This window comes from Erigeron canadensis, chromosome 2 (assembly GCF_010389155.1).
Source record: "Erigeron canadensis isolate Cc75 chromosome 2, C_canadensis_v1, whole genome shotgun sequence".
Taxonomy (NCBI): Eukaryota; Viridiplantae; Streptophyta; class Magnoliopsida; order Asterales; family Asteraceae; genus Erigeron; species Erigeron canadensis.
In genome coordinates this window covers 37,236,028-37,380,206 of record NC_057762.1, presented here as the reverse complement: position 1 = coordinate 37,380,206, position 144,179 = coordinate 37,236,028, and the positions used below count along the sequence as shown (strand labels likewise).

The 144,179-nt window shown below is 33.8% G+C and overlaps 15 protein-coding genes across 19 annotated transcripts in view; 8 read left to right on the top strand and 7 right to left on the bottom strand.

Annotated features, from left to right (window-relative positions):
- Window positions 1–12,693: 12,693 nt before the first annotated feature.
- LOC122588200 lies at window positions 12,694–13,921 on the bottom strand. The gene is made up of 2 exons (XM_043760324.1): window positions 13,441–13,921; window positions 12,694–13,058 (listed from the first exon to the last, which is right to left on the bottom strand). Exons 1-2 carry the CDS (start codon window positions 13,919–13,921, stop codon window positions 12,694–12,696), a joined length of 846 nt encoding a protein of 281 aa, XP_043616259.1.
- A 382-nt stretch (window positions 13,922–14,303) lies between these two features.
- Window positions 14,304–25,218, top strand: LOC122586814 (oxysterol-binding protein-related protein 1C). The gene is made up of 10 exons (XM_043758805.1): window positions 14,304–15,144; window positions 15,433–15,789; window positions 16,381–16,480; window positions 17,136–17,572; window positions 18,945–19,100; window positions 19,236–19,403; window positions 19,475–19,615; window positions 21,023–21,250; window positions 21,422–21,535; window positions 24,790–25,218. Exons 1-10 carry the CDS (start codon window positions 14,623–14,625, stop codon window positions 24,955–24,957), a joined length of 2,391 nt encoding a protein of 796 aa, XP_043614740.1. The 5' UTR covers window positions 14,304–14,622; the 3' UTR covers window positions 24,958–25,218.
- A 6,208-nt stretch (window positions 25,219–31,426) lies between these two features.
- Window positions 31,427–35,968, bottom strand: LOC122590185 (protein DETOXIFICATION 54). The gene is made up of 3 exons (XM_043762520.1): window positions 35,930–35,968; window positions 34,897–35,769; window positions 31,427–32,018 (listed from the first exon to the last, which is right to left on the bottom strand). Exons 1-3 carry the CDS (start codon window positions 35,951–35,953, stop codon window positions 31,476–31,478), a joined length of 1,440 nt encoding a protein of 479 aa, XP_043618455.1. The 5' UTR covers window positions 35,954–35,968; the 3' UTR covers window positions 31,427–31,475.
- An 18,058-nt stretch (window positions 35,969–54,026) lies between these two features.
- On the bottom strand, window positions 54,027–61,527 carry LOC122586847 (long chain acyl-CoA synthetase 9, chloroplastic). Of its 2 annotated transcripts, none has more exons than XM_043758847.1 (12): window positions 61,332–61,527; window positions 59,552–60,042; window positions 59,111–59,191; window positions 58,199–58,456; window positions 57,421–57,552; window positions 57,143–57,316; window positions 56,833–57,062; window positions 55,620–55,737; window positions 55,287–55,418; window positions 54,820–54,954; window positions 54,515–54,721; window positions 54,027–54,419 (listed from the first exon to the last, which is right to left on the bottom strand). In XM_043758847.1, exons 2-12 carry the CDS (start codon window positions 59,999–60,001, stop codon window positions 54,252–54,254), a joined length of 2,085 nt encoding a protein of 694 aa, XP_043614782.1. In that variant the 5' UTR covers window positions 60,002–60,042; window positions 61,332–61,527; the 3' UTR covers window positions 54,027–54,251. The 2 variants fall into 2 exon arrangements, with proteins under 2 accessions (XP_043614782.1, XP_043614781.1); XM_043758846.1 differs by lacking the exon at window positions 61,332–61,527 and adding an exon at window positions 61,193–61,238.
- Window positions 61,528–65,647: 4,120 nt separating this feature from the next.
- On the top strand, window positions 65,648–77,923 carry LOC122588510 (sister chromatid cohesion protein pds5). Of its 3 annotated transcripts, none has more exons than XM_043760643.1 (25): window positions 65,648–65,787; window positions 67,063–67,263; window positions 67,335–67,516; window positions 67,847–67,967; window positions 69,162–69,383; window positions 69,471–69,687; window positions 69,777–69,922; window positions 70,000–70,154; window positions 70,234–70,410; window positions 70,785–70,833; window positions 72,004–72,189; window positions 72,933–73,112; window positions 73,634–73,776; window positions 73,988–74,114; window positions 74,284–74,433; window positions 74,525–74,590; window positions 74,825–74,961; window positions 75,391–75,508; window positions 75,650–75,772; window positions 75,846–76,036; window positions 76,466–76,613; window positions 76,686–76,823; window positions 76,919–77,108; window positions 77,208–77,314; window positions 77,695–77,923. In XM_043760643.1, the coding sequence occupies exons 1-24, from the start codon at window positions 65,677–65,679 to the stop codon at window positions 77,252–77,254; spliced, it is 3,525 nt and encodes a 1,174-aa protein (XP_043616578.1). In that variant the 5' UTR covers window positions 65,648–65,676; the 3' UTR covers window positions 77,255–77,314; window positions 77,695–77,923. The 3 variants fall into 3 exon arrangements, with proteins under 3 accessions (XP_043616578.1, XP_043616577.1, XP_043616579.1); XM_043760642.1 differs by having other exon boundaries at window positions 77,205–77,314; XM_043760644.1 differs by lacking the exons at window positions 77,208–77,314; window positions 77,695–77,923 and having other exon boundaries at window positions 76,927–77,001.
- Window positions 77,924–78,077: 154 nt separating this feature from the next.
- LOC122588512 (TLC domain-containing protein 2) lies at window positions 78,078–79,811 on the bottom strand. Its single transcript, XM_043760646.1, has 3 exons — window positions 79,457–79,811; window positions 78,673–78,950; window positions 78,078–78,588 (listed from the first exon to the last, which is right to left on the bottom strand). The coding sequence occupies exons 1-3, from the start codon at window positions 79,725–79,727 to the stop codon at window positions 78,283–78,285; spliced, it is 855 nt and encodes a 284-aa protein (XP_043616581.1). The 5' UTR covers window positions 79,728–79,811; the 3' UTR covers window positions 78,078–78,282.
- Window positions 79,812–80,943: 1,132 nt separating this feature from the next.
- LOC122588511 (chlorophyllide a oxygenase, chloroplastic-like) lies at window positions 80,944–84,496 on the top strand. Its single transcript, XM_043760645.1, has 9 exons — window positions 80,944–81,121; window positions 81,558–81,803; window positions 82,032–82,136; window positions 82,214–82,489; window positions 82,639–82,786; window positions 82,883–83,067; window positions 83,419–83,531; window positions 83,615–83,909; window positions 84,070–84,496. Exons 1-9 carry the CDS (start codon window positions 81,032–81,034, stop codon window positions 84,232–84,234), a joined length of 1,623 nt encoding a protein of 540 aa, XP_043616580.1. The 5' UTR covers window positions 80,944–81,031; the 3' UTR covers window positions 84,235–84,496.
- Window positions 84,497–87,192: 2,696 nt separating this feature from the next.
- On the top strand, window positions 87,193–91,298 carry LOC122587442 (BTB/POZ domain-containing protein At1g21780). Of its 2 annotated transcripts, none has more exons than XM_043759614.1 (4): window positions 87,193–87,463; window positions 87,549–87,694; window positions 89,693–89,802; window positions 90,537–91,298. In XM_043759614.1, the coding sequence occupies exons 1-4, from the start codon at window positions 87,351–87,353 to the stop codon at window positions 91,140–91,142; spliced, it is 975 nt and encodes a 324-aa protein (XP_043615549.1). In that variant the 5' UTR covers window positions 87,193–87,350; the 3' UTR covers window positions 91,143–91,298. The 2 variants fall into 2 exon arrangements, with proteins under 2 accessions (XP_043615549.1, XP_043615548.1); XM_043759613.1 differs by having other exon boundaries at window positions 87,195–87,463; window positions 89,693–89,808.
- Window positions 91,299–91,748: 450 nt separating this feature from the next.
- LOC122588469 (alpha-(1,4)-fucosyltransferase) lies at window positions 91,749–96,062 on the bottom strand. The gene is made up of 3 exons (XM_043760590.1): window positions 95,390–96,062; window positions 93,078–93,251; window positions 91,749–92,587 (listed from the first exon to the last, which is right to left on the bottom strand). The coding sequence occupies exons 1-3, from the start codon at window positions 95,894–95,896 to the stop codon at window positions 92,021–92,023; spliced, it is 1,248 nt and encodes a 415-aa protein (XP_043616525.1). The 5' UTR covers window positions 95,897–96,062; the 3' UTR covers window positions 91,749–92,020.
- A 14,037-nt stretch (window positions 96,063–110,099) lies between these two features.
- Window positions 110,100–110,799, top strand: LOC122588198 (GDP-mannose 4,6 dehydratase 2-like). The gene has a single exon (XM_043760323.1). It carries the CDS (start codon window positions 110,197–110,199, stop codon window positions 110,797–110,799), a length of 603 nt encoding a protein of 200 aa, XP_043616258.1. The 5' UTR covers window positions 110,100–110,196.
- Window positions 110,800–111,538: 739 nt separating this feature from the next.
- LOC122588534 (GDP-mannose 4,6 dehydratase 1) lies at window positions 111,539–114,105 on the top strand. Its single transcript, XM_043760668.1, has 2 exons — window positions 111,539–112,301; window positions 113,233–114,105. Exons 1-2 carry the CDS (start codon window positions 111,745–111,747, stop codon window positions 113,771–113,773), a joined length of 1,098 nt encoding a protein of 365 aa, XP_043616603.1. The 5' UTR covers window positions 111,539–111,744; the 3' UTR covers window positions 113,774–114,105.
- Window positions 114,106–116,979: 2,874 nt separating this feature from the next.
- LOC122586350 (nucleolin-like) lies at window positions 116,980–124,805 on the top strand. Its single transcript, XM_043758348.1, has 12 exons — window positions 116,980–117,365; window positions 117,777–118,918; window positions 118,995–119,084; window positions 119,163–119,621; window positions 119,727–119,841; window positions 119,921–120,082; window positions 120,163–120,395; window positions 120,501–120,594; window positions 120,691–120,734; window positions 120,842–121,081; window positions 121,179–123,889; window positions 124,377–124,805. The coding sequence occupies exons 1-10, from the start codon at window positions 117,167–117,169 to the stop codon at window positions 121,070–121,072; spliced, it is 2,769 nt and encodes a 922-aa protein (XP_043614283.1). The 5' UTR covers window positions 116,980–117,166; the 3' UTR covers window positions 121,073–121,081; window positions 121,179–123,889; window positions 124,377–124,805.
- A 1,435-nt stretch (window positions 124,806–126,240) lies between these two features.
- LOC122588727 (V-type proton ATPase 16 kDa proteolipid subunit-like) lies at window positions 126,241–129,300 on the top strand. Its single transcript, XM_043760900.1, has 3 exons — window positions 126,241–126,428; window positions 126,510–126,795; window positions 128,933–129,300. Exons 1-3 carry the CDS (start codon window positions 126,350–126,352, stop codon window positions 129,063–129,065), a joined length of 498 nt encoding a protein of 165 aa, XP_043616835.1. The 5' UTR covers window positions 126,241–126,349; the 3' UTR covers window positions 129,066–129,300.
- Window positions 129,301–136,987: 7,687 nt separating this feature from the next.
- On the bottom strand, window positions 136,988–140,611 carry LOC122587374 (probable LRR receptor-like serine/threonine-protein kinase At4g36180). Its single transcript, XM_043759522.1, has one exon. It carries the CDS (start codon window positions 140,440–140,442, stop codon window positions 137,131–137,133), a length of 3,312 nt encoding a protein of 1,103 aa, XP_043615457.1. The 5' UTR covers window positions 140,443–140,611; the 3' UTR covers window positions 136,988–137,130.
- A 2,763-nt stretch (window positions 140,612–143,374) lies between these two features.
- The window catches only part of LOC122588197, a 4,318-nt gene continuing 3,513 nt past the window's right edge, over window positions 143,375–144,179 (bottom strand). The window contains exon 2 of the mRNA XM_043760322.1: window positions 143,375–143,727. Within this exon, the coding sequence (XP_043616257.1) occupies window positions 143,375–143,727 (353 nt within the window). The remainder of the gene's footprint in view (window positions 143,728–144,179) is intronic.

Below are 144,179 nucleotides of genomic sequence, written 5' to 3'. Positions count from 1 at the left end.
GGATGACTTTCATATGCATTATTCATACTTCTTATTTATGGTTTGTTATATGTAATTTACTTATATATTATTTTCGATATAAATACAATTTTGGTTCGGAGTTAATTAAATTAAAATATATCTTGATTTTTAAGTTGATAAGTGTAAATTTAAATTTTATAATTTTTAAAACGATCATGATATTCATGCAAAATATTGGATGGATATATTAGGTCATAAAAAAAAATAATATTGGTTGAGAAATACATAATGCAATGTGATATTGTGTTAATTTTTTTTCTTTATAAGATTGATATTGTGGTTAAAGTCATTAAAATTTTTTATAATTTAAACAAGTCATCACATATATATTCTATTATGATAATTTAATTTTAAATTTTAGTACTTTAAAAGTAAATACATTTTGTGTATATCGTGTTTTAGTTAGAATTAACTATAATAACTATGAAAGTTAATTTGTAAAGTTACTGTTTGATTTTTTTTTCAATGTACTTAGCTTGCTTTAAATTAAAAAGATAAAATAGTCTTTTGAAAAATTTTAAGCGATTTAACAAATGCTTATAAATTTTACGAGTGTAATGTAATAACTATAGATATCTCGCGTATTACGCAAGAAAATAATCTAGTTAAAGTATATAATATAGTAGATAAATAAATACGAGTCCGGTGTAATGGGTTGGGCTTTTGGGTCCGAAAATCCATGGGAGTAATGGGTCAATAGAATGTTTAAATGGGAGGTTGAAACATAACGAGGATGAGTTCAGCCCATCGAATTTCGGGCTTCGTGTGCATTAGTATTTTGAACTTTCTTTTTAACGGTAGTATTTCACTATTTGAGTACTTTGCACCGACATGGAGTTAGCGGAAAAATACTCGATGACCTTAAGGTCTCAGGTTCGATCTCTGCTTGGCACAAAAAATAATTCCTTTGAAGTATCCGTTACCAATAGGGATGGTTTCAGGATGATAGCGGTACCGAACCGTACCAAAACCGAGAAATACCGAAACCGAATATACCTAAAACCAAATACCGATACCGAATCGAATCCCTTGTATCGGTACCGGTATTGGTACCGCGATTTTCGGCACTATACCTTATTGGCACCGAATTTTCATAGCTAGTTAATTCAATGGTGGTGTTTTCATATGTGTATTACGGTTTCTATTTGGACGAAGATAAAGTTCCATAAACTTTTCGCTTACTCAGCTCCTTGTTACCATTGTTTAACATATGATACATTGATACATCTTCAAAGAAACAACCCTTTAATTTAAAGCTCATCGCCACTGGATTTTGCTTTCTTAGTTTTAATTTCGTTTACATGAATCCAAGTTGCAGGAGCTGTATTCTTGTTTATTCAAAATAAAACTAATGACTTAAAACATTTTGGAAATGTTCTTATAAATATTGTGTTGTAGTAGCAGCAACAGAATACATAGTAGTATACATGCGTACTTGCAGAATATATAAATTATTTATATAAACTTCATTAGCTTAATCGGTACTTTTATTCGATTTCTCTGGTACCGAACCGGTACTGTACCGGTTGGTACCGATCCCGTTTTACCCAAATCTCAAAATACCGATACCGATCCCGAATACCATCGGTACCGATATTGGGTACCGATACCGGTTCGGTATCGGTCCGGTTTCGTTATAAATAACTTTAGGGGTAAAGTTGAAAGGATCTCGACCTTTGGATAGAAATCAAAGGTCAATATTCAAAGATCATCTTTGAATCTTGACCCTTGATTTTAATTCAAGGGTTGAGATTAACAACTTTACCCCTAAAGTTGTAAATAACTTTAGGGAATCTCAATCCTTCATAAGGCAATTGATGGTGCTAAATCATCAATTAGGTCTTAAAAAAGTCTTTTTTCTGATGTAAAACCCATTTCTGGGGTAATAGTCAAAAAGGAGACTAATTTCTGGGGTAATAATCAAAAGTTGAGAATGGACCAAAAGAGACTAATTCCTAAGGTAATAGTCAAAAGAGACTATTATTTGGAATGACGGTAATTAAAGGGTATGCGACACGTATTTAGGCTATAGGTCAGTTTAGTCTCGTTATACTCATAAATCGGTCCTATGTTGATTATAGGTAGAATGGAATACGTGCAAAGCTCAGTAGCTTACGTTATCATTTGTTGTACGCTTCTACGAGGTAAGATACACTACTTTGACACGTTGAGTGTTCAACAAAAACATGGTTTTCATATGATAACTTCCCAATTGATATCTTGTTTACTTATGGTTAATCGGGATTATACGGGAGGTGATATGGGCTCTGTATATGCATATTGAAGCCTGAAATGCTACCCCAAAGATATGTGACGTTATGATATGATATGAATTGCTTTGAGTTATTATGAAATACGTTATGTGATGAACTATGTTATGCAATGAAAGATGATATATAATGATATGCTATGAGTTGTTATCTAATTGTATATGAAATGCAATGACATATGATGTGTAACGATATGAGATATATGATAAGGTACGTGATGTGACCATGCATGATATGTAATGATGCTTAATATGTATATGTGCATGTGTAAATGTGAGATATGATGATTACATGGCTTGTACATCTAGTTCACTAGACTTGTAAGTTGCCATGACACGTGCACGTTTAAGGGCCCATACGTTAATGAGATGTGATGTGATATGTGATTAATGTTTAGGTAATGTGAAAGTGTTAAGCTTAACCCGTACGTGCCTTTGCCAGGGTAGTACGTTTGATGTGGTTGCTTGGGTGGCTCCTTGCAATGAGGTACAACGTGAAGAGTAATACGGGAGGTCTTACCAACCCCACTTGTCTTGAACATACGGATTACTCCGGGATTGGTTTGCCATTCCTTAATGACATTGATGTACAACCGTAAGGTTTGTCCATCTAGTCGAGTGTGACTTATGACACACTTATAAAGATGTATACGATTTATGTGATGAGTGACTTATGTCACGCCTAATGAAAGTGACTTATGTCACACTATACGATAATGCTTACATGTTATATGTAAAGTAAAAGATGATTAGACACAGTTAGGTTATTCAACCTACTATGATGATGTTTGATGCGATGATATGTTATGGATGATGTGATATGTGCCTTGACGATGTAATTATGACTTTTATATAATGTTTTACATGGACAAACGTTTTATAAACTTTGTGTTATCTTACTTAGCTAATTCGTTAGCTAACACTTGCTCTTTTAAAATGTGTTGTTCCCTCAAGTCCAACATTAGTGAGCAAGTTGATATGAGAAGATGTGAGACATGGGTAAATGATCTTGAAGCTGACTATAGTTTACCCACAGTGTCTGCTCGCTTTAGACATTTGCTTTGTGTTTAGATAATAATGACTTGTATTGATAATGTGGTCGGTTGTTTAATGTTGGCCAACCGATGGGTTTCCATTTGAACTTATTTTGATGATATGGCTAGTAGCACCATTTAATAAATAAACCAAACAGATTTTGCTGGTTTAAACTTTTAAAGTTTACTTCCGCTTTCTTTTGATGCCGTTATGTGAAAGTTTTTGGAAATTCGTATTTTTAAATGACGGGTGTTACATTAATTCACTAATTAATAGAGTTATTTGTATCTCAAACTCTATCTATTAGTTCGATCATAATAATAAATATTGTTTTTCAATTGATATATTTAATTTCTAAATTTTGTGTTTAAGAATTCATTTTTTTTCCAGGATATTGATGCATTATTTTGAATAACCGTTATAGGGTACACAGCTCATGTAACTGTTATAAACTTTTTTTTTCAAATCAAAAGTTGATTTGTATGTCAAGTTTTAAGTACGGATAATTGTACATTGCGATATCTCGGGTTAAAATTGAAAAGTATCGTATGATGATGATAATTAACAAATGTCAGATCAAATATTACAAACAAATATTTTATATAAAAGATAAAATACAATATATGCGTTCAATGTTTTTTAATTATATGCTTTTAATTTGATTTTACCTATATATTTTACATTTAAATTTAGATATTTTACAATTAATCTTATTTTAAAAATGTCATAAGCTGCAAGTGCATTTGACATGGGTATAAATCTAGATTATTGTCCCGCAAAATACTTGAGTGAACATAAATAATTAATATAATATATGTTAACATAAAAAAAATGTGATCTAGTGGCCATAAATCAAAGTTGGAAATCATCTAACGGTACTTATTCCTTTAAGAAAGATTTTAGGAATTTGTTCTTTTCTTTTATGGCAGAGATCTCTCCACACCAAAGAACCAAGTCACAATGGACTGAACAACTGTAAACAAAATTCATAGGTCATTAGAATGAGCTCCAATAAGCGGATAAACATAGTATACCACCTTACTTCTTTCGTCTATGAGGAATAATTATAATTGAAAAACCGGCGGATAGTGCAAAACTTAAATTTTTGTTAGCCAAAAAATGGCACGTGGTAAAGACAAGATATACCTTGACCAGAGTAAAGGCTAGGAGGTTGAACTACAAGGCATGACGTAGCTAATCACTTTAAATGTTACATGTATAAGACCATCTATATAGTATATTACATGGACACAATAAAAGCTTAAATAAAAGTATACAAATTTTGTTTAATATAATATCTTAATCTTGATATATATACTATAAGACAGTTGAACTAATGACTAATTAACCAATCAAATCGTTCGATTTTATTAAATTGTATCTCGCTTATGTCATCATGTAGATAAACTATAAATTAAAAATCCTAATAATTATTATATTATTAATTTGTAAAAAAAATCTCATTAATTTACACTTTTTTTAATCAATAGTTTATACTTTTAGCCCTGAATACTTAATTTATATTTATTTTTAGCCATCAACTTGAGAAGGTTATTTAAATTTTACAATCATTTAATTAATTAAAAAAATTTCAACACAATTTCTCAATCAAAAAGGTACATAATTTTGCCTTTTTTTTATATATTATAAGCTTTGTGTATTAATGTTTAAAGTTACAATTGTCACTCAAATCAAGAGTCCTAATTGTTATCAAATAATATGAAAACAATCATAATATTTATCTAATTATCATAGAACATGTGATTCGAAATAAACCTATTCGTGTTATGGGCCCGCGTCATGATCAAATACATAAACTTGAATGTCAAATACAGGATCATAAGTATGTTTATATTTATATTTTTAATTATCTTTTATAATAATATCACATTATGAAAAAAAATGGTTTAAAAAATTTTATGATAGAGAAATTATTATAACATGTGCCGTGTGGAATGACTACGGCAAACAATTCCATTAATATGTTTCAGCTAATAATAACAGTGACGAACTTGTGTTATGGTATCACAACTTGCAAAATTTTAGGTTAATTGAGTTCACGCTATTTTATATACCTTTCTTTAGATGTATAGGAATCTACAATCTAGCTGCTCATATTTTACATTTTGGGAAATTTCTTCCACAATAGAGTCATATGTTCTTTTACGTGTATATATGTGCTTTTAGAGAGGGAAGAGATTCGTACCACCATTTATTATAATTGTATCATTATGTACAAAAATATATAGATAATTGTATAAGTCAGTAATGCACAACTCTGGTACATATATCAAAATAAATGATACGAATATCATTTCTTTTTTAGAAACTTTGAAACAAGTAAAACTAAAAAGGAAAAGAGAAAGAAACTTACGTACAAAAGTCTTCATAAAATCAATACGAGTACTAATTAAGTTATTGGCAGCTGGTATGTTATGCAAATTTGTTTAAGTAAAAAGTCAGTGCTAAAACCAATTTATAAATAAACATGTAAAATCATAGTTTTTTTTTTTCAAACTAATATAATGGGTAAACTTATTAACAAGTTAGTATAGTTACAAAAATATTTATCAAATTAGTATAAGTTTTAAAATCATCAATTGTTGAATTGCCTCCAAACTACTTATACTTGATATATAATGCATTGGCAGCAAACACAAATATTTTGGTATTGTATTTGGGTGTTAAATTTCTCTTGTATCAATTTTTAATCTCGGTATATACTTCCAACTTTCAAATAATTTATGATTCATGGTCGAGTAAATTACTTAATGAGCAATATGGATCTGCAAAACCCAACACGTTAACAGATATGTTTGATATTTTCTCATTCTGAAAATTACACCTTAGGAATTTCCTTAGGTAAGGTAACGGTAACCTATTAATCTACGCTAAGCTAGTAACATGAATATCGAGGTAACATTGCAAAGTGTAGTACAAATATGAGATTATTACCTATTAATCCATAGCTAACTAAGTAAAAAAAAAAGTAAGTAACTCCCAATGCCGTCTTCCACGGGTTTTGGGTCCCAATACCGTCTTCGACAGTGTATAGGGGAGGTTGATATGTAGACAGCCTTACCCTTACCAAAGGTAGAGAGACTGCTTCCAGTGTCTACCATAGGTAGAAAAGGACCTCCAGCCTTGCTGGGCATAAGGATCGAACCTATGACCTCTGTTTTCAGAGGCATGAGCTCCAACCACTGATCCAACCCAGTTGGTTTTTATAAGTAACTAGTAATATAAATATGAGATTATTACCTGTGAATGTAACTAACTATGACAAAATGTCTATGTTATGCAAAGATATTATAAAATATCTATGTAATATAATGAACCTTCAAATCCTAGTTATTGAATGTAACCGGGTATATGTGACAACCATATAAGCTGTCACGTATAACTTTTTTATTGGTCAGGTACATCCAATAATCGAGATTTAAAAGTTGATTATATAACATAGACATTTTACAAAATCTTTACATGACATAAACATTTTATTACATTCACATGTAATAAATAAAGCAATAACTTCAGTGCTGGTAACAAAAGTTTCATAAATTGCAACACCATATGCATCGCCAACCTAAAGAATTCAATATATCAAGTTAACATCTCAACTAGACCTTAAAATGCGATTCATCTACAAAATATTTGAACATTAAAGTTGAGCCGGCCAAAATTAAGAGGCCGGCCTAATATAAAAACAAAAAACCACACAGACCTTATAAAACTCAATTGCGGAAAAAGTAGTTTCTTCATTGGAGTTGTGAACAAAATTTTCCGGATATCATGTACGTTGCGTGAACAATATAGTAAACATATAATATATTAATGTAATGTAATATATATGCATAGAAGATAGATCAAATGAGAAGGTGAGTTAAGGAGAGAAGGGAAAATATTTTTTAACCAACTAGAAGTTGACATGTGACTTTTAATAAAAAAACACGGTGGCAAGTCTGTACATATTTTGACTTCAAACCCAAGCGGACCTAACCCAACCCAAAACCAAACTGACCAACCCAACCCCAAGCTGGCCTAACCAAGACCCAAGCTGACCTAACCCAAACCCAAGCTGACCAAACCCCAAGCTGACCCAACCCAAGCTAACCAAGCTGACCCAGAACCCAAATTGATCAAGCTGGTCGTGTTTCACAAAAGTTTAATTTATTTACAATAATGTCACCATGTGTTTTTATATTTTATTTTAACATATGTCTCATTTTGATTGGCTTATAGGACTTTTTTTCCTTTCTTTCTTTAACCTATCTTCTATCTGATCTCTACCGTATATGCATATACATAATAATATAGTATGTTATGAGTTGCAAGAAAACTACGGTACATGATTAAATAGAATAAAATAAAAGTTAAGACGTTGTATGACTTTTAATTTATTTATATAGATTTTCAGCATGTTTTTTCAATGGGTATTATTTCTTTGAATTTTCTGCCATTTCTAATACAGTAATATCTATGGGGACCATCAAAGGTACAGCTATAAGAACCCCAGTTTGTATTTTTATTTTTTTTCGTGAAAAAAGAACACATTGAGTAGTCGCAAACATTAGGAGACGAATTCAAACATAAGTCTACTTTAGTGTTTAATGTACATATCTTATTATATATTGTTTACAATCGGATGAAATGACTAATAATTGTTATATATTTATCATTCTTCATATGTAACATTAAAGTAACTCAAATTATTGGTCAAAACCGGTTATCATATTATTTTAAGTATTATTAATTTTTAATCTATATTTCTTATAAATATTGCCACAAGTTTTTTACTTCGGTGTACCCAGTAAAGAAGTCTTTTTATGAAGACTTGAATTTAGGGGGACCAAGATTCAAATTTTAGAAAACAAGGTTTTCTCTTAATATGTTGTCATGCATTTGAGCGAAATATTAACGAGTTTTCCCCCTATTAGGTATTGTCCTATTGGGTAAGGGGACTTTTTAGCATAAACCCGGTTAAGACAACATAATCTAGATTCTAGACCCTCTATTGTGTTGTTCGATCCGCATCTTTCGTAATTCACACAAAACAAAATTACAACAAAATAAGACATTATTCGGACGAATATTCTTGTCAAATTCTTGATTATACTCTCCTTAACTCAAATTAATTTCATATTCGCCAAACTAGTCAACACCTCAACAAGTCCATCCTATCACAAAAACAAAATTCTTTAACGTAGATAGAGATGGGTGCAAGAAAATTACTCTATCAATATAATTTTATACTCAATTATTACTGAGTATTATAATTTGTTGAACTAACCAAAGATGAAAGTTTCATATGTATTTCATTTGATCCTTTCGACTGATTATTTTAATAAGTTTATCACTTTTCTGGATTTTTTTTTTCATATCGTGAAAAGTTTATTACAATTTGATTTGGTCTCGCTCATAGTTCTCTATTGTTTATAGTTTATAGTCTATAGCATTAGGCCTTTGTGACTTTGTAATTTTATGCGTAAAGTGCAAAAGTCGTCAATGCGGTTTGTCGTTTTTATAGTTTTCATCTTTGTCGCTATATTTTGGTCATAATTATCCTTGTGGTCTACACTACGTCCCTACTTCCATTAAGTCCCCTATGTACAAGTCACGTGAGAGCCATTTTTGTTATTTCACTCCACTTATTTCGCACTTCTTCAAAATTATCCCCGTGGTTGTTTATTTTTTGCAATTTTAATCTATGCCGTTATTTTTTTTTTTTTAATTTGGATATTTAATCAAACACGTTATCTGCATTATCTAACTCTATTATATATATAAACACTTGCAAATGTTATTATATTTATAAACAACAAGTTCAATTTAAAGAAGTAAAGTCATGGCAATAATCGATTATTGAACATCGAAAAAGTTAATGACAATGAGGAAGAAGTGGAGTGAAATGACGAAAATGCCCAAAGTAAGGGGAGAGACCAACAGTGGGCATGGATGTTATTTCACTCCACCCGCACAATAACAACGCCTCCACCTTTTGAACGCGTGTCAAAAAGCAAAATTTACGTTTTTTTTTAGTAGGCAACCGATAAATCGAAAGATATAGCGAGCGAGGGCAAAAAAGAGAGAGTCACAACATGAGAGAGTAAGAGTGTATGATTGAGAAAAAATTTGGTGGAAAAAAACGATGAGAGTAATAGATGAATATCATACCTTATTAAAAATCTTGAAAATCATTTTAACTATAATACTAGTATTACATGAAGTCATGAATTACCTTTTGTCATGTACTTTTTATTATTGCTTAGTGGTTGAGCATCAACTTTATATGTTGGAGGTCTCGAGTTTAAAACATGGGAAATACATTTAAAGGATTTTCACAAATAAAGTCCTTCAGTGAAGTAAGTTTGAGTCTTGTAGATGAAACATGAATAATTGAAATCATTCTTAAATTGCAATGTCTCTTAATGTCGTGGATCAAATATCAACCCTTATATCAAAACTAAATTGTTACCCATCGAAGCTACAAATGTATTATTTCTTGCATGAACAAAACCATTATTAATTTACTGTTGATAGGTACATATCCCGAATGCCAATGTATAGTTTCCTAAATACCAAATTTCTATATAACATAAAAAACATCTACAATAGCTATCTAGTTACCATATTTTCATATAACAAAATCACATTTAATTATCAAAATAACAAATGCACGTCCAACCATTCAACAACCCATTGCATCACTCATTCACCTACTCATATTCATAAAAAAAAAGCATTCCTAACCACTTTCGCTCAAAGAACATACACCCTAACCAAAACCACCCCAATCCTTATTATTATGCTCCTAAGTAAGGGTGTAAACGAGACGATATAGCTCGCAAGTAACCTGAAATCTATTCGAAATCGACTCAGTTTGATTCGAGCCGAGCTTGAGCTACTCAAGTATGTTTTTGATCCGAGTTCTAGTATAAACATGACGAGCTCGTGAAACTCGCGAGCCTTACTGAGCATCTTTAATATCACCGTCTTAACCTTTTTATGTACATATTTAATTATAAATATAACTGTTATATAGTAGTTATTATAATTATAATATAATTATTATATATATTTAACTTATTAAGTCGAGTTGAGCAAGTTCACTAATGTCGTTTACTCGATCGAGTTCGATGATGTAAATAAAAATTCGATCGAACTCGAGCCTGTAAATAAAAGTTCGATCAAGCTCGAGTCGAGTTTACACAACTACTCCCAAGCTTATTAAAGAAACATAAAAGAGAGATAAGAAAAGGTAAATGATGATCAATTTTGTTTCCATCTTTTCCTTTCATAAGTAGAAGGATACAAAATAATGAATTTATCTTTGTATTTTATTTCCGTGCTATCCTCTTTTTAATCTGTTTAAAACTAGACGGGAATCTGCGCAATGCACGATGGTGGTGACGGGTGAAGGCGACGACGACGGCGGTGGCGATGGCATTACGATTATTAATGTAAAAATAATTGATTTAAATGGGGTAGTGTAATTATTTTAAAAGTTGGTAAATTTATACTGTAAATAATTTCGCTAAAAATGTTATAAATATTTTAGGTGGAGAACCTAAAGTTAAAAAAAAAAACCTTTATTTTATATGAAAGTAAAGATGAAATTAACTCAAAAACACACTATACACAACTGATTTACAAACTGAAAACTTACGTTACTGGAGTATCACCACGAAGGTGATTGAAATTGCTACATTTTATATTTTCAAAAGCAAGTATAATTATATATATATATATATATATATATATATATATATATATATACTAAAAACCTATGTGAATGTATAAGTTATTTATGCATAAAATGTACAAGCTCTTATAGCACATAATAATTTTTACCATTTTTCATTTTCATCCCCTTAAAGTTTCTATCTTTTAACTTTTGTCCCACATCAAAGTTTTCGTTTTCATTTTCATTTTCTTGACACTTAACTTTTGATTTCTTATGTTTTCATCAAATAACTTTCACACAGTTACAGTTTTACTTTTATTTTTCATCCATCTTTTTATATATATAATGTGTTTAATATATAATAACTTTCATCATCGTTACATTTTACATTTATGTAACATTTAAAGTGATCCCATAATGCATAATAATTTTTACCAAATTTCATCATAACCCCCTAAGATTTTTATTTTTTAAATTTTGCCCACATCAAAGTTTTCGTTATTATTTTCTTGGTAGTGTTTGATTTGTATCTTTATCATGGGGGGGGGGGGGTAGAGATAAAATGGTTGAGAGATTTTAATGACTTTGAAAGAATTCAAGAATGAATGAAGAGATTGTTCAAAAATAATTTATAAGTTTGTGATATCCGAAGAAACAATGAGTTCAACTTTATTACAAACTTTCATACAATTACAATTTTACCTTTAAACATTTGATTTTTGATTATTTTCATCCGTGTTTTTATATATAACTTCACCGTTATTTTTTTTCCCTATCAAATATGCTCTTTATGTTATTTTTTTTCTTATTCTTTTTTCTTTCCTTTCCTTTCTTTTTAAATAATTTTTTTCCTTTCTATTTTAGACCCGAGAATGTAATGTAATTCAAAATCAACATGTTTTTTCGCCTCTATTTTGTTGTGAATAATTGAAATTTAATGACATTTGTTATGTCCTAAATGTTGATCTTTCTCCCATCACCTATTTATCAAGCTTGCTACCATTTATGAAACTTTGTGAATTGGTTCTTTATTCTTAGTATACTTCTCTCTTAATACCATTTCTTTGTAGTAACAAAGTGGTTGCTAACCAAAAGTTTAGCATGCAAGACTGTAAGTGCACATTAATGTCAATAGCAGTCTAGATTGTCCGTGCTTATTTTGTAATATGTCTTTGTAATGTGATTGTCATTAATGAATTTTGTATTATGCATATAATACTAGATTAAGTTGAAGTATTAAATGTGTAATATCTGCTTAAGTATGAATTACGATCTCGTTTATTTCTAAAAGTATATCTAATCTCTCTAAGGGGGGGAGGAGTGGTTGTAGAGTTGGTTAATATACCAAATCCTTCATCCAATCAAAACCTTCCAACTCACCATTACCCAGTTTAACCCAATTCTTACCCAAAACACTTGAAATACATACCCAATTCATTAAACTTGCCGAACTTCATTTTCTTTTTCTTTTATTTTTATTCCACCAATAATTTAACTAAACATTTTATTAAAAACTTAAAAAAACATTACATAACACTTAAAAAAACCAATACATAATTAAAAAAAAATTACATAACACTTAAAAAAAAACAATACATAATTAAAAAAAAAACATTAAAATAAAAACAATACATAATAAAAAAAAAACATTAAAATAAAAACACTAGACTTATTTAAAAAAAAACTAGTCGTCGAGATGTCCCAAGTCTTGAGCCTCCACGTGTTCAATGAGGTCATAACGAAGATGATGATGGATGTCTTCGTTTAGTAACTCCGCTAAAAAGGTCTCGTCCCACACCGGTTGGACCGGTTGGTCCATGATGTGAACCGGCGAGATAGCTCGACCATCCCCTTTTATCACCATGTTATGCAAAATACACGTCGCGTAAACATACTGACCAATCTTGTGTTTGATCAGGGGTCGGAGAGGACGTCTAAGAATCTTCCATTTTCCTTTTGGAACCCCAAAAGCACGCTCCACATCTTTCCTCGCCCCCTCTTGTAACTTCTTGAATCTTTCCTCCTTCGGGTCAGTAGGATAAGGGCATGCTTTAACAAACGTCGAGTACTTGTTGTAGTGCCGTCGGTTAGATAATAACCGCGTTTGTACTCTCGACCATTAATGACGAATGAAGTATCCGGGGTCGTGCCATTTCACTCTGTGTGATACAAGTCGAATTGGTTCAACACGTTGATGTCGTTGTTTGAACCAGGAGCACCAAAATAAGCATGCCAAATCCACAAGTCTTGAGAAGCGGTTATCTCAAGCATAATAGTGGGAACGCCATGGTCGCCTCTCGTATATTGTCCTTTAACCACTCGACATGTGTACAATCGATGCTACCAAGCATCCCCGGCATGTGATGGCGCTCTTCGTGAGCTTGGAAAATACGAGCAACGTCGTGTTAGGTAGGCCTACGTAAGTACTCACGGCCATACAACTTAATGATGGCGTCACAAAATTGATCAAGAAAATCGTGGCCTGTTCTCGTGGCCATGTGTAAGTACTCATCGTACTCGTCGGGCGGATTGCCCGTTGCGAGTTGGCGTACCGCCGATGCGACTTTTTGGAGCGGTTTGAAAATGCCTTGGCCACGTGCATCGAACCCGTCTCTAAAATCTGGAAACTTCGCCTCGATATTGTCGACGATTTTCAAAAACATGCTTTTTTCCATTCGAAATTTCTTTTGAAAGTAAGCGTCATCGTATTTTGGCTCATCAACGAACCAATCATTAAGTAAAATTTGATGACCATTTTCGCGTTGGCGCTCTACGGTTTGGCGGTTTTGAACCGCGTTGGAAGATGCCGTGTCTTCCATCCACTGAAGTGCGTTATGTAGGAACATACCATCGGATTTGGATGATGAATCTGATCCGACAAAGACACAACGAGATTCCGATGAACTAGACATTTGAGGAGAAAGGTTTTTTTTTTTGTGTTAAAATGATATGTGTGTTTGTTGTGTGTATTAAAATGAATATATAAGTTGTATATGTGTATATGGGGAGAAAATGTTTTTTTTCTTTTTAAATTAAACACTTTGTAGCCGTTGGGGGGTCCACAGCTTTCCAACGTTCAATTTGATGCCCACTACTCGGTTAATTAGCTCTTTTTGATACCCGAACTCACCTTACCCGCTTGCTACCCGAGCACTGAAAATGGTATAGCCGCTCGTGGTCGGGATACCCGAGTCCCTACCCGAGCCCCACTCCTTCCCCCTAACAAATTATAGATAACCACTACCACTATTGTTTTCCCCGATTTTATTTGAATTACACACAAACGTAAACACAACGCCAAACAAACTCCCATCTTCTTAAATAAACTTCACCTCGTAGAAAAAACGAATCAAAAGCATGTGAGTCGGTCCAAAAAAACTCCCTCCGTCTCTCTCTGAGCTTAGCTGTGTTAGTTAAGTAATTTTTCCTTACGCGCATATTCTTTCCTTCCTTCCATCCTTGAACCCGTTATTATTATTATGCTAATTAAATCCCTCCGGCAACCCCTCCCTTCCTTCCATTTCTTCTATCTCTAATCACTATTAATTAATAATATTAATCATAATCATAATTGCAATTTTTAAATAATAATAATAATAATTAAATTAATTATATGCATCCTTTTTGTTGTGTTCCAGTCGATCACAACAACAATTCGATGCCAGCTGTCACCGTTACCGGATCCGATCATCATCAAATTTATAATAATAATAAAAACAATCATCTTAACGGCCTGAATCACGTGAGTTTTGATTCGGTGTTTGATGGTACACGGCAACCTACCATGAGGTTGCTGTTAAATAATAGCAATAATAATAATAATAATAATAATAATGATCAAAGAGATGTGAAAATAAATGATATTGTAGGTAATGGAATATCAGGTATTTTACATAAATGGGTTAATTATGGTAAAGGTTGGAGACCTAGGTGGTTTGTATTACAAGACGGTGTTTTATCTTATTATAAAGTCCACGGTCCTGATAAAATTATTGTTACTAAGGAGACCGAAAAAGGCGCTAGGGTTATTGGTGAGGAATCCTTTCGTCGGTTGTCTAGGAACCGGAATTCGAGCTCTAGTGGCTCCAGTTCTAGTCATTCGCACCGGAAACCGGTTGGTGAGGTTCATCTTAAGGTTAGTTATTTCATCATGTTTTTTTTTTTTTGTCATTGTTTAACTTATTATTATTATGCATTGTTTGGTTTAGGTGTTTATGAGTATATTCGATATTAGGATAGAAAGTCCGAATGTCGTAAAGGCGTGCAGAACATTTGTAGATTAGTTATTTAATGTTTAGAGATGTAAGTGAATGAATAAGAGCTAAGCTAGATGATTATTACGTGTAATGTCGTTTTGATACAGTTTTTTTTTTTTTTTTGTATGAGTGATTTTTATGTATAGGTGTGTGTGTATGTTTGATAGGTGTCGTCGATACGAGAAAGTAGATCAGATGATAAGAGGTTTTCGATATTTACGGGGACTAAGAGGCTGCATTTGAGGGCGGATAGTAGGGATGATAGGCTTGCGTGGATGGAAGCTTTGCAGGCTGTGAAAGGGATGTTTCCTCGGATGTCGAACAGTGAATTGATGGCTCCGATAGGTGGTGTTACTGTGTCGACGGAGAAGTTGAGGCAACGGTTATTGGAAGAAGGGGTAAGCGAGGCAGCGATTCAGGATAGTGAGAATATTATGAGGAGTGAGTTTTCGGCAATGCAGGATCAGTTGGTGCTTCTTAAGCAGAAGCATTTGCTTCTCATGGATACACTGCGTATGCTAGAGGTACATGTAATATCTCATTATCATTGTAAAAATTTGGAATACTTGAGTGATGTTTCTAAGCATTTCATGCTCATTCGTTTTATATGAACCACAAGCATTCCATGTTATGTTCTTACTTTATATGGATTTGATATGAATGCAGGCCTCTTTGAGGAAACACTTTGGTTTAGTTATAATACCTTTTGAGTATGAAGTGAAATTGATTAAGAATAAATGGATTATAGTGCATGGTCTTACATAACATTCAACCTTGTGTGTTGATGTACCCGATGGTCATAATGTCATTAGTTAGTGAATCAACAAATATATTTGTCATGTGCACCGAGCCACCGACAAGAATTATGATCAGGTTATTTGCTTCTAGCAAAACTTGTTCAGTTTGGTGTATAAGTTATATGACACGTTTAGCAGTTATTATCATCCTCACCTTTTATAACAACCAAGTCGTATCTCTTTTGGGAGATACTATTGTATATATGCTTGATTTCTTACTTTTAACAGTATGATGCATATTATTTACAGATGAGAAGGCTAATCTATTTTTTTATAATCGTTTTCAAGTTTTGGTAATATCTTCTTTGTTGCATTTAGACAGAAAAGGTTGACCTCGAGAACACAGTAGTAGATGAGAGCCAAAGGCAGTCAAAGGAGGTTGGGGCAACCTCGAGACAGAGACAAGAGAAATACAGTGGTATGCTTCTGAGATTGTTGTATTTGTGACCAGTTGATTTTGTTTTCATCTCATTGACCTTTAAAACTCTTTCTTCTTCCTTTCAGTATTACATTCTATTATATGGCATGTGTTAGATGTTTAGGATGGCAGGGCACTACCCCAGTTACTCTGATTTGGATTGTGGAATGTGTATTAATATGGATAGTTCCACGACAAGTCTGAAATGACCGGTAGTTAAAGAGTAGTTATGTATGATAGAAACTAGGAGTAACATCTGAATTGCTAAAATATAGTTTTACACTTTTACCTTTGTCTCTAGAGATTATTGTCTGGTTTATGTAAATGAAGCTACAGCCATATTCACTATAGTTTGTAAATTGTTGTCCACAAGGAAAATGATTATTGTTCATACTATCATGTAGGCTTTATTTCCTAGCACATATTTTGTGAATCGTATTCAGTGTGAGTAGGTTAAGATAATATAAAAATGAGCCTTCCCCATTGGTGTTCATTGTGATCTTTGTCCATATAGTTAAAAGACTAATGTGAATACTTCACGAATAAGCCTTACTGCTAGTTTTTTATGTATTGTCCATTTAATCAAATACAAAAAATGAGGGAATTGCTTTTCTGTGTCTTCTTAGATCTAATACTTTTTGTTATCTGTTTAAAGCAAGTCCAAGTGAATCCGAGGATGATAATGATAGGGGAGATGCTGCAGAGGAAGAGTCAGATGATGAAGATAATGCCTTTTTTGACACTCGTGATTTCCTGTCATCTGGTTCTTTTCGAAGTACCGGGTCTGACATACGGTCATCATCTTTTACATCTGATGATGAAGACCAAGTCAACGAACCAGAAATCGATGCTTCTATCAGATCAGTTGGTACTGATTTCCCTCATGTTAAGAGACGGAAGAAGTTGCCTGATCCCGTTGAAAAAGAAAAGGGTGTAAGTCTTTGGTCAATGATCAAAGATAACATAGGAAAAGATCTGACCAAAGTGTGCCTTCCGGTTTACTTCAATGAACCTATATCTTCTTTGCAAAAATGCTATGAAGATTTGGAGTACTCTTATCTTCTTGACCGAGCATATGAATGGGGCAAAAGGGTGAGTTTGTTTATTAATTACGAAGTTATAATATCTGCACTTTATCACTGCATTGCAACAGTATATGGCCCTCGTCATGCGATCATCGTTCCTATACAGCCTTTGTACCTGTAATTTTCTGATATTTTGCTAAGCAGGTTAGATGTTAGCCTATTTAACTTTGGGAAATTGATAATGGCAATAGGGATTGGATAAATTTCTTAATTATAGTTACCATGCGCTAATTTGTGGTTAGTCCAGATTATTGTAGTTACAGAGTAAATGTATTAGCCAAGTGTTTTTCAAACTGTTCACTTGATTTATGGATGTGGTTTGACCTATAAAGCTTGTGGAGAAAAATATATCATGATGGGAGTATTATCGTTTCATCAAATATACCATCACGAATCAAATTGCATTCATTGAAAAGCACTCTAATGATATAATTGCCAATTCCTACGGATAAAGAAGGCCAAGGAGGAGAGCATATGAGCTACATCAGTGTTGCAAGTTATGCTGATTATGATCTATGTTGTTAATAACGGTGGTATAACGGTTACCGGTCTTTCCTTCAAATAATGGTCAAAATACCGGTCAAAATATCGGTTCCGATAATATTGGCGATATTTACCGATATTTTGCCGATATTTTACCGATATTTTACTGATATTTACCGATAGTATCAATTGTCTTCCAACTTTCCAAGTTTCAATACAAAATTCCCATGTTAACCCCCAGAATCTTGGTTTTTGTTTTTTTTGGCTATTATATTTACTTAAGTTTGAACGTTATTTTTAAATAGTTATATAAACATAAAAAATTTATTATTTTTATAATCACCGTTATACTACCGCTATAACCGATATCTCAAATATCAGTCTTCGACCGTTATAACCGATATGTGAGTATTAACAACATAGATTATGATATATGTGCTAAAAAAGTAAAACATGGTTGGTAGGATAATAATAATCTAAACATAGTCTGAGGTAGATTGATGTGTGAAACCAGAAGAATAAGTGAGAACAGGAATGATAGGAAGATAGCAGGTGTAGGTCTTTTAGTTGCTCGTTTAGTTGGTGTACCATAGAGAAGTAGTAAGAGACTAAGAGGGAGTATGAATAGCATATATGTATCTACTGAAAACTGAACGTCACAACTGGAACTTCGACGGTGAAACTATCATAGTATGATTATATAGGAAGTATCTTCTAAAACCGGCCAAGCTTGCAGTCGCATTTTGTGTCATTCATATCTATATCCTCCTTGATTATTGGGCAGTACATTTATTTGGTTACCTTTTTGCTTTGTATTATCATTATTATCTGCTTGAATGACTCTACTATAGACTTCTTTCATTTAGTCTCACCTTTTACTTTCAAATCTGTTTTAGGGTAACAGCCTTATGCGGATTTTGAATGTGGCTGCATTTGCAGTTTCTGGATATGCGTCAACTGAAGGAAGAAACTGTAAACCATTTAATCCTTTGCTAGGCGAGACTTACGAGGCAGATTATCCAGATAAAGGACTGCGGTTTTTTTCTGAGAAGGTTTGCTTCTTTCTAAGACCATGAATATTCATTTTCCTTATCATGATTAAATTTTAATTTTGTCGGATTCTCTGTTCTTTTAGTGTGGAATATCATGATGAATTCTTCCAATTACTTGGTTTACTCTTGCAACAGGTGAGTCATCACCCGATGATTGTAGCATGTCATTGTGAGGGTAATGGATGGACATTTTGGGGAGATAGCAACCTGAAAAGCAAATTTTGGGGTCGTTCAATTCAGCTTGACCCTGTTGGGGTTTTAACTCTAAAGTTCGATGATGGTGAAGTTTTTCAATGGAGTAAGGTACCGCGTAAATGTTTATGTCATATTGCTAATCCTTTCGAAGATTCATCTCATGCTAAATCTTCTTGCAGGTTACAACATCCATTTACAACCTTATACTGGGGAAATTGTATTGTGATCATTATGGCACAATGCGTATCCAAGGAAACCAGAATTATTCCTGCAAGCTGAAATTCAAGGAGCAGTCCATCATTGAGCGTAACCCGCATCAGGTTTTTCTCTTTCTGCTGTTGTTCTAGGGTTTACCTTTCTATTATGTAATGGCAAATGGCCATCTTAATGTCATTTAATGGAGCAGTTCACAATTTCATATGGATTGGAATCCATTTGATATGGCCATACTTATAAATATAGTATCTGGACAGTTCTTTTTTTTTTTTTAAATCTTGTTTTCTTGCTTTGGACACTTGGTAGAGGCTCTTGCCTCTTGGATGTAAGTCCAGGGTTCAATCCCTTGCATCAGGAGTAGAGTAAATATGGCCGTTGAAGAAAAAAAATAAATTTATGTAATATTTTGGTTTGATATATGTTGAAATTTATTACCATCTAGTTACTAGCTTAGTATTAGGGTTACATAGTTTTCGATTTGTTGACTCATTTAGGATACTATTGATGATGCCTTCTATTGTAGTACATCCAATCCTTCACGTGTAAATGAGGATTCTTTAACACATTTAGATCATCCAATCTTTGACTATATGATGAATCTTCTTATTCACTTAAAAGTACCTCATTATGTCAGAGAGAAGGGGATGTTTTTCTAAATGCCTTCTAGTGTAGTACTTTGAAAATGGGCAAGTTATGTTTGCCTCTCTCCTCTCATCCTGTGTTCTTTATTTATCTGTGCTTAAGCTTTAGATCCTAATCTGTAGCTTTTCATTCATGTATGTTTGTAGTACTTATCCCAATCCCCACATTCTTTCTTATTGAGTTTCTTCTTGAAATTGCCTATTGTTTTTTAGTGACGAAAGTGATCTCAGTTGGTGTTTATATTCCTATAAGTTGGTACATAATAGGTCATTGTTTTTTATTAAATCCTTAAACATGAATTTCTCATATAGTCATATTACCCTTGAACCCATGGCCTCAGGTCATTTCTATATGAGATTATATGACTAGTTGACACACCAATGCATCAAGGTTGCTCTGTACCTCTATGGCTTGGCAGATCGAAATTTCAGTTTGTTATTGGACACATGAGTAATTGGGTTCTTTTAAATTTCAGTCTACATAGTTGGCATTTTGCATGTTCTAACTTTTCCTGATGTAAGTTGGAATGTAGCAAAAACTCAGTAATTTGTATATTCTCTAAGGGCATAGCCTCTATCATTAATCAATATAATCAATTTAAGATATTTTATGTAAATTCTTATATGAATAGTATATTGCTTCTTTGACAATTGGAATGCGAAAAGGAAACTCATAAAGAGCGAACTATTACGTCTTTTATTTGGATAACATGCTAAGGTTTGGCCCCTTGGTCATTTTTAGTTTCATACTGCAGCTTCTTCATGCAGTGTATAAGCATCACTTGTTTAAATTAGACGTAGTTTATTTATAGGGTCTCATCATTATGCATTTCATCACTGATCTGAACTTTAATTTAAATCTTTATGTAGGTTCAAGGCGTTGTTCAAGATAGGAGTGGAAAGACTGCAGCAACATTAATTGGAAAATGGGATGAGAGCATGCATTTTGTGAACGGAGACTGTTCTGGGAAGGGAAAAGGTGACCCCTTTTTGGATGCTCATTTGCTCTGGAGAAGAAGCAAGCCTCCAAAGGTTCCCACTAGATATAATCTAACCCGATTTGCTATTACATTGAATGAGCTTACCCCTGGATTAAAGGTAAATATACACTCAGCTATGTGGTTTTGTTTAATCTATTTCTTTGATTACATTTATGTCCTCTCAGTTGCATCCAGAAGTCATTTGTTTCCGATAACATTGTAAAATTTCTTCTCATGTTTTCCCTTTTTAAGATTGTTGTCTGGCATTAACTTCTATTATCTGTTTCAGGAGAAGCTTCCACCTACTGATTCAAGGCTAAGGCCAGACCAAAGGTGTTTAGAAAATGGCGAGTATGAAATGGCCAATGCAGAGAAGCTAAGATTAGAGCAGCGTCAGAGACAGGTATACAAGTTTGTCCTGTTTGTGTTTTGATAGAACTTGAATTCATTTTAGCTATCAGTTCACAAAATATCCTTATTTGGGCAAATTAGTATTAGTCAGCTAATTATATGATAATTAATTTAAGTTATTAGACAAGTTTAAGTATATTAGTTAGATTGGGATTACCGTTTATGGTATGTAAATAGGAGTTTATTTGCGGTGATAAAGATGGATTTTATTTTTTTCTTTTGTTGGGTGTGGGTGTGGTGGTGGTGGTGGGGGGGGGGGGGTGGCCGTTTATGTGCGATCATTAAACAAAGGGTTTGTGGATGTGCATCGTGTCTATGGACTGAGACAGAGCTATGCTATTGGTGCCGACGATGGTAGAGTGACGACTGGCAAGATCTTTGAGAGACGGCAAGGGGGATACAAGCTTCCGTACGATTAGGGGGGAAGAAATGGCACCAGACACATTTTTTTGCCTCATTTTAGGAGATGGGAGTGTATATCTGATCCGTTTTGATTTTTCAATCAACGGATGTTGGACTTTGCATGCAAGGGGAGGCATTAAATGGTATCATTGGGCCGAAAGCCACCAGTTCATGTATTGTCATCATTTTCGAGAACTTGTGTTGGAAGAATGTTGAGGTGAGCTAATGGAGCAGTTTTTTCTCTCTAACAAGATAAATAGTGCGACAGGGGATTATGAAAAGGATTCAAGTTATTAGCACGACGTTTTGATGGCTTATTTAACAAGGCTAAGGCAATAAAATTTGTTGCAAGACAATTGAAGATATTCATGTGATATCGAGAATGTGGGAGGCTGGGAGCCAAGGGGGTTAAAGGAAGTGATGAATGTAGCTCAAATTGAGAATATGAAACTTAAAGGGCTATAGGGCGTGGAGAATCATCTCACCCACCACCTAAGAAAGTAAATGGACAGTTTCTGGCGTCCGGGTTCATCTTGGGAGGATTGTTAAATCAGAAGACCAGGGGTTTCTACTACAAAAGTACACATGCAACGAGAAATTCACCATGGGACATGGTTGCTCAGGTTATTCAAGGATGATGATGTGGAGGAGCCAACTTTGTCAATACGGAGTTGGAAGGGGGGGAATCAAGATTCCTGAATGTGGACTAAGACCTTGATTACTTAATTGTTTCTGAGGGTAGGAGTATTGGCAGTAGTCAATTAACTAGGTAAGTTTTACTTCTATTTATTAGAGAAGGTAATGATTATCGTTTATTTAATAAAAATATGGGAAGTATTGTCATTATGCTGAGCTTAATTAATAAAAGAGTGAAAAATAATATCTGGCGAACAATAATATCAGCCTCTTGAAAATCGAATCTGTTCTATTGGTTTTTGTCAAAAATCGTACCTGGTGTGTTTTAATAATAAAGGGCCGCTCATGGCATTATAGACCTTATTGCTCAAAACATGTTGCAAAGCTTAAAAAAATTCTTAGTGGACAAAAGCATGGAACCTAGAGGTAAGGATGATAACCAAAGTTAGATAATCATCCTATATATCAGACATTGTTCTAGTTGGAATATATGTGTGTGCCCTATTCACATGTAGGATCCATGTGTTTTTGAAGAGGATTTCTATTCAATCTCTGTGTGCTGCAAGAAAATTAAGCAAGTTCTTACGAATGAAGATCCATTAGAAGTTTTTGATACTCCCATTTAATTCTATAATTTGGAAGTGTGCATGGTTGCTTCATTAACATTATACATCTCCATCAAACAATAATAGCTGCAGAATCTCCCAAATCCCATACAAGTCAATGTAACTATGCCAGTAGCTGTTAGACGATATAGCATTTTCCTAAGATTAATTTCTGAAGTTCCCTTACGATTAGTTTTTGTAGAAACTTGAAGATTTAGCTCTCCTAGTTTTCAAGGAGAGAAGAAACCCTGCTCCCAGAAAGTGAAATGGCAGAAACATCTTTGCTGCTTTTGCTTAAGGAATTACTTGTATTAGATATGGTTTCTCTTTATGTTCTGAATGACACTTTATTGGGTGTGTTTGTTTGCCCTGGCATTCAGGTGTATGACTAGATGATATACATGGCAAAGTGCAATCCAAGTTAGCGTTGTTGTATTATAGGAATTTAGAGGGGATAAATATGATAAGTTCTTTTTCTTTTCTTCTAAATTATTAGATGTTATAGATCAATCTAGGCAGGGAAAGTCGACTTTGACGTCTTCTGAGAACATAGTTGTCAAAGGTGAGCGCCTAGGCGCAAAGTGCAGGCGAGGCCCAACCTTAACGCCTGAAACCATGGGCCCATGGCCCACTAGCTGTGTGTCAGTTTACACTTTTCCATATAAATAAACCCTTTGTATTTCAAGGAGCTTATAATGCATGTCAAAGAAAACATACGTATATTATGGGGATATCAGAAGAATCTTTGTTCCATATATATCAATAACATCATTCATCAGAGAGTATTTTTTTCAACTAAAATTAAGGTTTCTTCTATTTTTATATTATTAAGACTTTGAAATTTTGAATTCAATTAAAATTGAACAATTTGGTTTAAACAATTTCTTTTGAAGTTTTTGGTTGAATGCAATGGTTTATTTAAATGGTATTTAGTAATTTGAAATTTTGAATGACATTGGTTTGTTTCTACCTAAGTGCGCTTTTTCTTTTTCGGGCCCGCGCTTTTTTTGCCGCCTAGGCCCCATTTGGGGTCATTGCGCTTTGAGCTCGTTTTCGCCTTTGACAACTATGTTTGAGAATGAACCAGAAACATCACAGATAAAGAATGATATAGTTGACCTGACATCTTCAGCAGTAAATCCTCGTTAGCACCATCATTCATGTTTACATTGCATAGGATTGTGATGAAAGTGCAAATAAACTATTAGTAGCACAAAAACTAGAAAAGATAGGGAGAATTTTTTAGTTGTTAGTATGAAAAAATTTATAAAAGTAGTTTCTATATTCTTGTTTAGATTTACTTGGATTGGCCTTCAATCATCTGAGTGAAGAAGCTCAAAATTATCATTCCGGTTTGGATTTACTTGGATAGGATGTGAACTTTAGTAGTTTAGTGTTGGTATTTGGCTAGACTCAGATCAAATTAGTAAAGTAGTAACAGACTTTAGTTATTCATAACAAACTCCCAAACCAAAGTGTAAAATTTCAAAACAAGAAGTGAGCTCTAGGTGTCGGAAAAAGGAAGTCATCTAGCTTAACCAAAAAATCAATCGGGTCTGTAATTTATTTCTTTGTCCTGACGTTTGCTTTAAATGTGATTTAGGCACGGAAAATGCAAGAGAGTGGGTGGAAGCCACAGTGGTTTGCAAAAGATAAAGGAAGTGATAGTTTTGTTTACACTGGGGGTTATTGGGAGGCCAGAGAACAAGCTAAATGGGATTCATGTCCTGATATTTTCGGACAGTTTTCTTCAGATCAAACATTCGACTGAGTAAGCTTTAGTATATACTTGCTGCAAATATCAAATCTGGAAGATAACGAGGTTGCTGACAAGACGGTACCAGCAGGATCCATGAAGATATTGATAGGCGTTTAGAGGGCTGCATTTGTACTCTTTTTGTGTTTTGTTTCCTATAAACCCCTTAACCCCTTTGTATTTTTAAAGAACACTTGCTTTTATTTGTTCCTATAGTTTCACCCATAAGGCCCCTGATTTGTGGTCCTTTTTTATACATATTTTTTATTGGAGAAATTGACATGGCATAAAGTCCCTAAGGTCTGATTGTCACTAGTTAAACATATTTTTACACAAGCGAGACTTTTTTCTTATACAAGGATGATTTGGTAATCTTCTTCACCCTGTTGCAATTCAGCTTCCAAATTGTTTCCTGGTATTTAGTGAAGGTCCAAGTATCAAGTTTTATAAATGTTGAACCACTCGAGATTGTGTCAGGCAATAACAACTGCTGTGATTTTGCCTGATATAGCACAACGGATTGGGTGGACTTAGACGAGTTAAAAATCATGGTCTAAAGGTTGTATTCTAGAAAACAAAGTATCAATGTCCATGATTGAAACAAAAGGATTACAATAACATTCTTGACATGAAAACTGAGCATCAAAACTCAAAGGTAACATGGAGCGTTTTACTATTTTAGTCGATTGAAATTTTACAAAAACTAGCCGATCATGATGAGACTAAATATGCGGTTGTAATGTTGTATCATAGTGATCAAATTCTTACCAAGTAAGAGTCTCCTTGTGGGGTATTAAACTATACGTCTAAGCTTTACAAATGAGAAATGATATTAGTACCATCGTTTTTTATTATTCTACCATATTGTACTAACATTACAATACACTATACAAGTTGATGATACATAAATGTGGTAGATGAACAAAAACTTATGGTACTAATATCATTCCCTTCTACAAATACGTAGAATATGCATAATTTCATTAAGGATGTTTAAATTTGAGGTAAAATATTTTAAAGGAAGTTATTTATTGAGTATAAAACTATACCTTTGGGACTTTACAAATGTGTAGAGTATGCCTAGTTTGATAAAGCAAAATGGTTCAAACTAAACTTGAATTAACTATACAGATACCAAAATGGAATGGAAAGACTAGATCTGGTCTTACCTTTTAAATTTGAAATGACTTTATGACATAGTTTGAGGGTCTGCAAGTCTCAAATGGTTAAGTTTCATCGAATGTTATTTACGGGGTATTAAACTATACCCCTAAGACTCTATAAATATGTAGAATATGCCTAGTTTGATAAAGTAAATGTGGTTCGAATTACACCTTAAAATAGCTACTCCGATATGAAAGTGAATGGGTAAGACCAGAAGACCAAATTTGGTCTTACCCTTTAATTTTGGTAAGACTTTTTGGCCTACTTTAAGAGGACGTAAGTCTCAACTGGTTACACTTTATTGGAAATTATTTGATAATGTATTATACTATATTCTTATGGCTTTACAAATATATAAATATGCTTAGTTTGGTAAAATAAATGTTGTTCAACTTAGACCTTAAAATGACTATTCTAATACCAAAATTTAAGATTAAGACCTGATTCGGTCTTACCCTTTAATTTGGTATGAATTTATGGTCTACTTTGAATGCCCGTAAGTCTTCAATGGTTAATTTTCATCAAGGGTTATTTATTCGGTATTATACCTCTAGGATTTTATAAATATGTAAAATATGTTTAGTTTGATAAAGTACAAAAATCGACATGGATGTTACCTATGTCGATCAGAAAGTGAATGAAGCAATAGATAACGGAAGACACGTTGAAAACTCATGTTATTGATTTTGGAAAAGAAGAAGTGCAATAAATATATGGCAATGTGGCATTGGTAGAGATCTCAAATACAATAAAAACATCATATGGATTATTATGATTTGGTAAGAAATGCCACACTTGAGTACGCTAGTTTGAGATTGTAGGATTTGTCAAAAAAAAAAAAAAGTTTGAGATTGTAGGAAAAGGGATAATTGGGGACCATAGATTGCACTGAGAGTAGACTATGTTAATTAGAATGACTTGAGATCGATCGCCAATGGTCCCAAAAAAAAGGTTTTTATGCTGAAAATAAAAGATGGCCAATAGGATTCCTACTAAAAGAGATGAGATCCTAATGTGCTACTCCAAGTGTCATCACTAGGAAAGGAATAATACAATTTCAAAAGTGGTGAAAGCTATATCCACGATGATCATAACATTACATTTCTCCCCCCATCACCGCCAATGGGTTATATATACACATCGTTTACCCATCACCTATTTTCTCACCTTTTTCATCCCGAATTAGCTCCCCTTTCCCCGCCCACACAACGATCCATAGGGGCCATCGACACCGCTTCATGGTTAATCTCATGACCCGACATAGCATAGAGCATCAGGTATGGTTCAGGGATCAAGAACCATCTAGAACGTCACCTCAGCGCCATATCATCATTCATTATTTTATTAGTTTTGAGCCGTTATGGATGCAGAACGATATAGAACGCAGAATATTACTTTTTTATTTTTCTTTTTTACTTTAAAATATACTTATATTATCTTTTAAGCAACTTTTTATTCAAATATATAAAAAAAATATACATTATTAGTAATAAAATAAATAAGTCTAAGAAAATGAAAATTTCTTACGATTAAGTATGATTTAATAAGAAAAACCTTAAATGTATATGCTTTTTAATTTCAAATTATTATCATTGTAGAAATAATAGGTATTTTAAGGTTTATCTTATAAATTTTTTCTATTGTATAAAATGAAATTAAAATTAAAAATAAAAGAATACGTCACTAGTGCATATATGAATCCATATTTCATAATTTCACATCTGAACATAAAAGGGTGGACCAATGACCCAGCTTTTCTTTATATTACTTGTTAAATATCATTATTTTATCATCTCAAAACTAGAGAACATATATGAAGACAAAAATTAAAGGGACACTGAAGGCTGGCATTTAATTGCCGAACGAAGAACCAAAAACCTACAACGAAACAAATGGTATGGTTATAGGTTCTTTATAGAACAACCACATAGGATTCGTGGTCGGCATCAAAGTCCCATACCCTATGCTCTTATATGGTGTGCGGCCTCCGAGCCTCCAAGCCTTGATGCCATGTTAAAATAAGTTGGTCAAAGTTATAGCCAAAATGTATTAATATCTATTGGAACATAAAGTTTAATAATTGAAACATTAAACATTAACATGCTATTGTATAAGCACTTTATATCGATCCACGAAATTTCCTACAGATATATGGTATGCTATTCAGTGTAGACAAAATTATCTTACTAGGTCTCTACTATTCTACTAGTCGACTAACCCATTTTTACACCTCTACGACTAAAGGGTGATTGTCACGGTTTCACTTACAAAAAGTTTCTTACATTTTGAAAGAAATTGTAATATTGAAAATCATTGATTGATTTGGCATTTTTAAACATAGTTTTAATGGCCCATGATTCATTGATTTGTAGATCGTTAGTAACAATGCCTGGAAAAGAAAATCTATATAAATTTTTTTTAAAATGGAATAAAGTTTAAAAAAACATAGATTAATTTTAAATTTCATGGCAAAATAAAGAGGCATTGGCCTCTCTTGCCACCCTTTGGTACCGTCCACGACTAATAAGCTATTTCTATTTATTACCATCATCATTGTTTTAGGTGTCCTACGTATAAAACTTGATACATACGAGAAAGGCACACAAGAAATACTTCCGAAGCAAAAGAGTTCTTGATTTACATCAAAATTAAAAACATTAGTTTTTGTCATGACTGTTTTTGAAAGAAAAAAGGAAAAACCTCCAAGGCTCAAGATAAAAAGAAAAAAAAAATAACTAAAACAATGGCCGATGATAAGTTATATATATATAAAAAAATATCTTGAGTTTTCCTATCCAGATCTTTGGGGATCTATTCGATTAGGTGGCTCTTTAGTGTAGCTCCAGTTAAGATAATATAAGATAGACCTCTCGATAATTCATACATTTCCAAAAATATAAAAGATAAGAATGATTAAAATAATTCAATAAAGTATTCAACAAATTAATATAGTCTTATTACATTTTTAACAAAACCTGAGGCTCTCCTCAAATTAATATAGGTTGGTACGCTTAATGAAAGTTTCAAAGATCTCCGAAGCAAACTATCTCCTGGGGCTATTAAATTTTTCCGGGCTTAAATCAATAAAACCTACTATGCATCTAATGTGAGCTTAAAACAATAAAACCTACTAGGCTACTAAAAATAAAACTGTATTGGGCCCTTCACAAATTTGAGCCCTAAGTTTAGACCTTTTTTATTATCCTGTCCAAGAGCCGTCCATGTTCTTTGTATTATCGTACCATTACATAGACTCGAATAGGTTTTTTAGAAAGTAACACCACAATTCAAAGAATTATCGGATCATTAATTTCTTAACCGGTTTTATACACAAAAATTCCAACAATAACATATAATGGTGAAGAGATACAAGTTAAAACAAAAGAAAAGGCAGTAGTGGAAGCATAAATTAATATTAGTATTTGGACATTACCTACAACAAATCTGGACAGTTCTTCCAATAAAGCAAATCTTTGTCATTCCATTCCATTTACCTATTAAACCCATAAACTCTTTCCACGTTATACCCTCACTTTTGCTTCTCAATTCTAATAAAATAGATGATGATTAACCTTTTTTTAATACTTTCATTTTGACGTGTATAGTCTTCCTAATGCATGATACTTTATGTAAATCGTATCTTTCTTAAGATTATATATTATTATTTTCTTTCATATAAGACGGGTGTCATCCATTACTTGAAGAAAAAATTACTAGCAAAACTTAAATATGAGTTTTCAAGAACAAATGTGTTATTCCCACCATACTAAAAATAATATGCCTTTTTCCGAAAAGCCAAAAATGTTAGTAGTTTATAATATGATTTGAAGAAAAGTAAACATGCCACATTAGTTAAATACTTTTAGAAATGATGATTATGTAATGTGACAAGTTGTGATGATATGAGATAATTAATAGAATGATTGTATGGATATGTATAAGAAAACCCATTGTATTGTTATACTATCCACTATTCATATGTTGTGATTTGTCACATCATCAAATATATTGAATATCATGTCTATTATTATAATTATAATTATAACTTATATAAAAAGATTTCGTATGAACAGTGAAAAAGATTTTGTGTGAACAGTGAAGCAGTTTGGTGAGCAACTGGCCTGTCTGTTTTTTTTTTTATTCCTTAGTGCGTTGTGTAAATGTCATTTCCTTTCATTGCGTCTTTATTTTGATTTATATTATTACTTTTAAGGTAGTATTGTTTTACGGTTTCACACTTTAACAATCAAATTTTTTTTTAAGACTTTTGTATTTTTATCATTAAAGTTTGATTTTTAAGGATTCATAGTACTACAATTTTAGTCTAGTTTTTTTCATTGTCAAAATTTTTATTTTTCAAGAAAGTTTGAAATTTTTATTCATCACCAAAGTTGTTTTTTAAGTTTTACGTTGTATTGTTTAATGATAAAAGAATTTTTTCCGATGGTAACAGTTGAAATATTATTTTTAATGTACCCACATTAAAGCATATGTACGATTGTCATCTCCATCCACGGCTGACTCAGTAGGTAGTTTGTCTGCCGGATTGGTTTTTTTTTTTTTTTTTTTTCATTTCTTAGTAAGTGTGTTGTGTAGATGTCATTTGTCTTCATTGTGTTTTTATTTTAATTTATATCATTACTTTTAAGGTAAAATGTTTTACGGTTTCACACTTTAAACACTAAATTTTTTAAGACTTTTGTATACCATAAAAGTTTTATTTTTGAAGATTCATGATACTACAGTTTTAGTCTTTTTTTCATCGGTCAAAGATTTTAAAGCGTACGTTCGATTGTTATCCCGGCCAACACTAGTTACGATTAATAATAATATTATTAGGATTACCGATACCATTCCTATTTTAAAGGGATATATGCTTATAGAAAATTTAACAAGGGCAATAAGACCGACCATTGTGGTTCTCCAAAAAAGGATTATTTTATCAAAGCCTCGATTCTATGTCGTTAATTTTTGACCGATTATATTTGAAATTTGTAATTAAAAACACCACTAAAAGAATATCAACGTCCATAATGGAATAGCATTAGCACGTACATATATTCGGTTTAGCACACTCATACAATGCACTTTGGTCATTGGGTAAGTCCTCAGTTTAAATTCTAGTCGTGCTATACTAATAGTTTTTTATAATAATATTCAATAATGTCGACATATGCAAATGAGATAGATATATAGTCGAATCTCTACCTAAAATGCCATTTCATTGATCCAAAAGTATGTACAGAGCAACAAAAATTACATATCCGTTAGGATTCATCGTCACGTTAACTTACCAAAAATATCTATGACGATTACTAGCTAGCTTATATTAAACGCGCCAATAATGTTGGGGTCATTTCATCACTTGGTCATATCAACGAACCGTTTTCATCATCACTAGCGTCGTTACTTCCCTTGGCCATCTCCAACACACTAGTACTGTTATTTGTTAGCTTTTCGGCTCTCAAAGCCTCACCTTCCCAATCTGTTTGAACAAGTACTGAATACAAAACCGAAACCACACAAGCAAATTGGGCAGATAAGAGCCCAATCCACAAACCAATGAACCCAACTTTGTAATAAAAGGCTAGCCCAACAGCCACAGGGGTGCCCACAAAGTAAAAGGACCCAAGGTTGATGCGGGCACCAACCGCTGGTCTGGCTGTTCCACGAAGGATCCCACAACCTGTGGTTTGAGGGCAATTACCGAGCTCACATAGGCCCATAATGGGCATGACGGATGACACTAGTGATTGAAGCATGCGGTCTTTGGTGAACAAAGCACTCCATTTGTCTCGGAAAACTATTGTCCAAACGACATTGATGAAGCCAACTATGAAGGCACACGATAACGCGACTAGTGCAGCTAGTTTTGCCTTGTTTGGCCTCCCAGCTCCAAGTTCATTACCCACCTTACAAAAAAAACCAAAACCATGTATTGTTATTAGTATCATAAAAACATTAACTTTTTTTTCATCAAAAACATTGAAACTACTTTAAAATGACTATATATATTATAAACTTAAAAAAGTAAATTATTCTGACCTGACAACCCCATGACCAAATACTTTATCTATGGAAACTTGGGTCCAAAAGCAAATCTAACACCTCAATGACAGAATAATAATATAAAAAAATCTTAATTAATCATAAGTCATGTTTGCTTTAGAATGTTAAAGCCTAAAAGGAGTGCTTTATATGGCTAAAAAGAGTAAAGCATCCTAAATCTATATAGCTTCTTTTGAAGAAAAGACAGTATAAATATGACAGGAATTTTTTTAAAATATATATTATGTGCGATCTTTAATACAGTTTATGCACTATATGTGACTATCACGTTGACCTTGATAGAATGTCATCACGTCAAATTTCACATATACTAACGTAAGTAAGTAAATTTATATACTTCGTATTATTTTTCGATAATTTTCATTTATCACTTTGTTCAGTTTTGTTACGTTTTTATACAAGTTAAAAACAAAAACTTATATATATATATATATATGCTTAAAATATTTTGACTAAAAGTTATAATCGAATTTTTTTTATTAATATACTATTTTCATAATTACTCAATTACATGATAAGATAGTATTATATCAGATTTAATTTGTTGTGAAACCAAAGATGGCGTTCACAGCGATTTAAAAGATTTTTGAAAACCTTAGTTAAAGTTAAAATAACAAGCTATAAATATTGCAGATTTTGTTGTATAAATTTCATTCCTAAAAAGACAAAGGCAAGCACTAAATGATTTAAGATTGTATCAGTTCAACACCCAAGACTAACAAAAAACAAGAAACATTGCAAAAGCAAAATCAAAAGGTTATGGATATCATTTACTCCCTAGTTTTATAAAAAAAGAAAAAAAACAAAATCCCTTTTCATTATGAGTAGCTACAAACAGAAACGCAATATCCCAAGGTAATCATTAGGTATCATAATTTGACATTTACAAATATTTCTTTGGGTCAAAAGATATGGTTGCTTGTCCTAGTATAACATTTGTTACTCTTTTCTTTAAAATAAATATTCATTAGTTTTTATTCTAGACAGATGTGGTTTATGATTAAGAGTGACATAGTTTGATGTTGAATGTCTTAAATTTCATAATTAGGGACAATATAGAAAAGTTGATCACATATAATTACCCATCTTAGATAGTTATTTCAAAACTAAAATTATAAGACGAACAATTATTTTAGTACCGAGAGAATAACAGGTAAATATTTTTTTACCTCAAATTTTTCATGCTTTTTTTACTTAATAAATAAAAATAACCGTTAATTATCTATGTTTTACTTAATATATTATTTATGCATTTAATTGTTTAATACACTCAACACTTAATGACTAAAGAAAACACTCGTCGGAGATCTCCTAATCTTGTGCAAAGTGTAGATAACAATAATAACATTACACAAAGCCACTCAATTTCGAAATTGGTACCACTAGTCAAAAGTAATGACTACAAAGTACGTAAAAGAGTAACATGAAAACAAACAAAACTTGCTAATAATGGAAGTTTAAGATTCGCAATCAATGTTGAAGAAAGTAAATGTTTAATAAATCTTGGGGAAATGTTAATTATCAGTTTTTAACCATGTAGAACACGAATGCAATAATTAATTAGATTTATAAACAATATCTTCTATAAGAACTAAATATTGGAGTAAATCTTTTAGTAAAATAAAAGCTTTACTGTTTATAACTTATTTAGTGTTTGACTTGTCCTATTACAAGTGGATGAATAAATTTAAGAACCAATTCGGATAATGATTTTTTAAGTTGATATTAACTATAGACAATCCTTAGCCGTTGGATTGAAATGAATGGCCAAGATCCACATATGAAGTTAGAATTTTGACATTTGATTTTAATCTAATGGTTAAGATTTTTCCAACTTCACGTATAAAGTTGTTGTTCCAACTTTACAGAATCCTAAACCAACCAATTCATTGTGATATATATATATATATATATGGGTTGGGTATTGTAAAATAATTATTAAAGTAAAACAAATAAGACAAGATCTTAACCCTTAGATCATGATTAAATTGATACGCGAAGATTCACAAAGCAATTGATGCACGATGATTTTCATGATGCACGGTGATTTTCAGTAAAGAGAATCTTACTGTTTTCATTCATATATCGTTTGATGTGAGGTTTATTTATCTTCGTTCAATCATCGTTATATACCGTATGTTGTTTTCATTTATGTTCATAAAAGCATTCATAGATCGTATCATGGGCTTAAGGCTATAAATGAATTTGAAGATGACGAAACATCATGTTCAATTCAAGTATAGCGTTAATGACGTTTGATTTATAGAACAAATACAAGTAAGTGAATAACAAATTAATTATGTCTTGTACAATATTATATTTCTCAAAGAAAAGTCAATTTATTATATCTTTACTACTATATAAAAATTATATTCATTTTAGAAATAGTTATAAAAAAATAGTTTGGAAATGATTAAAAAAAAAATTACTCAATTTATTTTTAATAAGCTAATTTACATGCTAAACTCTTAGCTTACCTACAATATAAATTTGTACCTTCTAAAATATTTTCGTATTTACATATATCCGTCTTATATTTATTATAACACAACGTATAAAACTTATATTTTGCATTTTGTATATGGTTGTCAGTCCCCAATTATACTAAAATGTATAGTGTAGTGAGTTATTCGGAAAGCATAATACAAGTAAATAATGAGGCAGACTCGAAAGATTCTGAAAAGGAAGAAAAGGAAAGAAGAGAAGAGAAGAGAAACATACTCGGGCAGAGACACAGCCAGCCAAAGCCATGGGAACAGTGTACATCAGACTAGTTGTCTGTATCAATATCCCTGTCCCTGCCACCGCCAGCCGTGGATTCCCCAAGTACCCAGCCATCACCGTCACTATCTCATACCACCACCATTCCAGACATATTCCCACACAACTCGTCACACTCAACCCAAACAGCTTCCCCATTCCAATCCCATCCGTCCATTTCCATCTCCATCTCCATTTCCCATACACCCAAACGTACCCCATCATCAACCCCATCATATTCATGTTTGTCACTACCGATGCCATTGCGACCCCCGCGACGCCGTATCCTAGTCTGTTCACCAGGATATAGTTCGCCGGGACGTGGAATGCTACAGCTATTAAGCTGCACCACATCATCGGCTTTGTTACTCCCTGCGACCTTAGGTAGACCCGTAACGGCTGCAGCAGGCAGTTCGTTACGAGGTCTGGCAGGGAGTACAGACAATACGTCGCGGCCATTGATGTAATGGCCGCGTCTTGGCCCATTAGTATCATTATTGGGCCAAGGTTTATCCATAACATACTTATTGGGATTATTGCTATTAGTAGTATAAGTATCATCCGTAGTAAGGATGCTGACAATAACTCCCATTTGTTATTGTTGTTGCTTCCGTAGGCTTGGCTGCATACTGGTTCTAGGCCGGATGCTAGTCCGACTAGAACCGAGTAGCCGGTGATGTTCGTGAATCCTAAAGATAACGAACCACCGGCTAGCTCCAGACTGCCAAGCCTGCCTAAGAAAAGTACGGAAACAACTGCACGACAATACACTAGACAGTTCATCGCGGTTATTGGAATCACCATGGATAGTAGTTCCTTTAGTTCTTCCATCACCTGTATGGAATATTAGTTTTTAGCATCTAATTAATGACAACATAAACATATACAGTACTAATTAAAAATGTAAAAAAATACAAACGTATTTTGTATTCATTCATTTTTACAAACAGGTTGAGAAATAATAGGGAGAAAACAAACGGGGTTAACATTAAACCTGTGTGGTGGTAAAGGTTTTCATGTTGTTTGACTCCGGATGAGAATCAGGGCTCTGCAAACACAAGTAAGATATAAATGAATAAAAATGACACAGAAATCACAAGCTTTTTGATACATATCGATCTGGTTTAGTTTATATATAAACATATACTAAGATAACATCATATATTTTAAGTAAAAAAGAATATATTTGAAGGTGAATCGAGTGGGTTGCGTAGGGAATTGGAGAAAAAAAAAAAAAAAAAACAAAAACAAAGAAACCTTGAATTGCAGGGGAGGAAAATTTTTTTGAGACTTCATGATTTGAGGAGTAAGCTAACTAAATATACTGTATAATATTATGATATAATAATACTCCGTAATAATAATTGGATTATCTATGGATTATCTAGTATGGGCCAAGGGACACACACAATTAAGGTATACTTGAGTCATTAAATATTTTTCTTTTTTTTTAAATGAAAGGGACTTTTAATTAGAAAAAAGAAATGTTAATTTTTTTTCATTTTTGAATAAGGAAATTCGTTACATTGGTTACATTTTATGTGTCTTAGGGTGGACGGAGTCGTGAGGGGAAGGGACTGGAACCGGATAACACACCGCGCCGACCCTCCGGTACTGGTGTGGAGGGGAGGAGTTTGGGCACCACTGTACCGGTTCTCTTGTCTATGAATTCGACCATTACATGCTTAAAAATATTTTTTTTTAAAAAAAAGAGGGGCCCACTCACCAACGGTCTCTTCTTCTTCTATATCTTCTATTTCTCTTTTTTTTTCTTCCTTTTCATTCACACAGCAAACTCATTTTTATTTATTTTTTATTTACTTTCATACTTACACAAATCACACACAAACATATATCATATATACATATATTATTTATCAAACAATAATCATGAACCCTCTCTTCAACAATCCTATTTTTTTTTGAAAAGTAACTTTTATTCATTTATCAAACAACAAACACACCCATAGTGTGCTGGTAACCATGATTACAAAGCCTTATTACCTACATAATATTAAACGTATTTCAATCTTCTAAGCTAACTGTACATTTCTTCATTCTATTTCTTAACCAAAAGTAACTAGTGGCCTTGATCTCTTGGAACACTTTTTCGACCCTTATTGTCTCGTCATTGAACCTTCTACGGTTTCTTGCTCGTCATAAGCACCAACACGTCACATAGAGAATGCCTTTAAAGATCTTCTTATGTTTTTTCCCAAGACCCAAGTGCTCCTCCAAACCAAAAATGTCTTTGATGGAGAAAAAGAAGAGGGGTCTCACCTTACACCAAATGCTTATCCTATACCAAATGGAGGTAGCTAAATCGCATGAGCATAAGATATGTTCAACAATCCTATATTTTCGGAAAACGGCCCAACACTCCCAAATATGCAATCAGACTCAAGTTCATCCGATGAAACGGAACGGTATATTAATCTATTCACAATGGCTCATTATGCGATTGAACAAGATGTCCATGATATTGTCTCCTCTTCAAGAAAGTATACACATAGAGACGATCGTATTGACTCGCACAACCGTCTATTTCGAGATTACTTTGCCGAGGAACCGAAATTTGATGAGGGTTTTTTTAGACAACGGTTTCGGATGAGTAGACGGTTATTTGTGAAGATAGCTTCAGATTTGGAAAACAATTTTCCATTTTTTCAAAGGAGGATCGACGCTCGTGGTAAATGGGGGTTTTCGGTTTTACAGAGATGCACATCTGCAGTTCGCCAGTTAGGATACGGTAGTAATCCCGACAGTTTGGTGTTTTATTTTGTTGTTTTATTTAATATTGTATTAGTTTTAAATAAATAAATAAAATGTTTTAGTTTTAAAAAATAAATAGAAATTAAATTAAATAGAAAAGGGTGGGGAGGAGGGGAGGGGTGGCGAGGTGCTCCTAGCAAAAGAGGAGGGGAGGAGAGGAGAAAAAAAAAATCGAGGAGGGAAGGGGAGGAGTGGGGAAGCCCTCCCCCCACCCTTATAGCACATGTTAAACAATCCCTATAGTTATCACAATAGATAAATGTTAGCACAACTAGAATAATATCCGTATGATACAACGTAATTAAATATTTTTTGTTGACAACATAACTATTGATAGTAGACGGTGCCAATTCATATAAGAGTGCCAATTCACATGAATACGGAGTATTTAAGTCATTTCTAAATAAGTTGTAAGCCAAAGAATCAACTCGGTTTCAGCTCGAGCCGTATAATTAAAAAGTTAAAACAAAAAAATATATAGAATTATGTATGTAATCTAGGAGAGTTCTATGTATGTCTGGTTCAACCTTATTTGATTATTTGGCTTGCTATAAGGGGATTTAAGGGAGTTCTTACACATATCGCTCGTAATTGTTGGATCCCTACTTAGTTGTATGCACATGGACATGTGATATGTCCATTTATATGCATATTCCCATATCGTTTCTAAGTCGTTTTAAGCTTAATTATGTGCAAATTATATGTAGATTCGATGCTTTGATGGTATTGTTAGTAATTTCAGGCTTAGAACAGGTAAAATGGTTAGAAACAGCTTTCGGAGGACTAGAAGATGCACTAGGATGGTTCGTGGACGCATACGAGTGAAGACGGAATGAAAACTACAAGTTTTGGCTGAAAACAGAGCAGGTGCGTCGCACCTGGTATAGTGGTGCGGAGCATTTTCTCATCAGAAACTTGGAAGTTGTTGAAAAGCAGGGAGGTGCGACGCACCAACCCTGTGGTGCGTCGCATATCGGGCAGGATTATTTTTGGAAACAAGGCCAGGTGTGCCGCACCTGAAGCTTGGTGCGTCGCACCTGTAGGTCGGTTTGTGAAGACTTTTTACAAACTCTATAAATACAAGACCATAACCCTCCCATTAGATACACAATCACTTCCAGTCGATTTTAGGGTTCTTTGGGGCTATTCTCAGCAGCTTTTTCGACCATCAAGGTCTAAGGGTTGTTCGTGAGCTTCAAGGCATTCGGTTGTCGATTTTCTTAGCGTTTACTTGTTTTCTACACATTGATACAATATGTTCTTCTAGATTTTTACTCTTTATGCTTTGTTTTTGATTATGAGTAGCTAAATAATTCGTCATCCACTGAGATGAAGTGATACATTGAATAATGGTTGCATATATCTTTTGAATTCAAGTTGATTTGATTTAACGTTGTGTCATAATCTTAGCTTATTAATTCTTTGTTATTTAACTCTTAATTGCGGATAGTTTTTGCATGATCTCAGTGGTAACTAGGTTGTGTAGAAGTTATTTTGATTGCTTGGTTATAAGCAATTGTTTCTATGACGGGTACGGTAGAAAGTAATTAATAGTTAATAAGGGTTAACGGGTTAATGGTTGGGTACAATCAATAGACACAATTGTTATCTAATTAACCAAAACAATTAGTTGGCTAGGAAAGTTATGAAAGGCGTCTTGGGATACCGGTCTTAGTAATGGAACTAGTTAATTAAGGGAATTGAATAAAGTAACGAACTTGATGGGTACGGGGTGAGTCTTTGTTTAGTTCTCGGTTATAAAACAACATATTTGAATTGGTTCTTAAATTATATGCAACCTAAATAATGTGTATCATGGAGTCGAAGTAGATGATATTCTCATCCTATTTGATTTAAAACAATTTTCTTTTCGATAAATTCTACGGAATTTCTAACTCTTTCAATCAACTAACTTTCAATTTAAAATCAAAATGACATGGTGTCTTTAAAAACCAAACTCTTTCTAAATTACTTAAAACTCGCTAGCTCTTATTAGTCTCCGTGGAACGAACCTTTACTTACCTTTAAACTATAGTGCATACGAACGGGTCCACTGCCCGATTGTGTGTGGTATTCGATTCGAAGTATTTATAAGGATTTTAATTTAACTAGATTTTCACACATCAACATGTTTATTACATTTGTAGGTTGATGTTTAATATGTTTAAATGCTCTTTTTACTATGTATTGTTCATTTTACGCTAAAGTGTGTATGCAGTGTCTGCTATTCTTCTTTAATTGTAATATAGTCAGACGACACAACCGACATGTATGGTTACCAAACTTTTTACCCTCTCAATTTTTTGCCTCTTTTTGGCCAGAGATCCTTCTGGAAGCAGTCTCTCTACCTTCGTGTAGGTGTAAGGTTGTCTACATTTCTAACTTCCCCAAAACTTGGCTTTTGCCGGATTGGGTACCGACTTTTGCCGGATTGGGTACCGTTGTTGTTATTGTATGTAATTTGTTGTCGATACATTATAACTTTTGATGTGGAAATAACAATATATTTGTAAAGATAAACATTAATACATGAAATTGATTAGGTGATAAAAAAAAAAGTAAAACTAACTGCCACAAATCAATGGTATATATAGAATTAAAAATAAAGAGCTAGAATACGATCACTCATTTTTTCATATTAATAAGGTTACAAAATTAGTATGTAACAAAAGAGATAACGTAGAGCCTAATATGAAAAATAGTTTTTTGAAAATAAAGAAAAATTAATTATGACATCATAAATTTGTGGAAAATAACTTAAGTAGAAAATGTTAGCATGACACATATGAAAAAACGTTCTAAGAACAATTTTGTTTTATTTATATAAAAGATTGTTTTTAGAGTTAATTGCATAAAACGTCCCCGTGATTTACATAAATTCGTAGTTTATATCCCTCTAAGTTGTTTTTAGTGTTTTCCATCCCTGTCACAAGATATATTCGTGAATTACGTCATTTTCCTTAACGCCATTAGTTTCGATCCTTTAACATGTTGCACGTGCCTTACATGTGAGGGCTTTTTCGTCTTTTTCTTACTCACATGGACGTTTTATGCAACTTGATGTGCAAACCACATGGACGTTTTATGCAAATAACTTTTTTATCTTTTTTTTTTCTTTTCATTTGTATACTTTTTTAAAAGGATTATTACTTGTAGATGTTACTAACCGTAACTAAATGTCTATGTTATTTAAAGATCTCGTATATGTTAATATCATATAATGAACTTTCATATCTCAGTTATTTTATTCATACCGGTGTGAAAATTTTTTCAAAGATTACCAGAAATACCGGTTGATACGACTATTTTTGATATATTTTATTTTTTGTATAAAAAACCTACAAAACTTGTTACAATTTAATAAAAATAAGTAAAATACAATTATAATCCACTAAAAAATAATGTCAAATAGGTATTTCATAACAAACTATAAGTTTTAAAGTTCACAAATAACAAAAAAAAAATATAAAAAATTAAAGTATCATAATTTTTTTTAAAAAAAAATTCAATTTTTTTTTAAAATACCTGAACGGTAATACCAAAATATACCAAGAATACCGGAAATAACGGTCGGTATTGATTAGTGAAAATACCGTAAAAATATCGGGCTTAAAATACCGGAGTACCCTCAGGTACCGGTAAGACCGGCCGGTATTTACTGGTATTTAAAACATTGATATGTGACAACTTATAAGTTTTTGATTAGTCGGGTACATCTAATAACCGGGATGTGAAAGTTCATTACATGACATCGACATTATATGAAACTTTTAATAACATTAATATTTAATCATTGTTAGTTAAATTGACATGTAATAATCTTGTTTTTAATAATAAAACCAGAAATACTTACAAGTGTCATTTTATATGGTTGCCATAAATACCAAGTACACTTATTAATTGAGGTATGAAAGTTCATATGATATTGAAATATACGAGATCTTTAAATAACATAGACATGTAATTATAGTTAGTTAGATGTACAAATAATAATCTTTTTAAAAAAAGTATAAAAATGAAAAAAAAAAAGATAAAGAAGTAATTGCATAAAACGTCCCTGTGGTTTGCACACCAAGTTGCATAAAACGTTTTTGTGAGGAAGAAAAAGACAAAAAAGCCCTCACGTGTGGGGTACGTGCAGCTGTTAACGGCAAGAAAGTAATGACGTTAAGGAAAGGGACTTAATTTGCTAATAATTCTTGCGACAAGGATGAAAAACACAAAAAAAAACTTAAAGGGATGTAAACCACGAATTTATGTAAACCACGTGTACGTTTTATGCAATTAACTCTTGTTTTTAACAACAAAACTAACCTACTCTTAAACTACCGTATATCTATACTCCCTTATAATACAAACTAGGTATTTTATTTTTGGAATCTCTTAAAACATTTATAACATACATCTTTTATCTACTAAATTACTTTGGTTAACACCTTAAATCACATGAATTATTTTACATCAATTATCTATCAAACTTGCCGCCGTTGCCACTACAAGTCACCACCTCCACCACTGACACGCCGGTGCCACCACCATCACGTTGCGTGGATATTCGTCTTAATTCATCAATATCAAGGATTGGATCGACTCTATATATTTGTCAGATATAAATCCTTACCCCTCAACTAAAATAGTTGAAAATGGCATTTTGTCTTTTATTTTAAGATATCATGTCATGTTTTGTTTAGTTAAAGTATTAAAGTATTTACTCTTTAATCATAATTATAAAAAGTCAAGTATTTTTTGTATCTATTGTTTCTTGACAAATAATGAATGTCGGAAAAATAATGCATTATGTGATTGTTATGGGAACTTGGAAGCACAATTTATGATAACTATTTTATGGCGGCACATGATTAATTTTTTTAAAAGAATGACTTAAAATCCTCCTAAGATGAAAATATATGATAAAATTAGAAGACAAGATTAAGAAAAAAAATTAATAGATAATACATGTTATTTTATAATTTTAAAAGAATTTTTAAACAAATATTTAGAAAGATTTATCATTTTGCTTTTATGGCACATCTAAAACATTTCCATCTGATTTCACAAAATGTTTTGCTCTTTCGAGGAATTCAAACAATTATATTAATTGTAATATATTATTGACAAATAGGAATCCATGATGGATGATGACACTGACTACTGCATTTTGCATGAAGCATGCCGAGTCAAATATAAATAGTAAAAACTGAAATGAATTGTAAAAAATAGTAAAGACAAGACAATATTGCACGTGTATAAATAGAGTTGTCCTGCATTGATTGTGTTTTTCTTTGGAAAGATAATGATTACACAAACAAGTTCTCAAGATTTTTTCCGAGAAACCATAAAGTTATTCTCAGATTTGTTTCCAACTAGCTTGCTAGTGTGTTTCTTTAATTATGTGTCGCTTTGCTCTTATATTACCTCCGAGGTTTCGCTCGCTCCTCTAAATTAATTATAGCTCATAATGTATTAATGTGTTAAACTCATTACAATTTGGTTAATGAATCTTGACAGATTAATATCCGTGTATATTATCACGACAAATTGTCGCTTATGATTAGCGTTGTAAGTGGAGCAATTTGGTTAATTAGGAATTTTGGAACTCTTTTTAACATTTCAATTTGTTTTACTACGCAGAATTGAATTTTATTAGGCGATTAAACATAACTATAAAGAAAATCAGTTACATGGAATTAGGATCACAATAACCATTTATTAAAGTAATTAAATATAAAATTATAAGTTTTCATAACTAGCTATTTAATTCATAGTTAATTTACATTATTAGATATTTATTTTTCATCTAACTGATATTTTGTTAAATTAAATACATATTACATTTTTTAATATTTGATATACTATATTTATCCAATGCAATTTCTAATTGCGAGTGTTGTATGTAGTACTTATTAACTGTCTCTTTATATGATATCATTGATGTTTGAAACTAAACATTGATTTAGAAAGAACTTAAAATGTGTAAGTCCCTCGATAGCTATAGATCGCTCTCGAGATCGTCTATGATTATGTCGTGAGTGCGGAATCCTCACGAGATAACTAGTTTGATTAGTAAACTGGTATATCGCTAATTATCAAGTAAATAATCAGCCGTATTGTGCTATCTTCGTTTCTATAAGCTATAGAACGAACTTAGGTGTCTGGAGTACTTGTATGTCGAAGATTTATATCTTAGGGTATTCGTTCGTATATATATATTTCAGGTCGAACTGGGCTTGCTGGGCTTTGTTCTTACGAACTTAGCTGCCAGCCCATCTAACGAAGTTAATCTTCGTTTGTACCAAACGAAGTTTATCTTCGTTTGCCTCTAACGAAGATATACTTTATCTTCGTTAGATGTAATACTTGGTTATATTCCTAAGTGTTTCATCTTAAGGAATCCTAACACATATTATGTTTGTACTTGTATATCACACAACAAACATCATACATAACACATATATATATATACAACTCCAAAACATGTAATCGATCATTACCAAAACATAAAGTCCATAATCTATCAATTACATATATAGATACGACATAAATTAACATAATGTCTCAATCTAAACAACATATTAAATCTAAGTTGCTGTTGTCACATCAACGTGCATCAACAAACTCCCCCTTGACAGCAGCACCTTCGATTTCTTAGTCTTCAAAATCTGATCATTCATCAAACAACAATCTTTTGCTATTTGCATGAATATCTTCATGTAAGCAGAGCTGAAGTATCTTACGATATCTACTTTCTTCATGCTTCCAAAATGGCAAAAACGAGCACTCCGTATCGTATAACTTTCTCAGATCATTTCTTGAGAAGTTCACCAGCTGCATCGGATCATAAACTCTTCTCAACAAAATCTGCTTCTTTGAATCTGCATACATTTTGGCTTCACCAGAATTTCGATCAATTTCCCAATTATCCATCTTGTCCAAGACATCTTGTGCCCATTTCTTGGCAGGAACCTTGATCATACATTTAATATCATGTTGAACAAACTCAACTGTTTTATCTGGCTTAACCACTCTTTTCTTCGATCTTGGCTCAATCTTAAATTGTGGTTTATCAGAATCTTTCATGTTCTTCCTTAACCAAAAATCTTTTCTAAGATTCTTACCAACAACGTCAGCTAAGCCATCATCACTTGGATTGATAATCCAGTTATTTCCAAGCTCATGTAAATCTTCTTCACACAAACTTCTGAAATGTCTCTCACACCATGCTAAGTACTGACAACCTTCTGGTCTTTTAAGCACAAACAACTTCAATTCATCATCATAAAACCAACTCCAGATGATTGTCTTGTACTTTGCAGCATCTTTATCTGAGATATGAGTCCAATACAAATTCGGTTTCCACGTTTCCCTATGTACTATCCAATCATTTACTCTTTTCTCGGGAACACGTCGATCCACAATATGTAATGAATCATCATCTCTGAGAGAAACTGGAAAATCATTTGAATTGAATGGTCTTGTCACATTAATCTCATATTCAGATGGAATCGACACATCACCATTCTTAGCATACACAACAAAATGTAGAACTTGAGTTAGGCTGCTGAATGGGACTTGAAGCATTCTTTCTCTAATATCTGATCTCTGCTGATCCAACACTCTATTTTCTTCAATCAACGGATCTTCAGGAATTGAGTCCCACACTTCATCAAACCCATAAGGCTTCTTGAATATATCTAGATTTGGTTCAGGGACAAATTCGCCTTCCTCGAGCTCATCACCATCAAAGAATAAATCTGTATAATCTGGATCATCTATTTAAATTTACACAAAATGAACACCAGAATAAAAGAATAAACATAATAATTATAATAAAGATGAAATGTACTTGTATTAAAATAAGATAAATTACATTTTCATTACATAAAATGTCATAACTTATTACACACAATCAAGTATACATTCTATCTATCAATCTTTATCATAGACAAAATTAGAAACCTGAATCACGAAGAGCACCAGAAGGACCAGCACCAGAACCAGAAGCACCTTGCTGAGAAGTTTGAGAAGTATCACCTCCTGTCTCCCCCTCGATCGCTGCACCCTTTCCTCTATCTTCAACTGGGCGAGAAACATTCCTTGCAGCAGCATTATCAGCATCATCATCGTCATTCTGACGTCGTGGTTGAACCGCTGACAATCTGCAGACCTTTTCCGGAACTTCTCCCCCTTGATTTTTGACCCAGTTGATCAAAAATGTTAAGGCAGCGCGAGTAGCAGTGAGATCTGACTCCAAAGTGCGAACTCTGGTCTCCAAAAGATCAACTCGATGACCAAGAACAGGAACAACAGCAGCAGTCGGTCGTGGAGAATCAGGCATTGCTACAGAAGAAGCTTCAACAACACGTCGACGCTTAATTCTGGTATACTGAAGATCAATACTCCCTTGCCTCTTTGCTGGACTAACCGAACTTGCTCTGTTTATAGGATCTTCCATATCCTCAAAAATCTCACGTAATTCAGAGTCATGCTGAGCTGCAACATCAGGATCAATCTCAGCAGCAACAGCAGGAGTAGAGACAGCTGAATCTGAAAGAGCAGGAATGGCATGACAATTCTTGCTTCGACGCTCTCTATGAAACGCAACACCTTCTTGATCAAACGACTGATGCGAATGATCACTTTCAGAAGCAGCGGCGACATCATGAATCAGCTTAGTTCGACGTTCAGCAACAGTAGAATCATCTGTGTCTGTCGCATTTGTAGCAGCAGAACCGTCGAAACTATCAACATCATCTCCATCATTTCCAACATCCAAACCAGCAGACTCATCCCCGGAGTCATCATCAGAACCATCAACAGAATCATCCGAACTTTTAGAATCACCAGACTCAGAATCGTCATCAACATCATCCACAAACATATCATTCTCAAGACGAGATCGATAGTTTGGATTAATCAGGTGACCAAAAAGTGGTGGATCATGAAGACCAGCCACATTACTCGTATTGGCTTCAAGATCAGCAAAAAGACGCGAAGGCCAAGCATGAAGAACGTAGCGAGGACCTTGGTCATAGTCTAAGTCTGAACAAAAATGTCTAACGATAGCCATCACAAATCGAGGATACAGAAGAAATCGCTTTCTCCCCCTAGCATTAATCTGATCAACAAACTCTTGATAAAAATATCGGGAGAAAGGATAAGGGCGATTATATACCAAAGCAACCATCTGCGACGCAATCTGTGCAGATAGTTGATCAAAGCCAGCCTTGCGATTGCTCAAACAGACAAGCAATGCATACGCCAGATACCTCCATCTTCCCTGAAAACCACTCTTGTCAAAAGGAAGTTTGACCTGGCCAACAAACCCCATTCTCTGAAAGCAGCGAAGAAGGAGTTCGAACTCGTAAGTCATTTCAACGTCTTCCTCTTCATCTACGTCTGATTCTGCTCCTAGATGCAAAATAGTTCGAAGCGATTCAGCATTGAAATCAAATGTTGTGCCTTCAACAGTTGATCGTACAAAACTTTGGCCATCAATCATGACTTCATGAGCAGTAGACCAGAAAGAATCAATATACAGCTTAATCAGTCTCGGCGAATCACAGAAAGCAAAAGATAATCGCGAGTGCCATTTCATGAAATGTAGTTGAACATTTCATGAAAATGTTCGCAATTATGCTGATCTGGATCTAGGTTCAGGGCAAGATTGTGCTTTTTCACAAATTGACGAGGAGCAAGAGCCATTTCTGCAAAACCAATCACAATATCGAAACAAATATAAATAATCATGATAAATGGATTGTAGAATTGAAAAACCCTAAGTTGAAAAGACCCTAATCTGAAAAAAAACCTAATTCTTAATTTCGCAAAATAAGTCTGAACGAAGATAACCAATAAATTCGTTAAGTAGACAGAATGAAGATAGAAGCTAAATTCGTAAGCAATAACTAAACGAAAATAGGTCTTAAGTTCGTAAGAATTAAACCTAAATTAACACCTAACGAAGGTTAAGTTCGTTAAGACTAAACTGTACATGCAAGTTCGTAAGTTATAAAACTTATCTTCTAAGTTCGTAACCTATAAACGAAGTCTAAGTTCGTTTGAATAAACCTAAGGGTGTTAAGCTAAATTCGTTCCTCATCAACTTAGATCTAAGTTCGTAAGGCATAAAAGTAACTTCGTTTCTACCCAAGGTAAATTCGTTCAATTCAAATCTAAATTCGTTTGATCAAACCAGGTGAATGATTACAAGAATTTTATAAACATAATCAACACAAATCAAATCGAAGATACATGGAAACCTAAATCATATTCGTGAATGAAAAGAACATTAAAAACTTACTTAGATCTCAGTTTGGACAATGAATCAAGAAAACGAATTAAAGTGAGAGAAAAGAAAAAAAAAGTTTGTGTTTTAGGTTTTTTGCTCGAAAATAAGAGTATTTTTCGTTTGATAAAGAAATAACGAAGAAAACCCCCTTTATATATGGAACTAACAATGGGCCAACTATGGATCGGGCATAACTTCACAAACGAAGTTAGCCAAACGAAGATAAACTTCGTTTGAACAAAGGTGTGTCGAACGAAGATAGCAGCTATCTTCGTAAGAACAAATCTGAAAATATTCCGTAGTTCAGCAAAAATTTCAGAGTTTCATCCAAGCAATCTTCCAAAACACAACCCTTTATCACAATCTGTACATAGCAAAAAAACTCGTTAGATAGCAACCTGTTCATGCCTTGTATTAAAAACTTGCTTAGCACCCAAATTCATAATCATAATGTACGTAGATAACCGAACATTGTAATCTTGAATGAAAACCCATGGTTTAAACGCTATCCTGAAAATAATCAATGTAAATATGAACCTCATTACCAATATGATTATGACATCGAGAACTTCCTTGGATCATAGATATGCATGACAGCAAACCATCTTGAAACACTTAAGTCCCATTCTAAATGCCGTCTACAAAACTTAACAAACAATGAACTATCCAACAAAAATTCACTGAAGAACTTAGTAAAGTTTCCAAAAGTATGTCATAAATCACAGCATGAAATTCAAAGGAAACTAATATCAAATTTGATTATTTTCATTAAATACATGAATCATAAATAAATAACTATTCCAAAAACCAGTTCATGTATTCATCCTTCACATGCTCTAATCTGCATCACAAATATTATCACTACACACCAAGGATCTTATTGTAATGATATCATCCATGTAAATAACAATGCAGTAACAGAAGTCAGCATTCCAACGTTATCTTCTTAACCTGAACACTGCACACTTACCACAGAACTCATCAACGCATTGAGAACAAAATAGTATAATGCAGAAAATTCAAGTTACAATCATACTCAATCAGGGTTAACAAATATGAAATAACTAAAAATCTAACAAAAGATCAAAGGAGGTCATTTCTTGTCAAACCTTAAAATGTCACCACACAAATTTAAACAAACCGATTAATAATTTGGTGACAAGTGAAAATCATGAAATTTCAAATGACTTTGACATTTCACATTACACTTGAAAAGATCTTTTTCTAAACTTTAAACAAATTAATGTCCATATTAGAAAATCTTCTTTGTGAACAGTCTACACAACTTCACTAAAAATTCACATGAAGGAATTCAGCAAAAATATACTCAGAATTTGAATAGGATCTCTCATGGAATAAGAACTTATAAAAATACTTATTTTGACTCAATTAAAAAGAAAAATAACACAGAATAAAAATTGCAGAACAATAAACTAATCTAAATTCTAATTAACTAGACTTTATACATTATTCACATTAAGCATGATTACGGCTGATTAGATCAGTATAGCATGTTACATAAGCCTGCGGGTGAGAAATAATTCTCTTATTATAAGTTTTGAACCATGACCAACAGCGATTACCGGTATGTTAGTCCTCTTAAACACTCGGTACGTCCAGTTTCCTTTGTGTTATGACACTTTCGACATACCCTGGCCAAGGACAGTCACCATGTAACCCGAGTAGCCTAATATGCCATTGGATAGATTGCGAACTTATGTAACCCACATTCAGATATACTTTCGTAATCGATACAAGCACTAAGATAAAAAATATTCAATATATTCAAGAACATCCTTAACCAATCATGAGACACTTTGTGGATAACTGAATTGAATTACTTTGTGATTTCACATATTTGCTTCTGCATTTCATGATTTGTAAGGAATCCGTGATTTTCTATGAGATCCATGTAGCGAACTTTCCGACAACCTATCCCAAGTTGTAAGCTTTAGGTAGGCTAGGTATACAAAGACACCCCGAGGACATACTTGTCCGAATCTCAAAGACCACATTAGCCCTTAATTTGCATTCATTTGATTTGCATAACAATATCACATTTACTTTTATGCTCATGATTGGTAGAGGTTCTTGCCTATTCATTGAACAAATCTTATAGTAATGCTAGATCTTTCACAAAATTTAAGGACTAGATCAATTCATTACTGAAAAGCAAGCAATCTCAGTCATATATCTGAATATGTTTCCCACAAGAACATTGTATAATTTAAGTTCAGATTAAAGGAAACCTTGGTACTTTGTGTCTACCGATATATCCCAAATTGTAATCACTGAACTAATCAGTTATATTACGATTAAGCAGGCTTAAAAGCTAAAGTATCGTCACTTCTACTCATTTAGCGCAGTAACCTTACTTTATTCATATATATATATATATATATATATATTTATTTATTTTTTTGCACTGAACGAAGATAGATCTTAAATTCGTTTGAATGAGAGAAACGAAGATAGGATTAACTTCGTTTGCAGGAGGAAACGAAGATAGAATTATCTTCGTTTGAAGGAAAGAACGAAGATAAAGCAAAATCCGTAAGGTGAGAGTAACGAAGATAACTTGAAATTCGTTTGAAGGAACTTAACGAAAATAAAGCTAAAAACGTTGGAAGAACTCGAAACGAAGATGTGGTTAATTTCGTTTGCTAAATTCGTTTGAGAAAACGAAATTAGCGACAGTAAGGGTGTCGGGAGGTTGATTTTCAGAGAAAAGAATCAAACAAAACGATCTCGAACCTTCGATAAGAAATCGATTGGCTCTGATACCACTTGTAAGTCCCTCGATAGCTATAGATCGCTCTCGAGATCGTCTATGATTATGTCGTGAGTGCGGAATCCTCACGAGATAACTAGTTTGATTAGTAAACTGGTATATCGCTAATTATCAAGTAAATAATCAGCCGTATTGTGCTATCTTCGTTTCTATAAGCTATAGAACGAACTTAGGTGTCTGGAGTACTTGTATGTCGAAGATTTATATCTTAGGGTATTCGTTCGTATATATATGTTTCAGGTCGAACTGGGCTTGCTGGGCTTTGTTCTTACGAACTTAGCTGCCAGCCCATCTAACGAAGTTAATCTTCGTTTGTACCAAACGAAGTTTATCTTTGTTTGCCTCTAACGAAGATATACTTTATCTTCGTTAGATGTAATACTTGGTTATATTCCTAAGTGTTTCATCTTAAGGAATCCTAACACATATTATGTTTGTACTTGTATATCACACAACAAACATCATACATAACACATATATATATATATACAACTCCAAAACATGTAATCGATCATTACCAAAACATAAAGTCCATAATCTATCAATTACATATATAGATACGACATAAATTAACATAATGTCTCAATCTAAACAACATATTAAATCTAAGTTGCTGTTGTCACATCAACGTGCATCAACAAAATGTTTGAAAGTTTAGATCAAGGAGTTTTCTCCGGTTTATTGGTTTTATTTTTACCCCCCCCCCCCCTACTAAAGTTATTAATAGGATTTCATGAGATGATCATTATATAGTTGAAAAGCATATTGATTAACCTAGACCTAAATGAAGTTAAATGTAATCCTGGTCCATTCTAGCGGTCACATAGATACTGTTACTAATCACATCAATATTAATGATCGGCACAAAACCACTAAAGTACGATAATGATATAAACATAATTAAGGATAAGCATGTCGCAAGAAAACACTCACAAAACCTTAGTAAAAGAGTGTGGTAGTTAGGAAATCTAACACAAAGCCAAATCATCGATACATTGAGAAACTTGAAATTAAATAGGATTGAAAGACAATAATTAATTGATTTAATGGTGAGTCATCTGGGTTTTTATTTATAGACTAAGTTTCAGTTCTTGTTAAGTGCGAGTTTTGTCTTTATTAATCCTTATTAGTGGTATAGAAAAGCTTGAGTTTCTTTTGTAGAGCCAACTTTATAGAAAGAAGAGTGATATATCTATATTACTTTTTAGTTATTTATAACAATTATATATATCTTATAGCACAGTGTACAACTGAAAAACTTACATAAGTTTCTTTTATAATCAACTCAATTTGAATATAGCAAAATTCCAACCATATATAATTTGAGTATATGAAAAACTATTAAAAAGAAAAATAAATAAAATTAGGGAGAGTCGAAGAGTAAAAAGTCATGGTGTTTGTACTTTGTCATATCTAAACCCAAGTTATCATATCTAATCCCAAACCGTCAAATCAAACGAACCTTAGTCATAAGATAGTTTTTTTTCTGAACGGCATAAATAACATAGCATTTATAATTAACTAAGTTTAGTAGCAAAAAAAAATCATTTATCATCCCGCTTATGTTTTTATTTTGATAGAACTTAACTAAAAACTCTTGTCATTCTATAGATCAAAAGTAAAAAATGTAACTTTATATTATCATACATGTGATATTTACAAAGAGAATTGTTACCTATATATTAAAAGAGTGTTTGCGTAATATGACAGGACTAAATAATTTTTACAGGATGAAAGTGAAGATTTTTTAATTTTTAATATTGAATTACATGTGCCGATTATCATAAAATGTCACGAATGTGTAATAAAACTCTCGTTGGATTAACACGGCAAAAGGCTAGCATCATCTTACAATTTGTGCCTACTCCGTCATCTTAAACATACAAATAGTGCATGTGTTCATATCCAATTTTTCTCTCCTCATCACATCTTAGTTTGCTACGGTTGTAGGATTAAAGAATAAAGATCATTTTTCTCATTCACAAATTTAAATCATATCGGGTAGATGGTGGTAATAAATAGATTATACATGGATGGAGAGACTTCGTAATCTATATCCTTGTTCATATTACATTTGAAATCATCCGTATTGGCTAAAGGTAGATTAGGTGAGGTACATATCCATCGAGTCGGATAGCTTATCGTCATTCCTAGTCTATTTCATTGAAATTCAAAAGGCCCTAGACCGGCATGATTACCCTCTGGGTGAAATATGACAACATAACCATACAAAGGAGGAGGACAATGATTTCAAATTTCCTATCATATGTAAAACTAAGCTATTGTTTCTAAACCCTTCAATATGTATCACATTGCATTTCAACAATTCTTTTACTCCCTCTTGTCCATTTGATTGTCACTTTATTAATTTTATTTTTTTTTTTAGAATATAAGATGTGTACATGTCACATTCAATCCTGATATATACATGTATATATATACATATATATTATATATATATATATATGAAGTGAATGTGTGAGACAACATCACCCAAATTGGGTGAAAAACTCCTCACATCTTAATTTTTCTATTCCATACAAATCAGGGGTCCATCATTTATTTATTAATATTAAAATATTAATATGTGAGAGGTTTTTTACCAAACTTAAGTGTGTGACAACCCCACACTCACTCTTCCCATATATAATATGAGTATATAGTAGTAAGAAAGACCAACTTTCACTCTTTAATAAACAGAGTAGTTTGTCATAAATGTGTTAAAATATCAAAATAATGGAAAGGTACGATTCTTCAAAAAAGTATTTACAAGGAACTGAATATAACAAGGGTGAATATATTCAACACGCAACAATGAAAAACATTGTTCTACAAGTGATGATTCCAGTTGAGCTATATATATGCTCTTTCATGGTCAAATAGAAAAAAATTAGGTTGATTTGTTAAAGGTGTCATGATTCGAAGGGAATAATTTAACTTTAATGTGATATATACCTTCATTGCTATTGCTATATAAATAAAAAAAAGTATAGTACGAGTATAATAAAGGACTAATCACAATATATCATCAAATTCTATATAATGACAATGTCAATCGCATCTTTTTTGCCACACACCACCAATTTATGTTTTACACCACCGAATAAAACACCATAAAGAATAGTGATATATTGTATACGACTAAAAGAGGGAAGTTAGTGTATGTATCATTATCCTTGTCATATAAGATCGTGACACAAGCTAGGCAAGTACAACACATACCAGGAAAGACGTACATTATCATCAGAATAAAAATTGCATAAGCTGAATAAACGTAGCTTATTAAGCCAAAATAAAATATTTTAACAATTGCAACTATCCATTTTACTTGATAATAATTAGTATAACTAAACAGAAACACTAACCAAAATCAGTAACAACCAAGAGGAGGATAGGGGAAAGACCAAAACTTGTACATTAACAGGCTATTTGATATAGTTGTGTATCGCTAAGTTCAATCATCAGTCAAGATAGGTAGAAATTAGCAAGATCATCTGAAAATGTCTTTCTGACAACGTCTCTCTTAAGCTTTAGTGCTGCAGTTACTAGTCCGGATTCAGGGGTCCATGGTTCCGAAAGCAGCTTGATTTTCGCAGGAATCTCAAACCTCTGCAATCGTGATGTTTTTGCAACCTATACAATCATCAGATAATGTTATAGTTCGTAACCTATTAAAAACAATAAATTATGATGGAAATGATATCAAAATACTAGCATGGTACTGCTACCTTTAGCAGGGAACTATAAACTTCCTTCACTGTATCTTCCATTTCACACAAACTTGCAAGGTCCTTGAACTCGATACCTTTCTGCAAAGCCCAACATTCCACTGCAGACTGTGTAGCGACCACAAGGGCGACGCAATAACTATGGAATGAATTGGCATACACCATGATGTTATCAACATAAGGGCAAACACTTAGAGCTGCCTCAACCTGTAAAGTGTAGAAAGAAGGATTGATCTGTGAGCGGATTCTGGTTTTCATTTAATCAAATTTGGAAAATAATAAATAAATATACAAAATATTTGTACCTTTCCTAGAGAAACATATTCTCCATGTTGAAGTTTAACAATGTCCTTTTTACGGTCGACTATCTCAAGACAGCCATCTTTATGGAACTGCCCAACATCACCCGTGTAGAACCACCTCAACCCCCTCTCATCAACCTTTATGCAACACAAGATCATTAAGTTTCACATGCCATGCAAAAATTCCATTTGGGATGTGTTTTATCTAATACCCGTCAAAACAAGATATTAGCTAAAAGGGTATGTGTCAACAGGTTATTTTGCAATAATAGCGTCCTTGTAATCATAATTGACACATCAGTTATTTCAATGATGTAAGCAAAAACTTAACAAATAAATGTTTGAGGGTCAATCCAACTCTTTTAGCTAGAAATGGACTTGTTTCAACCGAACTATTTGGACCGTTACCCAACCCGCCCATTTTGCTTACCTCTCAAGAAAAATAAAGCATGCAAAAGAAAGTAAATTACCTTGTATACTTCTTTTGTCTTCTCGTCATTTTTAAAGTATCCTAGAGTAACATTTGGCCCACCAATCACTATTTCTCCACGAGGCATAGGTGAATCAGTGGTTAAGTAACCACCTTCAGGCCAATCTATTAACTGAAGAAAAGTACACAATCATAATTGTCAACTTTTAGAATAAAACTGAAAAAAGGGATAATGAAATTCTATTTGTATCAGTGTCTTATACCTCCTAGGAAATTTCATCAATATACATGTCCAGAAAATTTCAATATAAAGATGATCATATAAGTGTTCTCATATGGACATCCGAGGAATATAACATCCATCAAATATTACCTTGATATAGGAGCAAGGAACGGGTGCACCAACACGACCAACAGATGTATCATCATACTCAGAAAATGTCCCACCAGCACACGTCTCAGTAAGACCATAACCTTGACCTATTGGAGTACTGGGGAGGTAGTCCACAAAAACATAGAAAAGAAAACTATTTAGTAAATAAAAACATTTATCAATTGAAACTTACAGATCTATTCATTGTTATAGCACAGTAAAGCCGTAAAGGTAGAGTAAAAGTACAGTGACCAGTGAAACAAAAAAGGATGCTGATGCATTACCATTTATTCAATTTCGATACATCTGTAACAAAGTGAAACTTAAGAAATGTATGCTTCCATATTTTAATACCTTTTCATGATGGAACATTGCATCAGATGATAACATATCAAATGTCATTCTTAGAAGGTTAATAGTGACCACCTAGGTGGCCTAGTGGTCGGGCGACCTGATGTTCTCACTAGAGGACTTGGGTTCGAACTCCAAAGGTAACATCTTGGGGGTGGGCAAGTAAAGGTTAGGAAACAGCCATGGGGATACCCCGGTTAGGCGCATACATTTGAGTCAAAAGACTTGCCCTCCGAGGGTAACCCTTACAGGGAAAAAATAACTCTATAGCAGGTGAGTTGAGCATGTTTTATGTTTTTCAATTCCTTACAGCAAGTGTTTAGCACGGATAATCTTATGGGTTATACATAATATATTTGAGTTATCCGTTATCTAATAACACCATCATTAACCTTAAGTAATTTACATAGTGGATGGTATGAAATAGAAAAAGGATGTTTAAAAGGGAAGAAAAGAAATAAACGGGCATATTCACAAACTCACAACCTATACGACAGATCAGGGTTTTACGTGTTCCATATATTCCAATACAACATTTTTCTTTTGGTGTCATATATTACTTATCGGAATTTTGTATGTCCTGTCTTCCCTAATGATTGTTCAGATCAGCCCCTTCGAGATACATTTTCAACTACAAGTGAGACTTAGTCAATCCAGTTTAGTTCTTTTTTATTTTGGTACCAGTGTGAGAGGCTAGGTGCTTGGAGGGCATGATAACAGTTTCGACGCTCTTAAACTAAGATACAGAGATTAAATGAACTAGCAATAAATGGGGCCAAAAAATGGGATTTCCCCATCTGCATTATCAGATAGATATAGATATAGAAAGAAATCCGGGTATCTGAGACTTGCTAGTACTCACCCCAGACAAATGTTGATGAATCTTTGAGTATCTGCAGACAGTGGGGCACCCCCAGACAAAATGAAGCGCATACGACCCCCTAAAATAGCCCGGATCTTTCTAAATACTAGAAAGCTCCATAAAAGCTTTTCTAAGCCCCATGCCCCAAACCAACTGCCATTTATAGCAGACAATCTGCGATTATAGGCTAAATTAAATAAAGCCTTTGATAGTCCACCTGCTGCATCCACCTGAAAGTTCAGCCAAACTAGGAATGAAAAAAGGGCACTGATATACAGATAAACGAAATATACATAAAATTTAAGCCCACCTTTTTCCGTACACCATCTCGGACACGATCAAGAATAGCTGGAACACACGGCATTAAAGTTGGCCTTAGAATAGACGCATCCCCCTTTGTACCCCTCTTAATTTTGCTTGATGTATCTGTAAGAGTTAATGGGGATCCATAACCTATAGAACTTCCTACAGCTGCAATCAGATTCTGTGACATGAAACATAAATGTACACACAAAAAGAATCAATTTATACATAACTAAAAAATGTTTTGAGAAAGATGGTAATAACATATATCAAAGGTTGGTATACCTCGCCTGCAAGTTCAAGAATATGTGCCAGTGGTAAGTATGCTAAATAGACATCGTTGACTCCAAGGGCAGGCACAATTGTCATGACAGCAGAAACTGTCGCTAAAACATTGCTGTGTGTCATCATTACACCCTGCATTTCACGTTTTTGAAAGGAAATATGAAGGTTGATCGACTTTTTAACTGGGTGAGTATTGCCAAAATAATGAGAGTAGTCATTTAGAAAGTAATTATACCCAAACTATGTAACATTAACTTCACACTTATTCATAATTTAATAAGATGAATATTTTATATGCATAAGTGAGTACTTATGCCTCTGCCTCATCATCGCTTAGATGATTAAGGACTATGTAAGTCTTAAGCTATAAATTATTACAGAACTTGGCGTGAAATTATCAAGTGCAGTATAAAAAGAAGCTTGGATAAAAGAAAAGGTCAAAAACTTCTGTCTGATTTATATTAGGGGTAACATAGTTTGTTTCAACCCCATTAGAAAAGTACAAAACTGTTGTAAAAAAATAGCTCAGACTTTCAAAAATATTCATTCAGGGTAATCTAACCCGTTCAATAGTTAATTTACAAGATTCCTCAGAATGAAACCTTTTTGAAAGTTAGAGCCCTTTTATTGGATGAAAACAAGGTGACTTACCCGATGAAAATCTGAGAACGGTTCGTAACCTTCTTATCCAATAACCGCTCTTGAGGAACAAGTTATTCTAACACACCAAAATTTGATTAAAATGAAAAAAAATAGCTATTGTAATTTTTCTACTAACCTTAGGCAAACCCGTACTCCCACTTGTATACATAATCACTGCCACATCAGCTGGGAGCGGTAGATCTGCCTCAACAGGGTTCTCACTGCCAAGTCGTTCTACTTCAGAAAATGAAAAGATTTTCCAGCTGGTGCTTCCCTCGGTCAATAAGGAATCGTCATCCATGCATATTACACGTTCAACTGTATCTATTTGTCCACTTACATCTATAAGCTTCTTCAGCTCTTTGTTTCCACAAATTACAGTAGTAACCTCTGTCTGAAAAGCAATTTACAATATAATTAGATGGCGATTGGAGCATCACAAGGGGCTTTTTGTAACTAACTCGAAGGTTATTGTTCTATTATGAACAATCGACGATGGCACGAAGCCTTTAATAAATTGGTCAATTTTTAGAACATGTCAACAAGTAGAATAACATCAGCATCTCCATTAGTTGATTGGACACTCATTAGCAGGAATAGCCATACTGTAAGGTCAGCTAACCATGCTGACTCAATCACTAGAAAAAATCACATCAAGACCAAAATATTGGCTTTGCCAAAAAAGCAAGTTCATCAGATAATTTCTTATAATTTCAAATTCGGCATTAAATCCTTGCCTAATGGTGCTTATATGGATGATCTCAAAAGAGTAAACTTCATGGTGCATAATTTTACCAGTGATGAGAAGTAGAAGTTTAGTTATCATATTTTCAGCTCTCCAAAAATTTATTGGCATATTTTCAAGATTGATCAAGGCATATTAGAAATGTATTTCAAAAATAGTGGTCACGGACTAATGCATCTTGTATAGAGATGTCCTGCTTCTTGAAATTATGTGTTGTGGCATAGCATATAAGTGTGCCTCTCCTATAATTTACACATTAAATTTAATGGAATCTATTGCATTTATCCCGATAAACAAAAATACCTCGTTTAATGAGTGGCAAATGGCTTCTTCTCCCAACGACGCATACATGGTCACAACAGTGACATTTCGCCTAAAACAAGCCTGATTGAAAGCATCAGATACGATGGTTACTCTTCACGGACCATGAAAGATTGCTATTAAGTAACAGCATATGTAAACAATAAATTTTGCAATCATATTTTACACAGTTATTCTATAGTAAAAAAAAAATGGACGAAACATGAATAGGTTCAACTTCAACCAGCCTGGATGGGTTCAGTTTTCACCAGAATTAAAATTAACCGTATTGACCCATTACCCAGCCTGCCTGACCAGCCCATTTTGGTACACCACTAATACCTATATACAGGTTCAAACGATAAATGGGATGTGCAAGAGAGTAAAGTTTGCTGCACAATTCCAACGATGTTTAAAAGCAACATTAAATAGTAAACAAAATACCTGCAGCGCAATAAACCATTCTTCACGTGTATCCGCAAAGATTGCAACACGTTCTCCTGTTTTATGCCCAGCTTGGACCAAGCCTGATGCAACATTACAAACAGCTTGAAACACCTGACCATAGCTTTTCCACTCATAATCACCTAAATGAAGCTTTTCAAATGACCTTCCATCTTGGTTTACTTCCATCTCTCTTGAAATCACTATCCGCGTTCCAAGTAGATTTTTGTTACCATGCTGATTGCATGCATTCTCAAAAAGAGCTGCAAGAGTTTTGATTCCTACCCATGCTGTTTCAACTGGAGATGTAAACCGATGGTTTCTGATTGCATACCCCGGTTCCCCACTAACATCAGCAAGTAGACCTCGCTTCTTTTCGTTTGATTTAGAGTTTCGAAGGGCAAGAGTGAGTAAAAGTGGAGCCAAGACCCCAACAATGTAAGCACTCATGTCCAAGTTGCTCTTATAATCCCAGAAGAGCACCTTAGTAACTGAAAATATAATACTTCATTATCGAAAGAACAATAGTGTATTAAGACTACATTTGGGTAAATCAGTCGAGACATGAAACTCTAGAAGAAAGAAAAATGAAGACATATTTCCTATAATCTGTCATCTTCCTAATTTTGGCTCATAATCTGATGAGCTGGTTTGATAATATTTTGCATTCCTTAAAGCATTGTTTGACTTATACTTCCTTTTCTTTACCCTTGGCTTGGTTGTTGAAGCGAAACTAACAGTACTAATTTTATTATTTTGCGGATCGAAAATTCTTAGTTTTAGTTTTTAGTTCTAGTTGAATTTGATTAACAAACATGGAAACTAGAACAGCAAAAGCCTGGCAATAAAATATGTTGATCTCTATTAATCTATACAAACTACATCATATGAATAGAGACTATAGTGACGTAAGGTATCTTTCTAAAGTTCTACTGTTCCCTTAGAAAGCCATGGTAAATCCACAAAAAATATATATACAAAAAAGGGAAAAGTGAATATGCAGTTGACTGCAAAGTTCTTAGATGCAGTCATGCAACACACACATATCACATAGATGATTGATATATTACAAAAATGTCCCCCCTGATTTTCATGGTAACTATATCCAAAGATGATGCAGTAACTGCATCCAAGCTAAGCCTATATATAAATTACAAATAATGCTATTGTATATATATCATGAGAATTTTTTATGACATGGCATCCATAAGTTGCCACGTCATCAAAAAATACCACTGAGTACATATCATAGCAGTATTTGAAAGTCGGATACAGACAACACGACTTCAGGTGTTACGAGAAGAATATCGGCGATAGCATTCAATATACTCTAAACTCGGTTGTATATTGCACAATGCAGCTTCAACCATCACATAAACAAACAAGAAAAACGATTGGTAAAAATTTGCAAAGTCTAACCATAGCACAAATTATCCAGGTAATTCAACAAAATTCACATTATTATCAAACCAAACAAAAGAGACATATATAAAAATAACAATACATTTTATTTTTATAAAAAATATTACATGCTGAAATTTCTACAAAGTTATCATGAATGAATGTGTCACAAATATCCATCAAATTAATGTACATTAAGCAGGTAATTAAATAAAAAAAGCAAAAAGGCACACAACATACTATACACAATGGAGTGACCCCAATCAATCATCGATCAGTAATTAATTTTAAAGAAAAGCTTAGATAGAATTAGAGGTGTGTCTGTGTGTGTGTGTGTGTGTATATAGAGAGATATAGATCATAGATAGATACAACATACCTTGAAAATAGTGTTTGAAAACTCACACATACAAGTAGGTACCAGATATTGAGGAAGGAATCAAGAAGAAGGATTTTGGTAGTTAGTGTTTGGCTAATTAAGGTTTGAGAGGTGAATCATTAAATAATAATGACAAACCAGCGGAGAAACCAAAGAACAAAAAGATTGTAGTTTCAGGTTGTTTGTTGTAGAATTAAGTGGACTTATAATATTGTGCTTTTTTTCATTCTTAACTAAAATACACCAACATTTAGACGAAACAGAGTTGTATACAAAGTCCAACTGTGTGGACGTTCCTTTTAATTAAATTGCCATCTGTATAGTAGCCAAGTAGGATTGGATATTATCCTCCACTTGTTGTATTTGTATTCTAGTAGTATTTCTGTTTCTACTTTTTGATGTTTATGTTTATGGTTTTTATTTTGCATGGTAGGGTACACCATCTTTATTACGAACTCTAAATAAATGTTGTGTAACATTGTTGTTTACTTGTATTTTTTTTCTATAATAAATAAATGAATTTAAATACTAAATATACAAAGGAACTAATGACCCTCTGTTAATACGAATATGCGTAATACTTGTGATAACTTAATAAACATTAAATATTGAGCTACATTATACAAGAAAAATCTTTAATCAAACATCTAACATGCACTATTTAAATAAAAACATTTAATATAGGTAAGGTAGTCATATAAGAATTAAAAGTTTTAACATCTCCGTCAAATTAACTTAAGTAAAGGTATAAATGGATGAGGATAAAGATTGAAAGTGAGAATTGGGTACAGAGATAGGGACAAAGATCCCCGATGATATTCGTCACATTGTCGTACGTCCTATTAATTCTTGGTATTTTTCAATGGATGGTCGAAATTTAAGTATACAGCGATAAATATGAGCTTTATTCCATATCTTTTCATTATATTATGAACAAAGTTTTACTTAAGGATTGCTTGGGATCTTCCATTGCTGACGAATACCGATTATTGTGTAATTTATGTGTCGCAATAGCTTCTTGTTTTTGCATTTAGTTCATTTAGCTTCTAGCTGGTATGTATGGTATGTTGGATATTGCACAAGGTGCATGTTTTGTAAAGTCAATCTAGTAATTCAACTAGATTGTCTGTTTTGATTGATATATAAAATTATAAGCAAGAGGTGACGACCTTTTAATGAAAGTTTTACTATTTAAATTTAACTTTTTGAATGAATTTTTGTAGGAGTGGTAAATAATAAATTACATATATAAATATATATTTTTTTTAAAAAAATAAAAAATAAAATAGGGTTACGTAGGAAATGATGGTTGTATAAAATGCATGATTTCATTAGAAGGAAAAAAAAAAGAAAGTAAAATGAGTCAAAGTTTAGATGATGATTGAATACACTCTTTGTTTATGAAATCATGTGCTCAGGTTCGATTCCCAGCAGCCGCCTTCAATTTTTCGACATTTAAATTCAGCTGAACCGGACCGGTCATTAAAAATAGGTTGGCTCACACGTTCACGGTTAAACCGGTCTAACCGGGCGGATTGCGGTCTCTTTTTTAAAACCATGCTTCTATCTAAAATTACGTATATCTATATTATATTATAAAACAAATCCACTTTTCAACTTTCAATTTTTCAACAATTAATTTCAACAATATACACATGATAATGCATAATGTACTATACATCAATGCATACAACTTTCTCTCTCCTCCATAAATTATTTTATTCCTCTAATTATTTAAAAAAAATTTATCTCAAAAACAATACATCGATAAATTATAAAAATTATATGGGTGCTCTTAAAATTTCATGCTCTTTTATTAGAGATGTCATTTGATATACTTTCAATGAATTTTTTAAATCCGAGAATGAAGTCCGTACAGCTAAGGCATTTGGCTGTGATACTCTATGACATATCACTTCTTATGACCTATCACACTCTGTGATCTATCACCCTCATCATTTTACCGCCGTAACGTGCGAGTACTTACGCTCGTATGTTATAAAAACTAAACACACTTAACGATATTGTTGTTGGGTTGGGCCAAATTCCAAAGATTAAGTGACGTGATATTTTAATTATCGTAATTATAATCATAATAATTGTTTCACACACTTTCAAAATATAGAAAAGAAAAATTGTGTATGACATATAATGTTATAAGGCCTTATACAAATAGGCACCTCATCCATATCTTTTTTATACTGTCACATTAGTTTTTCTCTTTCCTCATCTACCTATTCCACACTCACTACCAATAACACCTCTTCCTCAATTTTTATTTTATTATATTTTATATCCATCTCGTTTCCACCTTCCCTCGTCTCTCTCTCCCATCTACGCTTTTCCACCAATTGAAGTGTGGGGATGAAGACCCGATCGATGAGGCGTGGAAGAGGTTGCTAGCAACAGCTTCCTCATCGATGAGCCCATCAATGAGGCGTGGAAGAGGCTATTGTATCCGTCGTGAGTGGCTACTAGGTATCTAGTTTGAATACAATTGAACTCGTAGATAAATTGTTATTATAAAATATTATTTTAACCCGCGTTTCGCTGCGGTTTTTGTTATGTTTGATGTTTCCTAACTTCAAATAATTCGAAATACATTTTACTCAAACATAAAATAACCATTAATCATTATTTTATTTTTCAAATCTTTTATGATATATGGAAAGTATTATGAAGCTATCTTTAAAAAAAGTTAAAAGGTTCAAGAATACATCTTAATTGCAAATTAGTTAATGAAACATGTATTATATTCGATTTTGGAAATACCATCATTCGTGATAATACCGAGAATTGAATTTAGCTATAAAAATCCACACACTTCTATTAATACATGGTGCAAAAGGAGGTGATGGTCCACAATTGATTTAGTATAAGAATGTATATAGGGTTTTTATAACGTATTACGTATGGGAGTATTATAACATGATGTTTATTTTTTAGTACATTATTGTAGTTAAAAAAATTGGTTCAATGTGGTTTTGATACGATAATGATGATGTAACAATTTTTTATCCAAAGTGTTGTAAGATAATAATGTATCATAGTGAGGAGTTATTTGCACAATTTTTGATGCAATTGCTATTTTCACGGTATAAAATTCTCTTCAAGAAAAGTTGAACTTTCCGACTTATATGTATGATATACTTGTTTACTTGATGAACATGTTTGGCAAGAATAGAAGTTTTTTCGGAAGCTTTAACTTTTAGTTTTGAACAATAAACTCTTATTGTGTCCAAAAGTTTGTTTGGATAGAACTAACTTTAACTTTTATTTGAAAAAAAAACTCCACAATGAAACACTAACTGAAGTAGCATTTCAGGAGCTTTTAGTTTGGATGAAACTTTTAATATTAAAAATTATACAAAGACCTTTTGAAACTGCCGCTACAACTATCATACAAAACACTGTATAAAAATATAATCTTTAGCTAACAATTTTGTTTAAAAACTACAACATACAATTACAACTAAAAGTTACCGTTACAAACTATAATTAATTTTATTAGCTTAGTTATTTGCGTTTGTTTTTATTGACTTGGAAGTTTAAGACCCGATCCAACAAGAAAACATATATACCCTCCTAAAGTTTGCCTTGCTCAACATTTTTACTCGTATCATTCTTACATTCTTGATTAGAAGTTGAGTTAACGACTAATCAAAATATTTAACTTAATATGTGTACATTCAAGTTATTAAAAAAATCATTCGTACTGAATAACATGAATTAAAAAAAATAAGAGTCTTGTTAAGTACAACTAAAGGATATATTTAATTTACACAAAATAGTTATACATTTAAGTTATTTAACATGAAATTTAAAAACGTCTTTTGAAAATAATTTTTTTTTTTTTATCTACGATAACCTATTATTTTGTCTTATCACTAAAAGTTATTGTAATTTGTAAATAATGTTAACGATTAGGAGCAACTCTCTTCATATTATTTCATTGTTTTATTTTTATACTTGGGTATTTAGTCATAGAAAAAGTCTAATGTTTTTTGGTCTTTATGGTTAATGAGACCGTCCTTTGTATTATGCTCGTATTTTTTATGTCGGTAACTTGCCGAAAACTTAATTGATTAATAAAATTTACAGCCGTTAAAAAAAAACAACTACGAGTAATTTTGATCCTAGATGGCTAGCAGAAAATTAGCACAGTGGACAAAATTTATTGTTAGTCTTGAAAAGTTTCTGATATTCACTACCACTACTTCCCCTAATTTGTAAAAAAATTTGCAATTTCCCTCCCTCTCCACCCCCCCCCCCCTCCCACCCCCATTTTTTTTCTTCTTCTTTTTGGCTCCCCTAAATCTCTCAACTTGCTGCGGCGGCGGGGATAATGGCGGACGCCGACGGAAAGGCGGCAAAGGAACTTATTCGCGACGTCGGAAAACAACTCGCTTCCAAACAAAAATGCCCTAACAAAGACCTTCTCGTCAAACTGCTCCGAGTAAGTTACATAATATATATATATAATTTGCAAGTGTCTGATTGTGTGCCATCTACTATCATACAGAGTTTGTTTGTTATATATTTACATTATTATATTGAGTATGATTTTAGGGACATTATTTCAACCTTGAAATGTAGCTGTATTTGAATCCGACATTGTGTTATGCTGTTCAATTAGCGTTTTTTGTATGTCTTTTTTTTTTCTTCGGTCGGCGAAGTAGACCAAGTATCATGTATTTAAGGGTCTGACCATGAATTTCAGTGCCCTGGCGGTCGGTTATGGATATTAGGGCATTTGGAATGTATCATTGGTTCAATGAGGAACCTGATTTAGCATAAAAGTTTTCAGGTGATGTTGCGATTAGTTGGTTTGGCCGCAATCTGAGTGAGCCACTAGGGGAACTTTATTTATTTTGGGTCTTTGACACTCTTGATTCTTGGTATAATGAGCCAAGGGGAAACCCGATTTATCAGAAGAATTCTTTGGTCAAGATGGATTAGTTGGTTGAGCCGTCATCTGGTGTGGGCCAGTTTGGGTGCAGCAAAATTAGTATTGAATTTTAACAAGTTTTGAGTTTGTAGCTTAATAAACTGATGGTGTAGGATGGTTAAGCATGTTTTTGAATGTGGTAGAAGGGTAGGATGTTTAGTGTAGGTGAGTTTTTAGCTGTTTCTGGTAATTGTAAAAGAATGATATTTTTGTAGATTTGATAAGAAGCTTATTGAAGTAAGTACTAAGTACTCTCTAAAGTTAAGACAACTTCCTTTGAATACAAGCGGAGAACCTCAGGGGTCAATATGTAAAGGCTCAATGGGCTTGTTTAGATTGTAAGGCTGGTAATAAACGGAGGGTATTGCTGAATATACATGCAAAGGAAAGCAATAGAAACAAAGTGAATTCAGGCATCTGCTAAAAAGATTTATTTTGTTGAATGATTCTTTTTGCAGGTAAACAAGTGTGCTTAGTTTTAGTCAATGTCCTAACTTTCTTTATTAAGATATAGTACTCTTGTATGGTGCTGTTACTTGTGGAGTCGTGGATATTTTCATCACGAGTAGCTAGTTGCAAGAAACTATAATGTTAATCTTCCATAAAAAAAATGGTTCATGATGGTGCCAAGGATCATTGGTCCATTGTGTTATTTAATAGGATTCTATTTTGTGTCTTATGTGTTCTAGGTTTGATGTTAAGTTGCTATATTTTTTCAATTTAATGCTTAAAGTTTGTTATTTTGTGATGATAAGTTTGTGTGCTCATATTGGCTTTTGGCAGCAAGCTGCAAATGCGTTGCCTAAGTTAAAAACACAATCAGATTTGCTAAAGCCTGCTATAAAGCCCTTGAGTGATTCTATACTGAAGCATGGGTTGCTGCGTCAAAAGGACAAAGATGTGTGTCTTTTGGTTGCCATCTGTATATGTGAAATACTCCGGATCCTTGCCCCAAACCCTGGTTTTACTGATGAAGATTTCAAGGTAAGCAGTTTAACTTTAATTTATCTTTCAATGCACCTGTAACATTGCTGATGTCTAAGCACTTATTTTAGGACATATTTCAACTCTTATTGGGTATGTTTGCGGAGCTTGGCGATATTAAAAGTCCATATTACTCTAGGAGGGTAGAGCTATTGGAGACTATTGCAAAGTTCAATTTCTGTGTGCTTATGCTGGATACAGGATGTGAAGTTTTAATTTTGAAGATGTTTAACGTATTTTTCAGTGTCATAAGGTATGGTTATTCTCCCTCTTATACAAGGAGTATCTTTGTTTTTTGAAATTTATTTCTATTTGACAGGAAATGTAATAAATTATCCCCATCCCGGAGCTCACTAGTGTTACAGAAACAGGAACAATGATGTCGTATAGGACTATAGGGGTTGAAGTCCTTATTTATAATTTACATGGTTTAATGCAACTGCATGATTATAAGTTGTCAGTATTCAAGGCAATCATAGTGCTATTTATTTGCTTATTCACTAAGGAGGGAAATCTGTAGGAGATAACTTATATTTATATATTAGGTGTCATTATTAATGGTGCTGTATGTATTATCTTGCAGGAAAGAACATCCTTCAAATGTATTTGGTGCAATGTCATCAATAATGTCAGTTATTATCCAGGAGAAATGTTCTCAAGGACTTCTAGAAGTCATTCTGCGTAGTCTTTTAAAGGAGAGAAAGGTAACTTATGCATCTTCAATTCTTCGTATGTCTAACTTGAATGGTATTATGTCCACCTCTTAGGGGTGCTTCGGATCACCATTGCCTTTTTGTTCTCCAATGAAACTATTTTAAATTTAGTGACACAACACAAGGTCTTTTTGTATTCTTCTCATTGAATATCTAGTTTGAAAGTTGGAACAATTTCATGTATTTCTTTTTCTTATGCAGACAATTAGGAATAATCTCCGTATATTAGTATACACAACAATATAGGATCACATCATACGTAGATTAGCGTAACCTATATCCTTTTGATGAATATAAAATTGCATCTTAAGGATCATTCTTAAGTTATAGCGTTATATTGTAAACACACAATTTGCTACGTGTAATGTTAATTTGGCTCTTCTTGAGAGATTTGGAGAGAATGTTAACTTATTGGTACTTTGTCCAAATATGAACCCGTAGATACTCGGTGGGATCACAAACTTAATTATATGTGGTCCCTACTGATGTCTAATAGGATTATCAATACTTAACTTCAGTTATTCTCTTTATATCATAAACTATCTAGTAATCTATTTTATTTGGGTTTCACTTCATTAGTGAAAGAATCTTTTAGCAATAGTATCAAATTTTCAATGTAATAGAGTGGTAAACTGCCTTCTACTACCCTCAATATATTGAGGTATATAGTGAAAATCAAAATAAATAGACTAGAGAGAGAGAGAGATGCTAACATGTTTTACTACTCCAGACATGGCCATTTAGCTAACCCCACAAGTAATATGCTATATTGTGTTTGGTTTATTTAGTATGAGTAGAAATGGTGGTTTTTGTGTTCAACAACTTTATATTATCGAGGAGTATACTTACAAGACAGCTCATTTAGTATCTTTAATATATTCAACATTTTTGTAAAGTCTTCTAGAAACTACTTTTTTGAACATTACCACAGATGCTCCAAATCTGTGAATATACACAGTAAGTTTAAAACATGTAAATTCTGAGCAAAAATAAATACAGCTAAGATACACTAGAATAATCTTCAACAAAGTTAAGATAGTCAAAAGTATCTGAGATCTCAAATTACGAATTAGGCGAATCTGTAATAGGTATTGCTGGAAAGATTCACAACTCCTTTTTTCCTTTTTCTGTTTTCTGTTTCTTTTTAACTGGTCATTCGTTATTTCCCTTTTTTTTTTTTTGCAGGATGCATCTCCTGCTGCTTGTCAGTTGGCTATATCTGTTATCGAAGATAGCAACCAGGCACTTCAACCATTGGTTTGTCGTTTTCTCAACAGTTGTATCTTGGACCATGACAGTGTAAATAGTGACCTCAAAGAATCATACCATGCTATTATATATGAAGTCTTCCAGTGTGCTCCACAAATGCTTATTGCTGTTGTTCCCAACTTAACCCAGGAACTATTGGTTTGTCTTTCCCCTTTTTGCAATTTTGAACTTTCTTTACTGTAGATTTTTCTTACGTTCTTTGTTAAATACTGCTTTTTTTTACAGACTGATCAGGTTGATGTTCGAATAACAGCTATCAAGTTTGTCGGCAAACTTTTTTCAATTCCTGGATGTCATGTTGCCCAAGAGTACCATCATCTATTCATAGAGTTTCTAAACAGATTCTCTGACAAGTCTGCTGCTGTTAGACTTAATGCTGTTTTATGTGCTAAATCCTTTTACTTGACCAATACATCAGGGGAGGAATCCACTGCAGTTTTGTGTAAGTTATCAGCTTTCAAAGTTCTTCTTTGATAGTAATTATTCCTCATGTTCATATGAAATCATATTCTTATTTCATTGATTGAGCAGCTGCCCTCGAAGGCCGCCTTCTAGACTTTGATGATAAAGTGAGAACACAAGCGGTGGCAGTGGTGTGTGATCTTGCAAAGTCTAGTCTCAGACCAGTACCACCTGAATTGATAGCTCAAGCTGCTAAAAGATTACGTGATAAGAAGGTTCCATTCTTAACACCGGGTTTCTAGTTACTGATGAAGTTTTCTGACAACTTATTAGCATTTATTTTCTTTTGAAGGTATCGGTTAGAAAGAAAGTCTTGAAAATGTTACTAGATGTATATCATCATTATTGTTTTAGATGTTCTGAAGGCATCATCAAATTGAGTGATGAATTTGAACAAATTCCTTGTGGTATTCTGATGCTTTGCTATGACAAAGATGTGGATTTTGGGTATGTTTATTGCACTTCATGATCAGCCAAAACTATTGTTATGTACAGATGTAACGTTTTTATGGAATGTCTCCCTTAGGGTTCAGAACATGGAGCATGTGCTTGAAGAGGATATGTTTCCTGTTTCACTATCAGTTGAGGAGAGGATTAGGCACTGGCTTTTTATATTTTCACATTCTGCATCAGCTCAAAAGAATGGATTCTTCAGCTCTGCTCATGAGAAGGCATTGACTGCTGTTCTGTGTCAGAAAAACAGGTTATTATTACTAGATGGAACTGAACCAAAAGAAATTATCAAACCAATTTAAAGTGGGTTGGTATCAGTCCACTGTTAGTTAGAACCGGTTTGTCCCCACCAGACAGTGAACGAAAGACATAATTGAGGTTTTCAGTTATTCTTGCAAATTAAAAACCAGACATAAAAGTAACATCATTTCAAGCTTGAAAATTAAAAATGCGGTTCAGCTTAGGTTTAAAGTCTAAACTAAACAGAGGATTGATTTTTAAGAAATCTTAACCAAGAATCAAACGGAACATAGCTAGTGGTTGGTTGTGTCCCGGTTCAATTGGCCTGACTGATTCCTGCACACCCTTTTTTACTCACATTTTTACAAGCTTAGTTTTTTTCAGGTTGCAAATTGAGATGCAGAGGTACCTGGATCTCCGTACAAATGAAAAGGTTTAAAATGCTAGACCATCGTATGCTGTACAATTTAACACTTGGCCTATTTTTAACCAAAAGTCAACCTTATGCTGTATTGTGGTCTATCTTAAATTACACGCAGAGTGCTATACATTGTGATCTTGAGTACCTTTTTGTGTCTCTTCACTTTCGTAAACGTGCATACAAACACCGGATTCACCATTTGTTAGCTCTAGTACCCTTATATGATATTTACCTTCCAAGTTAGTTGCTGGTTTGCGCACTTCAACTACTTATATTATCTAATTGGACCGCATTATGAATCAAAGGACTATTACTAATATTCCTTTATTTCAATGCTGCAACTTTGGAAATAAAAATATGTACAGAAATTAAATGTGGACAATTTTAGGTATATATAGCCGACTATAATTGATAATTTCTTTCTTACTTATACATGTGATACTATGTGATTTGTTCAAGTTTTGGAATAAAGTGATACACATAAACGTGTAAACATATGAGGTTTTTCCTGTTCGGGTTACCAGGGATGGCAAGTCCTTTTGTCTCAGATGTAAGCGGCCTCACCGGGGTATCCCCTTGACAATTTCTGACTATTTCCCTGGCCAGCCCAAGATGTTTATCTAGGGAGGTGTTGAACCTAAGTCGTCTTGTGAGGAAATAGGATGCTAACAACTAGGCCACCTTGGTGGTGGTTGAATGAAGTGATACACATGTAATGAGATAATATGCGATTTGTTCAAGTTCTGGAATGATGTGATACACATATAATAAGATTTTGGATAGAGTTTATGTTCTCTGTTTTCGGAGTTACTTTCTTATCTGCAGCTATATCAAAGTTAACTTGACTCGTCTTCAGAGTTTTGACATATCTTGTGGTTAAAGAAACAGTTTTATTTTTCTTTCTTTAATTCTTTGTCTCTTGTTATTTGGTGCGAGCATGCTTTTGTGTAGTTAATTGGCATGAATAATAATCACACATAGTTAATACCTGTATAGTTTCTTTTCATGAGTGTGAACGGGTGATCATAAATAAATTATTTCCTGTTGCATGAACCCTGTATTGCTAAAAATGGCTCCTTTTTCTTTTATTAATTGAACGGAGTCATGGACTCATGGAGTAATCAATTTTTTTTAATGCTAAAAGTATCTCTTGTTTGTCACATATGCTCTGTGGTGCCGCAGAATATCTCTAAGAGAGGGGAAGAAAGCATCAATAGAATGTTTGCAAAAATGTCTACATGCTTTCCTATCTCAATCAAAGCCGATGAGAGCTTTCATAAGTTGCATCTAGTAAAAGATGATGACCTTTTTAATATCCTGAAGGAGATTTTGTCTGAAGTGAAGTTTGAAAGTGCACAGATAATTCTAGTGAGCTCTTATTTTTTTATTTTTTTTTGTTTCCATTCATCAATACCCATGCTAAGTATATTTCTCTTTGTTCTTAAACGCTAACTTTTTTTGGTTAAATAAGTAGTTTCCAAGTTGATCTGACTCCTTCTTGTCAGTAATTTTAGTGACTTAACTGTTCAAAATGATTCATACATAATTAGAGGTGTACCTAAAACAAATGTGCCAAACCTGCCATACAGCAAAACCAAACAAGACTAAGTGTAGTAATACGGTGTTATGTATAGAGAGATTTTCAATCCAGTGAGAATATCCTTAAAATGAGAAGAGCGTGAGAACACTAAAAACTTTATTCTGATGCATTATAAGTCCATAAAACCAAATAGTGTATAACTAGTTATCATTATTTAAGTGTTTAACAACACATTGATCCTTCAAAATCGATAAAATCATACTTTTTGTTTTGTGCATCCATCTTGGATGCATATTCATCAAAATGGATGCATACATTAAAAAAAAGGTGATTTTGTCGGTTTTGATGGATCAATGTGCTGTTAAACACTTAGATAATGATAATTAGTTATACACTATGAAGTTTTTGAGTGTTCTCATGTTGTTCTCACTTTAAAGGTGTTTTCACTGGAAAGACACACACACACACACACACACACATATATATGTCTTTTGTATGTTTACTTTTTGCTGTTCCTCAACAGGGTAGTTTTTTCTCTCGGTCAAGTAACAAAAAAATGTTATTTTTGAAGGATAATTTGGTAAAGAAGGCCAAGGACATGGGTACAGATTCTGAGTTTCTACAGTCACTTGGAACAAAATGTTCATTTAATATCTTTAGCTCTGATCACGTGAGCTGTTTACTTGATCTTCTCTCTGACGACAATTTTGGGCAGCCAAGTTTAAAGGCAGCTTGTGTGACCCTCCTTATGGTATGGTGTACTGCTTTTTAAACTGATCATGGGCTACATTTGAGAATATTTATATCCATCTTTTACTCATGGGACTGGCAGTTGCTTTTTGACTCTTGTAATTATGAGGAATTGAATTTTTCTGCTGTTACTTTTTTGGATTATACGAAAGGATCAACACTTTCCATCCACCTTTTTTGGGGATATTGTCAAGACTAAGGGGCTGTTGGTTCCCAGAATGTATGAGATTTTAGTAGAATGACATTTGAATTTCTTTCTGTCATGTTAGGTTAACATAACAAATTCTAAATTCCAATCAATCAAATTCCCATACAATCTGGGAACCAAACAGCCCCTAAGTAGATCTAATATAATGCCTTTTCAGTAAGCATAGAAATGTACATGTATGACAAGTTGGTAAAAGTAGAAACTATATTCTAATATCTGTTCTTCATTGAGTTATATATTTTCTTGATATGCAAATAATTTTGCACTGCTATATGTTTTAATACCAATTGAGCTTCATGCTTATTTTTGTGTAGGTTATTCTTAATGTTATCCCGGTACTTTTGAGAGGTTCCGAAGAGCAATTATGCAGGCTGTTGTTAGAAGAGAAATCCGTACACTGTAATGAGCTACTTCAAATGTTAGTTAAAGCTGGACCACATATTTCTGTTGATATCAGGTGCTCTACTATTGCAGCTTATATTAGCGAATTTATTCAATGCTAGACACCTTTGAATAATAGGGATTTCGTTGTGGGAGAGATGTTGACCTTTTCATGTTCAGTTGGTTGTCTAATGATTGATTTTACATCCAATTATGATAACTTTGAAACTAAATGGTTCTACTGGATGAGACATGTTGGAATGACAAATATAATATCTTCTATGTAGTGTCATGTATCCTTTCTTAGAGCGGATCTGCTTGAATGGAACGCGTGCTCAAGCCAAGCTTGCAATTTCTGCCATCAGTGCATTAATAATTACTTCCAAGGAGTTCACTTTCTCATACCTGTGCAAGGTTTATATCTAGCCTTTTTTGTTATTTAACTATGATTATGAATTTACTAGTGATATCAACGGTTTATGCATTTGTTAATCCATTATTTTTAATCTCATACACTCTGCAATATCTTATATTGACATTGATATACAAGGGATTATACCTGATACTGTCACTTATTTATTAGACACTTGTAGATGCTCTTGAAAGTGGACAGAATACCCCAGCAGTGTTGCAGTCTTTGGGCTGCATGGCTCAGCATTCTGTATCTTCATTTGAGTCCCATGCTGAAGAGATCACTCGGTATATTGTTGACAATATTTTTTCGGAAGAAGAGGTAATTTCTTTATATCTCATACTTCCTTTTCTCTCTAGTCATTTGTGTCTATAAATATGCTATATTGCTCTCACCATGTTTCTTTTCTCAGGAAGAAATGCTAGATTTAGTTTCATCCAATGATTCATCTGACTGCAGCACTACATGCAAGTTGAAGGTGAGCATTGTTTTTGTAGTTCACTTGTTGTATATTCATGGCTCTCCATTCTGCCTAATGATCTGTCAAGGTATTCCATGCCTGTTTATATGTGAGAACTTCTTTATAGCATGATAAAGATGTTTAATCTTGTTATGACATTCGTATTTTCTATGACTTTTGGCATAACACGTGTATTAAAGGCATATTCTTGTAGCCTCATATTGTTGGTGTTCGGATTGTTGACCCTTTCAGATATTTGGGCTTAAAACGCTTGTCAAAAGCTTTTTGCCATATCAACGTAAAGGTGTCACTCGGGATATTGATGAAGTGCTTGGCTTTATATCACAAATGCTTCAAAGGGCTGAGGTTTCTGAAGGCACACTCTTCTGGTATGGATTTATGGATCTGAACATATATTGAATTGGTCTGCTTCTGAGTAACTACATAAGTTTGAATAGTAGACTTTTCTAATTAATAACATTGATGAAATCTTTGTGTGGGGTACAATTGTGCAACATGATCTACGTACACGTAAGCCTTTAAGGATGCAACAATAAGTCTTTTACTCTGAATTAGTTATCAGTAGTGAGGATAGTAAGCAATAGAAGTTGCTGATTTTAACATATATTTATGGTTCACTATTGTGGTTAAAAGCAACTTGGCTTAAATTGCAATGGTATAAGAGAAAAGCAGAGCCTGTGGCTTTCAAGAGAAAATGATTACTGTATTATATTGTGTACTTGGGTCAAGTCCACAATCTCACATTATTGGAAAGATAATACTGTAATTATTTTAATACATGCTTCTGTTGAATGCAGTGAAACTGACAAGGATCGGCTTAGGCTAGCTGCAGGGACATCTGTACTCCGGCTTTCTCATATATGGGATCCACATATTCCACCTGATATTTACTGCCAAACAGTCTTGATGGCCAAGGTTTGAATCTTTACCATATTATATACAAATTAAGTAAAGAAATCCTTATCCTTTTAGCCTACACCAACCCCCTTGTGTTCCAATTGGATACAGTAATCGGATTAAATGTTTTTTTTTTTTGATGGTTTTTCTTCTCTTCAGGACCGTTCTATTTTGATACGGAAATCGTTCCTTAAAAAAACATTCAAGCTTTTGAAGAATAATGTCCTACATTGTAAATATCTATGTGCTTTCGCATTGGCTGCTTCATCACAAAAAGATGAGGTATGTCAACGTTTGGTTGAATCATGTATCAATGTTTTTCATGCTTTCATTTCTAATTCCCTTCTCTTCTTAGGCATTAAATTATATGGCAGAAATTATTAAGAGTCGTCATAAAGAAGGTACAGTACCGTGGACTACAACCGTAAAGCGGGATGCGACTGATGATCCCGTGTGTGCGGTGATATTTTTAATCCATATCCTTGCCCATGATAATGCTTTTTCCCTCCAAGATTTTGAACATGAGGCAGATTCTGCTTTTTTCTGGTAAGTTAGCAGGTTCAATGAAGTGTACAAAATATAATAGTATAATACATGTTATGTCTTTTGTCATAGAGGTAACAGTTTAGACCCATTATTTATTGAATGCGTTGATTTGATTATGTTTTATCTTTAATGCGTCTAATGGTTGAATCAAAACATCTAGCTATAAAGGGTTATGTGCCAAATGGGTCAAAAGCCAAATAAAATTTTTTTTCAATCACTTATCCTCTGAATTTGAATTTTTAAGATATTAGATCATAACTAGAACAATATTTTTACTGTATTCATGTATAACAGTCTGTTTTGAAAGAAAAAAAGTGCTTCGGGTCAATCCAACCTATCCTGAGCTGTACTATAAATACCCCTTTCGGTTATCTAGCCCACCCATTTTCCACCTCTATCTATTCTGATCTACTTCCTGCTCTTTTGCAGCCCAGTTGTTTATACCATGGAGACACTACTTAATCCTTCTTTTGTAGATGGTGATATGAATCGGATTAGTACAGTTTTTTCTGATTTGCATAATATATTTAAGGCAATCAAGAGGGCTGAAGATGCACTTGATGTTCAGAAAACTTCAGTAAGTTTTGTGGTCTTTTTGTATCCTTTGCTAGTTTATGTCAATCAGATTTATGAATCCAGTATCTTGTAGAGGCTGCATGCTTTAGCTAACTTGGGATCCAAGTATTTGCTTGAAAAGAATAATTGTGGATTATCGATATCACATCATCCAAGCAATATCTTACTGCCTTCATCGCTATTTAGAAAAAGTAATGTTGACCGAGAACAGGCAAGTGAAATATACACCAGTTTTTATTGGTTCATTGCATATAGGTCTTAATGATGGTGCTTATAATATTGCATTAACAATCTATTTAATGTTAGTCTTCTAGAAATCATAGCAAGGGTGCCCGGAAAATGGTTGAGGATCATTCTGCTCATGATGGTCAGTTACACAAAAGAAGCAAAACATTAAATGTTCATGAAGGAAGATCACATGAAACTCAAAAACAGATCGTATCTGGTGAAAAGGAGAATCAGGACTTCACTTCTCCAGAATCAATCTCATGTCATGGTGTGTTCTATCAAGAACACCTTCATAGTAATTTTGGAATACGGACCCCTTGCAATATAAAGGTGTGCTAATCTAGATTTTCTTTCAACTTCGTAGCAGATAAAACTTTATTATTTCAGATGGAGGATTCTTCATCTGACGACTAACTAGGAAATGCAGCAGAGTAGGGCCTTCTAATATTAGAGTGGGATAATCGCAACACAAAGGTATGTACTTGATTGTCCCTTTTAACACATTAACTAAAATATAATAAATTGGAACTCAAACAGAATGGTATCACCAAGAATAAGGCATCGATATGTCAAATGATAAAGTTATGGTCTCGAACCAATAACATGTAGGCTATACAGCATTGATATGTCAAATAATAAAGTTATGGTCTAGATACAATGACATGTAGGCTATACAACATTGATGAATAAGGAACTTTATGACTCATACTGAGATGCACTACATATTTTGCACTTTTGTTCTGTTAATTGATGTGCTTAAATGATATACATGTCTTGAATGCATGCTTATGATGCTGTTATTTCTATTGGAGTATGGCTTTCATTCTTTGACCTCATCTTATTTTGTGATACAGTCCAGGTTTATATTTTGAGGTAGGGGAATCTCTCCCAAAGAAAAATGCCACACATTGGTGCTGTGGAGTTCCATGAATAGGTAACTTTATGTTTAGAAAGATGATGTGTCATGTTTGATGTATAGCTTATACATAAGAACGACTGTATGTCCCCACTGTATCAGGTGTTAACTTATAGTTTTGTTACTTATGTATTGTATTCAAATGCTCAAGAATGTCATTTTCCTGATAGGTCCTTGTGAACATGTGTTAAAAACACGTTGTGTGGGTAAACCAAGTCTAACACAAACTGACAGACTAGACTGAACTCACTGAAGCCAGTCTTCATTCCAGAGTATTATGGCAACTGCCATGTGATCATTGCAACACTTTACTCGGAAAAATGTTCTTGGATGTATATATATTTTACATAAAAGTTGAGTTCTAGCTTCACGAAAGCCCACGTTCTGCTGATTAGGATCATATATAGCTCTTTAATCTAATAGTCACAATTACACAACTTGAAATTTACTTCCGTGTAAACTAATGAACGATTTTCTGAATAAAGATGCATTCACGAACAATATTCTGTATCAACATCCAGATAAACTAAGATTTGTGAGCACGGGGTTGATTTGTCTCCCTCTTAAACGCCTTGTAGAGATCCATGCCAAGGAAAATGTTGAGCAAATTCATCCCGACCATACCAAATAAAGCAAGTGGGAGCTCTATACCTTTCTCAAATTTAGATGCATCTTTGAGTAGCTTAACTGTAATAAGTACATGTGATAAGAAGCGTGCAAATAAGAAGGTGCCTATATTTAAGAACCACTCGATTTTCACAAACTTGCTACTGCTGTCACGCCAGCCAGCCATCCGTCTCACTTTTCTTACATGAAGAAAGATAGAATGTAACTGTCAAATCACAATCAAACAAATATGAGATTCATAGCCATAGCGCGTACTTCAGTTTGATCTTAACAGTAAGATATGCCATACCTCACATATAAGAGTCAGAATAAGGTAGTTGATGGTGACATTTCGGTAAAGTGCTAGAGTAAAGCATCCAAGTAGTATAAAGTGATGTAACAGGATAGACGGTATCAGTCCACTATATAATCCGTACAACAGCATATCCAATTGATCATACGCAAAATAGCCGCTTGAAATGCATAATGCTGCATAAGCCCATGGCCATGTAGCTTTAACTAGCTGTGAATGCTCAAATACCTTATCAAAATCATTACTTGACAACTGCTTCACCAAAATGAACACCACTGTCAAAAAGTTCATACCATGTTTACTAACTTCAAAATTATACTTGTTAACACGATTACACACACCATTAGTAAAACAAACCAAAACTAATCAAGTGAGGATGTTTGGGAGTGCATATTATAAGTGAATTTGGCTTCAGAGCTGTTCAAAATTAAGCAATAATCACTTAAAGATACGTACGAATGTTTTTCCTTAAAGTAATATGTATATGTAACTATGCCTTCAAAAAGCACAATCCTAAGTCATGTCTTGATTTTCTTGAGTCAAACCTAATACTTGAAAATCTCAAATTTATTAAAGATTTATTAATAATTTCAGACAATTAAAATATACCCATTTCACAATTCTTTATACTTTAGCCATAACATTCAACGCGATCAATACTAAGGAAGTATTCACACTAATTTTCATATGTCAAAAACAATACATTTGACTTTAAAAAGTCAAAATTTCAACTGAAAACCTCAAATGATCATCAAAAACAACAATTTGAGTATGATAATACCTGAAGCAGAAGTGAGAGTAGAATGAAGGAGAGAGACACAAGTGTTGACTAAAATAGGATCCCTGGAGATGAAATGACGGCAAACCCAATTGGCAGATTGGTAAAAAATGAAGCCAAAAACAAGAGGAAGGAGCTCTGTGCGTTTGTTGAATAGAATTTCGAAGGAAATAGATACAGCCCACATGATAAGAGTTGCCGTGAAGAACAAGAAGGCACCATTTGTGTTCTTTTTCTTCTTGTTGTTGTGAGGACGGTGTTGGTTGGAATCCATGGCTAAGATGTTTGGTTGTTTGACTGTGACGTGATGATCTAAATTTGCTACGGGACCGATGTACGTGTACCTTATCAGGTACTCTTTTGTAGAGGTGTAAAAAGAAAGGAAAATGATTAATTTTTTAAAGTTGTTTTTGAAAATGCTTCTAAAACCTTTAAAACATAATATAAAAATTTTGTTAATTATTATTATTTTTTTAATTTCAACTTTTGATTTTAACCCATGTCATAATTTTACAGTTAAAGATAATTTTTGAAAAGATTAGTTAAAAAGATATATATTACACACACAAAAAAAATACAAAGTGTATCAACAATTATTTAGATTTGTTTAGTTAAATGGACACTCGTGTATATATGTTTTATTTGATTGTTTATTATTGTTATAACTTATAAGGTTGTAATAACTAATATATAATTTAAGTGAAAAAGAATATCTATATATTTTTTTGAACAGCAAAAAAAAAATTATATAATACTATAAATAGGTTTTAAGTAAAATACAATAAGTATTAAAATAAAACATAATGAGTTTCTTTTCACTGAAAATAACCGATCATCATGAAAATTATTGTACATCAATTGCTACGTGAATCTTCGTGCATCAATTTAACCATACTCTGAAGGATAAACCTATCTTGTTTTACATTAATACTTTGTTTTATGGGAAATGATTAATCCTCCTAACAAAATAGCCTAAAGATCCCTCTAACTATTGGATTATGACATGTGAAAAAAATTAAGGGGCAATATTAGGAAAGAAAATTAGTGGATAGCATTCTTAGAGTGTTAAGAGAATTTCTAGGCTATTTTGTTAGGAGTATTAGTCATTTTCCTTGTTTTATACAAGTAATACCCAACCTCACTATAAATAATTAAAAAATAGAAAATGATTAATCAACCTAACTTATGTGTCTAAAAATAAACCTATTACCTTAAGAATTTGACATGTGGATTCCACTTATTATTTTTCTTAATCTTGCCCCTTGAATTTTTCACTTGTCATTATCCTATAATTAGGTTGATTTTTAGGCATACCAATTATGTTCATGTAATAATAGAAAATCTAAAGGAAAAAAATGGATAAAGAAAAAAAAAGGGTTTAGAAAAAGAGGGAATCTAAGTTTGTGGCTATGAGATAGCCTAACATCACTAGTGTGAGACCAAAACCAAGATTGCGCACCACACTACAACAACTAATTGTTATCTCAAACAAAAAATATCTATCTATCTTGTCCTACTACGTACATAATAATGACACAATTTCTCAATCTCAAATTTTGAAACACCAACATAATTATTATGAATGCAGCCATTGTTGGTGCAGTTCCGTTCCCTCTTTTATCTCCTTCATCCAACTTCAAATTGAAACTCAAATTCACCACCTCAAAGGTACCTTATACAGTTATACATACATACATATATATTTTGCATTTTTCATGTTCATATGTAACAAGTTTTATGCTATACATACATATATACATTTTAGTAGTATTTTGCATTTTAGAATACTTCTTCTTTGTAATACTCAAAAAAAATTCATTTAACAAACTTTTATGCTATAACAGAGTTGTGTTTATATTAGGAACTGATTTGTTTGATCATGGAAACTTAATTATGGATTTGTTTTGGAACAATCAGATATTTAATGTAATTTGTTGAGTGACTATTAGCTATCACTTATTTAGTATGATGCATCATGATCAACTGCAAAATGCTTTTGAAGGGTAAAGTTGATTCAGACATGTTGCTAAGTATAGTTTTGGTCAATATTGGTCTTCAATAATCATGTGTAATTTATAATAATAATGTTGGATTGATATTTTAGAGTTTCAAAGGAAGATTTGTGGTGTTTGCCACATCAAGTAGTGGGGAGGAAAATGGATTTGAGGAGGATAAGAAAAATTCATGGAGCAACCTGTTTGATGTTGAGGATCCAAGGTCTAAATTAGTACCAGTTGAAAGAAAGTTTTTGGATGTTAATCAAGCACTTGAGGTGGCTAGATTTGATCTACAGTATTGTGACTGGCGTGCTCGACAAGATCTTCTTACAATCATGATTCTACATGACAAGGTAACAAATTCTTGAATCTTTACACTATAACAAAAGGCAAGATATATCAATCGAAAGAGTTGCCCTGTTTTTACATTATATTCGCCCAAGTAGTTAACATGAACCATCAATGTATGATGGTTGAGACTACGGAAATTAGACAAGCGTGATGTTATTCATGGCTTTGAGAGTAAAAAAGTAGTGATTGATGAACGTTTTGTTGTTTATAAGTTGGGTTTCTATTTGCAGGTTGTAGATGTTTTAAACCCTCTTGCACGCGAGTACAAATCCATTGGGACGTTGAAGAAGGATCTAGCAGAGTTGCAAGAAGAGCTTGCTCAAGCACATAAACAGGTGAGTTAATATGTAATGTTTCAATGAATTGAAAAGAATAGAGACATTGGATTTCATGGGATTAACATAAAGTGTAGGTACATACATCAGAAGCAAGGGTTAGTGCGGCTTTAGATAAGTTAGCATACATGGAAACCTTGGTCAATGACAAACTTTTGGAGGACAAAAACACGGTAGCATCAGACACCACGGCTTTATCTCGTGCTACTTATACTCCATCTTCTGAGACTGCTGAAAGTAAAGCCGAACGGAAAAGCATAAGGGTGTCTGGTCCAGTCAAACCGTACCATCCTCGTTTGAAAAACTTTTGGTACCCTGTGGCTTTCTCTAGTGACCTGAAGGATGACACATTGGTAAGCCAAATTGTATTAGAAGCTTACTTACAGACTTACAGTATTAGTAAATGACAGATGTTGCTTTCTCAAGTGGCCCGTGATATTAGTAACTGAACAATATTAGAGTTTTGCTTCTAAACTGCCATCTTTTGATTTGATATTTATAGATACCGATAGACTGCTTTGAAGAGCCTTGGGTGTTATTTCGTGGGAAAGATGGCCAACCAGGATGTATAAAGAACACATGTGCGCATAGAGCATGCCCCCTGGACTTGGGAACTGTGAATGAGGGTCGCGTGCAATGTCCCTACCATGGTAAGAATGGAACCGATACAATATAGCCCTTTCAGTATTAAGTATTAACATACTGTGAATGATGAAAGATCTCATTTAGATATTGTACTGTATCAGGGTGGGAGTACTCTACAGATGGGAAATGTGAGAAAATGCCTTCAACAAAATTTGTCAATGTGAAGATAAAATCACTTCCGTGCATTGAAAAAGAACGAATGATATGGATCTGGCCTGGAACTGAACCTGCTTCACCTTCTATACCTTCACTACAACCACCGCCTGGATTCCAGATACATGCTGAGGTATGTTAAAAAAGTGTATGTTTTTGTCAAACAGCTATTAAAAAATAAAAACTAGAGGTAGCTAAGTTGAGCCATAAGTCATTTACTTAAAAGATGGGCTGATATTGCAAACGGGTAGAGTAATATTAGCCAGAAGGAGAGCGGGTTATATGAGCCAAGAAGGTCAAATACTCAAATCACCCAACTGTCAGCTTTTCTGACATGTGTTTATCTAATTCGCCCGAGTACCTGACTTAGTGACTTACCCATCTTGGCATCTCTATTAGTCATACAAATGAAAGAAAAGTAATTAATTTCTCTTTTGAATAATGAAAATCTTAAATATAATGTCATGCTTATTGAGAACAACAGATTGTCATGGAATTACCGGTGGAGCATGGACTACTTCTTGACAACCTTTTGGATCTTGCACATGCGCCTTTCACCCACACTACCACTTTTGCAAAGGGGTGGAGTGTTCCAAGGTCTGCTTCTCAGCTTCAAGTTTTTATGACACGTTTTGATCATTATACACTTTAGATTATTGACATTCCCTTTCGTGCTACAGTTTTGTAAAGTTTTTGACCCCTGAAACTGGGCTTCAAGGATACTGGGATCCATATCCAATCGATATGGAGTTTAAACCGCCTTGTATAGTTTTATCAACTATTGGGATTTCAAAACCTGGAAAACTGGAGGGTCAGAGCACCAAGCAGTGTGCAACACATCTACACCAACTACATGTGTGCCTACCATCATCAAGAAATAAGACAAGACTATTATACAGAATGTCACTTGATTTTGCACCCATTTTGCAACACATGCCTTTCATGCATGTCCTTTGGAAGCATTTTGCAGAAAAGGTAACATCACTCAAAAAGATAGCATTTCCAATTAGTACATATTGGCCACATTAACTGAATGCACTATAGCCATTTCATAGTTGTTATTTTGATTATACAAACATCAATATAAATAGTGATCTTGATTGCATGAACATGTCATGAATTGTTATATCTACAGGTTCTAAACGAGGATTTAAGGCTTGTGCTTGGCCAACAAGAAAGAATGATCAACGGGGCTAATGTTTGGAACTGGCCAGTATCATATGATAAGTTAGGAGTTAGGTACAGGTTGTGGAGAAATGGCGTCGAGAAAGGAGTAAAACAATTACCATTCAGCAAATGAACATATCAACAAGTTTTTGGAATTGGTTCAACACTTTTATGTGATTTTCCTCAAATCATTCTTGAAAAGTCAAAAAATACATGCTCAAACACAAATTTCTGCAAAGTATGACAAGTTGAAAGCTGTGATTTCAAGCAAAAGTGGAATGGCTGCCATGGCATGGATGAGAGATTGTAAAAACAAAACAAATTATAAGACACCCTTTTTGCTCATTATGTACAGTCCTGATTAAAGTTATATTATGATACAGCTTGTGAAATAATCCTGATTAAATCACTAACCTTACCTTACTGATAATTGAAGTCATCCCATGAAAGAATGTACCATTATAGTAAAATATAAGTGAAGGTTTATACTTGCACTTTCACAAATGTTTAATACTCCGTACCAATTATGCATTATTGAAGAAATGCTATTGATGTAACGATAAAGGTTTGTTATCGAATCCAGAATTCAAAATCACGTGGGTCCTTAACTTGCTGTAATCGATATAAATGAACAAGTTAGCGGTCCGGCCGTCCAGACATTTTTTTTTTAAAGGTGAATTTTGCTTGAGAACTTCGTGTCGCGATTCGATAACAAGAGGTCTAACATACGTTGTTTTAACCGGACCCGCGTTAGAGAGCTCTCTCGAAGTAAAAATGTTTATTTCAAATACCCGATGGGGGAAAACCCCTACTAATCCGCCTGAATGCACGACGATCAATTGGGGTAAACTCTGTCTCCTCAAACTTGAACCTGGGTATACTCAAGCCAAGCCTTTATAGAAAGACTTCCTATGTACTTCCCAAGTCACCTCCTACTTGTAAGACAGGTATTCAACCACTTGAGTTAACTATGCAAATTAAATACGAAACATGTACCTTCAATAAGTTTGAAACCACGCCTTAGAGTACATATATCTAGTATATTACGTAATTTACTTAAAAACTTGATTCTAAGGTTGGTTATGGTGTTACATTTTAGAACCGTCTGCATCACACCGAAAGTTGTGTGACCTTTAATTAGCTTTTTACTTATTTGAAATAATGACCCTCTCAATAAAGTAAAACAAAAATAATGCTTTTGTACCTTTTATATCTGAGAAAAATAAAAGGTAGTTAAAAAATTTACAGTTTATTTTTTCACGACTAAGGTCATATTCAATCAGCATATATTAAAATTTTATTTAATTTTATAAGCTCCATTACGGATTACGAGCTATAGCCATTTCATTTCCAAATAGTTTTATTTTCACATATTTAAATTATTAGGAGCAACACTTTTGTGATCACACCCTTTTTAAGTTATTAAAACCTAAAACTCAAAAAGTACGAAATTGACTTTTTGTAATCATATACAGTGGCAGATACAGGAATTAAAAAGGATGGGGGCTAAAAAATTTTACCTTGGAAACAACCAAACTATCACACTTGCCAAACATCGATCGAACAACATTTTTACTACCAAAATATTTGCTAGGGCCGATCCCGAATTTTTAATGCCCAAGACGAAAGAAAAAAACACTATTAAATTTATAGACAAACAATACATTTGTATTAAGATGTTATAATCTTACTCAAACTAGCTCACTAATCTTGACGATGATTATTTCATATAAAAAAAACCTTACAAACGTTATTTATTTTTATCTTTTTATCGATAATCAAAAGCAAAAATGTAACATATGAAAAGTTTCTTGTAAATTAATTAGTTGGACTGGAAATAATGGATTTTGAGGTTTTTTTTGTAATAAATTAGGCGTAAAGTTAACCAAATATAGAAGTTGGATTATCCTTTAAATTTTAAAGTCTCTTCCATAACAAAAAGGTTGGGCCTTTTAAGTCTTTGACTAATAAGTAATGACTACAGTCTACAAAGACAAACGTTATTTGTCTATGCCATTTGGATTCTACAAGTAAATAACTAATAAAATCAGAGAGGGGTATAATATATATTGTCAGAAATTATAGAGGGTAAATAACAGATTTCATAAAATATGTTATCATCTTCTATAACACAACCTGTAACTTACTTTCTTCCATTGAAATTTACAAAAGCTTCGGTTAAACTAAAACACATGAGAGTTTTTATGAACATTACTAAATCTTTCTAAAGAGTTGGGTTCTTTTTATTTTTGGGGTGGGTTCTTTTTATGTTTAGGGTCTGAGATCTAAGTAAATATACTATTAAATTAGCTATGATGTGCTAATTTGGCTGGGGTCAGTCTCCCCTTCCCTAATGCTTTGGATCCGCCCCTGATCATATAGCAAATTAAATAAAATCATATTCAAAGTCTGATTATGAAATTTAATTTGTAAAACAATTATCAATTATTATAATATTTATTAATATTAATATATAGCCAATCAAATATAATCATATTCAAAGTCTGATTATGAAATTTAATTTGCAAAACAATTATCAATTATTATAATATTTATTATTATTAATATATATTTTTTTATTAAAAACTCTAAATATTACATCCATAGTAATAAAAAAAACTATGAGCTAAAATAGATAAAATAAACCATGCCACTTGAAGCTTGTAACGTTTTGTTGATATATATATTCATCTGGGTAAACAACCCTTTACTCAAAAAATAGATAAAATAAATAAGCACCGAGTAGTGTGAAAGTTAAAAAGTCAAGACGTCTTGTGGTCAAGTCCTAAGGTGGATATAGAAAATCTTTCTATGGCGGCTTGACTCAGATATAACCACGTTCAAATCTGAATGGACAGTCTGAATGGACATAATTTACCCTTATTAATCGTCGTATTTTGTGCGGATTAACAAGGAATTTTCTTCTATCGGTTATTTGAATTAGACATTTTTACTTGGAGAGAGCGCTCTTTAACGCGGACCCGATTAAAACAATGTATAGTAGATTTGTCGCTATTGACAAAAAGTTTCTAAAAAGAATTCACCTCAAGAAAAAAAAAGGGGGTGGGTGGGTTCAAAAAGTCAAAAGCATATGGGAATCTATACGTGATTGATGGAGGGCACCCACCACCGTAAACAGACAGAAACAGTCAGCACCACCACTCGACAAACAAACAAGCAGTTAACTAATTAAGAATCATAAGCAGCGACACTAGTAACCTTGGTGTGTGTGGGAGGGGGAGTGAAGGGATGGTAGATGCAAAAGTAGAGACGATATCAAGGTTAGCTCAATGGAGAATCGACAATTTCAGTCCCTTTACTTACAAACGTTCCGAGCCTTTCAAAATTGGCATCTGGAATTGGTACATATTATTCCTTCCTTTAATATTCGACTGATTGATTATTTGATATGATTATTATGGAATTGAATGTATTTTTATGTAACAGGCAGTTATCAGTTGAGAAGAATCGGTATCTCTACATTCGTCTGTTTCCAGAACCTTCCCGCCTTTCCAAAGAACAGCCTCCCCTTGCCAAATTCATCCTCCGTGTCACCGCCGCCGGCTCCAACCGCCGTCCTTACGTTTCCCCCAGTTACTTCCTTTTCCTTTTCTTCCCTCCTTTATTTTACCTTATTAATACTACGAGTAGTAGTTAACTGCTGTTACTTTTTACCACTTGTATTTATGCTGTTAACTAGTACAGTATCGCGCTCACCTGCTTATAAAAAAGCGTGTTTTTTTTTTAATAATATAAGCAGTTTTTCAACTAGTGTTTGTTCTTGCTTACATTAAAAAAAAAACAAACATATAAGGCGGAAAATAAGAAATCTCAAACACCCTCTACAGTGTATTGTGTTGCACACAGTGTGCATGTGTGTATACACAATTAACTGATTATCGTTTATTTGTCTATGTTGAAGTTGAAATGGATGAATGACTAAGACAATCTGAATATGTTGCAGTGTAGCAAAAATGTTTCACAAAAATGCCCTGTTTTAAAAGCTTATTGAATATTGATGATGTTGAATGAATCGGGTGTAATTCGGAATTAATTGTTGCCAAACCAATATTAGTTAACTTAATTGGCCGCGAACTATTGGTTCCTCATGCTTTTAGTGTACTTAAGTACTTGGTTGGATAAAAATATAAACCTGATACGAGATAACCCTCTGGGTGAATTCAGTTAAGCTACTTATTAGCCCTGCATTAGTATTTGCATTTATACTGGTGATGGAATGCTCATTGGTCTGATAGAATGGAACTATTGGATCACCGGTGAGTCCCTTTATCAGGATGACAGGAATCCCTTAAACGGCATTTCTGTTAATCAGTGGAGGAAGACTCAAACAACATTATTTTGAACCAAGAGTTTATCTTCTTAAGTTCTAGCTTCTCATTTGAAGCATCGTTCTTAGGGTTGATCAAAATGCTTGTTGACCAGTAAAAACCGGAGAACCGGCCCGTTAAAATCCAAACCCGGTAAAACACGGTTATAACCGGTCTGGACCACGGGTCAGGCCTGCGCTAACCCATGACAAACCCGAAAAAATATATACATGTTTCCTAATTAATTTCTATTTCTTTACTATCATATTAACGTGATTGGTTAAACCTGAGAAGATAGACATGCAATATTTGTACACATGTAGGATTGTTATTGCTAGAATAGCTTTGCTTGGTCCTTTTCTTTTGGTCGTATACATGCTGTTACTTATATAAGATATTCTACCTGATAGAAAGTCGATACATATCTTTGCTTGTGGCGTCTCAAGTAGTTTTGTAAAAATATAATTTGAAACGATGACTTTCACTTGTTTCTTGCATGATGCAAGCAAACTTATTAGTAGACACAAATGACACTGTATTCAGAAAACTTTTATTGTTGTTTTGCAAATGTTCGGGCTTCAGGACAACCCTCAAAAAACCCGACTCGTAATCTAAACCAGACTGAGACCGACCCAGTGAAACAAGGGCCGATCCTCAGCTCATGTTTTCTGTAGTTTACATGGTGCGGACAGGTCCGTCAGGACCGGCTTTAAGCCCATGATTACCAATGCGAATGACAGTCTCGTTTTTTTAGAGTTATAGGGTTAATTTGTTATTGCACATATCATTGAAGGTCAAGAATTTAAACTTATATGTTATATGTTCTCATTCAGAACATTTTTCGTATCCGGCTTATGACTAGCTTATCTTTAAAATTAATGACTGGGCATGCCTTACTTCTTACTAGATGGATACTTTTACCATAGCCTGTAAACGTGATTTCATATAACTAAGAAAACTATTGGTACATAAAATAATGACATTTTTATGTAACAAATCTGGAAGATTGACTTAAGTTATGGTAAGTAATAGATCTAATTTTAGTTATGAAAAATGAACAGGGAGAATACCTATCAGAACAGTTACTGTCAGTTTTGCTAGTATGGCAGCTAGAGGGTGCAATTAAACCCATGTATGTGAAAGTTGGTTAAGTTAAGCTATATCTTATTTATATGGGTCAATCTGTTTTGTAATGCTTGTAGTTGTAGACTTGTAGCTAATTGAGTTTCTAATAGACTAATACCATTTGGTTTAATGCTGCAGTTCATGAGAGACTTCTTCGGACAAGTGAAGACTTTGTCTGGCCTGTTGATTCTACTTTCCACGGCCGGTTCATAATTGATGTTGAGTTTCTGGACCTGCGAATTTGCTCGGTAAATGTAAGAACCCTGATTTGATAATATCTCATGAACCATAGAGTGGGTTGACGGGTTCATACCCTGTTTTGTGATAAAGTTGATTAGAGTGATATTTGTATTGCTAATGGATTAATGGGTCAATAGCCACGTGTTTAAATTTCACCTAGAGTATACTTTGATATTTGCAACCTCCCAAACCGTTTACTAAAGAACTACATCATTATTTTGATACAACTAATATTGTAGTCATATTTTCCTGCTGTTCAAATAAATATAAATAAATGAATAAAAAATATTGTAGTTATATTTGATGTACTCATTAGTTATGAAATTATAAGATAGATAAAAACTGTTGGAGGATCAGCCTAAACTGTTTTGAACGGTCTTTTAAATCCGCATGTTTGGACACGTTATCCTACCTAGGCGACTAGCCCATGAATATGATAGATCATAGGGTTTTCTGAAAGTGAAACGATGGGTGGGTTGGGCGAATTGTATAATGAGTGGAAATCTTTAATTATGCTGGGTTGGGTTAATTTACAGATTAGTTGAATAAACAGTGTATAGAATTTAATTATTGAAGCTTTTTTATTGTATTATCAACTGCTAACATAACCTTGTAAGATAGAACGATATAAGAGGTTGTAAGCGTTTAATAAAACTTCTGGTTACTATCAACTAGTTATCCATTCCATTTTCAACCAAAGTTTATACAGTATAACCAATGGACTTCTGGAAATTAACCGCAGGGTGAAGAAGCTAGTTCAATATGGCCAAATGATGGAATGCTGCGATCATCAGCTAGTGAAAGCATACTTCGGTGTCTTTCTCGCATGCTTCACGAGTCAATTGATGCTGATGTTACAATTAACACAGGGGATGGAACTTTAAAAGCTCACAAGGCAATTTTATCTGCAAGCTCTCCAGTTTTTCATAGCATGTTTCTACACAACCTCCAAGAGAAAGAATCATCCACCATCATTATCCAAGACATGTCGCTTGAATCCTGCACAGCCCTTCTGTCTTACTTATATGGAACTATTAAACATGAAGATTTCTGGAAGCACCGCCTTGCTCTTTTAGGTGCTGCAAATAAGTATGCAATCACAAACTTAAAGGATTTGTGTGAAGAAAGCTTGCTGGAAGATATAAACTCGGGTAATGTTCTTGAGAGGCTGCAAGAAGCCTGGCTTTACCAGCTTGATAAGTTGAAGAAAGGATGTTTGACTTATTTGTTTGACTTTGGGAAGATATACGATCTTAGAGATGAGATTAACATCTTCTTTAGGAATGCAGAGAGAGAACTAATACAGGAGATGTTTCAAGAGGTGCTTACGGTGTGGAAACTGGCTTAAAAGTTTTGGAATTCTGCCGATATGTTGTATTTAAGTATCAAATTGGCATATAGATATGTGTTTATTTTATAGTAATATTGAAGCTGTGTGTATAATTGTATAAACTTTGAATTTGCAGACGTTAAACAGTGATATGTTAAGCGGAAAGTTTGGAAAGTTTCAGACTAGCATAATAATTAATTTAAATTATTATGCTAACTATTGAATTAAATATGACCTGGGTTTTAACAGAGATTGTTCCACACATATACTGATCACAACTCTCAGAAGATTGGTATTTTATTTGTTTGAGAGGAACGTGAATGATCAATTATAGGCGAGTGGTGACAGTTATACTTTATACAATTTCTGAAAAACAGGCAAAACCGTTTTGAACCATTACCCAACCTCTAACCATTACCCAAGCCTATCTCTTAACATATAAATGACCCCTGCCGACCCCAACCGTTTTGAACCATTACCCAACCTCTAATCAAGATACATATGAGAAGAAAAATAAAGCTAGGATATCATCCAGTATTCTAATGTTCCATTCATGTCTATATTAATCTGTAACATAGTAAATCATTGTATATCTGGATAGAAGCACAAGGTTGAAAGCGTACATGAAACAAAATTAAAGTTTTTTATACCAAATCAACGTTCAGATCAAATTTCTTCATCAGAATTCATGTAGATTGTAAGTCCACACCGAAGATAGATCTAAAAAACCAATATTTATGGCACAATCAAAGAAATGTTATCTCCCGTCTAATTCTACCAAAATGACAGTCTAATATATTCTTCCTGAACAAAATCTTTGAGCCAAAAATAGACTATGAATTATAATTACACCGCAGGCCCACTGACCCCATTAAGGGGCAAAAAATCTATGTCAATCACGATGTAGCATCTCTGCCACCTCTTCGGCTAATGGCCTCACAGAGCCGACATGGCAATGTGTCTAAGCTTGCGGCCCGTGTATATCCATAGTTGCCCAATACACCACACCTTCTCCAGGCATGATACTCTGCATAAGCTACGGGATCATTAGCAAGTGCTTTAACATAGGTTGCTAGTTCATGCATGGACTTAAACTTGGTGCCATCAATAATCGAATGTGGAGGCACAAAATCCATCACGTTTGGTGCACCAAAATAAATAGGAACTGCCCCAGAATCCAATGCGTAAAATAACTTCTCAGTGACATAGCTCTCCGTATATGTGTTCTCAATTGCTAGAACAAATTTGTAGTGAGACATGGCACAATGTAGATGGTCCCACCATTTAGGTGATGCATTCGGGTCTTTAGCACACTCGGGATAGAGAGAAAGTGCCATATCGAGACCACCTACGTTGTTCAAACATTTACCAAACGAATGATGAGGCAGCAAGCTGAGTATGCTCTTGGCAAGCTGATTTCTTTGAGGAAGACAACGTGATGAAGACCAATAAACGAGGGTATCCTGGTAATTATAGTGCCCAATAGATTTGTATGGTTATTACTTTCACCTTTATCGTTAACTATACGGAATAGTTCAATTTCCAAATAGATACTTGTTAATAGGTCAACTTGGGTTATAACTTACCCCAAACTGGTCAAATATGTAATTTTAATTTTGAACTATACCGCAGAAAAAGAAACAAGTCGAAAGCTACCCAAGGTGTATTTTCAATGCACAAAACATACTAAATCATATTATTCAAACAGTCAAGACTATTTTCAAAGCATAATTAGAAAACTAATTGCATACAAATCAAAAGTTTTTTTTTTGCATACAAATCAAAAGTTTTTTTTTTGCATACAAATCAAAAGTTTTTTTGATTTAACTTAAGACCACCAGGATTATACCAATTCATACAAAAACCTACCTAATTAGACCTGTTACCAAAACCACCCGACCCATCCATTTTGCCACCTCTACTATAAACAGTAAAAGCATGTACAACACTTACATTGTTCTTATACGGAGAAAGATAATAATTACGATTATTATGAAAGAGACCTCCAGCATATGTTGACTGAACATCATCTTTGGCATGATAACTAATAAAAATGTCTTCAGAACCGGATTTTCTTCTGCCAGCCTCAAGATCCATGTACACTCGAAGTGGATCTCCAATGCGTCTCTAGAAAGATATGACAAAAAGAAGTGCATCAGAGATAACCAATCTCAAAAAACATATGGTGAATATGAAAGAATGACTAGGTGATATCAAGTACAAACAATTTCTTACTGTTCTGTGCCATCTAAAGACAAAGAGGTGTCAAAATTATGTTGAATAGTGTTTAAATATCGTACAAAGGTGTGGGGGAAATTGTAATAAATAACAAGACACTTTCACTTCCCTTCAATAAGCTCTACCTAAAAAACATGTAAGATACCAACTAAGTTGAATGATCTTTCTTCCGGAATCGAAAGCTAGATGTTTACTTTAACCTTTTTTTATAAATAAGATGGCAATAACCTATTAATAATGGCTTAGAATAGGTGGATGGTTTATGTTTAACAACACTCTCTACAGTCCAATGAAGAAATCAGAAATGCAGTGAACACGTATTGTTAACTATTGCATTTGGGAATTGAGATTTGACTCGAAAGTAGAAAGGACGACCTTTAAGCAAGATGATGCCAGACCTCACAATCAGGTGACAAGCACAGAATGACTAACAGAAAATATTTTAGTAATCGCATGTCCTGATTCTACGAAATACAAAATCATTAAAAATCCAATGCTTTCCCTTCATAGGTTTCGGAACAACACACTTTCAGTTCCCTTCAATAAGCTCTACCTAAAAAGCATGTAAGATACCAACTAAGTTGAATGATCTTTCTTCCAGAATCGAAAGCTAGATGTTTCCTTAACCTTTTTTTATAAATAAGATGGCAATAACCTATTAATAATGGCATAGAATAGGTGGATGGTTCACATTTAACAACAATCTCTACAGTCCAATGACGAAATCAGAAATGCAGTGAACACGTATTGTTAACTATTGCATTTTGGAATTGAGATTTGACTTGAAAGTAGAAAGGACGACCTTTAAGCAAGATGATGCCAGACCTCACAATCAGGTGACAAGTACAGAATGACTAACAGAAAATATTTTAGTAATCGCATGTCCTGATTCTATGAAATACAAAATCATTAAAAATCCAATGCTTTCCCTTCATAGGTTTCGGGTAGCACTTCACCAAGCACAAGCAATGGAAGTGCAACAACAAAAACAAACTGATTATATGTCGGCACTCGGCAGTAGGGCACAACTCACATAAACTTAAATAAAGTAAGTAGCAAACAATGGGATGTTAGATAAGGTTAAAGATTATTAACAAAACCCTCCTGACATAATTGCCTAGTTAAAATCCAAAATTCTGTCAAAAGAGCAGTATATTATTCCCTCTGCCATCATTAATGAAAACGACTAACATTATCACATACATGACCATCAGTGTGCCCATAACTGAGTTACTAGTTTCATGTGAACAAAAGTACAAAACCCTTTGAACCACCTTATTTGGCGTTTCAAATTGCAAATTTTAAGTGCTCATCACTCATTGCGTTCTTCGGAAGCCAAAAATACTTATATACCTGTTTGGATACATAAACTAACTTGTGCTTTTAGCTTATTGTGAGAAAAGAAGTAAGCCTAAACATGCCTAAAAAAGAGATTTAGAATTTAAGATACATGGCAAGATTAAAGGTGAACATGAAGAAAGAGAAAAGACAAAATCTATGAGTCAACAGTTGAGTTGATGAGGCATGTTTAGGCATATGAATTTTTAGGCTCAAGTATCATTACTTGAGAAGAAAAGATGCAAGCTTTCTAAGCACTTTCGGAGGTAGTTACTTTGAATGCAATAAGCACTCACAAATGTGCAATCCCAAACACCCTCTAAACTCATCAAACTACAAATATATGATTCTCAAAAAAGACACATGCCTACAAACTCTAGAGACTTGCATCAACTCAAAAATCACTCCTAAGAAGGCACATGCTACACCTTAATCAAAACCAACATAAACTACCAACATGTATGCCAACATAGAAACATTAAAAAGAACACAATCAATTAGAAACAAGCAAGTTTAGGCCAAACATGTGTACAAAAAGAAAAGAACTTTGCTAACCATAACCACATGCAGTCAAATATTGTACATAAAAACAACCGAACCTAAACATTAATAATCAACCACCATTATAACACTTATGGTTGGCAAAATCCGAAAGGATATAATAGATACAAAATGTGTAAGTATATTACCCTAGATGGAGGTGTAGTAGTCTCATAAAACAAGGCATCAGGTTTATCAACAAGAACATTAGATTTAGTCCACAAACAGCTCAAACCACATCTACATGAATACAAATTATCCAAATTATCAGGAATCCAAGTCCACCCTTTGATCAAAACACCAACATGATTCATCTTTAACTCCCTACATTCATGCTCATCACCCACTTGTAAAGATGATAAATTTACACTTTTTTTCACCAAACCCACATGTAATTCCTTATAACTAACACAACCCACTTGGGAATCCCAATTCTTGTAAGCCCCCAGTAAGTTCTGGAATGGGTCTGGATCATGTTGACTTTTAGTTTGACTTCCGGATTGACTCTGTAATTGACTTATGGGAATTTTTGGGATTGTTGAGCTGGTTGTGGCTGATGGGAAATCTATAAGAATGTAACAAAAGAAGATGATTAGTGAGAATGTTAATATCATTGTTATGGTGATTGTATTTATGGGTTTCAAATTTAATAGCATTATTATATGTATATATGGTTTTATTATTGGAGATTTATGACCAAATTTTGTGTATGTTAATTGAATTGGTGTTAGTAGATCAGATTCTGTTCATCTGTTGTGCGAGATAAGGAAGATTCATGATTATGTACGTATATGTTTGCGAGAAAGAAGAACGATAAAGGGGTAAAATAAGATGTCATAATTGGAAAAGTATAAAGCTTTATTTGGTGACAATAACAACTTTACTGTTTGTATTTTTTATAAATAAAGTTAAATTAAGATTTAGAAAACAAATTTTCTTATATTTTTAAATAGACGAATACTCGTGCAATACGGCAGTATAGACGGTGGTGTGTCGGTGGTGGTGGTTACAACTTTTAATGGTGGCGAGTAAGATATATAGTTGATGTAAAATAATTCATGTGATTTAAGGAGTTAATAAAGGTAATTTTGTAGATAAATGATGTATATTTTAAGAGATTAAGAGATTCCAAAAATATAATACCTAGTTTGTATTATAAGGAAGTATAGATGAATAATAGCTTTTTTATACCGAGAGTAAGTACCCGCGCGTTACGGCGGTGAGATGGTGGTGGTGATAGGTTATAAAGTGTGATAGGTCAAAATGTCTTAGCCGTACGGGTTCCGCCCTTAGATTTAGTAATTCGCGAAAGTAAATCTAATGACATCTCTATTTAAAGAGTATTTAAAGAGTATGAAATTTTAAGAACACTGATGTGTAAAATCGAGTTTAAAAATTTATAAACAAGAACTACCTAATTACCGACTACTACACATTTGCGGGCAGTGTACCCGTTCATATATAATATAGCTAAAAGGTAAGTCCAGGATCAAACACAGGGACTGATTAAAAGTGAGCGAGTTTAATATAGTTTAAATACGGTTTAGGATTTAAGCACTCCCATCACCTTGGTTTTGAGAAAAGTTAGTTAATCTTAAAAGTTAGCAATTCCGAAGAATTAAATGAGAAGAGTTTGATTAAATATCAAGATTACTTAAATATCATCTACTTCGACTCCATGACACTACAAATTCAGGTTGCACTTAATTGAAGAACCGACTCAAATATGTTGATTTTATAACGAGGTTAGACAAAGAACTCACTAGTTGGCCACCTAGCTTATTACCCTATCCGAACCCATTAACCAATTGTTTAATCCCTAAGATCCGGTTACCACCTTCCCTATCAAGACCTACTAAATTGACTAATTTGATTTGTTATTGCAAACAATTTCGTCTGCCGATTTTACCAAACCATTAATACTTTGAATTCTATTAGCTATTGTCGTTTATCAACTCGTTACCACAAGTCAACACCTATTGATTGTACCCAATCAACTAGAACAATGTACTTCTCTCTCACGTCCCTAAGCACCTACTAATTAATTGTAAGCTGCTTGAAATTATATATAACTAGTTACGTCACCCGGGCTTCGCCCCGGGAGACATAACGTTGTTTTCGAAAACCTTATACACGCGAAAGATACACTCGTTTGTTTTTTAGTTTAAACGCATGTCCGAAAATGTATAATCGTGTACAAACGTAAAATATAGTAATCATTTACATGATCAATTCTATTAATAGTTGAAGGAAAAAAATTGCTAATCATATAGCTAACTATATATGTGTAATTAAAAAAAAAATGTGGCAAAACGGGAAAAAAGAATGAGAACACACTAAAACTATACTATTATATGTGAAATATGAAAAGAAAGGGAAAAAAATCATATAAATCATTGTAGAAATTGTACAAAATAGAAAGACAGATGAACGCGAATACCATATTAACTTTGTACAATGTATTGTAAAACAAAAACAATTTAAAGAACGAAAACGTTAGTTAAAAGTCTAAAGCAAAAGTAAAAACGCAGAACAAAAAAAAAAACTACACCCATTTGAGAAAAGACTTAACTCTTAGTTAGGAAAAAGGACCTCGTTTCCATCCGTTATTGTTACCCGTTAGAAACTCAAACAGAAATTAACAGCCGTTAAAACAGAGGACTACTGTTGCAAGATATTAAACGACAGGGACTAATAATGCTGAAAAATCCATTAAAAACTCAAACAGAAGTTAACGGCCGTTAAAAAGAGGACTATTGTTGCAAACTATTAAACGGCAGGGATTGATGTTGCTGAAAAAGTGTGGCGCACGAAAACCCATGCACGGGATTTATATACATGTAGAGAGAATGTTGTTGATGTTGTTTCTCGCCTGCCGACCTACACAAGCACAAGGGCTTCGGCCCCTTTTCTTTCTTTGGACTGGACAAACATAAGGGATGGGCCAGGCCCATCTTGACCACTATTTTGGGCTGCTGCTCACGTGAAGAAACACCCCACCTTCTACCGACTTTTTTTTTTTTTTCCATAGCAAATGTCTAGCCCATGATTAATTTCCATAGCAAAATATTGAAATCAGCTTTGGACTAAATTTATGTCTAACTTGCAAAACATGATGCATCTTGAGTTTAAAAGACTTATTTTAACCTTTGTAATATAATCTGCCACATGTACCTGCAATCCAATTAAATATCTATTAAGTATCAAAAGTCCATTAAAACTATAATAATTTATACATAAAAGAGATGATATCGCATAAAATAAATATCTATAAAATAGTCGATATCAAACACTCATATAATTTTTTTATTTATTAATGTACGGTTTTTGAGATAAAAGATTTTGAATGAATTGAATGAATAAATGATTTATGGAGAAGAGAGAAAAAAAAAAGATTGGTTGAGATTTAAGAAGAGAGAAAAGGTATTATAGTTATTTTAGGTAAATATAGAATAGATAGGAGACATTTTGGAAAAGTAAATATTGGAACTTAAAATTTAGACAGAGAGAATTTGTTTTATAATATAGTATAGATTTATTTTTGTCCTTATTAACAGATGATTTTAAAAAAATAATTGGATGTTAACCCCATGATCTCATGTATCATTTGGTATTCACTAATTTTCCAGCTAGGCTAGTGTTCAGATGAATCTCAACTACTTAATAATCTCTGATTATCTCAAGTTTGCCTTTGACAAGACTCGAATCCAGAATCCCTGGAACGTGACGGTTGGTAGCCACTGTGCTATTACCTAATGTTTTTAATAGATAATTTGTATGTACAATTAAGTTAAAACTTTTTAAAATTGATAGTGTTATGATCAAAAATATATTATTAATTTATAAAAAAAATTTAGTTGAGACTCAACAAATAGTTAAGTGTAATCTGGCTCTACCAAAATCAGATCTGCTCCAATGATAGAAACCGTACTTTTGATAATGGAATCAAAATGTTTTCATTCACTTATGCATCAACAAACATGAAAATCAATCCTTTTATTAGTCCTTTCGTTCGTCCCATTTTTTAATTGTAATATTTTAATTAGTCAAGTTTTTTTTTTCCACTTTTAATCGTAAATATTTTTGTATCCGTTATATATTAGTTGATGAAAGTTATATCAATGAAAAGTACATTTAAAACTCAATTAATTCATATGTAAGTGTTATATAACATAAACAAAAATATTTATGATCAAAATTAAAAAAAAAACTCAAAAAATCAAACTATTAACCCTTAATATGGGACGAAAGGAGTATTAGATACAATGGAACCACTATAGGAAAATCGAAACATGATAATAGCAATAAATAATAGAAAATTAAGCTAATATAATACTCTACAACTTAAGAACAATGAATGACCAAGAGAAAACAAACCTTAATTAACTATTAAAACCATATATAACCACCTAAACAGTCCCTTTAAACGAACTTCCACAATCCCAGTAACAACAAGCACTTCTGCCACCATCCTAACTTCTCGCCATTAATCGAGTTTTCAGAATCACCAACGCTAACTCGATCCCTTTGATCCTGTTCCAAACTTTGGCCCGTTGTCGCTTCACCAATATTAGCAACAGTCACGTTTGTGGGCTCAAAGTGGTCAGGACTAGTAGCCATCAATATTAGCATTTCCTCTATGACATTATTACTCGCGGATACACGTCCACCATAGCCGCCACCACTACTGTCGTTGTTTCTAGCAACTCTAGTAACACTTTCGTCTTCAAACAGAACATCAAAAGGACTCGTAGCAAAATACTCGAGCCTATCCGTTCTATCCGTTGTTTGCTCTCCATGAATCCCGGGAGCATTGAAAATGCTACATATACTAGGGAGAATCAAGATATTCGAACTACTCGCACTAACATCTAATTCACTAATGGCGTCATCATCATCCAGGTCCAATCTTTCAAAAATTATTGGGAAACTTTTTTCATTTTCATAGACATCAAATTCAAAAATACTCGAGTCATCATCCATCGAAAAAAGCCCATCTGCATCATCCGACCAGCGGCCATCACTACCAATCTTATGTAGCTTTTTACTAACATCCCCGCCAATATTGTCATCGTCGAACATTAAGTTCGTCTCGTGTGTAACTTGACCGCCATTTTGCTCTGCCATCAATTCTTTTTTAGGTATTACTGACTATAATACTCTATATATTAATTTGGTTCATTTTCAGTTCATTGTAGAGTATATATATATATTTGATTTTAAAAAGTAATTGTACTATTTTAAATAGTACCCTTTATAGTAATACGGTAGTAATTTTATGGACAGTAGTACTAGTAGCATTATTAATCGTGTTTTGCGAGAGCCACACGGCTTCTCTTTTTGTTACCGGGCATTGAGACAAATTTTTTACATTATACATTGCAGATTTAACTAAAGCAAAAAGTAAAAATTAACTAGGAAATAAAAATAATTCGAGAAATTTAAAGAAAAGCAAAATATAAGTAGGAACGAAAATAATTGGAAATTGACTCTGTGGGGATCCTTGAAGCTTCCTCGTTCTAGCTTTCTAGTGAAAATAATTTAGAAGGTTTCCTTTTTGACCCGAATGGGTCAATTCAACGGGATGGATTTAGGTTGTGGTTATGTCGAGTAGCCTGGTTTGTATATATCTTTGCCCATAATAGAACAGGTACATATGGTTAGACCTGACCTATTCATGAAATAAACAAGTCACACATACTTTGTTTTCAAAAAAGATGAACACCACAAGCGGCAAGCCAAACACTTAGAGGCTCCCCAATGGTAAAGCATTCATCCACCTCAGACTAGTCCCTGTCAGCGCCATATCAGTAAAAAACACTCCAAGGACTAATCCCCTCAAAATGAACCCAATGGACTCATCCACCTAAGACTAGTCTTGGACCCACCAATTATTTAATTCTACCCATTTATCATAAACTTTACACTTTTAATCCTCTAAAATTTATGACAAACTAAAACATACCCAAATAAAAACATTACATTAATAATAAAAACATTACATTAAAAATAAATAACATTACACAATTTATTTATAAAATAAACATTACTGTACTTGAAACATTGCACAATTTATTTCTTCATCTCATAAACTGCTTTGGCTCTCATGATAAAATGGTTCAAGTTGATGACTGCACAAACTAGTTGTTGCACAGCAACTTGTATCTTGTCGATCTTCCCCTGCAAATACGTAAAGTATTGACACTCAAGATCGGTACAATACCCAGTTTGTATATATCAATCTGTTCTTTACACCATTGCTTCTTCGCATTAAGTTTTTCCCCAATTGCAACAAGCTCGTCTCTGAACATTTCGTGGTTGAGTATATCAGCCATGATACTGTCATCCACTTGATCGACAGTCATTGGTGGTTTTCAGTTAGGGGGTCTTGATGAAGAAGCCATTTAGATGTTTGTGATTTTATCAGAAATGTTTGATCAAAGAAGCCAGTACTTATAGCCAAACTAACTGAGGCTCCCCCAACATTCGAATTCAAAATATTTACGCTTCTAGTCCCTCCAAAGTTCGAATTCAAAATATTTACGCTTCTAGTCCCTCAAATGGCCAAAATTTCAAAAACATTTACACTTCGAGTCCCTGAACGGCTAGTTTGATTCTGATTCTATAAATACCAAGCCATTGCACAATTAAGTTTCATTCTTCTACAAACCCACTCACTCTTTCTAAGTAAATGGCGTCATCATCATCAAAAAAGAATGTTTACCGGCCTCGTCTGACCGAGAATGAGATGAAAACAAGAATCATGGTTGATATCAAAGAGGACACCCTCCTCCAAACTGAGATGTCCGGGGTCATCGGTTACCTACGAGAGAAAAGGCGACAATGCGAGCAGGAGGTTTAGGCATTACAAGCACCGGGCCGCAAGGTGTCCAAACACGAAGAGACATACTCATTGTTTCTACAGGATGAGGGCAAGCAGGTCATGAGGGTGGTCGATGATGTTTTTAAGGCCGGTCACACGTTGGGTGAGCAATGCACTTGGGCAGAATCATTCCACGACAACTGCGAAGAAGACAAATCAACGTGGGAAGTCAAATGCCCCCAACACGACAAGTGGTGGCTGAACGAATATGCTAATCGTGGCTTGGGAAAAATGTCAGTCAAAGATGATGACGAGTAATCGTAATGTTATTTATGTATTTCGTGTTTTAGTCATGTAATGTGTTATGTGTTTTGATAATAAAATGTATTTTGATATGAAATGTGTTTGATTGTTACAAAAAAGTAGCGGTTAAGGACTAAAAGTGACACTTCTAGGAACCACTTTTGATAAAAAAGAAAAAAAAAAGATGAGGGACCTGTTTTGCCAACTACCCAAAATCCTATTAAACCGTTGGAATTCAAAAAAAAATAATAATAAAAGGTTGAGGGACCTGTTTTGACAACTACCCAAACTTCTATATAGCCGTTGGAAATTAAAAAAAAAAACAAAAAAGCATTCAACATTCGTCCCTGCAGGGACTAGTCTACTGGACGAACGACCCAAACGAGAGGGGAACGAGTCCCACCCAACGGTGTGGACTCGTCCCTGTGAGCCGGACGAGCGCGAGAACGAACCATTGGGGACCTTTTTATAGATTTGTTGCTCAAATATATCCGTATTAAACATGAACTTGAAGCTGATGTTTGATTTGATTTGATAAACACCACAAGTTCATACTCCATCCGTCTCACTAAATTTGTCCACTCTTAAAATTTTAAAATCAAACTTTACGTACTTTGACCATAACTATTTTTATTTTTATTATATAATAACTGATGAAAGTTATATCAATGAAACACACATCTTAAACACAATCAATTCATATAACTTTCGTCAAATATTGTATAACACAAACAAATATATTTATGGTTAAAGTTTGTAAAGTTTGACTTTAAAAATTAAAAGTAGACAAGTTTAATAAGACGGATGGAGTATTAGATAATCATTTATGGCCCTAGCACTTAAAAGGGCATTCAACTGATGTTTGATTTGATTTTCATCGCTATTGGGTTATTCTAGTAACCTAGATTATACCCCTTTAAGTATGAAATTTCGAATCAATTGAGAGAATATGGGTGTCAATTAGAATCATTTGGATGTCTATTTGATTTTTGGAATCAATTTTACACGAATCTGACCTTGAGGACAATGCCTTTCACGAGATAGGGGTTTTGAGTGACAAAACTTGCCAATTGGTAAGTTTCGACAATGTTTTTTATCCAATTGTAATCTGACACGTGTACAAATCAAAATGTGCCAAAAATGGTAAAACTTACCAAAAACCAACAGGTAGTGCCAGATTTTAGCCAAAATGTGTCGTGGCCGAAAACATAAATAAGCATATAGCCGGAAAACATATATATGGCCGGAAACTTTATAAAACTTAAATAAAATTGGGATCAGTAATTGGGGGTCTTGAATTTCAGAAGTTGGGAACGTCATGGCTGCCAACCCTAAGGTTTACCTCGCCAAAATACTTTTCCCGGTCATCTGGTCCCATTTTTTAGGAAAAAACTTATCATCATCGCTTATTTAACGTAAAACCAACAACCTAACTTATTTTAATATATCATCACCGACAACCTATTAGTTTTCCGATCACATATTGCTTTACAGGTCAAGAAAAATTAGGTTTCCGACGAAAATTTGCAACACTACAACCGAGAATAAATACGATTACATATAACCCTCCCAGCATTCACATACATCTATGGAATAGAACCGATATATAACCAATAATAATACATGTATTTTATTAATAGATTACAATCACCGATATAAATGAATGTGATATGAATTATGTTCAAATTTCATTTTCAATATACAAAGTTAATCCTGTCATATACTCATATATCAATCCGTACATATAGGTATTAACTAATACCAGTAATATAAACTAGAGATACGTGCTACTATCCGGCGGCCTCTTTATTATTTAAAATAAAAACAAACTAAGCATCGTAGTATCCCGTCGCCAATTTGTTCATAATTCGTGCCTTTTGTTGTTGGATCAATTCGTGCGCTTCTTCCGGATACTCGGATACGTCCAAGCGTAAAAACTCCATATCTAAGTTTCTTTGTTTGGCTCGTTGAACACGTTTTTTTTCAAGGCGAGAATATTCCATATTTTGGGGGAGAAATTTCGTTATCTTGGTGTTCCAGTACTCCTCCAGTTGGTCGTTTATGTTTTCATAGAAACTAGAAGACGACGTGTTTTCCATTGTGGTGGCACCTGATGACATCGTCGTCTGTTGGCTTTTTCCCGGTTTCGACCACCATGGTGGACGTGGTAAGTCATGATAGTCACCCTCGTCGTAGTCCTCATCATCAAGATTCCACGAGGTTTCCCTCGTTAGACCGAGGTCATCTCGTTTCTTGTTGCTTCTAGTTCTATCGATGACACAAGGGTCAGGATTTAAAAGACTTTGGTCTGTCGTCGTCGCTTTGCCACCATCACCCCTGGTACCATATGCATGACCTCCACCACCACTATCGTTATTAGTACTACTACCGCGGGCAACATTTATATTTGTGTGGTAGTCATGATCATCATAAAGAACATCAAAAGGACTGGTAGGGAAATAGTGAAGTCTATGATCATCTGTTCCAAAATGACCAAAACTACTCGTAGAAAGAGCAGGGGAGCTACTATTAACAGCAATTGACGCACGAGACGCACAATAAGAATCATCATAAGAATCAGAAATATCAAGTTCATTATTGAAGTCCTTTGTGATTTCTCCGCTTTTTTGCTCTGCCATATTGTGTTTGACTACGTATCACTAATATCAATTGATTATATATTGTCTTTCTTTTATATGAGTATTGTTTTGGTTGATCGATCGGTACATATATATATATATATATATATATATTGATTACTACGTACTCGTATTTGGTTTGAATAGGGCCACACGGTTTCCCCTAGACTTATTCATTTTTACTAGCTAGCTAGCTCCCTCCGGCCAGGTTTCCCCGAAGACTTTTCCCATCACATTGGATGGAGGTAGATAAGACTTTTCCCATCGATCCATAGACTATTTGAGTATATGTTTTCTTATTCATATTCATATATATATATATAACAGCCCACAACACCTTGATATCTCAATCCCTTTTCTCTCTCCAAATACTAGCGTCTTTTCAGCATGCATGCTCTCGATCGTCATTTTTATTTGTATCTGGGTGGGTACGTAACATCAGCTATATATTATTGCCGAGCTAGCTAGCTAGCAATTAAATTAAGATAAATCATTGAATGAAAAACAAAAATGATGTTGTACTAGCTAGCTTGTATCAATAGATCGAGGTTGATCTAAGCTTAGAAATATAATCTTTTTGTACCTCTACCGATGAAATAGCATGTGATCGATCAGTATATATATAGTATGTCACATGCTGATCCCAATTAAATTGAAAGAAAATATATACTACTTGCACACCCAAATTATGATTAATGTAAAACGTACACATTATACATCGTATCAATGACTTTGAGTTGATGGATAATTAAAAATGATCCAGTGTTTGTAGCTTATCAATTTTTTTTCTTTCTATTTTTAAAATACAACTAACTAGCATGTTGCACGCCACAATGCGGCGATGGTAATGTAATGGTGACGGCGGCGATAAAGTGGTGGTGACGACGAGAAAAAGAAGAGAGGGGTATTTTTGTAATTCTACATGGAGTAACATTCAACATTTTCTAAAATAAAAAAGACTATTTTTTTTATAAGTAACTAGCATGATGCCCGCGCAATGCGGTTGTGACAACGACAAAGCGGTGGTGATGGGTGGTGACGACTGGTGATGATGACGACGAGTAGTATAAGTTGTTCATGTAAATTTAATTGATATAATTATGTTTATTGTAGTTATTTTAAAAATTTAAGTATTGGTGGTGTAATTTATTCCATTAAAAGGTGTTTTAGATATATATTGATGGTGATAATTAAATTAGTGGATAAAAAATGGTGATTAAAATAAAAAGAGTAATATTTATGTCATATTTCTTAATGTAACTTTCAATATTTCTAAAATTAAAGGGGCTATAATTTTTATAAGTAGGTATATATATAGATAAAGTCAACCCAATAAGTATTACTGTATCAGTTTTTTAAATCGTAGAAAACCTATTAACAAGCCCAAACAGGCCACCTCAAAGTGTCATACCGTACGCAAAGCGATTTGAAGATTCGTTACAACTGACTATTTTAAATACATTTGCCTAGTTCCTTTTACTCTTTGTATTTTTTTGTCAATAGTTTATAAATTAAAGAAAAAAATTCATTTACTAATAACTCTACGCAAAGTGCCATACAGTTGACGTCTTTCAAGTCACGTTATTAGCGATACTTTCAACTTTGAGTTTGATTTCATTTGGCCACTTGTAATCACATTACTTTTATTTACACAATATATATATATATATATATTAACACTCCGGTGAGAACAGTCTTAAAATAATAACGGTGAGAACACTTAAAAAACATCATTTTGATGCATTAAAAGTCCATAAAACTAACATAGTGCATAACTAACTATCATTATTTAAGTGTATAACAACACATTGACCTGTCAAAATCAAGAAAATCATGTTTTTTTGTTTTGTGCATCCATCTTGGATGCATATTCTTCAAAATGATGCATCCACCAAAAAACATGATTTTTTCGATTTTGACGGATCAATGTATTGTTAAACACTTAAATAATGATAATTAGTTATGCACTATGTTAGTTTTATGAACTTTTAATGCATCAAAATGATGTTTTTTAAGTGTTCTCACTGTTCTTATGTTAAGACGGTTCTTATTTGATTGTCCCCCTATAATATAATATATATATATATATAGGATGAGAATATAAGACTGTTAGGTACCTAAGCTCAGGTGTGAGACACTCAAATATTATTTTTTTAATCCATAAATATCATGGGGACCCAAGCATTTAATCATTAAACAAAAAATATTAAAAAATTTGTATGTGAGAGATTTCACACCTAATCTTAGATGTCAGACAGTCTTATATTCCCACATATATATATATAGCTACGTTCCGGTAAAAATAAAACAAATATTAAAATAAAACAAATAAAATAATAAGTTTTTTTTCACTTAAAATGATCGCGCATCGTGAATCAATATATATATATATATACTTGTGCTTCGTCAATCTTTGTGAATCAATTTTATCATGATCTAACGGTCAATATCTTACTTCATATATGTTTTACTTTAATACTTGATAACCAATATTTATATATATATTTACTAGGTACTTGACCCGCGCGATGCGCGAGTTTTTATAAGTTTACATAATTATTTATAAGGTATTGTTAATAACAACTCTTATTATTAATCAACCTCTTAATTCGCTTTCATTTTCATTACATCTTGGTTTCCATTGTAGAAACTTATTTGCATATATCATTTCACATTGTACTTCATCATGTTTGTTGAGAAATATTTGGCAAATTTAAAATATATTTAAGGTAATATTTGACCGATTAAATAAAGTATATTTAAATTTTAAATTTTTGATAGATAAAAATTAAATAATTATTGCTGCTTTGGATTTAAAGTGAGGTTTTGGAAAGACTTAATATGTTAGTTATTATAAATATGAATATAGATATTATATAAATGTAGATTTAGATTTAGATATATAACTATCAATTGACATATTTATTTGCGAGTGATATATAATTAGTTTATTTGTGAATCATTAAATGATATACAGAGATTTAAGAAAAAAGAAATATATTGGACGACTATTCTCATATGATTACATTTTGTAATACTTATTAATTTTCTAATCCTATTAAGATTCCTTTTTATCTATGTTTTTTTTCAAATATATCTATCTATCTTTCCGATTAATGTTTATATATGCGGTTATTAATTATTATTGTTCAACGGAAAATTAATTCATTAGAAATTCTTATTACCCGATAGGTGAAACTTTTCTTCCATAGAAACACAAATGATGCCTTGCTTTGATACATTCCAAAGTTGATCATATCCTCAATTGCCAAGGCTTAAACATCTTATGTATTGCATGATAATTCTAAACTAAAGAGAACATAAAATTGAATAATGGCCGAAAGCAATGAGAATATCATGTCTTGACCCCCTTACCCTTCCTAAAAAATAATCTATTTGTATCTATGTAAATCCATATAAAATCTACAAAATGAATCACCAAAATAATAAAATAAAAAGGAAAATAACAATAAATAAACCTTGATATTCTTTCCATGTATCAAGTTACCAAAAAAATAAAAAGGAAAATAACAATAAATAAACCTTGAAAATAACGTAGTCACACTTTTATGAAAGGGATTTATTTCTTTATTTTTAGTACTTGATTTCTCTTATTAATTTTGTATACGTTTTTATTTTTATTGGGTTTATATATATAGTTGTAAAAAAATATCAAAATTACACATAAGATAAATCTTATGTGTCAATTTTTAAAAAGAGCTTTAAGTTGAAAAGGATGACTTATAATGCTTGTTTAACTACTTTTTTATTAGAGTAATAGATTTATTAAAACAGTAAGAATTTTAGCCTTTTAAAGCTCTCTTTCAACTTAAAACTAGCTCTAAACATTGTCACATAAGATTTTATCCTACATGACATCTTCATATTTATTTGACAATTAATAAATAATATATATTACAAAAAATTCAAAAAAAATTCGTAAATTTCAAATTAGGCATTTATAGCATATTACGGTAAATATGCATAAATCTTGACATGCATTTGAACTATAATTTTTAATGGATATGAGGTAATCTTTTCTTATGAATAAAATCCTAAATATTTTTAATTTATTTTATTATATAATCAATTTCTATATTTGAAGGTAATGGAAACTAATTATTAGTCTTGCTGCTTAAGTTTTTCGTGTCTTAACTTTTCTGCACTTAAATCCAATATAATTTTAGTTTTATTTATACATTTTGTACATCTTATATGCTGAAATATTACAGTTATATTATATCTGTAAATATTTCCAACACTAAGATAGTATTTTCATTAATTCTTTCAATTCAATTGCCAATATAGAAATATAGTTTTTTTTTTAATGATGTACAAACATATAAGGTCTTTGACTTTTACGTTCTATTGTATATTCAATTTTGACATGGTTTATTTGTATTTATTTCACCCTTTTCTCTCTAATTTTTCTTATAAATTACGGTAAGTCGCATTCCTTTATTAAAAAAGTAAAAGTTATAATTATAACAACGATGTGTGTTCTAGATATTAACTTTATATATTTTTCCTAAGATTTAATTTTTGTCAACATACATTAACAGCCACGCATCGCTTGAGTGATATTAAAAGAGTAATAATCCTAACCTTTTTAAGTATTCCTCAATTCTTAACTATCTTAAAACATTGTCAAATGCTATATAGATATTATTTTAAATATTCATATTTATCTTCCTCTAAATTATATTATTTTAAATGTAAAAAAAATTTATGACTTACCTAATTTCCAAATGCTATATAGATTTATTACTTATTTATTTTATCTAATATCGTGCGGGTAAAACACCTTGTGTGTATATATATATATATCATATTTTTTTATAACTTATAACAATTAAGTTCGATACTCAACCAAAACCATGCTAGATAATCATCAACAATGACAATATATATAATCCTACTATACATAAGAGGTAAAATGTAAACAAATGCAATCCTACATATATATATATACTAACTAAAGTACTATTTCTAAGATATAAAAAAATCAATGTGACAACTAACCACGTTAAGCTAACTTTATGTTGATTAGTAAATAAAAAAAAAAAAAAACTTAATCGCCACTCCACTCCTTTCTTTCTTTCCGATAAATAACCACTTAAAATCCAAAATCCTTACACAAATCTTTCATTCAAATAGTGAAAGTTAAAAGCTAAATTGCGTACGTACGATCATGGCATCCAGCGTCAGCTGCAACGACCCACAACACGCGACCGAACCATCACCAATTAAGCTAAAAGTGGCTCTAGTAGCCGGCATCACAGGCCAAGATGGTTCATACCTAACCGAACTCCTTCTCAACAAAGGCTACGAAGTCCACGGTCTAATACGCCGTTCATCAAACTTCAACACGCAACGCATTAACCACATTTATATCGACCCACACAACCCCAACAAAGCACGTATGAAGCTACACTATGCTGATCTAACCGATGCATCTGCTTTACGTCGTTGGATTGATACAATATCTCCTGATGAGATATATAACTTGGCTGCCCAGTCACACGTGGCGGTATCGTTTGAAATACCTGATTATACTGCTGATGTTGTTGCGACCGGTTCGTTAAGGTTGTTGGAGGCTTTGAGGTCTCATATTGATTCCACTGGTAGGAGTCATGTTAAGTATTATCAAGCGGGTTCGTCTGAAATGTTTGGATCGACTCCTCCGCCACAGGCTGAGGATACTCCATTTCACCCGAGGTCACCTTATGCAGCTTCTAAAGTTGCTGCTCATTGGTACGTGTACATTCTTTATACTTGCCTTTTTTTTCACTAATATTAATTGTTTGTTAAGTATGTATTAATGTTGATAGAAATATCGTGTATAACTTATGTCAACGCTCTACCTGAAATTAACTGTCTAATAATTGGGTCTTGTATTTGCGTATTTGATACATTCAATAGTTGAATACTAACCATAAAATTTATGGGTGAACTTTTGATATAGAAAATATAAATGTTTTAAGTGATGCATTTAAAATTTTTCTTAAACTTAACACTTATGAGATAGATTTTAGATTTTGAAGTTTTAAATAATGAAATGCGAGTGTAAATGATTTACAAGAAACATAGATAGAGTGAACAAGCTATCTGAGAAATCGTTGAACATAAACGTTGCTCTAGATATAGATATATAAAAAAACATTCGCGCTTAATTATAAGAAGCACATATAGATTTAGACATGGTTGTAAAACAAAAATGAACAAGATTTTATTTGTGTTTATGAATTTTGTCCAATATTCTATGTATATGGATTGTGATTTTCCATCCTTCACCATATATAAATTATAGATTTTTCAAACCTCTATGTAATTTCTTGGAAAAATCTTTTTTATAATCTATGTATGGATAAGAAAAGTCAAAATAGGTCATAATCATAAGTGTGGGGCATTTTCGCAAAATTGCAATGGTTGATTTTCAGTTGTTTTCGATAATGTTTTGGCATTTAAGTTATTTATTTAAGAAAAAAAAAAACGAAATGAATGAGAAGCTAGGCCGGTCACCGTCTCACCGACGACTTCCGTAGTAGATCTAAAAAAAATCAAATATGTCCACTGACCACGTTAAAACCACCTTGCCGTCTAGTTAACCAAAAAACGCGCGTCATCACCACTCGCTCTTTTTTCCTTACCTTCCTATAAATAACCACTTCAAATCCCCTCGCCAAAACCCCTCTTAATTTCTCACACACACACACACACACTCCAAATCACACAGACGATGGCATCCAGCGTGAACGGACAACAACAACCGGCTGAACCGGCACCAATTAAGCTAAAAGTGGCTCTAATAACCGGAATCACAGGTCAAGACGGTTCATACCTAACCGAACTTTTATTAAACAAAGGCTACGAAGTCCACGGTCTAATTCGCCGTTCATCAAACTTCAACACACAACGGATCAACCACATCTACATCGACCCACACAACGCGCACAAAGCGCGTATGAAGCTACACTACGCCGATCTAACCGACGCATCGTCTCTACGCCGTTGGATCGATACAATCTCTCCTGATGAGATCTATAACTTGGCTGCACAATCACACGTGGCGGTTTCCTTTGAGATTCCTGATTATACTGCTGACGTGGTTGCTACCGGTTCGTTAAGGTTGTTGGAAGCTTTGAGGTCTCATATTGCTTCTACTGGGAGGAGTCATGTTAAGTATTATCAAGCGGGTTCGTCGGAAATGTTTGGATCTACGCCTCCGCCTCAGGCGGAGGATACTCCGTTTCATCCGCGGTCGCCTTACGCCGCTTCGAAAGTTGCTGCTCATTGGTAATTGTTGGTTTTGCTGTTTGATTGTTATGTTTTTGATTAAATCGTTTCGAATCGACTTCTTATTATATGCATTGATCCACATTGTATAGGCAGGTAGTATATGTTATACTGATCCACATTCAACTGTTTAAGCTGGGAAATGATGTATAGTTTTTTTTTTTTTTTGATATAATGTCTGAGATCTGGTAATGTGTAGCGTTGATTAGGAATGTGATGTAGGTATCGGTTAATTTGATTTGGGCGATGTGAGGTAGTTGAGATAGAGGGATCTGTTTTATCTATGTTTTGAATTTTGATCCACATTATTTACTCGGTTCATGGATTGTCGGGGAACGCTAGGATAATTAGGTAGAAATACAAAAGTAGGACCAAAAAGCATTTGGAATAGCGGTATTTTCAGGTGGCGGGTTCTAGTCCAATGGTGTTGTAAAATTGTAAATGTGTTTTGGATATGTTTACATACCTGCATTTCTGAAAGAATATATGAAAGTAGGATTTTTTTTCCCTCTACGAATCTATAGACGGTCGTTTGTCCTAAAGGCACTTGAAAACGAATTGTAGTGATCTTACGGCTAGTACTGAGATCTGTACATCTGTAGCATTGATTAGGAATTTAGGATTATGATGCAGCTATCAATTGATTCGATCCACACTCCTTGATATTGAGATGACCGATATAAAACTTTATTTATGTGTATGACTGTGTTTATTCATATATCAGTCGACAATGTATAATTTGTTCGAGGATATCAATAATTAGTATGAGATCTGGTCTTTAATAATTAGTATAATTGATTAGGTTTTGATGTGGCTATTACATTTTGATTGATATGTGAAGGATTTGAGTTCCAGGTTACTCTTACAGTCTTACTAGTCAAAATACATGTATTTTTAAATCAGAGGCTCAAGTTTTGTTTATGTGATACAGGTATACAGTTAACTACCGGGAGGCATATGGGATCTTTGCCTGCAATGGCATTCTCTTCAACCATGAATCACCTCGAAGAGGTGAAAACTTTGTGACAAGAAAGATCACTAGGGCAGTTGGCAGGATCAAGGTCGGCCTGCAGAGCAAGCTGTTTTTAGGAAATTTGCAGGCTTCAAGAGATTGGGGATTTGCAGGGGATTATGTGGAGGCAATGTGGTTGATGCTACAGCAAGAGAAGCCAGACGACTATGTAGTGGCAACTGAAGAATCACACACAGTGGAGGAGTTTCTTGAGAAAGCATTTGGGTATGTTGGTTTGAACTGGAAGGATCATGTAGCGATTGATAAAAGGTACTTTAGGCCCACTGAAGTGGATAACTTGAAAGGTGATTCGAGCAAGGCGAGGAAAGTTCTTGGGTGGAAACCTAAAGTTGGGTTTGAGCAGTTGGTGAAGATGATGGTTGATGAAGATATTGAGTTAGCCAAGAGAGAGAAAGTTCTTGTTGATGCAGGATACATGGATGCTCAACAACAGCCTTGATCAGTTGATCTTGATCCTGATCATGAGCTGGTATCGAATCTGTTATGGCTATACTTATACTATTTAATTGTTGGTGTTTTTCATATAATTTGGTTATAGTAATTCTTCCTTTTTCAATTGTAATTCTTCCTTTTTGTGTTTAGAAGTTTCTCTAATGTTGAGTACAATCTTTACCTCTGGTTCAAAATCCGAGATTTATGAAGTTTACAGGTAGGGGAGTTAATTGATGTGGAGGCTGTGGGCATAATCCAGTAGTGTTATTTTGCAAAATCTTATACAATGTACTATTTCGGAATTTTTATATAATATATTTATTACCAGTGTTCCCAATATCTACTTGCTCAGTTCTGCACTTGATAATTATGTCACAAAACATTGGTGGATTGAGTTGATTTGTATAGACTTCTTACATGCCTATATATGTGATGTATGATGTGATAGACGTCATATTCTGTTAGCAAAGTGTTAGGATATGTAACCAACTCATCATGCATAGCCATGGCTATTGTATATGTCAAACTTCTAAACATTCTTCCATGTGTTTAGGTACGTCTTGTCGTCTTGTTGCACTTGGCTCTTTTCTTTTTTGATGTAGAGAATATTTGGTTTTTGTAAAATATAGTCGACTAGTTGGTGATCTTTTACACTGTCCAAGCACTATCAAATGTTGAAGTCTAGATGTTGAAGCATGTGTTTGCGAGTTTTTGTGATTTTATTATTACACTTCGAAGTCTAGATGTTGTCCATGTTGAACTGTTGAAGCATGGATCTGCCGATTTGGTCTAGATAATGTATATCAGTTGTTGAGGTCATCCAAGTGCATACAGAGCCACAAAAATGGAATGGTTCATTCCTAATTGTCTTCTGTTGAAGCATGAATCTGCCGGGTTGGTCTAGATAATATATATCAGTTGTTGCTGTCACCCAAGTGCATACAGAGCTACAAAAATGGAATGGTTCATTCCTATTTGTCTCCTCAGACTCCTCATTTGGCTCTCTACTTGGCCACCAGTGCGTCGTCATTAATATGAATCTAAATTCTTTCTGGTTGGTGCAAGAAAATATTGTGTTTGTCTCTGCTTAGGATGAATAAATGATCCCAGGAACTTGAAACACTGCACGTTTATTTGTTATTTATATATTTATTATTATTTTCAGGTTTTGATAACAATATCTATTATGTTGTCATGTTGTTGTTCATCTTCTCATGTGGATGGTGATCATATGTTAGATATGTTATATATATATGGTGAGAAGATTCACAATGTTGATTAAAAGATTCACAATGTTGATTGGAAGATCCTTGGAGGTTTCTCAGGCTTTCCGGAGTAAGGCGTTTTTTTTTAACTTTTTTGCTACAAGAAGCCCTATAAAGCCTCAAGAAGCCATGCAGATTGCCCAAAGGGGCTTTATTGATAAAAAAAAAAAAAACTCCAGGCGTGGATTCCAAGGCGCTTAAAAAAAAAGAAACGTTGTGCGACAGTGCAGATTCCAAACGGCTATCTATGTTTTTTAATGTTTTTTTTTTCACTTTAACCCCTCTTATTTCCTATATATACACATATTTAATACTTCACAACCATATTTTCACAACTATCTATCTATTTTTCTTACAATTTAACACAATTATTCACCTTACCTTTCATCTATATTTTCTAACTTGATATGGCCTTTTTACAACATTGTAGCCACTTGTGAATATATTTTTCTTCTCCCAAAGTAGTCTTAAGTAGCTTTACAACCTTTCTTGTTAATTTATTTTGGCATTTCGGATATATGCTCTAAAGTTTTGCACTAAATTATATAACATCTCCAATCTAAAATTTTGATGATTCTTTTTTGCAAACGTAAAAACTCAAGGGTAAATAATTGTAAAAAACAAATTTTATTAAACAAAATATAAAACAAAATATAAAAAAATATAAGTTTGGCCCACAAGAAGTTTGTGAAGCCTTGCTCCAAAATAAAATGAGAGGAAGCCCCTTGATGAGTGGATTGTCACTTGTCAAAAGATGCCCCTCTGAGGGGCTTTTTCATAAAGCCTTGCTCCTATTAGCCTCAAACATAAGGTGTTCTAAGCCCGTCAAACAGTCGCTAGAATGAATAACAACAGAGATCGGACTCTTTGAGAAGACCCATACGGTTATTACCCGCGCCTTATGTTAGGCTCTAGAGCGAGAAAGGTGCCGGTAGAACCCTATTTCGCCCAAGTTGTTTCAGAACCGGAAAAAAGAAGCGGTTTTTCGCGCAGCTTGTGCATAGTTCAGGTCCCACTTGTATATTGTCCGAAGAAGCATCGGACAAGTTGGAGTTCTTAGAAGGATTCCATGGACCAAGATCTGCTTTTATTATATGGGCAATACCGATCTACTTTAGTAGATCATATGGATGTAGAAAAAGCTTCTCATTTTTATGAATTGGAAACATCTCTTTTCCATTTCTATTTACCCAGTTCATATCTTTGTTTCGTGTGTTCCCCGAAGGAATTCGATCTCTTCAATCTCGGGATACCACCTAAATAACTATAACTGCGGCCAGAGAGTCAAATAGGTCGGGAAGAAAGAGTCTGAGGTTGCGTTGGACGACATACATCTTGGTTGGTCCCACCACTACTGGGGATTGGACATATATATAATCTTTCTTCTAAAAAAGTCTTATATTATATATATATTTTATATTCTTAATTATTTAAATAGCTGCAAGACCACAAAACGGGGTGAAAAAAACCGAAAGTTCTTCTTTTTTAGTTCCTCCCAGATACATGGCTTACATACCCGGCTCAACATTCTTGGAAAACAATTGAATCGAGGATCCGGAGGAGAATTGGCCATTCAATCTTGTGAACTAATCGAGACCGAAATTGCTCGTCAAAAAGATAAGAGTAGGTAGCATCGAAAGAAATACATTGGTTGGGGACGGGTTTTGGTTTTGGCTTTGGTGGTGAAAGGGAAGCAATGGATAATCACCATTATCCCCTCATTCTCTTTTTCCCGCCAACATCGTAAAACATAATACAAAATTCAATCCCACATATAAATGGAATGTGAGAAAAATAAGATATAGATTGCTTCCCCAATGAGTAAAAATGGCACAAAAATACTTTTCACAGTGGTTATATCTGGATACTTGTATATGTATGTGATTAGATTTTGGCTAGTGTGAAATTTTTAAGTGAGAAAAGAAAAGCGAGTTTTTTAGATTTGGTTGGGCGGGCGAAAACCCGAATAGAATCCAGATCCATAAACTACAAAACCAAAATTAATTCCACACTCCGACTAGGGTTTCATTTTTTTATATTTCCCCAAATTCAAATTTATCAACATCATCAATTAATCATCATCTAAATTCAATTTCGTTTTCCACACAAATTAGTTCTGTAAACTAATAATCATCATGAGGACACGAAACGCAGACAATCCTAAATCACCTCCTCCGGCAAAACGAACTCCACCGGCCCGAAAATCGGCATCTAAAACCCCTCCGACACCACCTGACGCTGCCGCACAAACACCGTCCGGTTCCACAGTCACACCTAAGCGCGCTTCATCCACCCGAGGGAAAGCCGTTGCAACTGCCGTAACAGAATCACCAGGTTTGACTAGTCAACCCTCACATTTATTGTCTTTTCCCTAAACCTTAAAGTTTGTATTTTTCAGCTGTTTTGCTGTTACTATAAGCTATATGTATATAGAACACTCAAATATTCAAAATGGATCGTGAAAGTCCGTAAATTTAAAACTTTATTGTCGTTATTTGAGTGTTTAATAACAATTTGAAGCAATAAGATGGAGGAAATCACTTTTCTTTATATAAAGATTTTATGTACTGCAACAAGTTAGTGCTATTTAAAAATTTTTTCAACGAAAAATGAAAATCTGCAATAAAATATTTGTATTTGAGTGTTTATTTGAGATGAAAACGCACCAAGTTTGTAAATTTTTTGTCTATGTGATTGAATTCGAGGTTTTTATATTAAAATTTTCAAACGGATATGTGGTTGTAGATATAAAGGTAGATGATGAAACTTTGAAGGTAAAACCTGGAACGAAATCTGGGAATAAAAGGACTGTTAAGAAAGTGGTTAAAAGAACTGTTATCAGGAAAAAAGTGAAACCGACGCCTGCGTCAGTTAAAGTTGAACAAGAAGAAGAAGATAATGATAGTGAATTGGGTGTGGAAAAAGAGAAGTTAGAGGAGATGAAAGATGAGGATGTTGGCGTGTCGGTAAAAGGACCGATGGATGTTGCTGTGAAAGTTGAGGAGGATATGAAAGTCCATGTGGAAGGTGGGAGTGATGTTCCGACAGAAATTGAGAATGAAAGTGTTGGGGGTGATTTGAAGCAAGAGAGTGGTGATGTTCAAGAAGTGAAGGTGGGTGAGAAGGAAAATGTGGAAGGGGTTGAAGAAGATTTGAGTGTTCAGGAACCGAGTTTGGAGATGGTGGAAGGGGATGAGAAAGTAAACATGGAAACAGAAGAGATATCGTTGCCTATTCATGAACCGAGTTTGGAGAAAGAGGAAGTAGATGAGAAAGAAGATAAGGAAACAAGTGACGAAGAACCTTATGAAGATGAGGAACCTGAAGAAGTATTAAAAGAGGCACCTGATTTTGAGAAAGTCATTGAGAATCAGGAAGTTGCCGTGGAAATAGAAAAAAATGTGGAGAATGAAGAGTTGCCGGCGGAAAATAAAATTGTGGGGCTGGAGACTGAGCCGGTTGACATGGAGAATGATATTGACGACGATTATAAGGAAGATGAAGATCCACAAGAGCGATTATGTTTTAGTGACGAGGAGAAGGATAAGGACATCGGCAACGATGGTCATGATGAATATGATGACGAAGAGATTGCAGATGACAAAGGGGCAGAACTTGGTGACCTGGGGATGGATATGGAACAAGCAGAAATTACAGCAGCTGCAGAGGATCGGAGGAGAAGGAAAGAGTTTGAGGTATTTGTTGGTGGATTAGATCGAGACGCCACAGAGGAAGATGTAAAGAGAGTTTTTCAGAATGCTGGGGAGGTTGTTGAAGTTCGAATGCGTAAGGAACTTCCAAGTAATAAAAACAAAGGATATGCATTCGTGAGATTTGCTACAAAGGAACATGTAGCCCGTGCTTTGGCTGAAATGAAAAATCCTGTTGTATGTATAACTGTCAATCTATCGTTTTTATTGTTTCGATTAGTGGTCAAAATGATAATTAAAGTTTTGTTGTCAGATACGTGGAAAACGGTGTGGAACTGCACCAAGTGAGGACAATGATACTTTGTTCCTGGGCAATATCTGCAATACATGGACAAAGGAAGCTGTAAGGCCATTTTTTAAATCTGTTTTATATTTGTTAACTTTCATATAGAGCACTTTTTAACGGTCAATATGGTGACAGATAAAGCAAAAATTAATGGATTATGGCATTGAAGGTCTTGAAAGGATCACACTTGTTGCTGATCCACAACATGAAGGGTTGAGTCGTGGTTTTGCATTCATTGAGTTTTCAGGTCACCCGGATGCTATGCTTGCATTTAAAAGGCTCCAAAAACCTGACGCTATTTTTGGCCATCCTGATAGAACTGCCAAAGTAGCTTTTGCTGAACCTTTGCGGGAGCCGGACCCAGATGTTTTGGCTCATGTTAAGTCTGTCTTTGTTGACGGGCTGCCACCTCATTGGGATGAAGACATTGTTAGGGATCATTTAAAAAATTATGGTAGTATTGAGCGTGTCATGCTTGCACGAAACATGTCAACTGCCAAGAGGAAGGATTTTGGATTTATTGATTTCACTACTCATGAAGCTGCTCTTGCTTGCATCGATGGAATAAATAAAAGAGAACTGGGTGATGAGAAGGTAAGAAGAACCGGAAGGCTGAAAGTAATATTATAATGTTACTTTACAACCATTTATTTATTTATTTTTTAAACTTTCAGCTAACAAAATATTTTGGGCATATAGATGAAAGTCAGGGCAAGGCTTTCAAATCCTCTACCCAAAACTCAAGCTGTGAAAGGTGGAATAGCGGGTGGATTCCGAATTGGTCAAGGCACTGGTGCTACCTTTTCAAGGGCTGGTATGTATGTATATAATGACTGCTTATAATAGTCATATCTGCATTTTATAATATATATATTTTTTAACTTGGATTACAGGGAGGGGTTTTGGAAGAGGTGCGCTTCCTTCCAATCGTATGAACTTTCCTCGAGGCAGGGGTTTATATCAATATGGACCGGGTCAAACCAGTAGAATGGGTTTTGCAGAGGATTACCTGCCTGCTGGTCCTCATCCTCCTTTCAGAGAGAGACAGAATCTTGGTAACCCATATGAATATTCATTATAAATTTCTTCTTACTTTCTTCACCTTCACTCTCTAAGCTGTCTTTCCGTTCTGCAGGAGGGAGGTGGGGTAGTTATAGGGGCTCACATCATGCATCTGGTCAAGGCACTATGCCACCTAGGTACGATGTTGATAGACCCCGACACGGTGGTCGTGATCATCTTATGCCTATGACAGGTCGACCAATTTTCCCTGAAGAACAATTTAGCAGACCTTACGGTGGAAGGCATTATGAAGACCCGCACACTTATGGAGATACTTCACGTGGAGTCAAACGACCATATTTTCCAGTAAGTTCACTGCTGGTTTTTTATATATTTATTTTTATTTTGTTGTGGGAAAAGATACATGATTTTCTTTTATAAAATCATTAAGTTTTTGTTTTTGGTCTTTAGGACCAGGATCCTGGCTATAGTGAGTCTAGCAGAGCCCGCCCTCGCTTGGATTACCCTGACCCAACAAATTCATCTGCTGCAACTCGTAATCGAGGTTTTGAATTTACTTTATATGTGCTTTTGTAAAATCTGACTGTATCTAGTTTCTTCATTGCTAATTTTTACTTACTACTATCTTTGTGACATTCAGGAGGTGGGTTTGGTGGTCATTCACGTGACTATTACAACTATGATGTAAGGGTTTTTTTAATTTTTTTATTCTTTTTTACTTTCATTATTTTGCAACCGGTGAAGTTTCTAGACTTTTACCCTGTTGACATACGATATCTTATTAATCGCAGAATTCATCTTACCATGGAAGTGACCGGCCTTATGGTGGTGAACGGCCTTATGGCGTAGACCGGCCGTATGGCGTAGACCGGCCGTATGGCGCTGACCGGCCGTATGGCGCTGACCGGCCGTATGGCGCTGACCGGCCGTATGGCGCTGACCGGCCGTATGGCGCTGACAGGCCTTATGGCGGTGATCGACCTTATGGTGGTGGTCGACCTTATGGCGGTCGGTACTACTAGACTACATAGGTACTGGTGAATCTAATGCTTTGCGTCTGTTACTTTTCCAAATTATTTAATTTGATATGTGTTTAACGCCAAATATCTTCAATTGAATTGTGTTCAGGTCACTTAGAGACAGGATATGATGTGCTGGTCTACAGTGTTTTCAATCGTTGCAGCCTCTCTGCAGGAAAGCCATAAATCTTGTTAACTTCGTTTCTTAGATTGTCCTTTCGATTTGTCTCCTCATGCTTTCCTCCCAGATCATAGTCCAGTTTATTTTGGTTGAACACATGACACTTTGGGCTAATCTCTAATCTTTAGGTTGTCCCTTCCAATAGGACATCATTTGTTAGTATTTTTTATGGAAGGAGTTAAGTCTAAGATGGAAGGTATGACATAAGGGCTAAATTTGGGTCTGGAAGTTATCTAAAGATGCAAGGCATCTTCCTTTAATGAGTATTGTCTTGGATTTCTCATATGTTTCAACTTGAAGTTTAAGGAAACACATTAGATGCTTACTATTTTAAGTGGAAGTTGAACCCTAAAGGTATTTCGACATAGTGAACCAAAGGATTTGAAGTGATGTAGAATGTAAGTCTTCTAGAAGTCTCTTTTGATTACTCATGTGGAGAAATGTTGTGGATTTATATATTACTTGTATGTGGCATGGAGTTTCTATCTTCTTGAAGGAATTCTTACTAAGATGTGTTTCTAAAGCTTTGATGGATTGTGGATATAAAATGTTGTAAGTAATTTTGAGGGTAACTAATGTTCTTGGATGATGGATATGAAAAGACCATTTGTGGTTTGTAGTTAAATTACATATATCTAGAGGCATTTACACATCTTGATATCTAAGTCATGTATTTCTTTAAAAACCAACTCTATGCCAAGAGGTTGAACTGTTGAAGGAAATACTATGTTTCTATCAAGGGTGTTTGGATCTTTTGTAAATTGAGGGTATCATTTTATGTCGCATTCTTGAAGGATTCTGGCAAAGTTTTGTGGATTTCAACATTTTAATAAACGTCTTAGGATTTGATCTTTTCAGTTGTTTTTGGGCATTATCTTAAGAAACTAGGTTGAATAGTCACATTGAACACATATAGTCACGGGCACTCTGAAAGAACAAAGAAGTGCAGTGTTAAGATTGGAAGGTTGCATCTATACAAGTGTCATTTGTGTTAAGCTTAGCCTTTTAGGAATATATTCTTGTCCATGTAATTTGAAGTTTCGGTCATTGTTGTTATGCATCATTTGGGTCTATAGCTGAAACTGATACATTTAGTTCTAATATGTTATACGTTTAGTTCTTAATATATCGTACATATAGGTAGCATAGGGTCACTAAATATACACCCCTCGTATTAGTCTCATACAACACAGTAAATGCGCTTTTGATAGTTGCATGGTCCGCAACTCCGCATGTGGTAAATTATAAATTTCTGTCTCATGGTAAGTCTCTTATTATCTCTCCCTGTATCCTACTCCTAAGTATTTTGTGCCTTATTTTTCTTGTATAGCCAAATGATTAGGAGAAATAGGTTTAATGCTCACTTAGAATGTAGCAAAGTGAAATGTAGGTGATCGAAGGGTTATTTATAATTCACGTTGTGCTATCTCAGGTTAGGTATTGCTGGTCCATAGCTTCTTTTTCTTTTAACATGTATCCATTGAGGAATAGGCATTGTAATTATATACATGTATTAGTTCAAGTAACCCCCTGCCCTAGTTACTAGATTGTTGGTTAGTGCACTTATCTGCTATTCTGAGGTATTTCTTTGGGTAAAAGTTTCTTCTTTTTGGTATTGCTTTGCAACCTAGAGACAAATATCTGTAGCTGTATGCTAATTTTTTTGTTAACACATTCATTGATTCGATCTCTGGTGCTGTTTGCGGTTTTATTTGCAAATTTATTTGTTAAAACTATTCTTTGTTTTTCCCTTCCACATGCATGTATTATAGTAACCCTGATTGACGACTTATAAATCTGTGTTTTATTTCTCTGAGATTTGACTTCCAGGTTGTATTTTGCTAAATGAAGATTCAAACTATTCGATTTGAGTTTGTGATATAATGGTTCCATCTTACTAGTTTGTGAGACTTTTTTTATATGATATAAAGGTTCAAAAGTTACTTTGTACTCGCCTAAAAACTTGAGAACGAAAATAACCTATATGGTAAAATCGTTGATCCTTGGCCAAGTTCATTACCATTTTCTGAACGTTGTAAGCTTTTAATGAGTTGATTAAGATTGTATTGGGGATACATTTTTTGTATGAAGTTCTTATCAAAGTTTTGAAATTGATTATGGGCGTCCTGACTCAAATTTCATTTTATACTTTTTGAGATCAACCGTGTATCGAATAACTATGTTTATCACTGAAATATGTAATAAAACAAATAACATATTTTCCAACGAATGAAAGAAATCATGGCCCCCAATTTTGAAAAGTTATGTACTTTCATGTTTTAACAAACACCGTGGATATTAAATAAACATCGGAAGGTTACAATTTCAGGAAAAATCTATGACCAGACCAAGGACCTGATAGCCATGGCCAAACATCTACATATAGATACTTTTTTCCACAAAAGAAACAAAAGATCACTGCTAAACATGATTCGACAGCACTCCCGGAAGTCTGAAACCAAGCACTCGTTTCCAGACTTCAGCAATAGAAACAAGGATGAACTTGGCATTGAGTGAAAAGGATTTTATATATCAACGATGAAAAACAGTTCACTTGCCAGGAAGATCCACAAATGGCTGCCTGTTTGTGTTAGATATGATGTAATAAGGTGGCTAAACAAAGAAGTTGCAATATGAAGGTGGGTTTTAACTTTTAAGCCAACTAAACAGTAAAAACATCATTATGCTATTGTTGTATTACAATAACTAACCTTTACTAGAAAACAACAATAATTAATCTCATACCATTTGGAAGCATGCTTCACATTATACATGACATTTTTAGGCATAAAGAAATCTAATTCTGACTGATTTGCACAAACTTGTTGATCCGCTTTGAATCCTTTAACTTTCAAATGAAATTGCAGGTGTAATGCTATGACTAAAACCAATTATATATGATCTATAATTTATATCTATATCTACACTATATATCTATCTTATTATATACAGTAAACTACCCTCTCTCTTTAATTAAATTTTTTTGCAGCAAGAAATGTATATATTAATAAATATGAGTTTCTGATAAAAGCCTAATTTGCATGATCTTAATGGATAAAAATGACACTTGTTGTGAAGCTTAATAGAAGATTAATGCGTTTTTTTATGTTTATTGAGTGATTTCAGGTCATAAGTAGCAAAATGGAGCTAATTGGATGAAGAAACAAGTCAAGAAAGGTCAAAGCAAAAATTTGTAAAATTGCCATTTCTGGGGCACAGTGCAGGAGGCCTAAAGTGACAGGGTGGGACGGCGCTATATGCACAAAAATTTCGAATTTTTGGGATTTTATTAATTTTCAGTTTATATTACTTTCAAACACGACTTGGGAAGTTACAACTCATACTTTCACACACCTGGAGCAGTTCCAAAGTCTCTCAACACCCAAAAATCATCACCATATCACAATTCCATGAAGATCATAGCCTTAATTGAAGAATCATTGATGAAGATAATAGACTAGGTTTTATTTTGATCATTATCATGTGAACAATTATGTAAGACTTTTATGTTCAATCTTTCTCATACTCATGTTGGATTAGATGTTTAATTCCTAATTAGTCTTTTACATCTAATGTTGTTTGGATTGCTTGAATGATTACTTGTTTGTGACTTTGAATGAAATTCATCTATCATTTGGTTTTAATTTGTTAATTGATCATAGATTATTGAATGAATCTCTCATGAACTTGTAATTTTAGTTTAATGAATTAAAAATCTAGTTGTATCAATTCCCCGGTTTCTTATCGTGAATCATCACAACCGATAACTTTAGTTCTTGAATTCATTCAATCCAAACGTTATAACGAATCATGTCTATGTGATTTCCAATGAGTATAAGTTAGATTACATATTTGAAACATAATTTGAAGCATGAGAATGATCCCTTTTATTATTATTGTTTAAGTTGTTAAATTCATAATCAACTTTAGTTTTTAATCAAAACAATCAATCAATTGGTTTTACTTTTATGCCTAGTTTAATTAACTTGTCAACTTGTTTAACACTTCCCATGACCCTGTGGAAACGATACTCGACTTACCCTTGCTAATTAGTGGTATTTAGTTTATATTTTTGATCGGTCCAACGACATCGTTTAGTTTCTAACAAAGCACTAGACACTTGCAAACAAATATACAGAGATACAATTACAGTACAATTGCAAAAGCAATTACCTAGAATCGTTACGACTCAACTAGATCCAAGAACCGATACACTACACAAGAAACAGAGGATTGGAGAGCCATTATTTACTAATTTAAACATCTTCATCTATATACTTATAATATTCTTAATGAAATAACTTACAACATAGATCCTCCAACCCTTAAATAACCATATTAACCCCTCTTACATCAATTAATTTATATTCACTACCACGCCACCACTGCCATCGTCGTCGTTACCACCATCGTCGTTGCATCGTGCGGGCATCTGTATAGTAACTTATAAAACAAACCCAACTCACCTCCTTAATTAAAATTTTGAAATACCTGAATTACCCACACAAATTTAACATTCTTCTAATTCATCCATTGAATGTACCCAAAATACCCCCAACAATTTCAAACCACACAAATCTACGGTCAAACCCTAATCTTATTATCTATTTACATCTATATTATATTACACAACAAATCTCATTTTGTTGAATTTTTAAGTTTCAATATTCCACAATTCATCAAAACCACATTACATCAATAACTTGCACCTCTTGCCACCGCCACCATCACCTTCGCATCACGTGAGTACCCTTATAATCTTTCAAATGAATGTCTAACGTTTTGAAGTGGGGGAACTTGGTTTAATACTTTTATTACGAAGTGTAAAAATGGTTATGCATATAAAAATAGTTGGTTCGAATTGTGCTGCTAAGTGCTAACCCTCCAATTTCTTGTAATAGGTCTTGACAAAAAAGTTGATAAACTTGATAATGCGTAAGCCCATATAAATGAATGAAAGCCCAAACATACATGGGTATTGGAGTATTGGACCATTATAACACACGCGTCCATATTCCTGCCTCTCAAATTCTCAGAAATTCTTCTCCGACACCGCTAACCGAAATCCGTCGCCGCGCACAAATCAACAATCTGAATTAATGGCGTCTACTTTCTCCGGAGATGAAACGGCACCGTTTTTCGGCTTCCTCGGCGCGGCAGCTGCCCTAGTTTTCTCATGTAATTCTCAAACCCTAACCCTATATTTCCATTTTTCATCAAACTATACATACATGATAAAAATTTTTGATTGATGTATAGGTATGGGAGCTGCGTACGGAACAGCAAAGAGCGGGGTAGGTGTGGCATCGATGGGAGTGATGAGGCCGGAGCTGGTAATGAAATCGATAGTTCCGGTTGTTATGGCGGGAGTGTTAGGAATTTATGGATTGATTATAGCTGTTATAATAAGTACTGGAATTAATCCCAAGGCGAAATCGTATTATTTGTTTGATGGATATGCACATTTGTCATCTGGTCTTGCTTGTGGTCTTGCTGGATTATCCGCTGGAATGGCCATTGGTATCGTTGGCGACGCCGGTGTTAGGTAAAGTATTCGTTTGTGGTGTTTTATTGTTATTTTAGTGTGTTTTGTGTTTGATATTGAATTGTGTGATGCTTAGTTAGACTGTTATTAAGTGTAGCTTGAAGTTTTGTTGTTGTTGATTATGAGCGAACCTAATCTTTTGTCGACGTATAAGTAGACTCATTGTGGACATAGGTCTAGCATTTACTAGTTGTCAGTGAATTGGGTATCTAAGTTGAAGTTATGCTTCATTATAAACTACTCCATTGTAATCCAATAAGGATCTTCAGCAGCCGCAAGTTTATACAACTTCTAAATGTCTGTCTTTTGTATTCATTTAGTAGGGAGTTAACAAGAATTCCAATAGTGTTAAAGTTTGTTTTGAGCTAAATTAACAACGAAGATAAATTCATGAGCGTCAAACAGTGCTATGGCTGTTTTGTACGAGTAGTAGTTATCATCGAGGGTTGCCAGTTGCAAAACATTCTATAGTTCATTAGTTCTTCACAGATTGTCAAAGCATCCACCGATAAGATTAATGCATCACAGTTTGTTAGTAACGTTATAATAGTGCTTTTGTCACGTCCTTGTTAAATACTTGGACCTAGACTCGAATAGTGTGACAATACAAGTTTTCGTATACAAACAACAACAAAAGTATTATGAATAAGAGTAAGATTTATAAGAAAGATCCACAAGCAATATGGAAGTTAACAAGAATCAAGTAAGTTATTTCACATAATTAGTTTGGAGCTTTCAGGAGAGCTTTCAATGTCTTCGAGAAATTGACTACAATGTGGATTTTCTATCTTACGTGCAGATTTGATTGCCCCAAGCTCATTGTTTATTCTCTTTGAGTATAAGCTTCTTATATGAGGTGTAGCCCTTGAAGTAATCAAGAGATGCTTTAAGATGGTGCCTTGAGTTATATGCTATTATGACTTGAAGCATCAATACAGGCATATGTCATCTTCTAGTTTTTCCTCCTTTTGAATGTTAAGCACAAAAAGAAAAGTCATTGATAACGTAATGCACAGATGTTTCTGATATTTGAATAACGTTTCCGCTTCACTGTTTCAGAAACAACATTATAGATTCAACCTTTACAACTGTAGGACTTCAATACGAATGTGCAAGTGGTCTCTAACTGCAAATCTCCTTTTTCATATTCTTTTTTTTTCTTTTTTTTTTGTACAAGAGCAGAAGTACCCTAAGCTGAAAAATCCCTTAATATAGAATGCTGACAAAAATTGTGAAGCCCATGGTGATTTTAAACAGACAACTATACGTAGGTCATCATGTTGTTTTCAGCTAGCATATTTTTGTTGCTAAATCATCATGATCAGCATCAATATGAGCAGTGTTTAGAGTAATGTATTGAATATTGACCATTTGAATATATTACTTTCGCTCATCATTTATTTTCTATCCTATCAGTTGTGATCATAGATGCGATATATTAGGGACTGCAGCCCTCTTATACAGTTATACAGATGCACATATAAATGGTTGCTTGATGATACTTAATAACCGCATCTCTCCTGCTGAACAAATCAATACCTAGGCTCACTGGATGATGTTTTACTCAAGTCCCTATAGTTTTGACTTTTACAATTAGTAGTCCTCTTGTTTTTGGAAAACAAAAGGAGGTCTTTGGTACTGATATGGCTACTGATTAGTTGGTTGTCTATATTCATCACCAAGTTATTGAGACATTTTCTATATTTCTCCATAGAAGATGGGATGAGTGTAAGGGAAGGGGATAACTTTAGGGCTGCTTAATTATTTGGAAGTAGCATATCTTTTCATATCTATATATTGATCTGTCATACTCCATGTTTATGTTTTTTGTGGATTATGTGCGGTGATCTGTTGATCCATTGTTTACTAGTGAATACATACAAGTAGAGAGTAGGTGAAGATTTATTGATCTTATATCTTTATCAATGCAATCTCTTGGTGACAAGTAAAGTTGATTTTGGATTATACCTCATTGGAATGTGCGCTTTTTGCATCTAAGATTCTAAGTAAACATAGTTCAGGAGTTCACAATCTGATGCACATCATAATTATGACCCCAGCAGATTCTAAATCATGTAAGTTTGTCGCTTCTCAGTTCTCATGGCAAATGCTCATAAAAGTTTTATGATCTCTCTAGGGCAAATGCACAACAGCCAAAGCTTTTTGTTGGAATGATCCTTATTTTAATCTTTGCTGAAGCACTTGCGTTATATGGTCTCATTGTTGGCATCATCTTATCTTCCCGTGCTGGACAGTCCAGGGCCGACTAAGCTCTACAGTTTCTCATTTCTCAACATTTTATGAGGTTAGTTTCACCATATCAGAAGGGCTGATTCTTTAGTCAAAACTATGTTCCTCGGATCTTGGTCATGTTTTTAAATTGTTTGTTACTTACTATAGTGCAATCAACTTTTGCTCTCAAATAAAGCTTTGTGCTATCATTGTTTACTTACCTATATTGTATTATACATTCTTACATACATAAAGATGCAACTTTGTAGATTATTGATTGGTCGGGAACTGGCTTATTCTTTGTTTATGTTATCTGAACTTCTTTATGCTTGGCTAGATGCAGAACTGTACAAGTTTGTTATTACGTCCATTGCTCGGTAACTGGCCTGTTTTGTTGTTTATGTTATCTGTGCTTCTCTGTTCTCAAGCTAGAATTGGATTGTTACATAGTCGCATATCCAGTAACCACTAACCTCAACCCTTTGAGACAGTTAGGCCAATTTGGAAAACTGCTTCTAGATTTTGATTCACATAGAAATTCTGCAATTATAGCTTTAGTTAATGGGCGAGATTCAAATTCTCTCTGGTAGCATAGGCCAGTGTCTTTCGTCTTTGTGTGATAGCATATTGAAAACATGTGGTTTTAGTGATATGCTTTGTTTGCCTTGTATACATGTTGAAAAGAAGTTGTAGACGCTGAATATTCATTGCTTAGTGGTATTGTTTTGGGGAATTACACCCATCGATTAACATATGCCTCGGAAGGTTACCCATTTCAGCTCAAACAAGACCCGTGTACTCAATGCGTGTAAACCAATAGTACCAATTACCTGCAAGGGATTTTATAAGTGATCGTCTAACACGTAAAAACATACATGTACAAACTATTGAACTAATGGTATCAATGAAGCTTTCAGTTTAAGTTCATAACGACATTGATATATGAATTGGTTTGGCGCTTGCAAAAAGATACACCCCGGTCAAAGGATGAACCTTTTGCAGAGATTTTAACTTTTCAGAAAGTAAAAAGCTTTAACTTTTCAGAATGTTTAAAAGGTATTAAGAATTTAAAAAAATTCTAATCCACTACACGTTTTAAAAGCTTTTGTGGTTTTTATGCGAAAACCTTTACTGACATGGTCTTTTGGTGTCAAGGTCATCGTTTTGGGGTCTTGGCGTTTATGTATTATGTACTCGCTAACTTTTGGCTAGCATTTTCGGTGAAATAATAAGTTTTTGTTGGTCGTTCCAAAAAAAAAATGTAGAAAGACATACAGTATTCGTATTTCATTTGCTAACAAATTTGTTATGTGATAATAAAATGTGTCAGACGAAAAGGGATATAATCAAATTTATCACCAGATTCTCAATTTTAACCTTGGTTAGTCATTTTGAAAGTTAATTAATCATCTGAATTATTGTTCAAAAAATAAAAAATAAAAAAAATTAATCATCTGAATTGTCAACGGTTACTAAATTTGTGTAATTTATTTTGCATAATATATACCAACCTTATTTGAGCAACAACCTAACGTAAATATATGGTCATATTTATATGTTTTTCTTGCTAGCAGTTTTAAGCCATATTAACATATGAATACAAGTATCTTAATATATATTATAAACCAGTTGAACTAATGACTTATTAACTAATCAAATCGTTTAATTTTATCAAATTGACTATCGCTTATGTCATCATTTAGATTAACTATAAATTAAAAATCCTTATAACCATTATCCAAATATATTATTATATTATTATTTATTTTAATTTATAGAGAAGGTCTCATTGATTTACACTTTTTTGTATCTATCAATAATTTACACTTTTTAGCCCTCAATACTTAACTTATATTTATTTTTATTTTTAACCATAGACTTAAGAAGTATTTTTCTATATTTATTTTTAGTTATCAACTTGAGAAGTTTTATTTTTTTTTAGAACGACAGTATTTATATATATAATTTTTCAAAGTTACAATTGACACTTAAACCAATAATCCTAATTGTTATCAAAGAATATAAAAACAATCCCAATTGTTATCTAATTATTATAGGACAGGTGATTGAAAATAAACCTATTCGTGTTATGGCCCACTTCATGATCAAATACATAAATTTGAATGTCAAATACAAGATCACAAGTACTCGTATATTTTTATTTTAATTCTTAAGTATCTTTCATAATAATATCAGATTATGAGTATAATTGATTTCAAAAAGTTCTATAATAGGGAAATTATTGTAGCATATGTCATGTGGAATGACTACGGCAAACAATTCCATCAATATGTCTCAGCTAATAATGACAGTGACGAACCTGTGATTATTATACTATAACTTGCAAAGTATAACACTTAAAGCAGCATATCATCAAAATTTAAGCTTTTATGAATTAAATGTATGATGATCTAACATTGATAATATCATAAACCTTGTGTCCAATGTTGAACACAAGTCTATATATATATATATATATATATACCAAACCACAAAACGTCCATCTATGTTAAGAGAAGATTATGTGCAATAATTTCTTCCATCATAGATTTATTAGGATACGAAGAATGTTAAGTTGGAAGGAAACCAAGAGGTTGTTCTTCTTGAATTATGTTATTCTTGAATTATGTTATTAAGATATTTACTTCCAAAGTTATCATTTTTCATGTGAGTAATTGTGTGACACATGCTATGTTAACTTTGATTGTTACGAATGTCTTTCTAATCGCATCAATAGACAGAAATTGTTTTTAAGAAGAAACACGATGGTTAAAATAGTCATTACCATATTTAAAAATAATAACTAATTGGTTTAAATATTTAAATATCATTAAAGTTATTGAATTGGATATATATGATATTTTAGATTTTTAAAGAGGGGAAATTTGATATTACTTATTTAAGTTCGGTATATATGATTGTAACACCCCGACAGCGGCGGAAAACTCGGGATGTAAGATAAAGCACACGCGCACATGGATGTTACATAGGAATACTAAATGAGTGCTTAGAATAAACATAAATAGTCAATTTCACAACCAAACAAGCATAGTAGTGGCTATTACACATAAGTTCAACAAAGGTGACCAAATCAAGTATGAAAAGTCCCACGCAGGGGATACGATTGGGCATATTGCCACCAACCCCAAATAACAAGCATGCAAACTCCAACCCTAAATCCTGAAGTCTGCTAATAGTCCCATGCTACCATTCCTAGCCACGATTAGCCTGGTTACCTGAAAGGAATACTTAAAAGAGTCAACACAAAGGTTGGTGAGTTCGTAGGTTTGAGTATAAACAAGTAGTATAAAAACATTTTATACCGCCAATAGATCTCAAGTATTAAGTAGTATGTAGTGGCTAGTGACCAACTTGCACATAAGTAAGCGAGCACACACAATCCTCGATAGGACCGGCTAATAGTATCAATAGAGCACACACAATCCTCAATAGGACCGGCTAATAGTATCAATAGAGCACACACAATCCTCGATAGGACCGGCTAATAGTATCAATAGAGCACACACAATCCTCAATAGGACCGGCTAATAGTATCAATAGAGCACACACAATCCTCAATAGGACCGGCTAATAGTATCAATAGAGCACACACAAACCTCAATAGGACCGGCTAATAGTATCAATAGAGCACACACAAACCTCAATAGGACCGGCTAATAGTATCAATAGAGCACACACAATCCTCAATAGGACCGGCTAATAGTATCAATAGAGCACACACAATCCTCAATAGGACCGGCTAATAGTATCAATAGAGCACACACAATCCTCAATAGGACCGGCTAATAGTATCAAGTAGTCAAATAGCCAAAGAGTAGTAAAAGTAGTTACGGCATGTATAAAAGCTTAAGTAGTATTCCTTTCACCCCGAAATAAGTAAAGAAAAAGGGGCTACGAAGACTCACAGTGATCTGCTACAAACGTAGTTTCTACAAGCACAGGGTATAAGCACTGATACGGTAAAATATATCTACTCGAATCCAAGTATGTCTTGATGTCAACCTAATCACAAACCATTGAGTATAGATGGATACATGTATTAGTTCTCGTGATTATTTATTCACTAAGTGTCCTTGATGTACTGATGATTTGGATCACTAAAGATCTTTAAACGTTTGACTCAACAGTGTTTTTCATACACTAGACTCGTAATGAACGTCTTTGAACTCGCACTTTGATAAACAAGATCGAATATGTCTTGATTTTACCTTAATTAGGGTTTCCTTGTACATGATAGACTTGGATTACAACTAAGTATAAAACCTGATTTCTACAACTAACGAAAATAGGGTTTAAATTCGTAAGGTGTAGCTGAACGAAGATTAAATTCGTAAGGTGTATCTGAACGAAGATTAAATTCGTAAGGTGTATCTGAACGAAGATAGACCTTAAGTTCGTAAGGTGTATCTGAACGAAGATAGACCTTAAATTCGTTTGAGGACTTAAGTTTGCTAAGTTCGTTTTGAAGCTTAACTTCGTTTTGGAAGACTTAAATTCGTTTCCAGGATACTAAATTCGTTTTAAGTGTTTTTAGGACGAATTTGGGACTGTTCAAACAAAAACGAGGGTTTTGAAGATTAAAACATGTTTACGACCCAAATTTGATCACGAAAAGGTTACTAAACACTTTTAGACACAAACCCACTAACTTTTAACACGATTTTTACACCAAAAATGGACCAAATCATCAAGAACATACACTTGAAAAGTAAGCTTTTATTTTGATGAAAATCTCAAAACTTGTTGTCATTACCTGAAAATCGATACTAGAAATATGTTTTGATTATCACAAGGAAGCTAAAAATGCAAGAAATCTTGGTTTAACAACTCAAAATCAAATGATGAATTTTTGTGGGTGAAGATGGTGAAGGTATGTGTGTGTTTTTAGAGAGAGAGAGGTGAGATGAGATGAAAATGGAGAAGAAGTGGAGAAATTGGGTTTTCTAACCCTTTTATAGTTTTCCCTTAATTTATGATTCTAATAATTGTAGGGTCTAAATGAAACATTTTCAGACTAGAATTTCTTGAACACAATCGCTTACGTCTTGAAACCTAACATTCTTATCACAATAGACCATAGACGCGTCTTATAATTTAAGATTTAAGAGTGAATAGACCTTCACGTGAGCACATGTTCGAAACTAGAACATATTATGGATTTATTTAAATTATTTCTAAGGCGGTTGTTACAATGATATATATATGTTTTAAGGAGGGAAAATATGAAATTCACTCTAATAATATATGTGATTGTGAAAACCTTGTGTGATTATTTGTTCTACCAAATTGAACCAAGCCTAAGGCAATAAATATTGTTACACCCGGAAAGAAAATTTGTTGTAATATTATAGTGTCGGTCGCTCTTTATAGAAACTCGCTTCTAACCCACGTCTAACACTATTCATCAGTTTCTCTTTCTTCTAAACACACCAAGACACACCCCTCCTTATAACCCCTACTTATAACCCACTTCTAACACTCTTTCTCTTCTAAACGTGCGTCCAAATCTGAAAGCAACCGCCGGACGCAGATGCTGCTACTAAGGTCTTCATGGTGGGTGGCGTCGGACGCGAGGCAAACGTGGAGGAGAAGTGCTATAAGGATCGACCTTATTGCAATGTAGGTTTCATGGTGTCGTTTTTTCTTTTCTTTATATTTTAAAAAATATGGGACCTTAAATTATGTTAGGATAAGGGCTAAAAAAGGCAGCTGGTATCCCGATCATTTTTTTGGTAATTAAATCAGACTATTTGCAGTGATTATCGCTGCAAATAGTGGTGTTTTTGTCCATATCCAACTATTTGTAGCGATTACTGACAGGGAGCCCACTGTTTTTTGCCAGATTTGTCATTACAAACAGGGGGTCCGCACTATTTGCAGCGGCTATCGCTGCAAATAGTAAGTGTTGTCGAAATACCAAAAAAAGCTTGATTGGGATATGAATCCCACTAAAAAAGGATCATTATATTAAAAAGTTTAGGTTCGTACGAAGACAAATTAGTAGGGACATCTCCAGAAAAAAGAAAAAGAAATTAATAGGGTTTTATAGGTTACCATGTAATACTGATCGCATACAATTCAACACGATGGATCTAAGCTCATTTTCTTCATGTATAATTATAAAAGGAAAATGATTCATTAACATTAGCCTAAAATTTTTTTTTAAATAATTATATTTCACTTAATCTTTATTTTAATTTCCTAGAATTTTCACATATCATCATCCAATTAAAAAGATTTTTATGTTAATAAATTAAGAGAATTAATCATTCCCCTTAAACATTTTGAAAATCTACAAATGTGTATCAAGAAAATTAGATATTAACACATTGTTGAAATGCCTTTAGCTTTTAACTTTTTCATGTCACATAAGTTCATAAGTTCAAAATTAGATGTTTATTGTGATTCAAAGGCATTGTAGGTCTTTTTTTATTTTTTAGAAAACTTTTAATAAATCTATGATTGGAGAACTAATATCGGTAGTAAATGCTCCTTATTTGTACCCATGTTTTTATTTTATTTTCTCTATTTTTTTTAATCGTAAACGAAATATGTTATATCAAAACACTAGCAAGGAATTTGTTTAAGAGATCCCTCCTGGATTGGTAATAACCAGTTGACTTGTAATCCTTCTCATACTTTAGAGTATATATAAATAATTTTTTAGCAGAGTATTTAAACGTTTAACTTTACTTTTGTATGAAAAAAGAAGAAAAAAAGAAAAGTAAATGGTCTTGAATGTCATTTAACTCTTTTAGCAATTTGATGAGCATAAATGATAATTTATGAGATATAAATATTGGAAGAAGACTATGACCCAGTTGAAACAAATGCGTTGGGTTTCCAAGAATCAAATATGATTTTTTATTCAATTTTATTACATCAATAATCACCAACGACAAAATTATCATGTGTTTCTAAGCAGTACTGCATTTGTTGCGTAACGGCTGCTTTGCTGCAAATAATTTTCTTATGTACTTCTCTAATATTAATTTCGAATAATCATTTGACAAAATAATTCGATCGCACTTTCTAATTCATGTTGAAACCCCTAAATTGATTTATAGATACTTCTAATTCTAATTTATGCCAAGTGATACGTTAAAGGATTTTTCGAGTGGAGGTATTAGTTAAACTAAAAGCTACTACCAAAACTTTATTACATCTTTCTTTATTTTATCATTTATTTAGTATTACCAAAGAAACATGTCATTGGAGCGTACATTTGTCAAAACAAATGCATACACCTTTTGAAAAAACAAATGTAGAAAATGACACTTGGTCGCTAACAAATGAAAGTACATTTATTTCAAAACGCTTCAGAAAATGACAATTGATAACACATTTGTTTGATGTGCTTTACATATTTCAGCAATAAAATTTCTTTAGACCAATATTTCGTTCGTACACACTTGGAAATTGCATGTTCAACATAATGTTGCTTCTTCACGAGACCTACCAAAACATTTTTATATGGATACATTAAATGGGCTTACGCATATTTCTTGAAACTCAACTAAGAAAATAAATTATTCCAAATTCTTACAAGAATTTAAATAGGTTTAGTTTTACTCGGAAAATAGTCAAACACTACATGAAAATGACTGTTAAGAGCGCAAATCAAAGCCAAATTTTTTAATATGCATTACAGATTCACAGCTAAGATTTTTATCAATATAAAACTATCTTAAAAAATTTAATATAGATTTTGGTGGGAACAAATAATAATTGAATAAGAATAGTACTACTAGTAGTGTGATACTGTGATGCATTAACGGCTCTATTGTCAGGACCCCCACTGACCACCATGTGATGAGTATTATACACACTTGTGATGTACACTTTCCCTTAACTTTTACTCGCCGGAATTCCTTTCTCCGGCGCCGGCACGGCGAATGTAAAGTACAACAATGACATGAAATATACTAAGTAAACTTGAAACACTAAAATGACAGATATTTAATACCAAACTCCTGAACTAAAAGTACTACAATAAAATCATTGGAAAACATCAATAGAAATTAATGTTTTTAAAAAAAAAACTAACTCTGGTTATTTTCGGGTCAATGCGGACCCGGGTCTCTAAGCAGGGGAGGGTTGAGAGGTGGGGTCAGCTGATGATGGTATATCAGGGCCGACCCGGCATCCTTCCAACATGAATACAATGTCTGCCATTGTGGGTCGGTCCTGTGGATCGGGCGCTGTACAAAGCAACCCTACCTTAACACCTAGCAAAAACTCTTCCCATTCGGATGATTCAGGATCTAACTCAAGCAACCCGGGTTCCAAAAGCTCGGAAACTTGGCCTCTTTGTAATTGTCTTTTGACCCATTTGACAATGTCTTCATCTTGTGTGAACATTACTGGCTTCTTCCCGGTTAACAGCTCGAGCAACACTATGCCAAAACTGTAGACGTCTGATTCCTTTGTGACTTCACTGGTTAGTATTGCTTCAGGTGATACGTAGCCCAATGTCCCGACTGTACCAGAAGTGGAAGTGGCAGCTTCTGGTGACCGGATAGTTGCGAGAGGAGTTAGCCCGAATTCAGATACATGGGCTTCAAAATCGGCATCAAAGAGTACATTTTGGGGCTTGATATCTCCATGAACCATGGTGGTCGAATGAAGGAAAGCAAGCCCACGAGCAATGCCAAGGGCGATCAAATGCCTCATGGGCCAATTCAAAACATGGCCATCTTGGTGCGAAGCCTCTTGTAACAGTGTCGCAAGGTTTCCATTTGGCATGTAGTCATATACTAGCAGCCTTAGGTCAGGTGGCCCTGCATAATACCCACGAAGAACGGTCAAATTCCTGTGACGAACTTTCCCAAGCAATTCAGCTTCCTTTTTAAACATGTTCTCTTCAAGCAGCCCGTTTTGCAGCCTACGTATAGACAACACCATCCCATCATTATAACATGCTTTGAAGATCAACCCAAACCGTGTTCTACTCAAAACATTTTCTTCATCAAATTGTCGGGTTGCTTCAAGGGTTTCAGCCAAAGTGATCTTGTTGTTGAACATTACAAGCTTTGGGCCTCCATTTTCACCACTACTTCGAGTACCCGAACTTCGTTGAGGACTAGTTCTCTTTTTTTCCCCTGCTTTTGCCCTTTCTATGATCCTTTTCCGCCATTTAAAGAAACTGTATGTGTAGAAACAACAGCATACGGACATGAAAATAGCTCCTGTAGCAGCTGCAACAATCAACCAAATCGTTCTTTTTCTACTACCGCTACTTTCCCCCTCGCATTTTCTGTTCAATGGCTTCCCACATAAACCATTATTACCATCAAAAAGAGATTCATTGTCGAATCTAGAAGCCAATGGTTCTGGTATTTCCCCTTGGAGGTTATTGCTAGACACATTCAAATACATCAAGCTTGGAATGGCTGTAAGATTTGCCGGGATCTCACCATCCAAACTATTTGAACTAAGGTCAAGTGAAGTGAGGTTTGACAAATAGGATAAAGACTCTGGAATCTGACCAGAAAGATTGTTCTTACTCAAATTGAGTTCGGTCAAATGAGATAGCCTTGATACATCATATGGAATTCGCCCACTTAAACCATTTGAACCAAGATCAAGAACCTGAAGTTGGGAACAATTGCCAATCTCTGGTGGGATCTTACCAGACACATTGTTATTTGACAAAGACAGAGCAACTAATGACTTAAGATAGCTAAAAGTTGAAGGAATGTGACCAGAAAACAAATTCGAAGAAAGATTCAAGTAACGCAAACCTAATAAGCTGCTGAAACCTTCAGGAACATCACCGGAAAACGAATTCTCTTGCAAAGCAACCACTTGCAAATTAGGCAAACCAAAAAGATCCAACGGCAACTCTCCGGTGAGATTCTGTCTACTTAAATCAAGAGCAGTCAACTTATAAAGACTCCCAATACTTCCCGGAATCTTACCAGAAAACACATTCCCACTCAAGTTCAAAACCGATAACCCTTTCAAATTCCCAATAGTAACCGGTATCTCACCAGAAAACCGGTTTCCCTCAAGGTCCAACATTGTAAGATTGCTCATAGACATAATCTCTTCAGGCAAACTTCCAGCAAGACTATTATCTCTTAAGCTCAAAGTTTCGAGCTCTACAAGGCCACTAAAGCTCGAAGGAATGCTACCATTAAACCGATTTCCACCCAAATACAACATCTTAAGCCCTTTTAACTCACTCAAAAACTTAGGAATCTCACCAGTAAACAAATTCCCTTCAAGATTCAAAACTTTCAAATTACTTATCTGCATAATCTCACTAGGAAACAAACCAGTTAACGAATTATTCGCTAACTTCAACTCCTCCAACCGCTTCAAGTTCCCAATCTCACTCGGAATCCTACCCGAAAAATGATTACCAGAAAGATCTAAATCAGTCAATGTAGATACATTACTTAACCACAAAGGAAACTTTCCTTCAATCTGATTGTTCTGTACATCCACCACTTCTAGAACACTATCACAATTTCTATCTGGCTTTACTAAACCTGTAAATGCATTAAACCCTAACCGAACATTCCGAATATTATTAGCTGGTTTATCACTACAAAAAATCGAATCAGGAATCATACCAGTAAGATTGTTATGAGCTAGTGAAATCACTTCTAGCTTTGGGAGCGAGCCTATTCCCGAAGGAATAACTCCTCCTATTGCGTTACCGTCCGCGCTGAAATGAACTAACGCAGTACAGTTAGCTAGCGCGGACGGTAACGTCCCTTGTAAGTTATTATTATCAAGCCACAAAAACTGTAAATTCTGTAACGCTCCGTATTTCTCGGGAATCGCTCCTGTAAATCGATTATATGAAAAATTCAACACTTGAATCTCTTGCAAAAAATTATCTGACGGTAGTTCACCGGATAACGAGTTGGAGGACACGTCGAAATACCGTAAACTTACAGGTAAGTTATACGGAACGTGGCCGGAAATATTGTTTCCGGCCACATTCAATATCACTAGTCCGTTTAGACTAGAGATATTATCCGGAATTGTTCCGGATAAAGAGTTGTACTGAAGAAAAACATATTGTAACAAAGTACATTTTGTTACAATAGATGACGGAATGCTTCCGTTGAAACTATTGGACCTGAGGCTTAACCTACGCAACATGCGCAGGTTAGCAAGTTTGTCTGAAAGTGGACCATGTAACTGAAGCCGTGGAAGTCGGATGTCAGTTACATGGCCGTCTTTCGAACAAACAATGCCTCGCCAGTCACATGGAGCCGACAGCGTTGAGTCGGTCCAGCTGGCAAGTGCATTTAGCGGATCTTGTAGGTTGTTTTTGAAGTGTGTGAGTGCTTCGATTTCGGAACGGTCGGCGTATGTTAGTGAAATGGTGCACAGTAAGAAAATGATCAGAAATGAGGGAGTAATTTGTGTTGTCATTGTGAGAAATGAAGAAGAAAAAATAAAATGTAACTGAAGAAAAAGAAGTTTAGCCGGAGAAACGGAATGGGGACAGCATATTTTGCGCCACTGTGCGCATTGCACACTTTGTTTATGCTTTCTCTCTCACACACAGTAGGTCTAGCTTTTGATTATAAAAAAATGAAAGTATATCACACAGATATAGAGAGACAAATAAGTGCTTGACTCAACACTAGTTAAAACTAGTTTCTTTTGTTTTCTCTCTCTATACTAGTATATATTTACGCCTTTCTTCATTTTCACATTCACAAGTTCTTTTTTTAAAACTTTTTCTATATTTTTCATAAATTTGGGTTTTGTGACAATGCGCGCAATGCAGTGGGGAATAAGAAAAAAAAGACGATGATTTGTGGGGCGGCGGCGATGAGAAAAAGAAAAAAAAATAAGTCGGCGGCGGTGGATGGTGGTTTGATGGTGGTTTTTGGGGCGGTGGTGGATGGTGTTTATGGGGGGATAGTGTACATAGAAGGTGGATTGCGGCGGTGGATGATGGTATTTGGGGCGGTGGTGGATGGTGTTTATGGGGGGAGAAAATCAGAGAAGGGGGAGGGAGAGAAAATCGGAAATCGGATGAACGTATTTGTGTGTAATGAGCGTGATGGAAAAAAAATAGGGTAATGTAAATTAGAATGGCATAAAAGACATTTTAAAGATAGATGTGTTAAAAGAGAGGTTGGATAGTTTGCTTATTAAGGGAGTATAGATAAATAATAATAATTCAAAAAATTTGTTTCACCTATACGATAATTATAAAAATGTAACTGAAAATATAATCACTCATCATTAAATTTTTTAACGGTTATATCTACTTCTTCTAAATTTTCTTGAAAAAAGAGTACCCGGCGTTCATCTCCTAAACTTTTTTTGACATTTCCTTGAGATTAGTTTATAGAAAATACTCCATGAAAATAACCCGCATTATTGTCGGTAATCGGTATATCTATCTCGATTATAAATGTGATTTTCGTATGCGTTATGTGAAGTTTAGCTGGTGTTTTTTCATTGGTCTATTCATGAATTTTAATTTCCATATATCACTCTCATTTTCAAGTACACTTTTTATAGAAAAGTAAGTACATGCAAAGAACTTTAAGGGGAAATGAAGCCCTTTTTAGATTCTTATGGGTTGGTTGCTTGCATAGTAGATATGTCCTTCTCTTTGACCTCCCTTTCGCGCATGGTTTCAAAAAAGGTCACCCATGACTCCTCATTTTTCGTAAAAATTTCATGATACAACTTAATATTTTTTTAAGGTGTTTGATTCACTCAAGTTAACTTGAAAATGGGTGAGAAAAACCGAAAAAACCATAAAAACCGAAAACCATTGGTTTTGGTTTTCTAAAAACCGAAAGTTATGGTTTAGTTTTGGTTTTTAATGAAAAACCGAACCGAACCAAAAATATATATTGTTTACTTTATTTTATATTTATATCATTTTATTATTAATTTTTGGTAAATATGTTAATATATTTGCATTTTTAGGTGTATATAATAATATCATTTATATGTTTAAGTGAAAATACATAAAAAGATTGATTTGCTTTAATAATTGTATAATTAAACAACGCGTAAAAGATATAAATAGTTTGCGATAGACATGAAAGATATAAATACTTTTATGAATTTGTTGTCATTGTTGTAGTGTTATTGTTGCTAATATTGTTTTGAAAACTTGTTGAAATTAAGTATGGTGTAATTATAGGCTATAAACTTATAAACTTTTTAAGCTCAATTTGAACCAAACCACAAGTGGTTAAAAACCGACTAAAACCGAAAACCGAACCGAAATAACTCAAACCGAAAAAACCGAAAACCATTGGTTTTATTTTTTAAAAACCGAATTATAACGGTTAGGTTTCGATTTTAATCGAAAACCAAACCAAACCGAACCGTACTCACCCCTACTTGAAAGGTAAAGTTGAGGGTTTATTGACCACTGAATTAACTCAATAATCAATTTTTAATTAACATTTTTAAATTTTGACTACTGATTTTAATTCAATGGTTAAAATTATTTTAATTTTACCCCTCAAGTTATCTCTAACTTAAGGAGATCTCTACCTTTTTTAACAGCAAAGGTGAGGTATTATTTATCAATCAAAACTAGTAAAAACAAGCAATAAAACAAAGTACAATATGAAGATTACAACGTCAATAATTAAGATACACAAGGCCTATTACACCACCCATCCTAATCACTCCCCACCTTATTTGCTCTATTTAAGATCCAAAGATACGCCAAATAACGAATATCTTCATAAATAACTTTGGACAAAACAAGAACCTTATTGTGAGTCACTTTATTTCTTGCACTCCATAAACTACATATAGCATTGTAAATAATGGCATCTATCATTTTTTTTCCAACTCTTGTTGGCTGTTAAATTCTTTTGCAAACTAAACAAATCACTGACATGAAAGTAGTATAAATAGGTCTTATCATATACCAATGCGAATAATACTATTTAGTATTGGTATCATGGCATGGCCATTTTTCTTTTCTTTTTTTTTTGTTAAAATATGTTGTTTTTATAACATTTTTTAAAAACATGTTATTCGGGATAGAGCCATGTTAGCCATGGTCAAGAAAGTTAAGGGTAATGGCATCACCACCACTCACCACTTACTTTCAACCAATTACATTATGTCACCTCAAATTCACCACTCACTTATCACTCACCCAATTTTGTTGACATTACAACCACTCACTCACCATTTACTACAAATTTATTTTTATTTTTAAAATTAAAATTTCATTAAACATAAACCATTACATAAACATAACTAAAAACATAAAAACTAGATAATAAAACTAAAACACATACAAACATTAAAAAATAAAATTAAAAAAAACAACATATAAATAAATCTACTCTTCAACGACGTCGAGTTATAGTAACTCTTGAGCCGCAATATGCTCTGTAAGATCATTTCGGAGCCGAAAATGTGTCTCCTCGTCTCGTATCTCCTGTAAACGATCATGCTGACTGTTAGGTTGGACCCGAGGATCTCCAATATGAACCGAACTGATAGCGCGATCATCGTCCTGAATAATCATGTTGTGCATTATGACACACGCATAGACGAGGTTCCTTATTGCTTTCACCGACCTTTGTCGAAACGGTCGACAAAGGATACCCCATTTCTGCTTGAGAACACCGAAGGCACGTTCAACATCCTTTCGAGCTGACTCTTGTAGCCGCTTGAACTTTTTCTCTTTCGGATCGGTTGGATACTTGTACGCTTTAACAAAAGTAGACCACGTCAGATATATGTCATCCACTAGATAATAGCCACGTCAGTACGTGTGACCCTTCACAATGAATGGGCAGTTAGGCGTTGTGCCCATGCATTCGGGGAGGAACAATGGAGACTGCTGCAGAACGTTGATACCGTTCAGTGAACCAGGAGGATATAAGATTTTGTGAAGCATGGTAAGATGTCCGATTGCACATTGGGAGTCCGAGCATGACGTTATTGTTTATTATCCATCTTTGCATATGGCTTGGATCACGAGGCCGTGATCCGTTCCAAGTGGGGGAGAGTTGTAATACCCCCAAGATTTTAAGGTAAAAGAAATTAACCCTTTTCATAGTTTTGACATTAAATTAATTTCCTAGTATTTTATTTTTGGATATAGGGTTAATTTAGGAACTTTAGCGGATAGCGGGTAAAATACTCACCAATTTGATAAG

Coding starts and splice junctions, on each gene's coding strand:
- LOC122588200 (XM_043760324.1), bottom strand. CDS start 13,921: ATGTCTAGTTCATCGGAATCTCGTTGTGTCTTTGTCGGATCAGATTCA. Junction 13,059..13,440: donor CATCATTAAGTTGTATGGCC/GTGAGTACTTAC, acceptor CGTTTGTTAAAG/CATGCCCTTATCCTACTGAC.
- LOC122586814 (XM_043758805.1), top strand. CDS start 14,623: ATGCATCCTTTTTGTTGTGTTCCAGTCGATCACAACAACAATTCGATG. Junction 17,573..18,944: donor CATATGAATGGGGCAAAAGG/GTGAGTTTGTTT, acceptor AATCTGTTTTAG/GGTAACAGCCTTATGCGGAT. Junction 19,101..19,235: donor TGCGGTTTTTTTCTGAGAAG/GTTTGCTTCTTT, acceptor CTCTTGCAACAG/GTGAGTCATCACCCGATGAT.
- LOC122590185 (XM_043762520.1), bottom strand. CDS start 35,953: ATGAAAACCTTTACCACCACACAG. Junction 35,770..35,929: donor AAACCTTTACCACCACACAG/GTTTAATGTTAA, acceptor TATTCCATACAG/GTGATGGAAGAACTAAAGGA. Junction 32,019..34,896: donor CTGGCTGTGTCTCTGCCCGA/GTATGTTTCTCT, acceptor TTTTTTTGTAAG/GTGGGTAATGAACTTGGAGC.
- LOC122586847 (XM_043758846.1), bottom strand. CDS start 61,223: ATGATTGATTGGGGTCACTCCATTGTGTATA. Junction 58,457..59,110: donor TTTGCCACTCATTAAACGAG/GTATTTTTGTTT, acceptor ATTGCTTTTCAG/ACAGAGGTTACTACTGTAAT. Junction 54,722..54,819: donor AATATGTTTCTCTAGGAAAG/GTACAAATATTT, acceptor TACACTTTACAG/GTTGAGGCAGCTCTAAGTGT.
- LOC122588510 (XM_043760642.1), top strand. CDS start 65,677: ATGGCGGACGCCGACGGAAAGGCGGCAAAGGAACTTATTCGCGACGTC. Junction 74,962..75,390: donor TCTGAAGGCACACTCTTCTG/GTATGGATTTAT, acceptor TGTTGAATGCAG/TGAAACTGACAAGGATCGGC. Junction 75,773..75,845: donor CTTCATCACAAAAAGATGAG/GTATGTCAACGT, acceptor TTCTCTTCTTAG/GCATTAAATTATATGGCAGA.
- LOC122588512 (XM_043760646.1), bottom strand. CDS start 79,727: ATGGATTCCAACCAACACCGTCCTCACAACAACAAGAAGAAAAAGAAC. Junction 78,951..79,456: donor TACTCTCACTTCTGCTTCAG/GTATTATCATAC, acceptor ACTTTTTGACAG/TGGTGTTCATTTTGGTGAAG. Junction 78,589..78,672: donor TTCTGACTCTTATATGTGAG/GTATGGCATATC, acceptor GTGATTTGACAG/TTACATTCTATCTTTCTTCA.
- LOC122588511 (XM_043760645.1), top strand. CDS start 81,032: ATGAATGCAGCCATTGTTGGTGCAGTTCCGTTCCCTCTTTTATCTCCT. Junction 81,122..81,557: donor TCAAATTCACCACCTCAAAG/GTACCTTATACA, acceptor TTGATATTTTAG/AGTTTCAAAGGAAGATTTGT. Junction 81,804..82,031: donor TCATGATTCTACATGACAAG/GTAACAAATTCT, acceptor TTCTATTTGCAG/GTTGTAGATGTTTTAAACCC.
- LOC122587442 (XM_043759613.1), top strand. CDS start 87,351: ATGGTAGATGCAAAAGTAGAGACGATATCAAGGTTAGCTCAATGGAGA. Junction 87,464..87,548: donor AAAATTGGCATCTGGAATTG/GTACATATTATT, acceptor TTTATGTAACAG/GCAGTTATCAGTTGAGAAGA. Junction 89,809..90,536: donor TGCGAATTTGCTCGGTAAAT/GTAAGAACCCTG, acceptor AATTAACCGCAG/GGTGAAGAAGCTAGTTCAAT.
- LOC122588469 (XM_043760590.1), bottom strand. CDS start 95,896: ATGCTATTAAATTTGAAACCCATAAATACAATCACCATAACAATGATA. Junction 93,252..95,389: donor CTACTACACCTCCATCTAGG/GTAATATACTTA, acceptor ATATCTTTCTAG/AGACGCATTGGAGATCCACT. Junction 92,588..93,077: donor TTTCTCCGTATAAGAACAAT/GTAAGTGTTGTA, acceptor TATAATTACCAG/GATACCCTCGTTTATTGGTC.
- LOC122588198 (XM_043760323.1), top strand. CDS start 110,197: ATGGCATCCAGCGTCAGCTGCAACGACCCACAACACGCGACCGAACCA.
- LOC122588534 (XM_043760668.1), top strand. CDS start 111,745: ATGGCATCCAGCGTGAACGGACAACAACAACCGGCTGAACCGGCACCA. Junction 112,302..113,232: donor TCGAAAGTTGCTGCTCATTG/GTAATTGTTGGT, acceptor TATGTGATACAG/GTATACAGTTAACTACCGGG.
- LOC122586350 (XM_043758348.1), top strand. CDS start 117,167: ATGAGGACACGAAACGCAGACAATCCTAAATCACCTCCTCCGGCAAAA. Junction 119,842..119,920: donor TGCTACCTTTTCAAGGGCTG/GTATGTATGTAT, acceptor CTTGGATTACAG/GGAGGGGTTTTGGAAGAGGT. Junction 120,595..120,690: donor TGCTGCAACTCGTAATCGAG/GTTTTGAATTTA, acceptor TGTGACATTCAG/GAGGTGGGTTTGGTGGTCAT.
- LOC122588727 (XM_043760900.1), top strand. CDS start 126,350: ATGGCGTCTACTTTCTCCGGAGATGAAACGGCACCGTTTTTCGGCTTC. Junction 126,429..126,509: donor AGCTGCCCTAGTTTTCTCAT/GTAATTCTCAAA, acceptor ATTGATGTATAG/GTATGGGAGCTGCGTACGGA. Junction 126,796..128,932: donor GTTGGCGACGCCGGTGTTAG/GTAAAGTATTCG, acceptor TGATCTCTCTAG/GGCAAATGCACAACAGCCAA.
- LOC122587374 (XM_043759522.1), bottom strand. CDS start 140,442: ATGACAACACAAATTACTCCCTCATTTCTGATCATTTTCTTACTGTGC.